This window comes from Panthera leo, chromosome B1 (assembly GCF_018350215.1).
Source record: "Panthera leo isolate Ple1 chromosome B1, P.leo_Ple1_pat1.1, whole genome shotgun sequence".
Classification (NCBI taxonomy): domain Eukaryota; kingdom Metazoa; phylum Chordata; class Mammalia; order Carnivora; family Felidae; genus Panthera; species Panthera leo.
In genome coordinates, this window is record NC_056682.1 from 53,511,447 (window position 1) to 53,655,625 (window position 144,179).

The 144,179-nt window shown below is 36.7% G+C and overlaps 1 protein-coding gene and 1 long non-coding RNA gene across 6 annotated transcripts; one reads left to right on the forward strand and one right to left on the reverse strand.

The window, feature by feature from the left end:
- Positions 1-14,285: 14,285 nt before the first annotated feature.
- ADAM29 (ADAM metallopeptidase domain 29) lies at positions 14,286-96,416 on the reverse strand. 4 transcript variants are annotated; one of them, XM_042935046.1, is made up of 3 exons: positions 96,335-96,416; positions 78,640-78,745; positions 14,286-17,122 (listed from the first exon to the last, which is right to left on the reverse strand). In XM_042935046.1, exon 3 carries the CDS (start codon positions 16,994-16,996, stop codon positions 14,315-14,317), a length of 2,682 nt encoding a protein of 893 aa, XP_042790980.1. In that variant the 5' UTR covers positions 16,997-17,122; positions 78,640-78,745; positions 96,335-96,416; the 3' UTR covers positions 14,286-14,314. The 4 variants fall into 4 exon arrangements, 2 of the variants coding, with proteins under 2 accessions (XP_042790980.1, XP_042790981.1); XR_006201631.1 differs by lacking the exon at positions 14,286-17,122 and adding an exon at positions 35,401-35,584; XR_006201630.1 differs by lacking the exon at positions 14,286-17,122 and adding an exon at positions 76,371-76,455.
- LOC122217693 lies at positions 94,070-108,023 on the forward strand. 2 transcript variants are annotated; one of them, XR_006201632.1, is made up of 3 exons: positions 94,070-94,167; positions 94,939-95,016; positions 107,936-108,023. It is a non-coding gene; the product is annotated as an uncharacterized LOC122217693 (long non-coding RNA). The 2 variants fall into 2 exon arrangements; XR_006201633.1 differs by having other exon boundaries at positions 94,943-95,016.
- The last annotated feature ends 36,156 nt before the right edge of the window (positions 108,024-144,179 follow it).

Consider the following 144,179-nt stretch of genomic DNA (forward strand, 5'->3'; position numbering starts at 1 on the left):
GGCTCGATTTCATAAGCAATATCATTTATCTATAACATTTCTCGAAGGCAACCAAAACAGGAGTTGAGGGCAACCAAGGGTTCCAGGTCCTTCGTCACATAACCACAATAGTAATCATTTTGGACAAAAGGCTAGTCCTTGAAAAAAAGAACCTTGATCTGTGTAAGTGAACACTGGGAGGTGTCTGGACAGCAAAAGTTTCTTGACTTTCAAATGGAGAACATGTCTCTGACCCCCAAAACACAGACTGTAAGAGTGCCAACATGGAGGCTTCATTAAGCCCCTGCCCATTCCCTTTACCCTCAAGGGAATTACCACTTCTGGAGACCATGGTATTGGGAGCACCCAACCAAAGACCACCCAGAAAGGACCAAAAACACCTCCTGCCAGAACGGGAGAATAATCTCACATGCACCAAGGTCCTTATGGAGCAATCATATGGATCTATTGATGAAAACAAAAGAGGACAGGTCAGTAAACATCACTTTTCATCTTCTCCCTCTGAGCTGGCCATATACAGTGCTGATTTTTAAGGGTGTTTCTTTCGAAAGATTGAACTATCAGAGAAGAAACACTATAAAAATTAAAAGAAGTATAGAATGAAGATGGTTATGAGCATACTGGAGTGGAGAAGAAAGAGAAGGATCCAAGATAAAAGTGATTAGCGTTTGGCCCAAGACATCACTCAATGTATTGCCTTGGATATGTTCTTAACATTGGTGAAGCTGAATGATATTGGAAGAGTAGGAGAGAATGGTGATTAACTGGAGATTGATAATTATTAAATCTGAAAAATGAACACATATGGATTATTTTACTGCTCTCTAATACATAAATATCTGTGAACATTTCCACAACTGACATTTAAAGCAAAAAGGCCTTGGGGAAAAGATGAACATAAATCTTAGTTTTCTGGGGATATTTCAATTTACATATGTTGACTTCACATAAATATTAATAGTTTTTCCTTTAAATTTCAAATGATAAATTACTTGGTCACACTACTCAAGGGATGTATATGCAAAAATTAATCATAAATTATATTACAAAATCTTTCATGGTGGTTCACATATACTATATGGCACAATTATGTATTTACTTGTTTTCCCCATGCTCTCTCTTCTAACCCTGTCAAACTGTAATGTGTTAATTGCAAAGAGTCAACTATTAGTATCCATTGTAATGCTTGGTTACTTCAAGTAATAATAAACAATGGTAGAATTTGAATGGGAAATATTTTGAGGTGTTAGATGTGTGTTACCAAACTGTGTTTATGATTAATTTTATTCTTTTTTTTTTTTAAGTTTACTTATTTACTTTGAGAGGGGTGGGGAGGGGCAGAGAGAGTGAGAGAGAGAGAATCCCAAGCAGGCTCTGCACTGTCAGCAGTGAACTCACAAACAGGAGATAATGACCTGAGCTGAAGTCAAGACTCAGACACTCAACCCATTGAGCCACCCAGGCACCCCATATGATTGATTTTATTCTTAAGAAAAATCACATGTTTCATTTTACAATGAATATGTTTTGCTTTTGTAATTAGGAAAAAGTGTTTACTTTTTATTAAAAATAAAACCTATGATTCTCTCCTTCTGCCACAAAAAAAAAAAAAAAAAAAAAAAAAAAAAAAAAAAAAAAGAAAAAAGAACATGTTTCAAATCCTCTGGCCATATGAAATATAAAACAAATTAACTTAGTTAAGAAAAATTGGAGGGGTGCCTGGGTGGGTCAGTCGATAAGCGTCCTAATTCAGCTCAGGTCATGATCTCACAGTTCCTGAGTTCAAGCCCTGAACTAGGCTCTGTGCTGACAGCTTGGAGTATGAAGCCTGCTTTGGATTCTGCCTCCCTCTCTCTGCCCCTCCCCCACTCACGCACTGTCTCTTGCTCTCTCTCAAATATAAATCAACATTAAAAAAATTATAAAAAAAAAGAAAAGTTGGAGATCGAGGGATAGTGTAGACAAAAGGAAGTGTCTTTAAAACTGAAGAGAGGGGCGCCTGGGTAGCTCAGTCGGTTAAGCGTCAGACTTCAGCTCAGGTCACGATCTCCCGGTCCGCGAGTTCGAGCCCGCATCCGGCTCTGGGCTGATGGCTCAGAGCCTGGAGCCTGCTTCCGATTCTGTGTCTCCCTCTCTCTCTGCCCCTCCCCCGTTCATGCTGTGTCTCTCTCTGTCTCAAAAATAAATAAACGTTAAAAAAAAAATTAAAAAAAAAAAAAACTGAAGAGAAAATTAATGAATCCAAAAAGGAGCGAGGGAAAGTTGGGGGAAGGTGTGGTTGTCTTTCTGGGGCAAAATCATTAAACTCTAGCATTTTTCAAATTGCAAGCTAACCTGCTCCAGAGATTGACTTCAAATGCGTTTATCTCATATTTGTGAAAGTGAGAAATCTGGCACTGGCACAACATTAGCTGGAATATTCTCTCATTACATTCTTGCTTTGTGAAAGAATTAATAAAAGCCACAAAGTGGTGCAGACACTGTTACACCCTTGGGAAAAACAAATGAATGATATAGGCCTAGCATACAAATTTGGGCAGAGTAATTGGGATATGAATAGACTTGAAGGGCTTGTAAAATTGTGTTCAATATTTTACCTATAAGGTGCCTGTTTTATTTTTGTGGTGAAAGTTTCCACAGTCTTTATCAGGTTATAATGATATGTGATTATTTAAGGTAATGACTGTAAGAATCTCTAGCCCAGTTAAAAAAAAAAAAAAAAGAAAAGTCTGTTATGAGAGATCTAACACACCACTCAAAAATCACTTCTCATAGAAGGTGATATAAAAATGAAAGATGCCTGATTCAGCACCTACCATCTCCTGAATGCTTTATTCATGTCGGTTTACTTTTTATACCTTGATTCAGTGTGCCTTGACTTCTCTCTCTGAAATCATTTTCCTGTCACTTCCTTTTATGAAAAGCAACAATTGCTTCTTTATTCTTCGTGGAGAATTCCTTATTCCTACTTAATCCTACTAAAACTTATATCTCAACAATCTGAAGCCCTGCAGAGGGAAAGATTCCCATAATCAGAATCCCCATATACCATACAGAGTAGACAGATGGTCATAATTTTCTTTGATTACCAAAGCCACTTGCAAACCACTCAACTTGGTAGCTATCTCATTAAATCACTATTTACTCTTTAAACAACAACAACAACAACAACAACAAACTCTTACAGCTCAAGGAATTTTATCCCTGTTTTATAGATTTCTTCTCCACCATCTTATCCATACTCTGACTATGTTTAGCAAGCAAGTGGACAACGTATATAACATCTAGCTTATTTTACCTTCAAAACGCAATTTCATTGATCCCTAGCCATCAACCCATGGCCATGACCTATATTATATTATCACACTCTCAACTCTCCTGGTTCTTCCATCTTAAATAGCTTACCACGATTTTTACTTTTAATCTAAATTAACTCATCAAATTCATAGAGGACTTAAATAACTGCTCTTTCCATTCTATTGCACTGTTTTCAGGAACACATTATTTCCCCTTCCATTTTCACAGCCTTTTGTGGAGTCCATTAATTCAACCACCATTTTCCCAACTCCTCAACCTAAAATGAACTGATTCCTTCACTACTACAACAAACTGTCATCACTCCTGGGAAAATGTCATGCTATGTTTAGGAAGATGCTTAAAAGAAAGTAATGCAATCAGAATTAGAATGATACCTTGATACCCCAGTCAAAAGGTTGAAATTATGAATATTTATTTCAAAAACTCTTATACATTAATACTTTGTCTTTTGTTGTCCACAAGTTTTTTAACTTCCTGAATTTCTAAATTTCTTCATTAATGCACAGAGTGCTGTGCTGAAACTCTACATTTTTTTTTGTCTTCACAACTTATTACTGTTGGCTTTTGATCATGGTTGTTTAAATGTTTAAACCAAGAATTCCTCATTACCCTTGTTTTAAATACAGGATTCAATATTTGTATTAAACTTTACTATCAGATTGTAGATAGGAAAAAAGGACGTGCTTCAGGTAAACATCATCCTCATCATTAAGGTGACAAAGTACCTGGTTTACCCCAGTACTTTCCAAGTACTAATGGGTAGGCACCATACAAAATGCCAAGAACACATAAAAATAACTCAAGATCATGAGCCAGAATCTTTGTCCTCATTAATTATTGTATTTGATGACTCCAGAAACCAAAGCTTCTGAAGCAGTATAACGTTTGCATTAGTAAGTGTAATAATGACATAGTATAGTGACTTCAAATTACGCTGCTAGATTTTCTATGCATCTTGTATAAATGCTTTTTCCTTCCAACAGTTTCTTCAAATTCATCAATATCTGTATTCTAATTACCACCTCCCTCTTATTCTCATTCATAGCCTAAATCAGTGTTTTCTAAACTAACTCCTCCTAAAACACATTTTTGTCCATCTCAACAAACTAAAATACAACTGAATAAGATACATTAAATGGCATGAATCCTAAACGGGATGTCACCACTTGGCAAGAAAGAATACTGTTGTATGTGTGTATGTGTGCATGTGTTCATATATTCATATATGCACAAATATATTCATGCATGCATATATTCATGCATGACCAAATACTAGATGCTTCTCTCCTTCACAGCTAAACTTCTTACATAACTTAGCAGAAGAAAAATTAGTGAGGTTTTCATGATCCCTTCCAACTATAGTCCTTATACTTAGTTTGTCTCACCAATCTTATGGACAAAGATTTTTATTGGAGACCTCACATGGCAAAGGGAAATATAAATATCTTCCCCTGTGCCTCTCATTTGATTAAGATCAAGATTTAGCTGCTTAGCAACAAGACTTTCTCAGTTTCACACACCATGGCAACTGGCTAAAGTCCCTCCCAATTGTGACTTCACCACCCCCATCCAAGCTTTACTTCTAATTTCTTCTCAATATGAATAAATCCAACTAACTTTCTTACCCTCATCTTATATGCTTATTTAAGCACTTCAGTTTAGTACTTTCACTCATACTGTTCTCCTATTCCCAGATTGTTTCCTTAAGATTAAATCATATCATAAAACACTGGAAGGTCTAGAAAAAAAGTTTGCCCCCACTATTAAGCTTTCTCTAAAGAAAACAGACATCAATAATCTTCTCTACTTTTCTTTTTACTCTCAAACAATATTTCAGAGACATTAGGTATCTGCACACAAATATGCTTCATCTCTAAGGAGAACTGTTGAATTGTCAGCAAGAAAAACCAAAAATAAAATTCAGAAGAGAGGCGAACAAAAAAATAGTGTGGGAATAAATTTAATAGGTAAATGGACTTGCTAGCAGTTAAAAATGCTAATCTGGGAAGTCTACATTTAGCAATTTGGTTGGATAAATCACAGAAACAAGTTTAGCTATGTCTTATCTTTGAGGGTTTAGCTTTGAGACAGAGAGGAGGTTTTCTCTGGTATTCTCTGCCAGTATGATTTGAGAACCTCAGAAATATTCTGGGTTCAGTTCCAAACTGCCACAATAAAGAAAATATCCTTTACCATTCCATCTAAATAAGTATGGACGTATACCTTTTCCATAAGTGGAGTTTCTCATTTTTCCATAGCTTTGGTCACAACCAGTTTGCAAAGGGACAAAATTTGACCAAGAGGGTTTTAATCTTTTCAGCTTAACTAAAGCCTCTATAGGAACATTCAATTTACCTGGATATTAGATGGGTAGGAGGGATACATGTATGGGAATAGCAATATGCATTGTGTGAAAAATTTGGCTTTATCAAATTTTCTATACACTCTAGTCTTAATCAGATAGATAAGATGAAGGGTTAATTTGACTAACTTTAATTGCATGGATTTCTTTTCATAGTTTACTTTTATTTCATCTTGCAAGCCTTTAGCCAGGTATAAAAGATGTATTAGTTGTTTTTTGTTTTGGTGACCAATAAATAGTTGAGAACTATTCATTTGTTTAAGATTATTTTAGCCATTGATGTTATATGTGTCTGTTGAGTCTCTAACGTTTAATTTGTTTCATTTTTGGAGGAGGACAGTTACAGAAATTGTGTATCACATATTTTAATCTAGAAAATTTAGGCCAGAGTAAAACCTTGATATGCAGAGATAAAATCTAGTGTCTTAGATCACTCCTGATAAGTAACTATATTTGGCTTTTAATAAATGTGAGAAACTGAAGGCATTGCATAAGTACTTACAAAGACCACCTGTCCATATACAGAACACATGTTTATATGATAAACACAAGAAGTTCTTTTGATTAGTTAAGGGGTATATTGGAGGAGTTTTACACTGAGGAGACAAAAATGTATGCTTATGCCTACAGTAAGGAACAATTATCTACATTTAATAGATCTGACTCAGAAGGAAAAAATTAATCTTGGGGATGTTGAACAAATCATGCAATGGTTTTGTATGGTTTTATAAAAAAATAGTTGGGCTCTAATTTCTATAATTAGTTTCTTCTCCCTTTATTTTCTGATGTCTTTGGATCTCTTTGTGGATATTGGAAATATTAGTCATCAGATAACTTTAGGGATACACACACACATGTGCACACACACACACACACACACACACACACACCACCTCTCTTTTATCCATCCATCCATTGATGGACACTTAGGTTGCTTACATGTTTAGCTTTTTATAAGTAATGCTGCAATGAACACTGGAATGCAGATACCTCTTTAACATAATGTTTTCCTTTCCTTTGGATAAATACAAGTGTGCCTCAGAAATATTCTGGGTTCAGTTCCAAACTGCCACAATAAAGAAAATATCACAATAGATCAAAAATGAATTTTTTAGTTTCTGGTACATATTATGTTTATACTATCATACACTCTATTTAAAGTATATAGTAGCATCAAGTCTAAACAAACAATGTACATACCTTATTTTAAAAATACTATATTGCTAAAAAACGCTAACCATCATATGAGTTTTCAGTGAGTCATAATCCTTTTATTGGTGGAGGATCTTACCTCAGTGCTCATGGCTGCCGACTGATCAGGGTGGTGGTTGCTGAAGGCTGGGGTGGCTGTGGCAATTTCTTAAAATAAGACAGCAATGAAGTTTTCAACATCAATCGACTCTTCCTTTCACAAACAATTTCTCTATAGAATGCAATGTTGCATGAAAGCATTTTATCCACAAGAGCTTCTTTCAAAATTGTACTCAATCCTTTCAAACTCTGCTACTGCTTCATCAACGATGTTTATGTAATATTCTAAGCCCTTTGTTGTTATTTTAATAATCTTCACACTGTCTTCACCAGAAGTAGGTTCCATCTTAACAAACCACTTTCTTCATTCATCCATAAGAAGCAATTCCTTATCTGTTAATGTTTTATCATGAGATCACAGCAAGTCAAATATTATAATAATGAAAAAGTTTGAAATATTGTGAGAGTTACCAAAAATGTGACACAGAAACATGAAGTGAACATATGCTGTTGGAAAAATGGTGCCAATATTCTTGCTTGACTCAAGGTTGTCACAAACCTTCAATTTGTAAAACATGGAATATATACAAAATGCAATAAAGCAATGTGCAATAAAACAAGACATGCCTGCATCTGAAAGTGAATTGCTAAATGATAGTTCTATTTCAATTTTTTGAAGAACTTTTCTACTGTTTTCCATGGTGCCTACCCTCAATTTATATTCCCACCAATAGTCACATCAAAGTGCTGACCTTGATGAAATAATTTTTGTACCTATTGAGATATAATTTTCTCAGGTACTCTGTTAATATCAATCATAAAGATTTTTTTTTGAGTCAGAAATACTTTAAAAGTTTGATCACAATGATACATTATTGTTTATAAAAACATGTTGAAATTTATTTGCCATAGAAACATTTTAAGAATATTAGATCTACTCTCATAAAATAAATTGCTTTGAAAATTTTGCCCTTGTCAGGTTTGCGAATTAAGATAACCCAAAACTCATAAAAAGAGTTTGAGCCATTCCTTTTTGTCTCCAAAGTTCTTGAAAAATATTTTTTGGAAGATTTCTCTGAAAAAATTATATTTATGGAAGATTTCACTGAAAAGTTATCTGGGACTGGCTGAGTCTTTGAACGCTAATTCAATCTCTTTAGTATTTATTTCTACTGTTGGGCTGGTAATTTAGATTGTTCAATAAACTTGTTTAATTGTCTAAATTGCCAAGTTTATTGGTAAAAAACTTCCTATTTTTTTCATTACACATGCCCTTTGCAATACCCATTTTCATTTCTGCTTATGGTAACCTGTATTTTCTTGCTTTTACTTTTTTCCTCAGTCAAATGAAGGTTTTATAATGTTTTAATTCATTTAATCAAATTTTATCTTTGCTGATTTTCTCCATTGTGCATTTGTTTTAGTTTCATTGACTCTTTCTCCTAGTTTTGTTATGACTTCTAATTGCCATAGATCTAAAGTGTGGTTATTTTCCCAGTTTTTTGACATGGAAAGTTAAATCAATGTATCTTCACTTTTTTGTTGTTGTTGTTGTTGTTAACATAGGTATATGACTACATTTTCCCTAAAAGACTGCTTTAGGTTAAATACTATGTAACTTAATATATTGTAGTTATTTGTATTTCAGTTCAAAATATTTCCTAATTTTTGTTTTGAATCTTCATTGACATATAGATTATCAAAAATATATATAAGGTAGGATATTATATTGTGTTTTATTAATAAGAAAAATGTTTGGTCATCATCCATCCTTTTCGGCAGAGCTCCTAAACCCTTAAATCTCCCAAATTAAGAAAGCAATACAGTTGTCTTTTGTTACATTAATGAGGCTACTTTTGGAAACCACTTAAGGATGGTGGTCGGCTGCCAGTGGAGCCAACAATGTGATTAGAGAGTTAGAACTTCCAGTCTCACCTTGTCCCCCACCATCACGTCTGTAGAGGAGAGAGGATCTGGAGATTGAGTTCAGTTACCAAAATGAATCATGCCTAGGTAATAAAGCCTCCATAAAACTCCAAAAGGACAGGGTTTGGAGAGCTTCTGGATTGGTGAATGAATGGTGAGACCTGGAGAGAGTAACATTCCCGAGAAGAACATTCCTTTTCCCTTCCTACATACCTTGCCCCGGGCATCCCTTCCATCTATCCCTTTCTGGATTATATCCTTTTATAATAAAACCATAAGACAATCAGTAAGAAGTTTCTCTGAGTTCTGTAAGCAACTCTAGCAAATTAATCAAACCCAAGGAGATGGTCATTATAACCTCCAAATTATAGCTGGTCTGTCAGAAGTACAGATGGCAAACGAGGGGACAAGCAGTCTTATTGGCCTGAGCCCTTAACCTGTGTCACCTGGAGCTATCTCTCAGGAGACAGTGTTAGGATTGAGTTAAACTGTAGAATACCCAGATGGTGTAAGAGAATTATTTGATGGTGTGGGGGTACCACGGCTCTACCTTAGAACTGGGTGCAAAATCTTGGTTGGTAACCAGACGTGAGACCAGTGTCACAATCGTCCCAGGTAATTGGAATTTTTCCTGTTATCTTTAATGCGATTGGCTTGTAGATTAAATATATAAGGTTTAGGAAACGACTCTTCTTGATTAAAACCATATGAAATTTGTTGGGACTTTCTGGCCCACCATAAGGTGGCTTTTGGTAATAGTTTATGTGTGGATGAATCCAAGTCAATTTAGCCATTTTGAGTTTAGTATTTCTTTTCTTTATATATATAATAGATCCAGTTTGTTAATTTTATACCGAAGATCTTATTCAGCAGATTTGCTGTTTATCTTTTTTATCACTATTAAGAGAATTGGGTTAAAATTTTCCCTCTTGTTTATTGTGGATTTCTCTACCTCCATATTTCTCCTTATATCTTTGTTTTTTATTTGTCTTTTAAACTTTGAGAGAGAGAGAGAGAGAGAGAGAGAGAGAGAGCGCACCTGTGCAAGTGAGGGAAGGGCTTGGGGGGAGGGAGAGAGAATCTCTCCGCAGCTGGACACGGGGCTTGATCTCATGACTATGAGATCATGCCATAAGCCAAAGCCAAGAGTCAGACACTTAATCAACTGAGCCACCCAGATGTCCCCCCCCCCTTATATATTTGAAGTTATATTAGTGGGTGCTCACATATTAAGGACATCCTATCTCCTAATGATTTGCCTTTTATCATTACAAAATATCCCCCTTTATTTCTAGTAATGCTTTGTTCCCCAGTCTTCATTATCAAATAAGAGAATTAACACTAAATTAATTTGGTTAATCTTGCATAAAAAATTATTTTTCAAGTTTTTACACCCTCTAGGTCTTTATTTTTAAATTGTGTTTTTAGTAAACAGCATACTACTAGGTTTTTTGTTTTTTTTTTTTTAATTTTAACATTTATTTATTTTTGAGACAGAGAGAGACAGAGCGTGAACGGGGGAGGGGCAGAGAGAGAGGGAGACACAGAATCCGAAACAGGCTCCAGGCTCTGAGCCATCATTCCAGAGCCCGACGCGGGGCTCGAACTCACAGACCGGGAGATCGTGACCTGAGCTGAAGTCGGAAGCTTAACCAACTGAGCCACCCAGGCGCCCCACTACTAGGTTTTATAATACTAGATTTTTACACTCTGAAACATGTCAGTCTTTTAATTTCTTAATGTAATTCATTTTACATAGGCCTTATATCTACCATAGGTTTTTTTTTTTTTTTTCTATTTTCACATACCTGCATTATGTTTGTTTCCTTCTTCACTGGCCCATATCTTTAGTAATCAAATACCATTTATTTTGCCTTTTTTTTCTTTTATTTCTTATATTTACATATCTTATCATTTTAATGGTTCCCTTTCGTTCTTGTTTGTTTTTGAGAGTGAGAGACAGAGCGCAAGAAGGGAAGGGGCAGAGAGAGAGGGAGACAAAGAACCCAATCCAGGCTCCAGCCTCTGAGCTGTCAGCACAGATCCTGACAAGGGGCTCAAACCCACAAACCGTGAGATCATGACCTGTGCCTAAGTCTGACGTTTAACCAACTGAGTGACTCAGGCACCCCTTAATGGTTACTTTAAAGATTGCAGCATGTGTTCTCAATGTCATGTACTACTATGCATATCATTAATTTACCTCTTCCCCGTACTGCTAGATGCTTAGACCTGTTAACTATTTGCATACCTCCCAGCTTTTGTGATAAATACGTTTGCGTTTTGTTCTGCACATCTTTATAATCCATAAGATACTATTAGTATTGTTTGGTACATTATTTTTAATTATTATATCCACATATTTAGTGTTTCTTGTGCATTTTATACCCACCTGCACATTCATGCTTCTTTCTGGTATTATGTTTCTACCTACCAAAAAAGAAATTTCAATATTTGAGTGCTAACTGCTGGCAATGATTTGTTTGCCAAAGGAAAGTTTTGTTCTCCTTCATTCTTGAAGGTTGTTTTTACAAAGTAATTCTAATGTGGTAATTATATTTACCAAGCAAATATCTTATTCCGTTATCTTCTACATTCAAACATTTTGTTCAGGTCAGCCATCTATTTTATTGTCAATAAAGTTGACTATTTTATTGACAATAAAATACATAATAGAAATATATATCTGGCTGCTCTTAAGATTTCTCAGTGTCTGGTTTTCAAGTTACTCTTAGGTGTGCGTTTGTGTATTTATACTGCTTAAAATTCATTCAGTTTTTTGAAGTAGTGAGATGGTATGTTTCCATGCTTTTAGGAAATTCTCTGACATATCTTTTTTATTATTTCTATTCAATTATCTTTCTCCTCCTCAACTGGGGCTCTATTTTACTAATTGTAGGTTTATTGATCTGTTTCACATATCACTAATCTGTATCCTAATCTTTAATATTTTTCACTATGTGTGTAACTGATATTTTTCACTGACTGCTCTTCTAGTTAACTAATGCAGTTAATTGAAGAAAGCAGTCTATAATTCAAAATGTTCCCTAATTCCCTGTATTTAGTTACTTTATTTTTTTAGTTCTAGAATATCTTTTTGATAACTTTGAATAGGGTTCTAATTTTCTGGTGAAATTTATCTATCTTCTTTCACATAGTTTATTTTTCTTCTATTTTCTCTAAAATAGTAATCATGGTGGGGTTTTGTTCATTATTATCTTTTCCACTCTCTGAATCATCTTTTAGATGGTTTCTAGCAAATCTTTTACTGTCATTGTTGGTGTTTTCTCTTTACCATTGGCCATAATTTTTCCCTCTTGATATATGTGATAATTGTTTTTTATAGTCTCCTCCATGTTATGTATAAAGAACCCTAGAGGTTCAGGGTAAACTTTGATATTACCTTTGACTTGAGAAGTTTTCATCTGTCTTACATTTGGAAGATAGGCTGACTGATAATTCCAATACAATTAGCAACTGAGTTGGTCAGCAAATAGTGTAGTTTTAGTAAGACACATATATCTTACTGTACTTTCTTTTGAGAGCCCATATGCCTCTATTTTTTCAGCTCTAAAAGCAATTGGTGATTATGTTCTGATATTCAAATCTTCAAAACTCAATTCTCTAACCTATTTCCAACCTCCTTCAAAATCAGGCTAACATTGTAAAGGGAAGGTAGGACATGTCCTAAGGAAATCCTCCTTTTCCACCAAATCTTTGATACTTGAGTACAACAGATTATAGAGATTTCTTCCTTTAAAGGCTTCAACCTGTCTCCCCAGCCTCCCAGAGAGGACCTAAATCCAGCAAATGTGTTATAGAGAAAACTGATTTTTAATTTGATGCTCATTTAGTGTCTCATCTATCAATCTGGTCTCCTGTATACACTAAGAAGCTTCAGGCTTCTCGTTCTCCAACAGAGGCTTTCTAACTGGGATGGCCAAGTTGATCCTCAATTTGTATTCAGAATCATCACATTACAGGGAACAATCACTTTTGTTCCCGGGGAAAAAGTACTGATATTTCTCATTGTTTTCCTTTCCTTGTAGTTTTTAAGTCTTTTAATCTTCATTTCCTTCATAGTTCTCTGATACTTTAAACATATAATTAAAAAATGTGTTTGGTATTGCACAATTATTTTTATTGTTGTTTTCAGTGGGGGGAAAAACTTATCTACCAAGACCTACCTAGAAATGAAAGCATTTTCTTTATCTCATTTTATAACCAAAGAAACACCAAAGGTTGAGAGACAATTCTTATTATCATCCTGTTCTTTCTTTTTTTTGTTTGGAAAATTGAGGTACATCTAAGTAATTTAAAGATGGGAAAGGTCAGTGGTAAAGAAAAGCTCAAACAAACAAAAACTGGCACCTCCTGACTTTCACTTTCCACATTACACAAAGATTAGTACTATAACAGTCAGGATTGAGTCAGAAAAAGTAAAACCACATCAGCAATTTTAGGAGCACCTGGGTGGCTCAGTCAGTTGGGCATCTGACTTTGGCTCAGGTCATGATCTCATGGTCTGTGGGTTTGAGCCCCACATCAGGCTCTGTGCTGACAGCTCAGAGCCTGGAGTCTGGTTTGGATTCTGTCTCTCTCTCTCTCTCTTTCTAATCCTCCCAAGCTCGCACTCTGTCTCTCACACTTTCTCAAAAATAAATTACATTACAAAAAGAAAAAGTAAAAACACATCAGTAATTTTAGAGGGATAGAATTAAGTACAAGAATTGGGTAAATAGATATTGAAGAACAAGAAAAGGGAGTCATGTGCTACTAACTTGTTAGCAGGTATGAAATACTAACTGTTAAAAGGTGATTTCTTTCAAGGAGCTAAGGAGCAAAGGGAAGAGCTTGAGGGTTACTGAAATCTAGAAGACTGTAGGTCTGACTGCGTGGATCTGAGACCCAGAACTCTGACAGTAGGTAGTGCTAAGCTGGTGCAGAAGATTTGGGATACTGGTAGGAAGCTCAACGATCTGCAACTCGGACCTCTCAGGATAACACACTGATGCTGGATGACAGTGAAGTTGGTCTGCAGTGAACTTAAAAAATATACATAAATAAGTAAAGAAATAAGTATTTTCAATAAATATTTTAGTGAAAAAATATGTAAACGAAGTATAACTGACAGTGTAAAACATGTTATTGAAGTGTTATTGACATACAGGAAGCAAACAGATCTCCCAGGTTTCCAAACTCTCACTCATTCCCCTTATTGCAGATCCCTATAGGAAGAGGGCCTGGTACAGCAGAATACGGTCCCTGTGATGAAGTGTACAAAATGGGAAGGGGATTTGAAGCTGTGTAACTTGAAAACTGGTACACAACCCATGTGCCATGCTTTTTCCCAGAAAATATAAAGAAAGAAATTTTAGGCAAAATGGATCTTCTAATTGTTTAAAATAATGAAGAACAAGTAGAAACATTCCAGGAAGAACCTTGTTTAATGCATACTTATTTGGGTACATTTTTTACTAGTGATGGCCTTTGTTTCCCACCTTTACCCTGTTGAAGTGATAGGCTAGCTTGACTCTGAAGTCTTTGTGGTGGTTTTGAGGGTTGAGCTTTTTGTTGTTTTGCAGATTGAGTTGAAACCTTACTCTCTTGTCTTGAAGGAGCCCTACTCTCTTGTCTTAAAGTAGCCTTACTCTCTTGTCTTGAAGGAGCCCTACTCTCTTGTCTTGAAGGGGGCCTACTCTCTTGTCGTGAAGGAGCCCTACTCTCTTGTCTTGAAGGGGGCCTACTCTCTTGTCGTGAAGGAGCCCTACTCTCTTGTCTTGAAGGGGGCCTACTCTCTTGTCTTGAAGGAGCCCTACTCTCTTGTCGTGAAGGAGCCTCACTCTCTTGTCGTGAAGGAGCCTTACTCTCTGGTTTTGGAGGAACATTTTGTTCTGGTTTTGCAGGTTGAGTAGGAACATTTAGCATCTGTTTTGAAGGAACCTTTTGCACTTGTTTTAAAGGAAACTTTTGTGTTTGTTTTGCACTTTCAGCTTCCTTTTCCTTTGATTTTTTCTTCATGCAAAGACAAATAAGACAACATAATAAGAGAAGCAACCAAAGAAGTGAGAATGCTAGCAAGTAACCCCTCTTTATTTTTTCTCTCTTCGGGGGTGGTCCACTATCAACACTACCTCCATTGCCCCGTTTTAGGCAGTTGGGTGGATCCCACAAATAGTTGCAATGGCAGTGATGTTTATTGTTGCAAATTCCCCTCAAGTTACAGAATTTAGGTGAACAACTACTATCCAAGCGAGATATATGGACACACTGCCTGTCAATGCAGAGATGTTCTGGGCCACACTCTGTGCCATCTTTCACTTCACCAATATCAGGTATGGGCATCCCAGAGTGGTAGTCAATACCCCAGCAGACGCCGTCATTGGAGTGAAATTGATGCACAGTATAATGTTCGTGCAGAGTGGGAATTTCTGTCACATTCTTACACTGAACTCTGCCACACAGGCTGTCTGAGATATTACATTTTATATATACACCGTTTTTGAGACCACAGTTACCAAAACGATCACCAAGAGTGTTTATTTTTTTGTAGCAACTCTGACTTGCACTCGTTGCCTCTTGGCCAAAAAGCTGCTTACACTGTTCATTGCGGTCATTACAGTTCTTCTCATAGCAATAGGCACTTTCGTTACAAGGAATTCCATCCTCCACATAGACATCATCTGGGCACATGTAGGATATGCCATCGCACCACTCTGGAAGATCACATTCATTGACCTGCTTTCTACATATTTTTCCTGATGGTAATAACTGGCAGTCCTTGCAACAAAGCCCAAAAGCACACGTGGACCCAAAGCTCAAAGTGCAGTTTGACAGACAGCAGGCATCTTTTGCACAACTCTGTAAAGGTCCACAGTCACACTCCTCTTCATCTTCAACAATACCATTCCCACAACGTGTCTGTGAAAATATGTCCTTTGTGTGTATAGTGTAGAACAAACATTTTACCTGGTGTATAGAATATCTCCAAAAATAAGAATAACTACAATTGCTAAATTTAGTTATTGGTGGGTTTGAAAAATGCATTATGCATTTAGGCACTGCACATGTACAAAAGTCAGTATCGTGAATCATACCCAAATTATGACCAATATGATGAGCCATTGCAATTGCAACAGTGCCCAAGGTTTTTTCTACATTAGTAACAATTGCACAATTAATGTGTGATTGACACAGTCCTTGAACGTAGCCTAAGCCACTCATTCCTCGTACTGTCTTATTTATAAAAAGATGTATAGTATCATGTGGTAGGCGGATATCAAGGTTTTCCTTTTTCCAAAGGCAAAAATATTTCAGAGATCTCCTTATATCATTTACTTCAATGTAGTTTTTTTCAGTCCAGAACTCCAAACCAAACAATAGCAATTTAAGACCCAAGATGTCATAAATGGAATCCACTATATTTACAATAGTATACAGGTCTTCATTAAACTTTGAAACGTTCTTATTTATATGAAGATATAAACTATGGTCCACCACCACTGCTATTTCAATAACAAACATATGGAGCCACCAGCCCATATAAGAACTTTGTTTCTGAGTAGAATTATTAATCTCTTGAGACTCCCATTGGGGTACAATTTTCTCTCGAATAAAGTCAGAGTTCATGATTGGGAATTGGGTCTCCTCACTCTCCATTTTATATACCAGATGTTCAAATTTAGTAGAAAAAGTCATGGGCTCAATTTCATAAGCAATGTCATTTATCTGTAACAATCCTCGAAAACCACCAAAACAGTAACTGAGGGCGACCAGGGATTCTGGGTCTCCCTCCACATAACCATGATAGTAGCAGTCATTCTGAACAAAAGGTTGGTCCTCAAGGAGAGCACCCTGGTCTGTATAGGTGAACACTGGGAGGTGTCTGGACAGCAAATGCTTCTTGACCTTTATATGGACAATGTGTCTCTTGCCCCCAAAATGCAGGCTGTAAGAGAGCCAGCCTGAAGGCTTCATGCCTCTTCCAGTGCCAGGTATCCTCAAAGGAATCACCACTTCTGGAGGACTATTATATTGGGGGTGCTCAGCCTGGGTGTGTCCACAAAAGAACAGACACACCCCAAACCAGTGTAGCAGAAATATGATCCTCATGTATAGCAGACCTTTCATCACAGTCATTATGAAGCCACCATTATGGAAATATTGGTCCAGATGCTCTGGCTTCTTATCCTGAGCTGGTCAATATGAAGGGCTAATCATTTGGGATCTGTGTTCTGGCAGAGTTGAACCATTACAGTATCACCCCTATAAGTAAAACAAAAAGCAACATGTGGATGGAAGTGGTTATGCCTGGTGAAGAAAAAGAAAAAGGCATGCAATAAAAGTAATTAGTGTTTGCTCAAGGAATAACCCAGGAAACTTCCTAGAATTTGCTCTTAAGAATTAATCCAGCAAAAAGGGACTCAGGGTATATAGAAGAATGAAAACTGGCTACATATTTATAGTTATTAAACCTAGATGATGGGAAAATAAGGATTTATTGTACTATTCTATAAATATGCATATGCATGAACATTTCCAAAATTAATAGTTAAAACAGAAGGGTCTTAGGGTTAGGTGACCATATATTGCTGAGATTGTCTCAATTTACACATGTTAAATTGGCATAAATAGTAATACCTCTTTCTGTTTTTCAAACTCAACTGATTAGTTAAGAGACATTTTTTTTTGTAAAAAGCACTTATAATATTTTTTAATATTATGATATTTTAATATTAATTTAATATAAATATAATTTAATATTAATTTTAATATTTTTCATGGTGCTTACCACATACCTCCCTGAAGCAAAAAGGTTTATTTCTTTTTTCTTCCTTAAATTATTCTTACTAGGCTTATCAGACTAGAAATACTCAAGAGCATTATTTGTGCCTTTCACAAATGTTGGTATCTCCTATAATGCCTATCTTAATTCTTTACATAATAAAAAATGCTTGACTTGACTTTTATTGTTCTTTGGAATGTTACTCAATAGTGTTTATACTTTATTACATTTTTAATATAGAACATCATTCAAAAAAATTGGCCAATTTAATTTCTGCAACAAGGTCATATAAACTCAGTTTCTCTGCTTGTTCCCTCTAAATGTAACTAAATACCATGAAAACATTCAATGAGAGGGAGAAGGTGGGCCAACATGGCAGGGAAATAGAGGTATCTGTACTTCCCGCATCTCTCAAACAAAGAAGTACTCAAGCTAAAGGACTTTGAACCCCAGAAGTCTGGGAGGAAAAGAGACTGAGTCTTAAAAGGAGATACCGGGACATCCTTGATGGGATATAGGTGGGTGATTGTGAACTGGAGGAGATAAAACGGGCTGCATAGGCATCAAGGGGAAGGATCCCCTTTTGTGGAAAAACAAAGGGAAGAGAAAGAGTGGCTGGGGAAGCATAGGACTGTATCTGGACAAGAGATAAACCTTGGACTGGGACTGAGAGAGATCCCATAGTTAACTGTGGGGCTTTCTTTGGACTGGGGCCAGCTGCCCCATTGGCGCACCTGGGGAGGGGACCCAGGTTCTGTGGTAGGTCAGGGTGCAGGCTGCAGTAGGAGAAAGTGGTCCCCTCCCTGGAGTGCTGTGGGATAGAACAAAGCCTGCTGTGTCTGCCACCCCCAGGCTTGGCAGCTATGTCAGCGGTGCAGTCCACAGCTGGAAGTGCTCCCTGAAGTGCTGCGGCATAGGAAAAGCCAGCTGGGACCACATCTCAAGCTGCACAGAGAGGCACCTCCCCAGTGCGAGAGTGCACAGAGTGGGACTTTGAATTCTAACAAAGCACAGGGTCAGGGGAGTCAGTGAAGCCAGAAGGACTGCCCCCCTTTGCACCTGCAACACAGTAAGGACAATTTGAACGGAGTCCACCAGGTCATGGAGAATGGACTGGGTATCGCCATTTCCCCCCCTCCACCCCCACCACCACCAAGGCAGGACCTATAGTGGAGGTGGGACCAGCCTACAGCAAAGCACTCCCCTCCATGCTGGGTAACTGTGCATCTGCTGTAGCAGATAGATGCTGTGCAACCAGATGGCTCCATCATCCAGACCAGTGATGCTGCCTAGCCTGGATTAATTCCAGGACAATTTTTGTTATTTAGATGTATTCTCCCTTCTTCTCTCTTCCCTCCTCTAGCTGGTTACACTGGTTGTTGGTTTGTTTAAGCAGACATATTGAATCCATTCTCTTCATACATGTTCTACACCTCCTTCTGTGCTTTCCTTTCTCTCTCTCTGGAATAATCAAGCCGTATAGTTTCTCTGTCTGGGTACGTTTACCTTCGTCCCCGCTCCCTCCTTCTTTATTTTCCTTTCTCTCCTTGGTTTAAGCCATTTAGTCTCTCGGCCTGTCAATGTTTATTTTCTCTTTGTCCCTGCCCCTGTCATTTCTCTCTTTCTATGTGTTCTTCCATCAGCACCGCCTCTACTCTGTTCTTTACTTGTACTTGTTTCTGTTTTTTTGCGTTTGGATTGTTTTTGGTTGTGTGTGTGCTTTGTGTGTGTGTGTGTGTGTGTGTGTGTGTATCTGTTTACTTGTTTGTTTTATTTGTGTGTTTGCGTGTCTTTGTTTCGTGTTCATCTGTTTGTTTTCCTTTCTAGGGTTACTTCAAGGAAAAAAAATCAAAGCACACCTCGTGGTGGGTCCAAAACATCATTACGAGTAAAGAAATAAAATAACCAAAGACACAACAACAGAAAGAAAGTAACACTCTCCAAAAAACCCCTCCTAAAGGGCCAGGCCCTGGATAGTAGATGATCACCCTTTAATACAGCATTGCTCACAGATGCAGAGCACATAACAAGCTTTTAAAACTCATAATGGACAGAAAACCAGCCAAAATTATGAAATGGGAGAATTCCCTCAAAAGAAATTCCAGAAAGAAGTGACAGCTAAAGAAATGATCAAAGCAGATATAAGCAATATAACGGAACAAGAATTTAGAATAATAGTCATAAGATTAATCATTGGATTTGAAAAAGGCATAGAAGACAGCAGAAAATCTATCACTGCAGAGATCAAGGAACTAAAAAACAGTCATGATGAATTAAAAGATGCTATAAATGAAATGCAAAATAAAAGGGAGGCAGCCACAGTGTGGATTGAAGAGGCAGAGGGGCAAATAGGTGAATTAGAAGATAAAGTTATGGAAAAAGAGGAAGCTGAGAAAAAGAGAGATAAAAAAAAAATCCAGGATCCTGAGGGGAGAATTAGAAAACTAAGTGATGCAATCAAATGGAACAATATCCGTATCATAGGAATTCCAGAAGAAGAGAGAGAGAAAGGGGCTGAAGGTGTACTTGAACAAATCATAGCTGAGAACTTCCCTGATCTGGGGAAGGAAAAAGGCATTGATATCCAAGAGGCACAGAGAACTCCCTTCAGATGTAACTTGAATCGATCTTCTGCACGACATATCATAGGGAAACTGCCAAATACAAGGATAAAGAGAAAATTCTGAAAGCAGCTAGGGAGAAACATTCTCTAACATATAAACAGACCAATAAGATTTGTGACCGATCTCTCTACTGAAACTTGGCAGGCCAGAAAGGAATGGCAGGAAATCTTCAATGTGATGAACAGAAAAAAATATGCGCCCAAAATCCTTTATCCAGCAAGTCTGTCATTCAGAACAGAAGGAGAGATAAAGGTCTTCCCAAACAAACAAAAACTGAAGGAATTCGTCACCACTAAACCAGCCCTACAAGAGATCCTAAGGGAGATCCTGTGAGACAAACTACCAGAAACATCGCTACAAGCATGAAACCTACAGACATCACAATGACTCTAAACCCATAACTTCCTATAAATAACACTGAACGTAAATAGACTAAATGCGCCAATCAAAAGACATAGGGTATCAGAATGGATAAAAAACAAGACCAATCTATTTACTGTCTACAAGAGACCCATTTTAGACCTGAGGACACCTTCAGATTGAAAGTGAGGGGATGGAGAACTATTTATCACGCCACTGGAAGTCAAAAGAAAGCTGGTGTAGCCATACTTATATCAGACAAACTAGACTTTAAATTAAGGCTGTAACAAGAGATGAAGAAGGGCATTATATAATCATTACAGGGTCTATCCACGAGGAAGAGCTAACAATTATAAAGGTCTATGTACCGAATATGGGAGCCCCCAAATATATAAAATAATTGCTCACAAACATAAGCATCCTTATTGATCACAATATGGTAATTGCAGGGGACTTTAACACTCCACTTACAGCAATGGATAGATCATCTAGACACACGGTCAAAAAAGAAACAAGGGCCCCGAATGATACATTGGATCAGATGGACTTGACAGATATATTTAGAACTCTGCATCCCAAAGCAACAGAATATACTTTCTTCTCGAGTGCACATGCAACATTCTCCAAGATAGATCACATACTGGGTCACAAAACAGCCCTTCATAAGTATACAAGATTTGAGATCATACCATGCATACTTTCAGACCAGAATTCTATGAAGCTTGAAATCAGCCACAGGAAAAAGTCTGGAAAACCTCCAAAAGCATGGAGGTTAAAGAACACCCTACTAAAGAATGAATGGGTCAACCAGGCAATTAGAGAAGAAATTTAAAAATATACGGAAACAAATGAAAATGAAAATACAACAATCCAAACGCTTTGGGATGCAGCGAAGGCAGTCCTGAGAGGAAAATACATTGCAATCCAGGCCTATCTCAAGAAACGAGAAAAATCCCAAATACAAAATCTAACAGCACACCTGAAGGAAATAGAAGCAGAACAACAAAGACAGCCTAAATCCAGCAGAAGAACAGAAATAATAAAGATCAGAGCAGAAATAAACAATGTACAATCTAAAAAAACTGTAGAGCAGATCAATGAAACCAAGAGTTGGTGTTTTGAAAAAATAAACAAAATTGATAAACCTCTAGCCAGGCTTCTCAAAAAGAAAAGGGAGATGACACAAATAGATAAAATCATGAATGAAAATGGAATTATTACAACCAATCCCTCAGAGATACAAACAATTATCAGGGAATACTATGAAAAACTATATGCCAACAAACTGTACAACCTGGAAGAAATGGACAAATTCCTAAGCACCCACACGCTTCCTAAACTCAATCAGGAGGAAATAGAAAGCTTGAACAGACCCATAACCAGCGAGGAAAATGAATCAGTTATCAAAAATCTCCCAACAAATAAGAGTCCAGGACCAGATGGCTTCCCAGGGGAGTTCTACCAGATGTTTAAAGCAGACATAATACCTATCCTTCTCAAGCTATTCCAAAAAATAGAAAGGGAAGGAAAACTTCCAGACTCCTTCTATGAAGCCAGTATTACTTTGATTCCTAAACCAGACAAAGACCCAGTAAAAAAGAGAACTACAGGCCAATATCCCTGATGAATATTGATGCAAAAATTCTCAATAAGATACTAGCAAATCGAATTCAACAGCATATAAAAAGAATTATTCACCGTGATCAAGTGGGATTCATTCCTGGGCTGCAGGGCTGGTTCAACATTCGCAAATCAATCAACGTGATACATCACATTAATAAAAGAAAAGATAAGAACCATATGATCCTGTCAATCTATGCAGAAAAAGCATTTGACAAAATTCAGCATCCTTTCTTAATAAAAACCCTCAAGAAAGTCAGGATAGAAGGAACATACTTAAACATCATAAAAGCCATTCATGAAAAGCCCACAGCTAACATCATCCTCAATGGGGAAACACTGAGAGCTTTTTCCCTGATATCAGGAACACGACAGGGATGTCCACTGTGACTGCTGTTGTTTAACATAGTGTTGGAAGTTCTAGCATCACCAATCAGACAACAAAAGGAAATCGAAGGCATCAAAATTGGCAAAGATGAAGTCAAGCTTTCATTTTTTGCAGATGACATGATACTATACGTGGAAAATCCGATAGACTCCAACGAAAGTCTGCTGATACATGAATTCAGCAAAGTTGCAGGATACAAAATTAATGTACAGAAATCAGTTTCATTCTTATACACTAACAATGAAGCAACAGAAAGACAAATAAAGAAACTGATCCCATTCACAATTGCGCCAAGAAGCATAAAATACCTAGGAATAAACCTAACCAAAGATGTAAAAGATCTGTATGCTGAAAACTATAGAAAGCTTATGAAGGAAATTGAAGAAGATTTAAAGAAATGGAAAAACATTCCGTGCTCATGGATTGGAAGAAAAAATATTGTTAAAATGTCAATACTACCCAAAGCTATCTACACATTCAATGCAATCCCAATCAAAATTGCACCAGCATTCTTCTCAAAACTAGAACAAGCAATCCTAAAATTTGTATGGAACCACAAAAGGCACTGAATAGCCAAAGTAATTTTGAAGAAGACCAAAGCGGGAGGCATCACAATCCCAGACTTTAGCCTCTACTACAAAGCTGTCATCATCAAGACAGCATGGTATTGGCACAAAAACAGACACATAGACCAATGGAATAGAATAGAAACCCCAGAACTAGACCCACAAACGTATGGCCAACTAATCTTTGACAAAGCAGGAAAGAACATCCAATGAAAAAAGACAGTCTCTTTAACAAATGGAGCTGGGAGAACTGGACAGCAACATGCAGAAGGTTGAAACTAGACCACTTTCTCACACCATTCACAAAAATAAACTCAAAAAGAATAAGGACCTGAATGTGAGACAGGAAACCATCAAAACCCTAGAGGAGAAAGCAGGAAAAGACCTCTCTGACCTCAGCCGTAGCAATCTCTTACTTGACACATCCCCAAAGGCAAGGGAATTAAAAGCAAAAATGAACTACTGGGACCTTCTGAAGATAAAAAGCTTCTGCACAGCAAAGGAAACAATCAACAAAACTGAAAGGCAACCAACGGAATGGGAAAAGATATTTGCACATGACCTATCGGACAAACGGCTAGTATCCAAAATCTATAAAGAGCTCACCAAACTCCACACCCGAAAAACAAATAACCCAGTGAAGAAATGGGCAGAAAACATGAATAGACACTTCTCTAAAGAAGACATCCGGATGGCCAACAGGCACAGGAAAAGATGCTCAACGTCGCTCCTTATCAGGGAAATACAAATCGAAACCACACTCAGATATCACCTCACGCCAATCAGAGTGGCCAAAATGAACAAATCAGAAGACTATAGATGCTGGAGAGGATGTGGAGAAACAGGAACCCTCTTGCACTGTTGGTGTAATGCAAATTGGTGCAGCCACTCTGGAAAACAGTGTGAAGGTTCCTCAAAAAATTAAAAATAGACCTACCCTATGACCCAGCAATAGCACTGCTAGGAATTGACCCAAGGGATACAGGAGTACTGATGCATAGGGGCACTTGTACCCCAATGTTTATAGCAGCACTCTCAACAATAGCCAAATTATGGAAAGAGCCTAAATGTCCATCCACTGATGAATGGATAAAGAAATTGTGGTATATATACACAATGGAGTACTATGTGGCAATGAGAAAGAATGAAATATGGCCCTTTGTAGCAACATGGATGGAACTGGAGAGTGTGATGCTAAGTGAAATAAGCCATACAGAGAAAGACAGATACCATATGTTTTCACTCTTATGTGGATCCTGAGAAACTTAACAGAAAACCATGGGGGAGGGGAAGGGAAAAAAAAAAAAAAAGAGGTTAGAGTGGGAGAGAGCCAAAGCATAAGAGACTGTTCAAAACTGAGAACAAACTGAGGGTTGATGGGGGGTGGGAGGGAGGGTAGGGTGGGTGATGGGTATTGAGGAGGGCACCTTTTGGGATGACCATTGGGTGTTGTATGGAAACCAATTTGGCAATAAATTTCATATATTGAAGAAAAAAAAAAAAGAAAGCAAAGGAGAAGAAGCAACAAAGCAGACAATGGATTAGTAATGAGAGAGTGTGTTTTCATGAAAACCAGGAAAAAAAAGTCTTCCATGTCAGGAAGATGAAGAGTGGACTGCCCCTTTGACATGATGGATTAGAAATTATGCAGTACCTTGATAAGAAGAGTTTTACCTTTTTGATAGGCACCCTAGGGCATGAAAGAAAGAAGAGAGCACAGGTGTAAAGATATCCCTTAGAGCAATTGTACTGTCAAGGTTATGAAAGACTATAGGAAGAGGAGTGTTTGTAGTAAAGGCTGTGATTTTAGATGTTGGAGACACAGCATAGTGTGTACAGAAAAGATTGATCCAGTAGAGAAAGGACAAATTATAATGTTGGACCAGGGAGCCAGTAAAGTGGAGAAGGGGATGAGGGGGTCAGAGTCATATACTCAAAGGAAAAAATCTTCGAAAAAAACTGGAGAGGATATTGGAGAAAACCAAACAGAATGATGTTTTAAAATGAAATATCAAACCAAATGAAATAAAATGTTTTTTGCTAGGGTGAAGAAATCCTCAGACCTTTTATTTATAGATTTATCTGTGGTACTATGAGAGATTTTCTTCTCTGTTGGATATTTCTTAGTAAATTCTGAAGCAAGGTTGTCACCTAACAGAACAATGAAGAGAATGTGGGAAGTTCAAAGAGGCTAAAAACATCATTTAGATACCACATTGGTGACTTATTTATCTCTTTCACCATAGCCTCTCTTGTATAGCAAGGTTTACATAAATCTTATTTAAGCAAATAAGTATAAACTTACTTAGATCTATAACCTTATCTCTCAAACTAATTTATATTACATGAAGTAAAAGATCATGATTTTTATTTCTCCCAGTTAAGGTATCCTTTTCCCAGAACCATTATGCCACACAAAATATCTTACAAATAACGACTGTCTAGAAATACATATGAATGCACTGAGTTGGGCTGAGTCACACCTAACATTTACATGTCTGTTTATTCTGTCAATTACTTAATTAGTTGTTATGAATTAAGAAGCTTGAGTTACTAAGCACAGTCTTATTATACTTGAGTAACTAATTTTATGCTGTGGACAAGAAATGATTGCATCAGAAAGTCTGATAATTGCCTATCTTCCCAGAAAATTATGGTATAAAGCCTAGAGGGTTATCTCAAAGCTAAGTGTAGAGCATGGAGAGGTTGCCTTGACTCTGTGATTCTTTAAGTCTGACCTGCATATCTATATCTATCTATATCTGTATCTATATCTATATCTATATCTATATCTATATCTATATCTCTCTATATATGGAGATATATATAATATACATTATATATAGATGTATAATAATATATAGATGTAATATATAAGAAAACCAATGCAATTACAAAAATTTCTTAGCATTAAAGATATGACAATAGTTTCTACACATCAATTGGAACATCTAGAATTAGAGGAACAGCAGAGAATCCCTTCTCTGACACTTGATGACTTTCAATTAAGGGCTGAAGAACCATCACTGTCCTAGTTATTAAAGAAATTAAAGTGACAAAAATATAATTCTTTTCAGACAGATGTACACTACTCTGCTGGGATTCAAGTATGTGTTAGTCTGCCAGGGCTGCCATATTAAAGTACCACAGACTGGGGGCTAAAACAATGGAAATTTATTTTCTCACAGTTCTGGAGGCTGGAAATCTGAGATCAAGGTATTGGCAGGGTTGATTCTGCTGAGGGGCATGAGGGAAGGTTCTGGATCATTTCTCTCCCAAGCTACCTTTAAGCTCTCTTCTGGCTGAATTTTCACATTACCTTCACTCTGTAAATGTCTGTGTCAAATTTCCCTTTCTTATAAGGATACCAGTCATATTGGATTAGGGCACACCTTAATGGCCCCTTTTCAAGGATCTTTAAGGATCCTTAAAGGATCTCCAAATATAGTCACATTATGACGTACTTGGAGTTTGGACCAACGTATGACTTTTTTAGTGGTGTAATTCATCCTACAATAGTATACTATCATGTTAAGAACAAGAATGTAAATTCTGAAGCAAAAAAGCTAATAAACAGATTGAGTTTATATGCAAATTAGCAAGTTATTTATTACCATTTAGTTATGTGTGTGTGTTTGTTTACACACATGTATAAATATGTTACTTGTACACATATAACATAAATTGATTTATACCATATAAAACACTTTTTTCTTCAGCACGAGTACCATTTTCCTTCCCATATACAACATCTGGAGTAATTTCCATTGAAATAATTGGAAAATAATCAAAAGAATATGGATAAGAGAAAAATAAAATTTTTAAAATTATGATAATTCACTGATTATGCAATGAAAACAGGAAATATAAAGAAAAATGAGAAAACCCAAATTTAGAACTCCTCCCATGTAATTTGCCTGGAAAAAGCATACTTACTATATGGAAATAATTTAGCATAATGCAACAAGCATAGTGCAATTAAGCAAAAAAGGAAATAAAAGGCATTTAGATTGGAAAGAAGAAGTAAAACTTCTTGTGAATGGCATGATCCTGTATACCAAAAGTACTAGGAAACACACTAAAAAGTTAAACTAAGTACAGAAATACCACAGGATACAAGATCAATATAAAAAAGTTAAATACATTTCTATGAGCAATGAACAATCAAAAATTGACATTAAGAACACAATTTGTGTAACAGTAGCATAAAAAAATTTAAGTACTTAGAAACATTTAACAAAGACAGGAAAAAAAAAATCAAGATTTGTACACTAAAAATTACAAATCTTTCCTGAGTGAAGCAAAAGAAGATTTAAATAAAATAGATATTCTATGTTCATTGGCTAGTAGATTCACTACTATTAAGGTGGAAATCATTCTCAATTAATGTATAGAGTCACCTCAATCCCTTTCGAAATTTCATCAGGGATTTTTTTTAGATATTGAGTAATTCTAAAATTTACATGGAAAAACAAAACACCTGAAATAGTCAAAACAATTTGGAGAAAAAACAAGGTTGGAGGATTACCACTTCCTGATTCGAAAATATAAACCTGCAGCTATCAAAAAAGTGCGGTAAAGGTGTGAGGATAGACATGTAGATAAATAAAACAGAATTGAAGATGTAGAGATAAATATTAACCCCTATAATCCTTTTTTAGGGTTTTATTTTTAAGGGTTTATTTACTTTTGAGAAAGGGAGCACAGGAGGGGAGGGGCAGAGAGAGAGGAAGACAGAAGATATGAAGCAGGCTCTACCCTGACAACAGTGAGATCAATGCGGGCTTGTACTCAAGAACCATGAGATCCTGACTTGAGCTGAAGTGGGATGCTCAGCCAACTGAGTCACCCGGGTGCCCCTACCCCTATAGTCATTTAATCTTTGATTGGCAAGTAAAAGTTGCCAAGGCTATATATTCAGAAAATGATATTAGAACAATAGTACACATACAAAAAGGTGAATTTAAACCCTTACTGCACACTATATACAAAAGTTATCTTGAAAATGCATTTTAGGAGTTGATATTATTATTTAGGAGCTGATATTATTAAGTGGAGACATGGGTTGTTTCTGACTTCGGCTCCCCTCACAAGAAAACCAACTAGCAACTATCCAAAGACAAAACACCATTGCAAAAGTTTCAGAACCAAGGGCTGAGGCTGAAGCAACCCCTTAGAACACAGAGACCAAGAGAGACCACATTATAAAACAAAGAGCAGTGGCTACACTCTTACTAAATTACCTTGACCCTTGGCCAGCAATCCTTACCCTGGGCCAGCACATTTTCCAGAGAAGGCCCACTTGGGCCTACATTTTCTCTAGTAGGGATTAAGGAGTCCAAGGTCCACAAGCATTGCAGGGTAATTCCCAGGAAGCCACTTTTGTCTTACCTCATAAGGATCACTGGGGAAATCTGTGGGACTTGGTCACTGAGGATAAGATAGAAATAGAGAAGGGAGCAGGGATTACAGCAACCAGTACTAAGACCTTTGCAAAATACATTCATCTAGGCAACTCCACTTGAGCAGAGATGCCGGTTAGCATCTCATCCCATCTGTAGAGCCAAGCCAGTGACTGTATCTAGCCAGAGAGCTCAGTGTGCAATTTTACCTGGTTTGATTCATCAGATATGCCAGATATGGATCTTGTGCTATGGCCCCACGCAGGCAGTAAAATACATTTCAAGTTCCACCTACTGCTGGAGAGAGCCCCAACTCCACCGACCAAAAAACTTAACCAGAGAATCCAGGCAACTGTGTAGTTCATTCTACAGCTACACTTGTGGCAGCACCCAAAGAGAGAACTCAATCAGTAGTTCTGTTCATCTGTAGGGCCAAGCTGGTAGCCCCATCTAAACAAGGATCTTTGGGCAGTTCCCATTCACATCCCCAGCAAATGAGCTGTAGTGGCCACAGAGCCCATCCTACGGCCTTGCACAGAGAAGCAAATTTGAAGTCTAGCCTGACTGCTTAATATAACTTCCAGTCTCACCTGACCAGAAAGTATGACCAGAAATTCTGGGGTAGCCACAGAGCCAATCCTATAGTCACACTTGGAAAGAGAAACAAACCAGCAGTACCCTGCCTGAAAACAAAACCCAGTTGCCATGCCCATCCAACTATGGAGCCCAGCCAGCAACAGCCCCCCGGGCTCAGAGAATGGGCAATAACCTCACCCAAACGAAAACTACAATAGCCAGCCTTGGCTGCCCAAGGACATGATCTGCTGATGCATATAGAGTCCCAAGCTAAAGTGACTGGTGAAGGATTATCCCTGCCAAAGCAAATCTGTGAAGTCTAGAGGAAGAGATTGCTTACTCAAGTGTGAAGATACAAGTGCAAGGAATTAACTCATGAAGAATCAGATAAACGTGACATCAACAAAGAAAACTAATAAATCTCCAAAAACTGGTCATCTCCTGAAACACAGATCCATGAACTATCTGACAAATGATAAAGGGTGTTCTTCAAGTGGAAATAAAAAGATGTTAATTATTCTTACAAAAATATAGGAATGTGTAAAAGTCACTGGTGATATATATGTAGTCTGAGACATAAACTCTAATATTGTAAAGATGGTACATAAATAACTTACAAATCTATATTTAAAGTTTTTTTTAATATTTTTTCTTTTCCTGCCTTTTATTTATTTATGTAATTTATTTATTTATTTTTTAAAATATAATTTATTGTCAAGTTAGCTAACATAAAATTTATACAGTGTGCTCTTGGCTTTGGGGGTAGATTCCCATGATTCATTACTCATGTACAACACCCAATGCTCATCTGAACAAGTGCCCTCCTCAATGCCCATTACCCATTTTCCCCTCTCCCCCGCAACCCCCACCAACTCTCAGTTTGTTTTCTGTATTTCAGAGTCTTTTATGGTTTGCCTCCCTCTCTGTTTGAAACTATTTTTCCCCTTCTCTTTCCCCATGGTCTTCTGTTAAGTTTCTCAATTTCCACATGTGAGTGAAAGCATATGATATCTGTCTTTCTCCGACTGACTTATTTCACTTAGCATAATATCCTCCAGTTCCATCCACACTGCCGCAAATGGCAAGATTTTATTCTTTCTCATTGCCAAGTAGTATTCCATTGTATATGTAAACCACATCTTCTTTATCCATTCATCATTGATGGACATTTGGGCTCTTTCCATACTTTGGTTATTGTTGAAAGCACTACTATAAACATTGGGATACATGTTTATATGAATTAGCACTCCTGTATACTTTGTATAAATTGCTAGTAGTGATATTTCTGGGTTGTAGGGTAATTATATTGTTAATTTTTTGAGGAAACTCCACCCTGCTTTTTAGAGCAACTGCACCAAATTGTATTCCCACCAACAGTGCAAGAGGGTTCCTGTTTCTCCACATCCTTGCCAACGTCTGTTGCTTCCTGAGTTATTGATTTTAGCAACTCTGACAGGCAAGAGGTGTTATCTCAATGTGGTTTTGATTTGTGTTTCCCTGATGGTGAGCATCTGGATGTCTTCTTTGGAAAAGTGTCTTTTCATGTCTTCTGCCCATTTCTTCACTGGATTATTTGTTTTTCAGGTGTTGAGTTTGGTAAGTTCTTTATAGATTTTGGATATTAACCCTTTATCAGATATGTCATTGCAAATATTTTCTCCCATTCTGTAGGTTGTCTTTTAGTTTTGTTGATTGTTTCCTTGCAGTGGAAGCTTTTTATCTTGATGAGGTCCCAACAGTTCATTTTTGCTTTTATTTCCCTTGCCTTCAGAGACGTGTGGAGTAAGAAATTACTGCGGCTAAGGTCAAAGTGGTTGTTACCTGTTTTCTCCTCTAGGGTTTTGATGGTTTCATGTCTCACATTTAGGTCCTTCATCCATTTTGAGTTTATTTTTGTGTATGGTGTAAGAAAGTGGTCCAGTTTCATTCTTCTGCATGTTGCTGTCCGGTTCTCCTAGCACCATTTGCTAAAGAGACTGTCTTTTCTCCATTGGATACTCTTTCCTGCTTTGTCAAAGATTAGTTGGTCATACATTTGTGGGTCCAATTCTGGGTTCTCTACTCTATTCCATTGGCCTTTGTGTCTGTTTTTGTGCCAATACCATACTATCTTGATGATTACAGCTTTGTAGTAGAGGCTAACATCCAGGATTGTGATGCCTCTTGCTTTGGTTTTCTTTTCCAACACTACTTTGGCTGTTCAGGGTCTTTTGTGGCTCTATACAAATTTTAGGATTGTTTGTTCTAGCTTTGAGAAGAATGCCGGTACAATTTTGATTGGGTTTGCATTGAATGCGTAGATTGCTTTGGGTAGTATTGACATTTTAACAATATTTGTTCTTCCAATCCATGAGCATGGAAGGTTTTTCCATTTATTTGGGTCTTCTTCAATTTCTTTTATAAGTTTTCTATAGTTTTCAGCATATAGATATTTTATATGTTTATATACATTGATTTTGTATCCTGCAGCTTTGCTGAATTCTTGTATCAGTTCTAGCAGCTTTTTGGTGGAGTCTTTCAGGTTTTTCATGTAGAGTATCATATCCTCTGTACAAAGTGGAAGTTTGACTTCTTTGCCAATTTTGATGCCTTTATTTCATTTTGTTTTCTGATTGCTAAGGCTAGGACTTCCAACACTATCTTAAACAACAGTGGTGAGAGTGGACATCCCTGTCATATTCCTGATCTCAGGGGGAAAGCTCTCAGGTTTTCCTCATAGAGGATGATATTAGCTATGGGCTTTTCATACATGGCTTTTGTGGTGTTAAGATATGTTTCTTCTATCCTGACATTCTTGAGGGTTTTTATTAAGAAAAGATGCTATATTTTGTCAAATGCTTTTTCTGCATTTATTGACAGGATTATATGGTTCTTATCCTTTATTTTATTTATGTGATGTATCACACTGGTTGATTTGCAAATATTGAACCCGTCCTACAGCCCAGGAGTGAATTCCACTTGATCATGGCGGATAATTCTTTTTATATGCTGTTCAATTTAATTTGCTGGTATCTTGTTGAGAATTTTTGCATCCATGTTCATCAAGGATATTGGCCTGTGAGTCTCCTTTTATATGGGATCTCTGTCTGGTTTGGGAATCAAGGTAATGCTGGCTTCACAGAGTGAGTCCAGAAGCTTTCCTTCCATTTCTATTTTTTGGAACAGATTGAGAAGGATAGGTATTAACTCTGCTTTAAATATCTGGTAGAATTCCATTGGGAAGCCATCTGGCCCAGGACTCTTATTTGTTGGGAGATTTTTGATAATTGATTCAGTTTATTTACTGGTTATGAGTCTGTTCAAATTTTCTGATTCTTCCCATTTGAGCTTTGGTAGTATGTGCATGTCTAGGAATTTGTCCATTTCTTCCAGGTTGTCCAGTTTGGCATATAATTTTTCATAGTATTCTCTAATAATTGTTTGTATTTCTGTGGTGTTTATTGTGATCTCTCCTCTTTCACTCATGATTTCACCCACTTGGATTCTCTCTCTTTTCATTTTGAGAAGTTTGGCTAAGGGTTTATCCATTTTATTTATTTATTTTTAAACAAATTTTTAGATTCATTGATCTGTTCTACTCTTTTTAAAAAATTATATAATGTTTATTTTTGCTCTAACCTTTATTATCTCTCTTTTTCTCCTGGCTTTGTGGTTTCTTTGCTGTTCTGCTTCTAGTTTCTTTAAGTGTGCTTTTAGATTTAATATTTGGGATTTTTCTTGTTTCATGAGATAGGCCTGGATTTGTTGTGTTTTCATTTTCATTTACTTCCATATATTTTTAAATTTCTTCTTAAATGTCTGGTTGGCCCATTCATTCTTTTAACCTCCACGCATTTGGAGGCTTTCCAAGTTTTTTCTTGTCGTTGATTTCAAGTTTCTGAAACTGTGATCTGAAAGTGTGCATGGTAAGATATCAATTCTGTTATATATATTGAGGGCTGTTTTGTGACCCAGTATGTGATCTATCATGAAAAATGTTCCATGTGTACTCGAGAAGAATGTGTATTCTGCTGCTTTTGGATGAAAAGTTCTGAATGTATCTGTCAAGTCTATCTGGTCCAGTGTATCATTCAAGGTCATGGTTTCTTTATTGATGTTCTACCTAGATATGTCCATTGTTGTAAATGGAGTATTAAAGTCCCCTGCAATTACCGTATTGTTATCAATAGATTGCTTATGTTTGTGATTAATTGATTTACATACTTGGGTGCTCTCAAGTTGGGGGAATAAACATTTACAAATGTTAGATCTTGATGGATAGACCCTGTAATTATGATATAATGCCCTTCTTCATCTCTTGTTACAGCCTTTAGTTTAAAATCTAGTTTGTCTGGTATAAGTATGGCTACTCCAGCTTTATTTTGACTTCCTGTAGCACGATAGATGGCTCTGCCTCCCCTCACTTTCAATCTGAAGGTGTCCTTAGGTCTAAAATGGGTCTCTGGTAGACAGCATATAGATGAATCTTGTTTTTGTTTTTTGTTTTTTTTTTTTGTTTGTTTTGTTTTTTTATCCATTCTGATACTCTATGCCTTTTGATTAGGGCATTTAGTCCATTTACATTTAGAGTTATTACTGAAAGATATGGATTCAGGGTCCTTGTGTTATCTGTAGGTTTCATGCTTGTGGTGATGTCTCTAGTCCTTTGTAGTCTTTGCAGTATTTCACTCACAGAGACCCCTTAGACTCTCTTGCAGGGCTGATTTAGTGGTCATGAACACTTTCAGTTTTTGTTTGTCTGGGGAAGCTTCTATCTCTCCTTCTATTCTGAATGACAGCCTTGCTGGATAAAGGATTCTTGCTGTCTATTTTTCCCATTCAGCATATTGATTATTTCCTGCCACTCCTTTCTGGCCTGACAAGTTTCAGTGGACAGGTCTGCCACTATCCTTATGTATCTAACCTTGTAGGTTAAGACTAATTTTTCCGGGGCGCCTGGGTGGCTCAGTCGGTTGAGCATCCGACTTTGGCTCAGGTCATGATCTCACAGCTTGTGAGTTCGAGCCCCACGTCGGGCTCTGTGCTGACAGCTCAGAGCCTGGAGCCTGCTTCTGCTTCTGTGTCTCCCTCTCTCTCTGCCCCTAACCCACTCACATTCTGTCTCTGTCTCTCTCAAAAATAAATAAACATTAAAAAAATTTTTTTAAATAAATAAATTTAAAAAAAGACTAATTTTTCCCTAGCTGCTTTCAGAATTCTCTTGTTATGTTTGTATTTTGCCAGTTTCACTAAGATATGCCATGGTGAAGACCTATTCTTGTTAAATCTTAAGGGAATTCTCTGTGCCTTCTGAATTTAGATGTCTACTTCCTTTCCCAGATTAGGGAGGTTCTCAGCTATAATTTGTTCAAGTAAACCCTCTTCCCCTTTCTCTCTCTCTCTTCTTCTTCTGGAACTCCTTGATACAGATATTACTATGTCTCACAGAATCACTTGGTTCTCTAATTCTTCCCTCATGGTCTAGTATTTTCTTATCTCTCCTTTTCTTGGCTTCATAATTGTCCATAATCCTATCATCTATTTCACTTATCCTCTGTTCTGTTTCCTCCATCCTTGCTGTCAGTGCAACTAGTTTATTTTCTGCCTCATTTACAGCATTTCTTATTCATGGTGACTATTTCTTAGTTCCTTGATCTCTGCAGCAATAGATTCCCTGCTATCTTCTATGCTTTTTTCAAACCCAGCTATTAATCTTATGACTATTATTCTAAATTCTTGATCAGATATATTGTTCATATCTATTTTGAGCAACTCTCTAGCTGTCATTTCTTCTTTGAACTTCTTTTGAGAAGAATTCTTCTGTTTCATCATTTTTGGCTAGTTTTCTGTCCTGTATGTATTTTATTGTTTTGTTATCAGTCCTGCTCCTGTGAGTACTACTATAGTAAAAAGGGGTAATACTCAGTTTAGGGCCTGGCCCTTCAAAAGGTGTTTTTGGAGTCCATTGAGTGCTCTCTATTGTTGTTGCTTTATCTCCTTACTTATAGTGGTGGTTTGGACCTTCCATCAGGTGTGCTTTGATTTGTTCATCAAAGTAACCCTGGAAAACATTTTTAAAAGGGGTGGTGGTGGAAGAAGTCTTATCTCATACAAAGAGAGAAATGATAGGGGCAAGGGAAAGGAAGAGAAAAAAAAATTTGACCAGGCAGAGAATCAGAGAAACTGTATAGTTTAATCCAGAGAGAAAGAGAGGGGAAAAAAAAGAAGGAGATACAGAAAAGGTGTAAAAAGAATAGATTAAAAATGTCTGTGGCCTGTCAAGTTATTCCTGTGGGTCCCTGGAGATGTTTCTGTTACTCTGTAACCCAGATTCCTGGAATTCTGTCTTCTGGTCTCAGTACTACTGTGTTTGAAGAATGAGGGAACTTCAAGTCCCCCTACTTCTCCACGGTGTTGACTCTTTGATCTAAAAATTGTTAATATTAAAAGTAAACATAACAACAATACTTTGTTGCTCAATCTATAATATAAATAAAATGTAAAATGTAGCATCAATAACCTAACATATGAAGGGGTAGTGCAGACATGAAAGTATAAAGTTTCTGTATGCTATTAAAGTTATTATATGCTTAAAATAGAATGTTATAGTCTACAGCCATACCACCCTGAACATGCCTGATCTGGTCTAAATTAGAATGTTACAAGTATATTTTATGTAAGCCTCATGGTAACCACAAAGGAAACACCTGCAGATACACAAAAAGATTATGATAAAGGAGTAAAATCATACCACTAGAAAATGTTATCAAATCACAAAGGAAGAGAGCAAGAAAGAAGGCAAGAAACAAAGGATCTACAAAACAGAAGACAATAAAATGGCAACAGTAAATCTTTACTTATGAATAATTGCTTTAGTATAAATGGATTAAGTTCCTAATTAAGAAATAGAATAGCTGAAGTTATTTTTAAAAAAAAGATTCAATGGTATGCTGCATACAAAAGACCTTCTTTAGCTTTAAGGACACACATGCACAGAGTGGAGGAATGGAAAAATATATTTCAAGCAATGGTAACCAAAAGAAAGCAGGGATGGTTATGCTTATATCAGAAGAAATGGACCTTAAGTTAAAATTGATAAAAACAGACAAAAAAATTATTATATAATGATAAAGAGGTTTCCATTAAAAAGATAAGGAGAGAAGATTCAAGTAAATAAAATCAGAAATAAAAGAAGAGACAATATCACTGATACCACAGAAATACTAAGGATCTTTAAAAATCACCATGAATAACTCTACACCCACAATTATATAACCTAGAAGAAATAGATATATTTGTAGAAACATACAATCTACCAACACTGAATTATGAAGAAATAGAAAATCTGAGCAGACCATTAAATAAGGATAATACCTAATTACTAAAGCAATAATCAAAAACCTTCCAACCAAATAATATCCCAGGGCCAGATGTTTTCACTGGTGAATTCTAGCAAACATGTGTAGAATTAATACTAATCCTTCTCAAACTATTAGAAAAGTTGAAAACCAGGGAATAGTCCCCAAACTGTTTTACTAGGCCAAACTTGATATCAAGGTCTGGTGGGACACTACAAGAAAAGAAAACTCTAGGCCAATATCCCTGAAGTACATAGTTGCAAAAAGTTTCAAAAAGATACTAGCAAATTGAATTAAACATCACATTGAAAATATACACCATGATCACAGTGTGTTCATCCCTGGGGTGCAAGTATGGTTCAACAAATGCAAATCAATATATGTGTAACATCACATTCATAAAATGAAAGAGAAAAGTGACACAATCCTCTCATGATGCAGAAAAATAATTTAAGAAAATTCAAGAATGATTCGTAATAAAAGCTGTCAATAAACTGGGTGTGAATGAGCATAAATCAACATAATAAAAGCCATAAGGTTTGGGATTTCACCAGTATTAAATCCTTGTGAATCCATAAATCAAAAAATGTGTAGTTGAATTTTAATTAAAGGGACTAACGCTTATGTAGAAACTATATCCTTACAAAATTGTCTCTGCTATTACAAAAGACTCACGATAACCATAGAAACAAGTATTATAAATTATAAATTATAAAGGAATATTTTATGTTTATTATTTTCATTAAGATCAAATTGAACCATTTTATCTTTTTTGCTCTTTTAATAGTAAAACCTGAGAAATAGATTAGTAGGTTAAACCTGAGAAAGCTTTTAATTACATAATTATTGGAAATTTACAAAACCCTTAGAAGTCATATTTAAGAGCTCAAATATCAGTTTTACAGTTCATGAGTTATTGTGATCTAAATGATGCCTAACTGAACTACATTTTAGATTCATTTCTAGATATCAATATAGTTTTTTGCCCAGAGATTTTAGAGTCAAATATATTCTAGATTTCCAATAAGGGATGGGGTAATTATGCAATTTTACATTTACCCTAATTTAAGCTACAGAAGAAAACATTACTGTGACTAATCTGAAAGATTGGAGAAGCCTAAATTAATAAACTAAAATGAAATAAGGGAAAGAGATAAGGAAGTTCAAATGTATGTGAAGAGCAATAATCTAAATCTTAAGGAGAAGTTATGTGTTAAAAATATTCTGGGTACAACTATTGGAGAAAGCAGCTAGGGAACTAATAATTCTTAATGTAGTGGTCAAAAAAATCTTCCTATACCAAATTCTTCATCAGTTCTTCATCAGTTAAGGCTTATAAGTATCATTTTCAAAATAACTCAAACCAACGGACAAAATGTCCCTAGATGCCAAATCTTTTGTATTCCACACACCACAGTAAGTCCTACTGATTGTTAATTGCAATGATAATATGATCTTACCAGATAGTTAATAATTAGAATATTTTCAATAATCAGTTTTTTTTTTTGTTAATATGGTTACATAAAAGGATACAGACTTCCCTTTTTTTTTGAAGTTATACTTTTAATTCATGGATGGGATGTTTTGGGGGGAATATGTAGTTTTCTTTCCAGGGCTAGGAAGATCGTATGTAGAGACAGCATATATATCTAGAATATTCTGAATAATATAGGCTGATAATCCTTTCTTTTCTGATTTTGGTGAAACAATGGTGCTGTACTTTGTAAAATCACATATATATACACTGTCAGATCTAGAAATCATGCTCCCTGATAAGTATACTTAAATTATCATAGATTTCCAGAAGGATAAATACATGAGGACATTTTTGTGATAGGGAAGAGTGGGATTTATATGATGCCAAACATAAGAAGGATGGGATAAGTATAGTGCAATGGAAATATATTATGGAAAGTTTTGTAGCTTTGCAAGATAATCTATTTTGAGATCATTTGATTACCAATTTTGATTGCATATGCAACCTTACTTTTCCTTTCCTAAGTAGATTAGCATATTTTCAGGCTTCAGAGATTAGGACACAAATATTTTGGGAAGGCAATTATTCTACCCACCACACTCTTCTTATTCCATTCATCTTTCTAGGAACTCATTCCATTATCTTATAATCTGTACCTATTCTCTTTCTTGGTGAATTTTTCTTCTTGAAATGTAAAGTTCTTATCATTTTTCTCTTGTACCCATCAAAACATCATACAATAAAAATGATACCACTCAGCTTCCAGGTTATTGGTCAGATGGAGGTGGAAAAGTGGCATGGCCAGAAGGGACATGGAAGCTCCATGCAATTCTCCACATACTTTGCCTTACACAGCTCTTCAATCTGACAATTCCTGAGTTATATCCTTTATAATAAACTCATGACCTAGTAAGTAAAATGTTCTCCTGAGTTCTGTGAGTTTCTTTAGCACATAAATCAAGTACAAGGGGGTGTCCATGGAAATTTCTGATTTATAGTCCATTGGTCCAAAACACACATGATAACCAGAACTTGAGATTGGTGTTGACTATGAGGAGGGTAGGGAGGGGGATGTCTTGTGGAACTGAGCACATAATCTGTGGGATCTGATACTATCTCTGGGTAGACAGCATCAGAGTTAAGTTAAATTGGAGAACACTCAGTTGGCGTTGCAGAGTTGCTTGGTGTGAGAATTAAGCCCACATATTTGGTGATCAGAAGAAGTGAAATAGACTATTCTGTGAATAGAGTATTGATGGTAGGGGAGTGTTTTGTTCTGTTTTGTTTCCTTTACATTTGATATCAGAGAGGTAGTGTTTATTAGCATGGCCCTAGCTAACAGAAATATGAGGTTTGGGAAGAGAAAGATAAAAGGACAAGAAATGAGGAATCTTTAATTCCTGGGTGGCCACGTGGTCCCCCCCTCCCCCCGGGTATACAGCACCAGCTGTGCAGCAATCCATAACGGATTACCATAAAGGTAAAAGTTACTAATCGAACTTAGAGATGGATCAGACTCCTGGGGAGTTGGTTCACCAGATGCCTAAGGAAATGCAAAATAACAAGAAAAAGGAGAAAAATTTAATCCCTTGGTTACTGGTATCCATAATAGCTAAAATGAAATTAAAAGAGAGTGTTGGCTCAAATATGGATGCTAGACCATATTCAGATTTTAATATAAGCTTCAGCCACTAACCTTAAAGCTGGCTTCTGTGGGAAAAAAAATTATTAGGGTCAATGGAATGTATCCGTAAGACCTCTGATTATCAGGAAAATGGTCCACGTCAGGTGGGAGCAAAACCAACTATTAAAATCAGGGATATGGTGTGAAGGAGTTGTTTCATTTTGTGTATTGCAATCAGAACATTTACCAAAATGGATTTTAAGAGTAATTCAGGGGGATTTTCTCCGGTGTTGAATGCGACAGGATGGAAGAGTATGCTTGGGTTGATACAAGATCCACAGCTCATTATGGAACAATCATAGATGACTTTACATGATCTAGGTATAGAGCAGGTTATTCCCAAGGAAACAGCCAGCTTGATAGGCTGGACAAAAGCCACCATAAGGTCTGTTTACCCTTAGAGGGGAAACTGTCTACCCCTATAAATGCCAAGTGGAACACTCCAGATGAAGCAGCTGATATGGTTCATATGTAGCAAGCCAGGTGTACCACGCTCTGTGATAATTGGGATAATCACCCACCAAATATGCCCATTACACAGGCCACGATAAATGCTGTGGTTAAGAGAGACCCCATGAAACTTTACAGCACAACTGAAAGGCAGTTCAGAAACCTTTATGAAAGTTTCTCTCTGAGCTTCTTCTCCTGGATCTTCAGATACCAACAAAATCATTAGGTTGATTAACAGGAGAAAAGAGAAAGGAGAGAAGAAAGTCAAGGGATTATTTTTAACAATGTGGAATAAAACAGCTATTACTAACGAAAGTGAATAAAGCAAATACTGGTAAGAATGTAGCAAAGGGGAAACAGAAAAGGAATAGTCAGGAGTCTTACCCCAGAAGGATGGAAACCTTTAGATAGTTATTAAGAAACGCGATGAGGGGTACCTGGGTGGCTCAGTCCTTAAGCGGCCCACTTCCGCTCAGATCATGATCTCCCAGTTGGTGAGTTCCAGGCCCACATCGGTCTCTGTGCTGACAGCTCAGAGCCTGGAGCCTGCTTCCGATTCTGTGTCTCCTTCTCTCTCTGCCCCTCCCCTGCTCTCTCTCTCTCTCTCTCTCTCTCTCAAAAATAAACATTAGAAAGAGAGAAACGAAGAAAGAGAGAAACGAAGAAAGAAAGAAAGAAAGAAAGAAAGAAAGAAAGAAAGAAAGAAAGAAAGAAAGAAAGAAAGAAAGATGTCATGAGTGGGGTTCCTGGGTGGCTTGGGTGGTGAAGTTCATTTTGGCTCAGGTCATGATCTCAAAGTTCTGCTCCTCCCCAGCTTGCATGCGTATGTGCATGTGCGTGCTCATGCTCTCTCTCCCTCTCTCCAAATAAATATATAAACAAACATTAATTTAAAAACAAAATAATGCAATGAGTAATGCAGACATTGGTGGGGTTAAAGCAAAGGTTTTAATACAGCATTAACAAAGGTTGGACAGGCCCCTAACAGGTTACCTAATATTAAGGGTCCCCAAACAAGTCTGCTATTTTTACCCCAGCTTGGAGAAATTTAAAAAGCCAGAGGCAGAGATTACAATGAGAAACCTGACCAGCACTTGCTTGGGATAGTGGTAGGACAGATTGACCAGATAAAGATTGACAAAAGAGCCAGGGTCTCTTGGCTCCACCCCTAGCTGGGAACCTAAAGCCTTTTTCTGGTGAGAGGATTAAATGGTCAGGGGATGGAGAAGAGAAGTTCCCAGGATTCCTTGATATAGGAGCTCCATGCACTGTGGTACAAAATCCATTGTATGCGCCTTGACTCAGGCTACGATTAGGTTAAAAGAACCAAAAATTATATGGGTTGATAGCATTACAAAAGTGGGAATGTTTAAGTAGGTTTTATGTAAACATGTAGTGTTTCTTTTACCTGAATGTATGGAAATAAGTTCTTATGGGAATGGAATACTATGTCTGGCTGAGGAGCATTTCCCCTATCTCCTACTATAAAATCAAAATCTATTGATGAAGTTCTATTCTATAGTTAGGAATGTAAGGATTGATGGAATTAAGGTAAGGTTTGTAAGATAATTGGCCATGTGAACAGGCTTTATGTGAAGTAATTGTGTCTTTTTTTTTTTTTTTTAACCTAATTGTATTATGGGGATAGACATTGCATGTGACTGCGGAATGATTCCCTTACCTAGTATTATAAAACAGAAGGCATGAATTCTGCCCTTCAAGCAATATTAATTGGACATGCTAAATGGGAACCAGTATAATTGCCTGAGCCCAAACAGAATAAAAGCTGGCATGCTGGTAGGAACAAATTCTCTGTGATAGCCCTTTGTGGAGCTAAGAATGGGGATTACGGCAAAAGCTTGTTAGTGTCTCCCAACAATGATCAATCGCTGGAACTCTGGACTAAAGAATTTCCATTTGATGGACATTTATTACCTTGCTATCAGACATTAATTGAAGATGCCCTTATGACTGAAGTACATAAATGATCTTGAAACCTGAAATACCTATAATGTTTTGGGTGATGTCAGAGAAATGCTCTCATAGGAATGACAATGCCTAGAAGAGGTACAAAATAAAATGGCAATGGTCTATACAGTCTCATGGAAGGTACATACCTGGGAAATGCAAAAAGGAGAAATTCACAAGCAGGGAGACTCTTTTCCCCTAGGACTGACTTTGGAAGAGCACCAGGAGCTATATGACTAGGCAGTTCACGCCAAGTTGGGGAGGACACACGTATTATAACAACTGTTTTTTTTCTTTCTCCCCTACGTCACCTCAACTTTTAAAATTTCCTCCTTCTTGAGGTGGTGCTCACAGGACCAGGGCTGCAACTACAGATGTTGGTGACAGAGATGATTCCTAAGGAAGAAACCCTAACTGTAACTGTTTACTATTTTTAAAACTTCATGTCAGAATTCTAACGGGCCTCATGGAAAGGGTTATGCCTTCACTCCATCTGGCAAAATTAGAATTAACAATGAATGAGAGTCAATTTCAATTTACATGGAAAAAACAGATGAACAGGAAAAATTTTAAATGCACCTGAAAAAATTAACAGCACATGCAGGATGTGAGATATATATATATTTTCTTTCTTTCTTTTCTTTCTTCCCTTCTTCCTTCCTTCCTTCCTTCCTTCCTTCCTTTTTCCTTTCTTTCTTTCTTTCTCTCTTTCTTTCTTTCTTTCTTTCTTTCTTTCTTTCTTTCTCTTTCTTTCTTTTAGAGAAAGACAGAAAGTGAGTGGGGCAGAGGGACAGAGAGAATCCTGAGCAGGCTCCACACTCAGCACAGAGCCCAATGTGGGGCTCTATGCAGGGTTTGATCCCACCACTCTGGCATCATGACCTGAGCTGAAATCAAGAGTCAGATGTTCAACTGAATAACCACTCAGGTGCCCCAGGACATGATATATTCTATAGGACAACTGTGTTGGTTTCTTCAATAAATCAATGGCATTGACAGCAACAACACCAAAAGTAGGGAGGGGAGACAGAATTAAAATACAAGAAACTTAAGGGATACAACCTAATGTAAATATAATATATGGACCACCATGGGTCCTGATGCACATAAACAAATGGTATATTTTTATGACCTCAGAAAAATTTGATTACTGATTCAGTATTAGTTCAAATCAACGAACCACTTGATAATTTTGTTTGAAATAATACTAGTTTTACTGTTGTATACGAATGTACACTTTTTTCAGAGTTCACTTGTAAACTGATGTGTGGAATTTGTTTAAATGCTTTAGAGCAAAGAAAGGTATATGTAAATTACATATAACAGAATCTTGATAATTTAGGTAATAAGGGGGTACATTGTACTTATATCACTGTTTCAAATATACTTTTAAAACTGTATAATAATTTTGTTAAGTATGATGTTTTCAATAGCAGAAACAAAATGAAAAAAATTGTTTAGAGAAAAATAATAAAAATTAAAACATGATTTGGCCTTATTTATTCTTCCCTTTCAACTACTTTTTGTAACTAAATTAGCAGACCATCTGATGGAAGTGGGATGTAATATGTTATTTGTTGATTAAATACTAGTATTGTCCCATATAATATTTTTTCCATAAACTATGTTTTTAAAAATTAAAGGAACTTGTTATAAACTGAAATATGTCTTAAAATTCACATGTTGAAGTCCTAACCCTCAGTACCTTTGAAGGTGATTATATTTAAACATTTGGCTTTTAAAAACTTAATTAAGAGTCTGTATTTTGGTTTGTCCCTTTGTTCATTTGTTTTGCTTCTTAAATTCTGCATATGAGTGAAACCATATGGTTTTTGTCTTTCTCAGACTCCAGAGGGGAGGTGGGTAGGTAGATGGGTGAAATAGAAGGGAATTAAGAGTATACTTATCTTGAGGATCTCTTTTGCATTGTTGGTGAGAATGCAAGCTGGTGCAGCCACTCTGGAAAACAGTATGGAGGTTCCTCAAAACTGAAAATACAACTACCCTATGACCCAGCAATTGCACTACTAGGTATTTATCCAAGGGATACAGATGTGCTGTTTCGAAGGGACACACGCACCCCAATATTTAGAGCCGTACTATCAAGAAGAGCCAAAGTATGGAAGGACCCCAAATGTCCATCGATGGATGAATGGATAAAGAAGATGTGGTATATGTATACAATGTAGTATTACTTGGCAATCAAAAAGAATGAAATCTTGCCATTTGCAACTACGTGGATGGAACTGGAACGTATTAATGCTAAGTGAAATTAGTCAGAGAAAGACAAAAATCATATGACTTCACTCATAAGAGGACTTTAAGAGACAAAACAGATGAACATAAGGGAAGAGAAACAAAAATAATATAAAAACAGGGAAGGGGACAAAACAGAAGAGACTCATAAATATGGAGAGCAAACAGAGGGTTACTGGAGGGGTTTTGGGAGGGGGGATGGGCTAAATGGGTAAGGAGCACTAAGGAATCTACCCCTGAAATCATTGTTGCACTATATGCTAACTAATTTGGATGTAAATTTAAAAAAAAATTAAGTTAAAAAAAAGTACACTTATCTTGATGAGCACCAAGTAATATATGGGAGTGTTAAATTGCTATATTGTACACCTGAAACTAACTTAACACTGTTAACTATACTGCAACTACAATTTTTAAAAAAAAATTTAAGGAGTTAACTAAGTTAAAATGAGGCCCTTAGTGTGAGTGCTAATACCATGTGATTGTATGTATAAAAAGAAAATAAATAAGACATACAGAAAAACCATGAATGTACATGCATAAATAAAATGTCATGTGAGGAACAGCCAGAGGTAGACATCAGCAAGTTGAGAAGAAAGCATATGTTAAAAAATAAATAAAGAAGAAAAAAAAAAAAAAAAGAAAGAAAGAGAGAGGGAGGGAGGAGGAAGGAAGGAAGAAAAAAAGAAAGAAAGAAAGAGCAAGAAAGAAAATGTTCACACCAAATAGTTCCACAGTTTAGTCCTGCAGAATCTAGAAATCTTGCAGACTTCATGCATTTTTTCTCTTAATCACTTCTCGGCATTTTGGCTAAGATCAAGTGCTTTTTTTCTCTTAATCCTGTTCAGTTCAAGTGGCAATGTTACTTCTTATATGACCTCATAATCTCCTTATCAAGTGATATTCCAGCCACATTCCAAGTGTTTCCTGAAAATGCTACCTCATGTTTTTGCAATATGTACAGGCTGAGAATTTTTTAAAATATTTATTTTATTTTTTTTCAAATGTTTATTTATTTTGAGGGGAACAGAGAGAGGGAGAGAGAGAATCCTAAGCAGGCTCCATACTCAGTGCAGAGCCCAACTTGGGGGCTCAATCCCACGACCATGTGATCATGATCTGAGCCAAAATCAAGAGTCAAACATTTAATACACTGAACCACGCAGGTGCCCTGAGAATTTTTGAAACATTTAAATAATGGTTTCTTTTTGCTTAACAATCTCTTCTTCCCTTAATAGTCCCTCTTCTCTTATTTTACTTAAGTAGTCAGGAGAAACCAAGTCACTCCTTCGGTGCTTAGAAATGCTTATAACTCTGTAGGATAAATATCTAATTTCATCACCCAAGTTTTACCTTCCAGTAAACACCAAAATACATACACAATTCCATAGAGATCTTTACCATTTTATAACAAAATTGCCTTTCCAACAGTTTTCAATAACGTTTCCCATTTCCATGTAAGACCTCACCAGAGTGGCTTTTAACATTTACAACTATATTTCTAACCAACATACTATACATTATTATTTATGTATTATTGAGGAAGATGGAAACTTTCTCTTTAATGCTTTTTATTGATTGATAAATGCATGTATGTTGAGTTCTCCTCAGGCTCTCTCTTAATGTCCACACTTCTAGCATGATTCTCAAAATTCTTCCAGATTCTAATCATTTCCTGGTACCAAAGCTGCTTCCACATTTTGAGGTATTTTTTTTTTTTAGCACTCCTACTTCTCAGTACCAAAATCTGTCTTCCCTCAGGTTGTTAGAGCAAAATACCAAAGACTGGGTAACTGAAATAAGAGAAACCAATTGCTGGCAATTCTAGAAACTAGGAAGTCTAGGATCAAGGTGCCAACATGTTCAACATGGTCAGAGCTTTCTTCCTGGCTTGCAGAAGACCACCTTCTCACTGAGTGTTCACAGAGACAGATCAAAAACAGCTCTCTCACATCTCTTCTCTTAAAAGCACTAATCCTATCCTGAGAATCCCACCCTCAAGAACTCATCTAAACCTAATTACCTCCCAAGGGCTTATCTCCAAGTACCATCACATCTGGGATTAGGGTTTCAACATATAAATTGGAACATCAAAATTCAGTACATGTAACAGTTATATGAATGGTTATGATTCAACGTCTTGTGATTTAACCTACTTGTGAGTCTCACTCTGGAGAAAGGGAAATCCCAATGACCTATGATAACATAAGATTGAAAAGTAATTTAAAAATGAGTAAAAGTACATACATATCAGCTATTATCTCAATGACATTGATGTATAATGCAAACATACCCTTTTAAAAATTTGGACTTTGTTGGGATGCCTGGGTGGCTCAGCCGGTTAAGCGTCCAACTCGATTTTAGCTCAGATCATGATCTCACAGTTCATGATCTCGAGCCCCGAGTCAGGCTCTGTGCTGACAGTGCAGAGCCTGCATGGGATGCTTTCTCTCAATCTCTCTCTGCCCTGCCCCTGCATGCACTCTCTTTATCAAAATTAAATGACATTAAAAAAACTTTGGATTTTATTTAAAAGCTTGTAATCTTGTAAGTTTTCCCTTTCAAATCTATTAATCAATGTTATCTATAAATACAAAATATATAAACAATAGATGGATATATAAATAAAACAGAAATAAAAATTATTTTGAAAAATAAAAATAAACCTTAATAAATTACACTTTCATGTTTAAAACATTAAGCTGCCTTTTTTATATAGGAATAATCAATGACTAATCAAAGCATTTAGTTTTTAAAACTTTATAATAGATAAACCTTTTTCTTCAAATTTATATATTTTCTAGTAGATATTGACAAACATGAATTTGAAAGTCCCTGATTAGTAAATTAGAATACATGAGTGAAAGGCATAACAGTTATTACATTTAATAAATAATAAATACTTTTCTATGAAGGTTTTCCCTAAACTACATCAACTATTTTCATTACAAAAGCTCTATTTCATAGACTCTGAAACCAGTATTTCCAGAAATATCTTCTGTTGTCATTTGAAAGCCTATGTTATCAATTAAAAAATAATAATATTATTATTATAACATGTTTCCCCTGTTCCTTTCAAAATTCACCATTTTCCTCCTATAGAGTTTTTTCCTAAAGAATTATATGAATAGTATTAATATTTACATACCACTAGCTGACTAATTATCTAGATTATTAGCCCAAAGAAGATCAGCAAATATATCTTGCTGTAATCAGCCTGATAGCCACAAAATTGTAAAATATCTGACAGAGCCTGATGTTAACTATGCCTAGATTTAAGTAAATTTCCCACAATTTTATTTGATTATTTATGAAGTACTAAAATTGGGCGGGAAAAAACCTTAAGTTTATCTAAATGTTAAGGGTAAGCTCAGAGAGACATTACAGCCGTGCAAACTCTTTATGTAGTCATCAAAATATTACACAAATGCAGTGGAAAAAAATGTAAGCTAGGATGGTGGCAATCTTTCAGAAAAAAACTCATGGTAGCTACAGAGAAAAAAATTGATAGTAAATACACAAAAGAAAATGAGGAAAGAATCTAAACATTACACTAAAACACACACACACACACACACACACACACACACACACACACAAGAAAATGGGCTGGATTCTATAATGAAAAGACAAAGTGGCTGAATGAGTAGAAAACAAGACTCTCAATATGCTGTCTATAAGAAATTCACTTCAAACCTAAAGACACTAGCAAACTCAAAGTGAAAGAATGGAAAAATATATAGTATGCAAACATAAATCAAAAGAAAGCTATAGTCCTAACTCATTTTCACACACTCCCTCCCCATATTTTTAAAGCACTTTTTTTTAATGTTTATTTATTTTTTGAGAGAAAGTGACAGAGCACGAGTGGGGGAGTCATAGAAAGAGAGGAAGATACAGAATCCAAAGGAGGCTCCAGGCTCTGAGCTATCAGCACAGAGCGGGAGGAGGGCTCCAACCCACCAACAGGACATCATGAGACCTGGGCTGAAGTTGGACGTTTAATCGACTGAGCCACCCAGGTGCCCCTAAAACATTTTTTTAAAGGTATATTTATTTAGAGAGAGAAAGAGAGAGCATGAGCAGGGGAGGGGCAGAGAGAGAGGGAGAGAGAGAATCCCAAGTAGGTTCTGAGCTGTCAGCACAGAGCCCCACAGCACTCCCCATTTTTAAAAAACATATATGGATTTGGAGAGATTTATCTATGGGCATTTTTTCTTATTGGGTCTTATATGTCACAGTAAATAAAATCTCTTTTTAGACATTTGAATAAATATTTATGAAAATATTAAACAAAAGCACAAGTAAATATATATTAATGAGATCAAATCGATTCCTGAATGCAATATATACAAATGATGAAGAAGCAACCATTAATATAGCTGCAGAAAACTGGTAAGGGAAAGATGTGTGCTTAAGTTTGAATGATGGAATGACTTTCGAAGAATGAGACATTGAATATCCATTGGGAGAGGTTGAGAGAAGGCATTTGGTTGAGAGGAATGACTTCTAGTACAAAGGGGATGCTGAAGAGAATGTTGAGGTGAGTCTAAAGGTAATTGGCTGTAGAATGTGATACTAGATTATGACATGCCTTAAGAAATGGTCTAAAGCATCAATAGTTAGTCTTGGGCACATTAAGGAAGAAACTACCAGTTCTAAATAGAGAATAGAGAATATCAGAGTCAAGAACATTTCAAGGTGCTCAGTTAGGTAGAGGATCTATTTTCATTTAGGTTCTGAGTTTTGAAAATTGGGGTGGCAGTTACTGTGGTATCTCTCCTGATCAGATGGGGGCCCCCAAATGTGGAGCTACCCAATCAGGTGGGAGCCAGCAATGAGGGCAGTGAAAGAATTCACTGGAAGCAGAACAAAGGAGATAGAGGTTTATTAAATACACCATGTGGGAGAAGGTGGGCAGGATAGCCAGGCTGAGATTGTCTGCTAGGAGGCAGTGGTAAGGGCCACAGTTGTAGGGGGCAGTGAGGGAGTATGGGAAGGTATGGAATTTTCCCTATTTTTGTAACTATGTCTGGTTGTAAGTAGCCCATTGGTTAGTTAGGTTGTATGGCTATTTCCAGGTAGGTCACTTAATCAGCCTATTTGCATTCGGCTTGGTGGTCACTGAGGGACCTTTTGCCTTGATCAAGTTTCCATTGCTCAAGCCTGTTGCCTAAAAGCTGTCTCTACAGTTACACCTTCAGGACCCACTGGGGTGGGAGATTTTTGATGTTTATAACTGCATTATCTACAATAGCCAAATTATGGAAAGAGCCCAAATGTCCATCAACTGAAAAAAGGATAAAGAAGTGGTGTATATATACTCAGCCATCAAAAAGAATGAAATCTCACCATTTGCAATGACACGGATGGAGCTAGAGTGTATTAGGCTAAGTGAAATAAGTTAGTCAGAGAAAGACAAGTATCATATGATTTCACTCATATGTGGAATTTAAGAAAGAAAGCAAATGATCATAGGAGAAAAAGAGAGGCAAACCATAAAACAGACTCTTAAATATAGAGAAAAAAACCTGATGGCTACCAGAGGGAAGGTGGGGGGGTGGTTTAAATAGGTGATGGCCATTAAGGAGGGCACTTGTGATGAGCACCGGGTGTTGTATGTAAGTGTTACATCACTAAATTGTACACCTGAAACTAATACTACCCTGTATGCTAACTAACTAGAATTTAAATGAAAACTTACTTAAAAAAGAAACAAAAACTTATTTTTTTTTTATTTTTTAATATATGAAATTTACTGTCAAATTGGTTTCCATACAACACCCAGTGCTCATCCCAAAAGGTTCCCTCCTCAATACCCATCACCCACCCTGCCCTCCCTCCCACCCCCCATCAACCCTCAGTTTGTTCTCAGTTTTTAACAGTCTCTTATGCTTTGGCTCTCTCCCACTCTAACCTCTTTTTTTTTTTTTTTTTTTTTCCCTTCCCCTCCCCCATGAGTTTCTGTTATGTTTCTCAGGATCCACATAAGAGTGAAACCATATGGTATCTGTCTTTCTCTGTATGGCTTATTTCACTTAGCATCACACTCTCCAGTTCCATCCATGTTGCTACAAAAGGCCATATTTCATTTTTTCTCATTGCCACGTAGTATTCCATTGTGTATATAAACCACACTTTCTTTATCCATTCATCAGTTGATGGACATTTAGGCTCTTTCCATAATTTGGCTATTGTTGAGAGTGCCGCTATAAACATTGGGGTACAGGTGCCCCTATGCATCAGTACTCCTGTATCCCTTGGATACATTCCTAGCAGTGCTATTGCTGGGTCATAGGGTAGGTCTATTTTTTATTTTCTGAGGAACCTCCACACTGCTTTCCAGAGCGGCTGCACCAATTTGCATTCCCACCAATAGTGCAAGAGGGTTCCCGTTTCTCCACATCCTCTCCAGCATCTATAGTCTCCTGATTTCTTCATTTTGGCCACTCTGACTGGCGTGAGGTGGTATCTGAGTGTGGTTTTGATTTGTATTTCCCTGATAAGGAGCGACGTTGAACATCTTTTCATGTGCCTGTTGGCCATCCGGATGTCTTCTTTAGAGAAGTGTCTATTCATGTTTTCTGCCCATTTCTTCACTGGGTTATTTGTTTTTCGGGTGTGGAGTTTGATGAGCTCTTTATAGATTTTGGATACTAGCCCTTTGTCCGATATGTCATTTGCAAATATCTTTTCCCATTCCGTTGGTTGCCTTTTAGTTTTGTTGGTTGTTTCCTTTGCTGTGCAGAAGCTTTTGATCTTCATAAGGTCCCAGTAATTCACTTTTGCTTTTAATTCCCTTGCCTTTGGGGATGTGCCGAGTAAGAGATTGCTACGGCTGAGGTCAGAGAGGTCTTTTCCTGCTTTCTCCTCTAAGGTTTTGATGGTTTCCTGTCTCACATTCAGGTCCTTTATCCATTTTGAGTTTATTTTTGTGAATGGTGTGAGAAAGTGGTCTAGTTTCAACCTTCTGCATGTTGCTGTCCAGTTCTCCCAGCACCATTTGTTAAAGAGACTGTCTTTTTTCCATTGGATGTTCTTTCCTGCTTTGTCAAAGATTAGTTGGCCATACATTTGTGGGTCTAGTTCTGGGGTTTCTATTCTATTCCATTGGTCTATGTGTCTGTTTTTATGCCAATACCATGCTGTCTTGATGATGACAGCTTTGTAGCAGAGGCTAAAGTCTGGGATTGTGATGCCTCCTGCTTTGGTCTTCTTCTTCAAAATTACTTTGGCTATTCGGGGCCTTTTGTGGTTCCATATGAATTTTAGGATTGCTTGTTCTAGTTTTGAGAAGAATGCTGGTGCAATTTTGATTGGGATTGCATTGAATGTGTAGATAGCTTTGGGTAGTATTGACATTTTGACAATATTTATTCTTCCAATCCATGAGCAGGGAATGTCTTTCCATTTCTTTATATCTTCTTCAATTACCTGCATAAGCTTTCTATAGTTTTCAGCATACAGATCTTTTACATCTTTGGTTAGATTTATTCCTAGGTATTTTATGCTTCTTGGTGCAATTGTGAATGGGATCAGTTTCTTCATTTGTCTTTCTGTTGCTTCATTGTTAGTGTATAAGAATGCAACTGATTTCTGCACATTGATTTTGTATCCTGCAACTTTGCTGAATTCATGGATCAGTTCTAGCAGACTTCTGGTGGAGTCTATCGGATTTTCCATGTATAATATCATGTCATCTGCAAAAGGCGAAAGCTTGACTTCATCTTTGCCAATTTTGATGCCTTTGATTTCCTTTTGTTGTCTGATTGCTGATGCTAGAACTTCCAGCACTATATTAAACAACAGCGGTGACAGTGGGCATCCCTGTCGTGTTCCTGATCTCAGGGAAAAAGCTCTCAGTTTTTCCCCGTTGAGGATGATGTTAGCTGTGGGCTTTTCATAAATGGCCTTTATGATCTTTAAGTATGTTCCTTCTATCCCGACTTTCTCAAGGGTTTTTATTAAGAAAGGGTGCTGGATTTTGTCAAAGGCCTTTTCTGCATCGATTGACAGGATCATATGGTTCTTCTCTTTTTTTTTGTTAATGTGATGTATCACGTTGATCGATTTGCGAATGTTGAACCAGCCCTGCATCCCAGGAATGAATCCCACTTGATCATGGTGAATAATTCTTTTTATATGCTGTTGAATTCGATTTGCTAGTATCTTATTAAGAATTTTTGCATCCATATTCATCAGGGATATTGGCCTGTAGTTCTCTTTTTTTACTGGGTCTCTGTCTGGTTTAGGAATCAAAGTAATACTGGCTTCATAGAATGAGTCTGGAAGTTTTCCTTCCCTTTCTATTTCTTGGAATAGCTTGAGAAGGATAGGTATTATCTCTGCTTTAAATGTCTGGTAGAACTCCCCTGGGAAGCCATCTGGTCCTGGACTCTTATTTGTTGGGAGATTTTTGATAACCGATTCAATTTCTTCGCTGGTTATGGGTCTGTTCAAGCTTTCTATTTCCTCCTGATTGAGTTTTGGAAGAGTGTGGGTGTTTAGAAATTTGTCCATTTCTTCCAGGTTGTCCAATTTGCTGGCATATAATTTTTCATAGTATTCCCTGATAATTGTTTGTATCTCTGAGGGATTGGTTGTAATCATTCCATTTTCATTCATGATTTTATCTATTTGGGTCATCTCCCTTTTCTTTTTGAGAAGCCTGGCTAGAGGTTTGTCAATTTTGTTTATTTTTTCAAAACACCAACTCTTGGTTTCATTGATCTGCTCTACAGTTTTTTTAGATTCTATATTGTTTATTTCTGCTCTGATCTTTATTATTTCTCTTCTTCTGCTGGGTTTAGGCTGCCTTTGCTGTTCTGCTTCTATTTCCTTTAGGTGTGCTGTTAGATTTTGTATTTGGGATTTTTCTTGTTTCTTGAGATAGGCCTGGATTGCAATGTATTTTCCTCTCAGGACTGCCTTCGCTGCGTCCCAAAGCGTTTGGATTGTTGTATTTTCATTTTCATTTGTTTCCATATATATTTTAATTTCTTCTCTAATTGCTTGGTTGACCCACTCATTCGTTAGTAGGGTGTTCTTTAACCTCCATGCTTTTGGAGGTTTTCCAGACTTTTTCCTGTGGTTGATTTCAAGCTTCATAGCATTGTGGTCTGAAAGTATGCATGGTATAATTTCAATTCTTGTAAACTTATGAAGGGCTGTTTTGTGACCCAGTATATGATCTATCTTGGAGAATGTTCCATGTGCACTCGAGAAGAAAGTATATTCTGTTGCTTTGGGATGCAGAGTTCTAAATATATCTGTCAAGTCCATCTGATCCAATGTATCATTCAGGGCCCTTGTTTCTTTATTGACTGTGTGTCTAGATGATCTATCCATTTCTGTAAGTGGGGTGTTAAAGTCCCCTGCAATGACCACATTCTTATCAATAAGGTTGCTTATGTTTATGAGTAATTGTTTTATATATCTGGGGGCTCGGGTATTTGGTGCATAGACATTTATAATAGTTAGCTCTTCCTGGTGGATAGACCCTGTGATTATTATATAATGCCCTTCTTCATCTCTTGTTACAGCCTTTAATTTAAAGTCTAGTTTGTCTGATATAAGTATGGCTACTCCAGCTTTCTTTTGGCTTCCAGGAGCATGATAGATAGTTCTCAATCCCCTCACTCTCAATCTAAAGGTGTCCTCAGATCTAAAATGAGTCTCTTGTAGACAGCAAATAGATGGGTCTTGTTTTTTTATCCATTCTGATACCCTATGTCTTTTAGTTGGCGCATTTAATCCATTTACATTCAGTGTTATTATAGAAAGATATGGGTTTAGAGTCATTGTGATGTCTGTATGTTTTATCCTTGTAGTGATGTCTCTGGTACTTTGTCTCACAGGATCCCCCTTAAGATCTCTTGTAGGGCTGGTTTCGTGGTGACAAATTCCTTCAGTTTTTGTTTGTTTGGGAAGACCTTTATCTCTCCTTCTATTCTAAATGACAGACTTGCTGGATAAAGGATTCTCGGCTGCATATTTTTTCTGTTTAGCACACTGTAGATATCGTGCCAAGCCTTTCTGGCCTGCCAAGTTTCAAAGGAGAGATCAGTCACGAGTCTTATAGGTCTCCCTTTATATGTGAGGGCATGTTTATCCCTTGCTGCTTTCAGAATTTTCTCTTTATCCTTGTGTTTTGCCAGTTTCACTATGATATGTCGTGCAGAAGATCGATTCAAGTTACGTCTGAAGGGAGTTCTCTGTGCCTCTTGGATTTCAATGCCTTTTTCCTTCCCCAGTTCAGGGAAGTTCTCAGCTATAATTTGTTCAAGTACCCCTTCAGCACCTTTCCCTCTCTCTTCCTCCTCTGGGATACCAATTATGCGTATATTATTTTTTTTTAGTGTATCACTTAGTTCTCTAATTTTCCCCTCATACTCCTGGATTTTTTTATCTCTCTTTCTTTCAGCTTCCTCTTTCTCCATAACTTTATCTTCTAGTTCACCTATTCTCTCCTCTGCCTCTTCAAGCCGAGCTATCGTGGTTTCCATTTTGTTTTGCATTTCGTTTAAAGCGTTTTTCAGCTCCTCGTGACTGTTCCTTAGTCCCTCGATCTTTGTGGCAAGAGATTCTCTGCTGTCCTGTATACTGTTTTCAAGCCCAGCGATTAATTTTATGACTATTATTCTAAATTCACTTTCTGTTATATTATTTAAATCCTTTTTGATCAGTTCATTAGCTGTTGTTATTTCCTGGAGATTCTTCTGAGGGGAATTCTTCCGTTTGGTCATTTTGGAGAGTCCCTGGCGTGGTGAGGACCTGCAGTGCACTTCCCCTGTGCTGTGGTGTATAACTGGAGTTAGTGGGCGGGGCCGCAGTCCGACCCGATGTCTGCCCCCAGCCCACTGCTGGGGCCACAGTCAGACTGGTGTGTGCCTTCTCTTCCCCTTTCCTAGGGGCGGGATTCACTGTGGGGTGGCGTGTCCCGTCTGGGCTACTTGCACACTGCCAGGCTTGTGTTGCTGGGGATCTGGCGTATTAGCTGGGGTGGGTAGGCAAGGTGCACGGGGGCAGGAGGGGCAGGCTTAGCTCGCTTCTCCTTAGGTGATCCACTTCAGGAGGAGCCCTGTGGCAGCGGGAGGGAGTCAGATCCGCTGCCGGAGGTTTGGCTCCGCAGAAGCACAGAGTTGGGTGTTTGCGCGGAGCGAGCAAGTTCCCTGGCAGAAACTGGTTCCCTTTGGGATTTTGGCTGGGGGATGGGCGGGGGAGATGGCGCTGGCGCCTTTGTTCCCCGCCAAGCTGAGCTCTGCCGTCCGGGGGCTCAGCAGCTCTCCCTCCCTTTGTCCTCCAGCCTTCCCGCTTTCCGAGCAGAGCTGTTAACTTATGACCTCCCAGACGCTAAGTCGCGCTTGCTGTCGGAACACAGTCTGTCCGGCCCCTCCGCTTTTGCCAGCCAGACTCGGGGGCTCTGCTTGGCCGGCGAGCCGCCCCTCCGCCCCGGCTCCCTCCCGCCAGTCCGTGGAGCGCGCACCGCCTCGCCGCCCTTCCTACCCTCTTCCGTGGGCCTCTAGTCTGCGCTTGACTCCGGAGACTCCCTTCTGCTAATCCTCTGGCGGTTTTCTGGGTTCTTTAGGCAGGTGTAGGTGGAATCTAAGTGATCGGCAGGACGCGCTGTGAGCCCCGCGTCCTCCTACGCCGCCATCTTCCCACAAAAACTTATTTTAAAAAAGACCAAAATAATAAATTTTTGAAAAAAAGAATATATACGTAGCCATAGTGTTATAGCCAGAACTCAAAGCAAAGTCAAAGTGGGCAATCAAAACCACACTCTCATTAAAAGTTCCAGAAAGAGGAAGAAAAAAAGTGAAAATTGAGATAGAAATAATAATGATATGTAAACAAATATCTATCTGTATATGTGTTCCCAATAACTACTGGCTCGCTTCAGTGTGAACGGGGGAATATATACCACAGGTTGGAACCAAAGAACTGGTTGAAGACTGACTGACCACATGGTAAGGTCAGGACACCCTAATGTGGATATAATGCCCAGAGTAAGTCTTCCATGATTTAACATGTCAAAGCTTTCCTTTTTATGCCTATTGGTTTTCTACTCACACTAGAGTTATGAGTACATTATTGTTGACATATCAACCATGCAATTGTACAATGAAGAAATTTGATAAGTGTCTACAAAAATAACCCTTTAAAACTATCTGTACTAAACTTATATATCCTGCATTCAAAAGTAAGTACAGATAACTAAAGGTGACCTGAGGTATGAGAAAAACTTACAATACTAAAAAGACCAATGTGGCAACAGTTGATAATACTGAAGGGAATTGAGATAATTCAGTAACAGAAGAAAACTTTTAAAACAATTCTTATTAGTATAGAATTCTATATTAATTCAGAAAAATATTTAGTATTCAGAGATGGATTGCATTCATCAAGTTCAAGTGCTTATCTCAACCAAAAACAACTACAAAAATGCTTACAGCAGCATTATTTAAAATTGCCCCAACTGGAAAAAATTTTTTTTTCTCACTAGTAGAGTGGATGAACTATAATATTTGTGGGGCACCTGGGGGCTCATAAAGCTATTTGCATGTAAACATACACTATTCTTCAAGGCAAGAGAAGGATGCCAAAGGTGATTCAGAGATCATTGTGGCTGTCATTCCCATCAAAGACCTAGAGTACACAGGCCCCAGGTACAGGGCTACATCCATCTTAGTTTCAAAGGATGGGGCCAACATCCAAGGGAGCTATGGGGATCCAGCTCAACTCCCATCCTGACAACAGAAGCATGCAGGGGTGAGGTCACCTCAGAAAACCACTTCATGGGAACGCCATGGTGGCTCAGTCAGTTAGGCATCTGACTTTGGCTCAGGTCATGATCTCCAAATTTCTTGGGTTTGAGTCCTGCTTGGGGCTCTGTGCTGACAGCTCAGAGCCTGGAGCCTGCTTTAGGTTCTGTGTCTCCCTTATTCATGGTCTGTCTCTCTCTCTCTCTCTCTCTCTCTCAAAAATAAATAAACATTAAAAAAAGGTAAAAAAAGAAAAGGAAAGAAAAGAAAAGAAAAGAAAAGAAAAGAAAAGAAAAGAAAAGAAAAGAAAAGAAAAGAAAAAAGAAAACAAGAAAACCACCGCATGAACAGCACCCCACTGGGATGTGGGAGTGACATGCTGTCCAGTGGGTCCAAAAAACAGGTTCTCCACTCCAGTGGGTCCACAATGGGATCTCTGCCCCACTGAGTCTGAAAGGCAGAGCATTTAGCCAAAGAGGATTGTTTTTGAGCCTTAAGTTTTAATGGAAGTTAGTAGAATTTCCTCTATTAGGTTTTATATTTACTTGAGATCCATGATCCCTTTCTTCTTTCTTATTTCATCATTTTGGAATGGGAATGCCATATTTTATGACTGCAGCACACTGTATTTTGGAAGTACATAACTTGTTTGATATCATGCATTCACAGCTGAAGAGAAAATTTGCCTCAGGACAAATCATGCCCTGAGTCTCACGCCATCTAACTTAGATGATATTTAGATGACATTTGGAAATTTAGAGTTAATGCTAAAAAGAGTTAAACCTTTTGGAACTACTAGAATAAAATGAATGTATTTTTCACGTGAGAAAGAATAAATTTGGGGGGGGGGGGGCTATGTATGGAATGTGATGGATTATTTGTTTCCCCAACATGCATATGTTGAAATCATAGCCCCTAATGTGATGGTGTGTAGGAGGTAATTAGGCATTGGAAGTGGAGCCCTCAAGAATGGGATTAGTGCCCTTATAAAAGAAACCCCTGAGAGCTGTTTTTTTCCACCATGTGAGAACATTAAGGGAAGACACCATCTGTGAAACAGAAAGCAGGCTCTCACTAGACACTGAATCTGCTGGCATCCTTATTAAACTTCTCAGCCTCAAGAATTGTGGGAAATAAATATTTGTTGTTTAAACTGGTAATTATGTTCCAGGAGCCCAAATGGACTAAGACAAATCTCTTAAGATAGGTATTTTAGACCATTCATTTTAAACAATGTGTATGAAGGCTTCTTCAGTAATTCACATTTGAGGAAATGTACAAGAGGAGTTATAAGAACAGAGAAGAGAAGACATTGCCAAGCGATATTAAAAATTGATTTAATTTTAACTAGTTGGTAAGCCCAGTAGGGAATTCAGAGACTTAAAGAGTTCCTAGGTGTAGGTTGAGAGACTAGGTTAGTGATTGTGCCACTAACAATACATAGAATGCAAGTCTCTCGTTAGAGAACGTGAGCAGGGAGATGAAGAGTAACTTTGAAATGAGTCCAATGTAGGTTATTGAATTGATTCTCCCAGGCAATCTTAAAAGTTCTATGACTATGCCCATCTTCCAGATGATGAAACTAAGTCTTCACATTACTTCACATAACTATGTGATTCATACAGTCGAAAAACAAACCCAAATATCATGACTCAGAAGTCCATTTTTTTATCAAAGTGCTATACAGCATTTCTAATAATTATTGAATGGATGATGAAGCAAAGTAGTGTATTAGACATTCAAAGAAGGGAGTAATCAACGGGACTGCCACACTTGAACCCATTTAATAAAACCCTCTATATGTATTAGGACAACCAGATTAACCTGCCAAATTTTGTAAATTTTATTTTGTTTCCCAGATACCCTAATCTTCAAGTGTATTGGAAAGTAGCAAACGGGAAAAAAAAAATCTTATTTCTAACTATGCATAAGGTAATAGGCTTATTTTAAGGGAAAACATTTTAATTCAGTAAGAAGTATAAGCAAGCTCCTTAAGAGGTGGGCCTATATCTCATTCATTTCTGATGCTCCCATTTCAAAGGGAACATAGGTATTCAACAAAAATACATCTATGAGTATTGACATGGCTTTTGTCCCAACGTATTTGCATACCTAATATTGAAAAATCAATATGTGCTTCTCTGAAATGGAGAATTGACACTACAAAATGTATTTTTAATCATAACATTAAATCCTGTACTTATTCTGTGCTTGCCCACTAATTAAAATGTAATTTTTATAAAAATATATTTATTGTGAGAGATAAACTCCAATTGTAAGATTTTATTTATAGGGGTTTTTTTTGTTATTTTTTGTTTTTGTTTTTGTTTTGTTTTGTTTTACTATGTAGAGTTTTAGTGATAATGAAGCATGTACTTTAATTCTTTGGAATGCTGCACAAATTCCATGCTATATTACTCAGCCTGCGCTGTTCTCTGGGGTCTGGTTTTTCACAAAAGACGTAACTGTTATCAACGTTAGATTGTATTATATTACATTTGAATAAAGAAATATGACAGAAAGGAAATCCATTTGTAACCTCTTCCAAGAATTGTTCCCTGTGGTTCCAAATCTCAAAGCGCCTTAAAAATGTACTGTGTGTACATGTGCTTATTTTGCTTATTTTTTTCCTTATTTACATATTTTACTCTCACTATGAACTGAATTTCCTATGGGAAGTTACCTTGGCATATAATAGGCATTCAACGCATTTCTTATGATATGTCTTGTACTACATGCAGACACTTCTATTATGTATGTGTTATAAAACTGTTTCAGTCGAGAGGTGACAAAATAGAGACCTTATCCAGGAGATTAACTGGCTTTTCCAGATAAGGACGCCTTGTGGTGTAGCTGAGGTACTTTGGAAACAAAAGAAAAAAAATCCACAGATCCGGCAATTCTTTCTCTTCATGTCTATGAAGCCTATGATATGCAAATATATTTATAAGCTATAGTATGTGTGTATGTATGTATGTGTCCATCTATTTTTCCTTATCTATACATTCAAGTAATTTAATATATAGTAAATAGGTAAATTGAAAGGATTACTTCTACCTAGCAGGTACATCTTTTTAAGGAAATAGGGTATTGTTTATGTCACTTTTAGCCTATCTTTTTGCATCTACTATCAGAAACGTTAGTTGTGGGCCAAGCTGAAGATCTCATTTCCAAAGAATAGACCCACTAGATAAAATGCTGATAAATTGAACTCTAACAATGGCTTCCAATTTTATCTATGCGTCAACATCTCCCGTAGAATACATAAAACCCCAGAACTTCTGAGTCAGAATCTCTGGAGATGAAGCTTAACTAAATTACTTTAAAACATCTCAACAGTGTGCAGCCCACAGTAAAAAAGCAATGGGTTAGAATGAGGCACATTAATCAGACGTTTCAAATGCATCTCTCAGGTGTAAATTTGATCAGACCCAAGTAGATAGTATGATGTGGAAGACAAACTTTATAAAGGGAAATGCTATGTGTGTATAGATTGCTCCTTATAAGGGAGTCCAAAAAGTCTGTATTACAAGTCGAAGAGAATGTTTCTCTTTACAGAAGCCACTTTCAGCACATTTACAAAAATAAGTTGATCAATTACTTTTTTGTAGCCAAAGATTATGAAATGGAATATAAATAGATGAAAAAAGAGATTAACTAAAAAAGAAGAGATGTGTTCATAGGAAACCGAAACGCAATATCTGAATTAAAATTTGCAACAGTTGAAATTACAATTAGAATTATTCTGGAAAAAGCCAAGCAAGTGTTTTAACTATAGTAATGCACATTTTTTTTAAAAGTGGAAATAAAATGCAAAGAAAGAAAATGGGAAATATGGGAGAAATAGAGATAAAACTAAAACTCAAGTAGAAATTTCTAAGAAAGAAAATATCACATCTGAAACTAAGCAACTCTGAAAAAGGTAATTAAAACTCTACTGAACTGACAAAAGACCCATGGTGATTCATAAAAATATGTTTCACTATAAGAAACTATAAGAAACTATAAGAAAATAAGAAAAATTGGTATGGAAAATGTTAAATTGCCAAAGTTAAAATATTCCTTAAAAATCTAGATTTTCAAGATCTCTAAAAAGGACAGAATGTATAAAGAAAAATAAAATAATGCTGACCTTAGTGTTCTCTAGAATTTCAAATTCCCAATTCAATTGAGAATTGTGGGGACTATTACACCGAAAAATGTTGAGAACCAAGAATTTCATTCATTTGTGGACCAAGTTAACAGGAAGATTTCTGAAATATGTAACATTTCAGAAGATACATCATCTTACCTGTTTATTTTAAAATTATTTTTCAAAGATGTGCTCTGATTACTAGAGAGATAATTTATGATTGAGAAAAATATAACAAAAATCATTTGAAAGTCTCTGGGATTATAAATGAGCAAAACTCTCAATCCATGCAAGTAAAAGTCAGGTGAAATCTTCAGATTAGACCATCACAAAGGGTTGCATATGTGGACGTATAAGAATGTAGTGCAGTTTCAATGACTTTCATGGCATTTAGATGCAGCTCCATATAAATAACTCTTGGAATATGGTAGAGGCACAGGATAAGATTATCTCCCCTAACTTCCTTGTAAAAACAGAGCAGCTAGGATAGCAAACTCCAAAAGCCATGATAAATATCTATAAAAAAAAAAACAAAACAAAACTAAGTGACAAAATATCCCATATATATCCCTGTACAACGAGGTAGGAAAATCACCAATGGCTGTTAAGACCTGTGCACTGTTGCCTCACCTCTGTGCAAAAGCAAGCAGAGGGGTGCAAAAGGAGATTCTATGGTCAAGGGAACAGGAGAATCCCAAAATATTCATCAGGTTCTCATTGAATGGTGAAAATAAAAAGTAATAACAGCAAATGCTTGAGAGAATGTGGAGAAGCTGTCTTATATATTGCTAGTGGAAATGGAAAATGGTGCAGCCACTCTGGAAAAAAAAATTGCAGTTTCTTTTGAAACTAAACATACAATTACTATATGACCCAGAAATTTCACTCTTGGGCATTTATCCCAGAGAAATAAAAACATATTAATATAAGCACCTATACAGGAATGTTCATACAAGCTATTTTTTATTAGAGCAAAAAATCAGAAAGGTCCAGATGTCTTTCAAGGATGAATTGTTAAACAAAATGTGATATATAAAACTCCACAATACTATTTGGCAATAAAAGAACAAGACTATCAATTAACAATTCACACAACTTGAAAGTATCTGCAAGGAATTATGCTGAGTGAAAAAAGCCAATACCAGAGGCTTCATGCTGTATGATTCCACATCTTTAGTATTTTTGAAATGACAAAATTCTAGAAATAGAGAGCAGATTTGTGGTTTCCAGTGTTTAGGGACTGGGGTAGGAGGGGAGGGATGGGGCAGTGATGGAGGGAGAGAAAGTCTGGTGTGGTTATAAAAAGGCAACATGAGAAATGAGTACAGGTCATAGAACGATTTTCTGCTTTTTATCTGTATTTTTTAGTACGGTAAACTATACATAACATAATATCATTTTTAGCCATCTGTAAGTACACAATCTGGTGGCATTAATTACTTTCACAATGTTGTATAACCATCACCACTACCTACGTCCAAAATCTTTTCATAATCTCCAACATAGACTCAGTACCCACTAAATAAGTAACTTCCCCTGGGACGCCTGAGTAGTTCAGTTGGTTAAACGTCTGACTTTGGCTTGGGTCATGATCTCGCAGTTCATGAGTTCAAGGCCTGCATGGCGCTCTGTGCTGACAGCTCGGAGTCTGGAGCCTGGAGCCTGCTTCGGATTCTGTGTCTCCCTCTCTCTCTGCCTTTCCCCTGCTTGTGTTCTGTTTCTCTCTCTCAAAAATAAATAGATGTTAAAAAAATAATAATAATAATAGTAACTTCCCTTTTCCCCAGTCCCAACTTACGGTAACAGTCTACTTTGTCTCTATGATTTGGCTATTCTGAGTTCTTCATATAAATGGAATCATAAATATTTGTCCTTTTGTGTCTTAGCTTATTTCACTAAGCAAAAAATGTTGTTATTGTAATTTTTTATTTTTTATTGAACTATAAAATACAGTGTTATAGTACTTTCAGGTATACAACATGATTCACCAATTCTGTACATTACTCAGTGTTGACGTCTAATAAGTGGAGCCACCGACCATTATCATTACAATATTATTGACTGTATTACCTGTGCTGTATTATTCATCTCTGTGATTTACTCTTTTTTTTAACATTTATTTATTTTTGAGAGAGAGAGAGACAGAGCATGAGCAGGGGAGGGGCAGAGAGGGAGGGAGACACAGAATCCGAAGCAGTTTCCATGCTCTGAGGTGTCAACACAGAGCCGGACATGGGGCTCAAACTCACAAATTGCAAGATCATGACCTGAGCCAAAGTCGGATGCCCAGCCGACTGAGCCACCCAGTGGAGTGATTTACTAGGAGTCCCAGTGATTTCCTTTTTTAATAACTGGATGTTTGTATGTCTTCATCTCCTTTATCCATTTTACCTATGCCCCTACTCACCTCCCCTCTGGCCACCACCAGTTTGTTCCCTGCTTTTAAGAGTCTACTTTTTTGTTTGCTTGCTTATTTGCTTCTTTCCTCATTTGTTTTGTTTTTTAGATTACACATATAGATGAAATCATATGGTATTTGTTTTTCTCTGAAATAGTTCATTTAGCATAATACCCCTAGTTCCATCCATGCTGTTGTAAATGTTGTTGCAGATCTCATTCTTTTTTCATGGCTGAGTAATATTCCATTGAATGTATATACCTCACTTATTAGTCTATTAGTTTATTGATGGACTTGGCTTAATTCTATATCTTGGCTCTTGTAAATAATGCTGCAATAAACATAAGGGTGCATGTATCTTTTCAAATTAATGTTTTCATTTTCTTTGGATAAATACTCAGCTGTGGAATTACTGGATTGTATAGTATTCTTTTTTAGAATTTCTGAGGAAACTCCATACTCTTTTCCACAGTGGCTGCACAAGTTTACATTCCCACAAACTGTGCACAAAGTTTCCTTTTTTTCGATAAGCAAAATTTTGTAAAGGTCCACTTATGTTGTAACATATATCAAATACGGAAGTATGATGCTTCTTGCTTTGTTCTTGAGATTTGCTTTTTCTTGCTTTTTCTTGAGATTGCTTTATCTATTTGGGGTCTTTTAGCTTCAAATGAATTTTTGTTTTCTTTCTATTTCTGTAAAAAGTGCCATTGAAATTCTGATAGGAGCTAAGCTGAATCTGTAGATCACTTTGGCTGTTTTGGAATTGAAAAATACTAATTCATTCAAATCATAAACACAGAATATCTTCCCATTTATTTGTGTCTTCTTCATCAATGTGTATAATTGTCAGTGTACACATCTTTCACCCCCTTGGTTAATTTTATTCCTGATAGCTTATTTTGGCAGGTGCTATTATAAGTCAGATTATTTTCTTAATTTCTCTTTCTGATCATTTATAGTAGTGTATAGAAATACAACTGATTTTTTGTATTGATTTTGTATCCTTCAACTAACTTTACTCAACTAGTTTATTAGCTGCAACAGTTTTTGGTGCTGTCTTTATGGTTTTATGTATATAATGTTATGTCATCTGCAAACAGACAATTTTACTTCTTCGTTTCCACTTTGGATGCATTTTGCTTTTTTGTCTTGCCTCATTGCTCTAGCTAGGATTTGTAGTACAATGTCAAATGGAAATGGCAAGGGCGACATTGTTGTTTTCTTCCTGATCTTAGAGGGAAAACTTTTAGCTTTTTATTATTGAGCGTGTTGTGGATTTGGCTTATATGACTTTTATTATGTTGAAGTACATCCCATCCATGTGCAACTTATTGAGAGTTTTGTCATGAAATGGTGTTAAATTCTGTTAAATAATTTTCTACATCTATTGAGATGACTATATGATTCTCATCCTTCGTTTTGTTAATGTAATATATCAGTTTTATTGATTTGTATATGTTGAACCATCCTTGCATCCGCTCTCCCCCCAGGAATAAATTCTGATTGGGTGTATGATCGTTTTAATGTATTGTTCACTTCTATTTGCTAATATTTTGCTGAGAAGTTTTGCATCTATGTTCATCAGGAAAGTTGGCCTATAATCCTCTTTGCTTGCAATGTCCCTTTCTGGCTTTGATATTAGGGTGATGCTGCCCTTGTAAAATGAGTTTGACAGTGTTCCATCCTCTCCAATTTTGGGGAATGATTTGAGAAGGAATGATATTAATTCTTCTTTAAATATTTGGTAAAATTCACCAGGGGAGCAATCTGCTGCTGGGCTTCTCTTTGTTAGGAGGTTTTTGATTACTGATTCAATCTCCCTCCTTGGAATTGGTCTGTTTTGATCTTATACTGCTTCATGATTCTGTGTTGGTAGGTTGTATGTTTCTAAAAATTTACTCATTTCTTCTAGGGTGTCCAAAATGTTGGTGTATAATTGTACATAGTAGGGTATTTTTTTATGATTCTCAGTATTTCTGTTATTTCAGTTGTAATGTCTTCTCTTTTATTTATGATTTTATTTGAGTCTTCTCTTTTTTTCTGTTAGTCTTGCTAAAGGGTCATCAATTTGGTTTATGTTTGAAAAAAAAATAACAGTTCCTCGTTCCGGTAATCTTTTCTATCACCCTCCTACTTCATTTATTTCCACTCTGTTATTTGTTATTTCCTTAGTTCTGCTGACTTTAGACTTAGTTTGTTCTTCTTTCTCTAGTTCCTTGTGGTTTTTTAGATTATTTGAGATTTATTTGAGATTTATTTATTTAATGTATATATTTGATGCTACACACTTCCCTCTTAGAACTCCTTTGTTGCATCCCATTTTAGTATGTTATGTTTCTGTTTTCGTGTCTTAGGATTTTTAAATTTCTCTACTAACTTCATCCTTGACCCATTGTTTATTCAGGAATATGTTGTCTAATCTCCATGTATTTGTAAATTTTTCAATTTTCCTCTTGCCTATTTCTAATTTCATACCGTTGTGGTCAGAAAAGATATTTGGTATGACTTCAATCTTAAATTTGTTAAGCCTTGTGGCCTAACGTACAACCTACCTTGGAGTATGTTTTGTGTCTACTTCAGAAGAATATGTATTCTGCTGCTACTGGATGAAATATTCTGTGTGTCTGTTAGGTTAATCTAGTCTAACACATAGTCAAGTCCACTATTTCCTTGTTGATTCTCTGTCTGAATCATCTATCCATTATCAAAAGTTAAGTATTATAGTCCCCTATTATGTATTGTTGTGTATTTCTCCCTTCAAATCTTTTTTATTTTTTATTTTTTTTTAACGTTTTATTTATTTTTGAGACAGGGAGAGACAGAGCATGAACACGGGAGGGTCAGAGAGAGGGAGACACAGAATCCGAAATAGGCTTCAGTCTCTGAGCTGTCAGCACAGAGCCCGACGCGGGGCTCCAACGCACGGACCGCGAGATCATAACCTGAGCCGAAGTCGGCCGCTTAACCGACTGAGCCACCCAGGTGCCCCACCCTTCAAATCTTTTAATATATCCTTTATTTGTTTAGCTTCTCAGATGTTGGATGTATACATATTTGTAATTGTTAGAATTGACACTTTTATCATTATGTAATAACCTTCTCTGTCTCTTATTACAGTTTGACTTAAATTCTATTTTGTCTGGATAAGTATAGCCACCTCTGCTCTCTTTTTGTTTGCATTTTCATTGAATATTTTTCGCATCTTTTCACTTTAGTCTATGTGTGTCCTTAAAGCTTAAGTGAGTCTCTTGTAGGTAGCTATAATTGGATCTTGCTTTTTATTTTTTTAACCATTCAATCACTCTGTGTATTTTGATTGGGGAATTTAGTCCATTTACTTTTAAAATAATTATTAATAGGTGTGGATTTACTGCTATCATTTTGTTAATTGCTTTCTGGCTGGTTTGTAGTATTATTTTTTCCTTTCTTCCTCTCTTCCTTGATTTCTTTATGATTAGATGATTTTTTTCATGTATGCTTTGATACAGTTCTCTTTATCTTTTGTGTATGTATAGAGCTTTTTATTTTAAAGTATTAGGATGCTTACATAAAACATCTTATAACATCCTATTTTAAGCTGGTAACAACTTAATTGCCTACAAAACTCTACATTTTTATTTTCTTCCTCATTAATGTTTTTGATATCACAATTTATATCTTTTTATATTATGTCTCTATTAACAAATTTTGTAGCTATTGTAATTTCATGCTTTTGTCTTTTAAACTTTTTATAAATTATAAGTGATTTCCACACGTCTATTCCAATGTTAGTGTTTTCTAAATTTAACTATATATTCACCTAATATTCTTAATTAACATCCTTTTAGTTTCAGCTTAAAGAACTCCCTTTACTCCATTTGTTGTAAGGCTGGCATATTGGTGATGAACTCCTTCAGCTTGTTTTGGGGAAAGTATCTAGCTTTCTTTCAATTCTGAAGGACAACTTTGCTGGGTAAAATATTCTTTTGGCATTCCCCACCCCCACCCCCAGCATTTTGAATATAGCATCCCATTGCCTCTCACTTGCTAGGTTTTTGCTGAAAAATCCACTGGTACTCATCTTATGGGGTTCCTTTGTACATAGCAAGCCACTTTTTTTCTTGCTACTTTTAAGATTGTCTTTAACTTTTGACAATTTAATTATAGTCTGTGTTTCTACAAGTCTCTAGATTCTCCTTTTTGATATTGTTTGGTCTTCCTGCATTTGGATGTCTGTACAGTTTGGGGAAGTTTTTAGCCATTATTTCTTTGCATAAGCTTTCTGCACCCTTTCCCTCTCTCTTCTCTTCCTGTTAAACCTGTAAAGCATGTATTATGTCCCATAAGTCCCTTAAGCCGTCATCGCTATTTTTCATTCTTCTTTTCTTTTTGATTTTCTGATTGTATGACTTCTATTCTCTTATCTTTAAATTCACTGGTCTTTTCTTCCATTTGACCTAGTTAGCTGTGGGACACTTCTACTCAATTTTTCACTTCAGTAATTATATTCTTCAACTCTATGATCTCTGGTACTTTTTAATATTCTCTGTCTCTTGGTGAAATTCTCATTTGACTTATATACTGCTCTCCTTATCTCAGTGATCATCGGTATGTTATTTATTATGTTTATATGTATGTTATTTTGAACTCTCTTTTGGGTAAAGCACTCATCTCTGCTTCTTTATGGTCAGTTTCTGAAGATTTATTTTGTTCTTTTGTTTGGAACATGTTTCCCTGATTCTTGATTTTCCTTGACACTCTCTGCATTGGTTTTTACCCGTTACATAAAATAGCCACCTCTCCCAGCCTTGACAGAGTGGCTTCTGTAGGAGATGAACCTCGTCAATCAGCCAGCCTACGCTCTCGGTTGTCTCTCCAACCTTTGTGTTCGTCCAAGATGCTGTGTCTGTTCTTTGCGGCTCTTGGTAGATTAGGGAGTGCTAATACCTGTTACTGTCCCAAAGGTTTGGGAAATATCCACATACCTGTTTGCGTTCCTGTACAGCAACTAATTGCCTGCCTTTAGCTCTCTGATACAAACTAATTGGGATCCTGACCTTTAGTCAGCAGCTGAGAAATTCTTGATGTTAGCTATGCAGCCTAACCCTATCAGGGAGAAATCAAGGGCTGTGTGGCTTTGCTTCCTCATTCTATGCTGAGCCAGAGGCCATAGTTACTGGGAATGCTTGTGCACCCATACAGACTGCCTCTTTAATATGCCAAGTTCCATCAGCTACCAGAGCTAGGGGATTGAGGAACCAGTTTCTTGTTTGACAGCCCCAACATTTGGGGTGCTAGGTGTGTAAAAAGCTTCTGCTAGGGAGCAGCTGGAAACTTGGTTTGGATGCCCACCAGCTCTTTCATGTTCCTAGAAGGATCCCAGTAAGCTCTCACATGTAGGCTTATTGGAAGCCAGAGCTTCAGGCAACAGATGAAAAAGTATGCACCATGTCTCTTCCAGAGAGAAACTGGGAGATGGGTGTTTTTATCTCCCTCCTCTTCTCTGAGCTCAGTGTTTATCTGCAGGGAGTACACATACTCCCATTTAAACACTGCTTCTTTGTTTGCTAGAGTCCCACAGGTACTGAATTCAAGACCTGTCGGTGGTGGGAGCTAGCTGATTTGGGAGCCTGTCCTTTGGATGGCAGCCATTAAAGTTGGGGTGCTGGTTGTGTGGACATCCTTTTGGGGAGAAGCTGGTGACTTTGTTTTATTGTTGGAAGAAGCTGGAGAGAGATTATAGGCGAAGTGCTTATTAGCGTTTTCATGCTCCCAGGAAGATTCCAGTCAGCACCCAAATAGGTAAAGGCTAATTAGAAGGCAGATCCTTAGGCAGAAGCTATGAAAGTAGACAGATTCCTTCCACAGAGAAAGGGGTGATGAGTGGTTTTGCCTGTTCTTTCTACACTAAGAACAGGTTATAGGTGTGAGAATTGTTTGCACACCATTCAAAAACTTCTTCTTTGGATAGTTTGGTCCTATGGGAATTGTGAATGCTGAGCCTTATCACAGCTATCACAGGTAGGTAATGGAGGCCCATCCATTCCTTCAAAGCCTTAGAAATTGGAGTATAAATGTGTGATCCAAACCCTTCACTACAAAGAAAAAAATTGGAAGTTAATATTCCCTTCCAACTGTAAGGCACTGTGCTGGGGTCAGGTTTAGAGTGTATCTCAACCTTTCTTACCCATTTCAATGTGGGTGTTTTCTCAGTTACCCAATATGTTAGAATGATTCCACTAGTTTCCAGATTTCTATCAAACAGAATTGATTCATGTGCGGCTGCATATTTAGCATCAGTCAGGAGGAGGAGGGAAAGTCAGGAACCTCTTATCCATCATCTTGACTCTATTTATTGACTCTGATAATGAATATACAAATCTGCACATATGATAAAATTGATAGAATTAAATACATCTACACACATGAATGAGTACAAATAAAACTGAAGAAATCTGAATAAAATCATGGATTATATCAGCATCAATATTTTGTTTGTGCCATTGTTCTATAGTTTTTGTAAGAAGTTACTGTTTCTGGAAACTAGGTAAAGGGTAAATGTGATCTTTTTGTATTTTTTTAATAATTATATATTTACCTACAATATTTTAATAAATATTGTAGTTAAAAATATATATAATCATATTTTCTTTATCCATTCATCCATGGATGGGCACTTTAAGTTGTTTCCATATATTAACTATTGTAAATAATGCTGCAATGAACATGAAAGTGAATATTTCTTATCAAGATAGTGATTTTGTTTTCTTCAGATAAATACCCAATAGTGGAATTACTGGATCATATTGTCATTCTATTTTTAATTTTTTGAGAAAATTTCATACTGTTTTCCATAGTGGTTGCATCAGTTTACATTCTCACCAACAACATACAAGGGGTCCCTTTTCTCTCCACATCATTGCCAGTGCTTTTTATTTCTCATCTTTTGGATAATAGCCATTCTAACAGGTTATGAGGTAATAATATCTCACTGTTGTTTTTATTTGTATTTCCCTTATGATTACTGATGTTGGACACCTTGTCAAGTACCTGTTAGTTATCTGTATGTGTTCTTTGGAAAGGCATGCATTCAGTTCCTCTACCCATTTTTTAATTGAACTACTTGGATATTTACATATTGAGCTTCGTGAGTTCTTCATATATTTTGCATATTAACCCCTTATCAGATACATGATTTGTAAATATTTTATACCATTCAGTAGGTAATCTTTTCATTTCGTTGGTTTCTTTTGCTGTTTACTGTAATATAGTCCCATTTGTTTATTCTTCTTTTGTTGGTTTTGCTTTTAGTGTCAACCCCCCCCCCACACACACACCCCAAAATCACTGCCAAAACCAATGTGTAAGATCTTACCCTCTATTATTTCTTCTAGGAGTTTTATGGTTTAAGGTCTTAGAGTCAAGTGTTTAATCTTTAAGTCTTTAATCTTTAAGAATTCAGTCCAATTTGAGTTGTTTTAGTGTTTGGTATAAGACAGGATATGGTCCAGTTTCACTCTTTTGCAGCTGCCTGCCCAGTTTCTCCAGCACTGTTTATTAAATAGACTATCCTTTCACCAGTGTATTCTTGGGACCCTTGTCACAAATTAACTTCGCATCTATGCTTGGGCTTATTTCTGGTCTCTCTATTCTGTTCCACTGATTTATGTGTCTGTTTTTATGACAATAGCATAAACTTTTGAATACTAAGGCTTTGTAATACAGTTTGAAATCAGGAACGTAATACCTCCAGCTATGGTTTTTCTTAAGACTGTTTTCACTATTTGGGGTCTTCGTGTTTCTATACAAATTTTAGGATTGTTTTCCATACCTGTAAAAAATGCCATTGGAATTCTGCTTGGGATTGCAGTGAATCTATAGGTTGCTTTGGGTAGTATGGACATTCTGATGATATTAATTCTTCCAATCCATGAGCATGATATCTCTTTTTTTATTTGTGTCCTCTTCAATTTCTTTCATTATTGTGTTCTGGTTTTTAGAGCATAAGTGTCTCACCGTTTTAATTAAATTTATTCCTGGGTATTTTATACTTTGTGATAAAATTACAAATGGGATTGTTAATTTCTTTTTCTGATAGTTCATTGATAGTGTATAGAAATGCAACTGATTTTTATATCTTGACTTTCTATCTTGCAATGTTACTGAATTCATTTATTCTAACAGTTTTTTGATGGAGTCTTTAGGCTTTTCTATATATAAAATCAGGTTATTTGTAAATAGTGACAGTTTTACATCCTCCTCTCTCAGTTGGATTCATTTTATGTCTTTTTTATGCCTAATTGCTTCTAATATTATGTTGAATAAAAGCGGCAAAATGGGCATATCTGTCTTGTTCCTGATTTTAGAGGAAAAGTGTTCAGTTTTTCACCAAGTTTGATGCTCGCTATGGGCTTGTTATATATGGTCTTTATTATGTTGAGGTATTTTTCCTCTATACCCAGTTTGTTGAGTTTTTATAATGAATGAATATTAAACTTTTTCACATTCCTTTTCTTCATCTAAGTTAATTGTATGATTTTTATCCTTCATTTTTTTCAATGTGATGTATAATATTGATTGATTTGTGTGTGTTGAACCATCCTTGCATCATAAGAATTAAGTCCACTTGATCATGGTGTATGATTCTTCCAATGTATTGTTGAATTTAGTTTATTAATATTTTGTTGAAGACTTTTGCATCTATGTTCATCAGGGATTTTGGCCTGTAGTTTTGTTTTGTTTTGTTTTGGTTTCTTGTAGTGTCCTTATCTAGTTTTGGTTTCATGGGATATGTTCCCTTTTGCCCTATTTTTTGGAAGAGTGTGAGAAGGATTGGTATTAACTCTTTAAATGTTTGGCGGAATTCATCAGTGAAATGATCTGTTTCTGCACTGTTGTTGGGAGGTTTTTGATTACTGATTCAATCTCCTTACTACTATTGGTATATGCTGATTTTCTGTTTCTTCATGATTCAGGCTTGGGAGAGTGCATGTTTCTAAGAATTTATCAATTTCTTCTAGGTTGTCCAACTTGTTAGTGCATAATTGTTTAGAGTAGTCCCTTATGATCTTTTGTATTTCTGTGGTATCAGTTGTAACATTTCCTGTTTCATTTCTGACTTTATTTACGTTCTTTTTCTTAGTGAGCCTACTAAAGGCTTCTCGATCTTATCTTTTAATAATTCCAACTCTTATTCTTTGCTGTCTTTTTCAATCTTTAAGTCTGCTATATATGTCTGCTCTATCTTTAGGTCTGTTATCTTTAGGTCGTTTTATATTTTTAGGTGGATGCATAAATATTTACAAATATCATGTCCTCCCGGATTGAGGAAAAGTTTTTCTGTAGGCTAAGTTGTCTTGTTGACTTATGACTAGAGGGCAAAGTAGGCACCAGTCTGAAGCATTATTCCTAAATTCTAATACCAGCACTCATACATACTAGATATGTAGGTAAATGATCATACATTTGGTTTCTTTTTTTGTAAAATAAGAATGAAATAAAATAGTAATGTCTATGCCCTACTAAGGTTTTGATGGTTACATGGGATATCCCAGCTTAAATATTTAGGGCAATGCCTTCCATACCCTATGTATTTAATAAATGATAGTTATTATTATTTTTAAAGACAACAAATGGTTTCTTTAATTTTCAGTTTATTCTTTTTAACAACAAAATATATTTTCTTCTACACCGAACAGGAAACAATTTTCTAAATAAATGGGTTTGGAGGGAAGCTGAGTGTTTAGAGTGTTTGAAACAGTGTTTCTTTGTGTGATCCCATATCTTTAGAAACATGTGTATGGTAACTTTGCTTTCGTTTGTCTCCCAGCAAGCAAGAAAAACAGAAAACACACATCATGAATTTCTAGATTTTTTTCTAAGTCTTTCAAAGTAATTTTTGTCATCAATTTTAATCTAACATTTTATCTTCTGTCTGATTCACTTCTGTTTTTCGGGAACACAAGCTTTTGCATAAGAAACTAGATAACCACTTCCTTTTTCCTTTGAAATGGATACCTTTTCTGGCTTCTTAATTTTGGCATTAGTATAAGAGGTATGAAAACACTTTCAGATTTAATAATGTAAAACAAATTCTGTCAGAGAACATTTGTATTGAATAGTTTAAAAAAGAAAACTGCATAAAGTCACTTCCTTGTAAGGTGTTTTCTTTCTTCCTATCTTTAACAGAAGAGCCATTTCATTAATTCTATATTTAGTAGCATTGGAGGCATAAATATATGAAAGGCACAAGATTGCCATGATATTTTAAGCATTTTTTTAATATCAACTTTTTTTTAGGCAAGGTTTAGATTTACAGAAAAATTGCAAATACGGTGCAGAGAGTTCCCATATACTCCCATGCCCATTTTTTCCCTATAACATCTTGCATTATATGGTATATTTACATGGTTAATGAACCAATAATGACAGGTTATTAAACAAAGTCTATGCTTTTTTCAGACTTTAGCATTTTTATCTAATGTCTATTTTTAGTTCCAAGATTCTATCCAGGATTCCACATTACAATAAACCCCCATGCCTTCTTAGGGTCTTTTGTCTGTGGGACTTTTTTTCTAAGTTTATTTATTTGTTTTGAGAAAGAGAGAGTGGGGGAGGGACAGAGAGAGAGAGGGAGAGAGAAAATCCAAAGCAGGCTCTGCACTGACAGCTCAGAACTGGAACTGACTAACTGTGAGATCATGACCTGAGCTAAAGTCAGACACTTAAGCAATGGAGTCACCCAGGGGCCCCGGTGGGATTGTTTTTGATGACAAAAACTTTTGTGTATTTCTGGTCAGGTGTTTTGTAGAATATCCCTGAATTAAGGCTTATCTGATTCTTTTCATAATTAGACCGAAAGTATGCATTTTTGTGAGGACAGCCACAAAAATAGCATACCATTTCATCATATCATGTAAAGGGTACCTACTATTAACATGACTTATTACAATTGATGTTGACTTTGATCAACTGTCTTGATAGCATTTGTCCAATTTCTTCACTGTAAAGTTACTCCTTCCCCTTTTTTATACTATACTCTTTGGCAGTATGTCCCTTTGCACGGCCCACATCTAAGACATGGGGAACAATGCACTTGCCACAAATTCCTACCACCCACTAGTCTTCTTATTGTCTTTTTCCTGCCTTCTCCAGAATCTCATTTAAACGAAGTCAAATACTATGTAAACTTTTCAGACTGACTTCATTCACTTAGCAGTATGTACTTAAGATTCATCCATGTCTTTTCATTGCTTAATAGTTTTTGCTTGTTTGTTTTAATTACTGAATGATATCCCTTATAGTGATATAACACAGTTTGTTTATTCATTTACATATTGAAGGTCATTTCTAGTTTTTGGTGATTAAGAATAAATCTGTTTGCCACATTCATGTGATGGTAATTATACCGACAAATTTTCAGATTGTTTGCATAAACACTCAGGAGTATGATTGCTGGATTTTATGGCAAAATTATATTTAGCTTTGTAAGAAACTTACAAAATACCTTTCAAAGTGTTTGTGCCATTGTCCTTTACCAGTAATTAATGAGAGTTTCTCTTGCTCTGCATTCTTACCAGCAACTGATAGTGTCAGTTTTTGGATTTTACCTTTGTTTGTTTGTTTGTTTGTTTACTTTTTGAGAGACAGAAAGAGTGAGAGAGTAGGGAGGGACATAGAAACAGGAAGAGAGAGAATCACAAGCAGGATCCATACTGTCAGCACAGAGCCTGATACAAGGCTTGGATTCACAAACCATGAGATCATGACCTAGCTGAAATCAAGAGTCGGATGCTTAACAGACTGAGCCACCCAGGTGCCCCTGGATTTTACCCATTCTCAGATGTATGTAACAGTATTTTTTTTGTTTTCATCTGCAACTTCCTTTTTTTTTTATTTTTTTTATTTTTTTCAATGTTTATTTATTTTTGAGACAATGTGAGAGACAGAGTGCAGAGGGGCAGACAGGGGGAGACACAGAATCTGAAGGGGGCTCCAGGCCCCGAGCTGTCAGCACAGAGCCCGATGTGGGGCTGGAACTCACAAACCCTGAGATCATGACCCAAGCCAAAGTCGGACGCTTAACCGACTGAGCCACTCAGGCACCCCAATCTGCAACTTCCTAATGACAAGAGTTGTTGAGAATATTTTCCTCTGGTTGTTTGCTATTTGTATTTGCTTTGATGAGACTGTTCAAATATTTTTTTTTTTCCCATTGAGGCTTTGACAGTGCAGAGCTTGCTTGAGATTCTCCCTCTTTATCTGCCCCTCCCCTGCTCGCACTTTCTCTGTCTCTCTGAAAATAAGGCCCTAGAATTCATCAAAATTACTCTTAAAATGTTCCTACCAGTTTATGGCTTAAGTAACTTCTGATCCAAGTAAGCAGATCCTAGGTGTGACCCCCTATATTTGCCTGTGGAGTTCAGATGACAATTTGTTCTGTGACTACAACTCTCTGATGGCTCCCAAAAAAGTCACTGATTTCAGTTTGTTTATCTTTTTTTAATCTTTTTTCTTGTTGAAAAATCGTGTGTGACAACTTTTAGGTTCTTAATATGCTAGAAACAAAGCCACAAGTCTGCCATGATATTTTTAGAACTTAAGCTGCTTATGATCTGATCTGTAGGGACATTTCAACTAATTAGCTACCACTGTTAATAGACTTAAATGGAAACATTGTGTTTTATTTACATTGTGTTTATTAATATTCCCTGGTGACAGTTACATTTCAGTTCTTTATTTAAAGTTTATATGTGGTTTGAATTTGTCTTCACATTTTGAAATATTTAAGGTATTTGATACTTACATTCACTTCTACCAAATCAAGGTCCTAAAGGTTAGAAAGAAGAATCATGGGTTAATGTATTAGTTGGACAATTAATAGAGTGATCCCATTTGGGTCTCATATTCAAATTAATTGTTACCATAACTGCTTGAGTCTGGCTATCTAGTGGATTTATTTATTTCTATTTTTATTGTATATTTAGAACTCCATGTGAAAATTAAAATCCTTTTATTGAAACCTTCCTTTGACTCTTGTAGCTTAGAAGCTCTTTTAAAATTTGACCACAGGGGAGCATGCACACAAGCACACACATAGGAATTATTTCCATATATATCCACTATAACAGTTAATAACATGCCTTCAATGTGTGGAACCTTTATTAACAAACCTTTATTAAATGTTCAATACATATAAAATATCCCAAGAAAATATATTAGTATCACATAAGTTATAATATATGATATGGAATACTATTTCTTGCCAAATAACAGAATCATGCTATGTGCATATCCAAATTAGATGTAAATCTAATTTAAAAACTGTATTATATTTGGGGCGCCTGGGTGGCCCAGTCAGTGGGCATCTAATTTCAGCTCAGGTCATGAACTTGGTTTTGTGGTTTCAGGCCCCACATGGGGCTTTGTGCTGACAGCTCAGAGCCTGGAGTCTGCTTCAGATTCTGTGTCTCCTTCTCTCTCTGTCCCTCCCCTGCTCATGCTCTGTCTCTATCTCTCTCAAAAATAAATAAAGATTAAAAAGAAATTTTTTTAATTAAAAAGCACTGTATTGTATTTAAGTATTTGCTTAGTTTATTTCAAAATTATAACTAAGGTTATTTTAGATATCACATATATATGTCTCTAATGATTACACTCATAAAATGAAGCACCAAATACTATGTAAATGTTATTTATACATGTACATTCAAAATCTCATTTTATCTCTGCTATTTGTAAAATTATCTGCAATTTTACATGCACTATGTAGAGAATTTACATTTTCTATTTTAAAATTAAATATAATTAGGAAAAATTAATAAATATCTCATATTATGTCTGGGTACAACTAATAAATTTTACATATTTTTTATGGAAAAAATATCATCCTGGGGCAAGCATTTTAGAGAGAAATATAAGCAATCAACTAATTTTAAAACATATAATTTTATTGTTACAAAAGACATTTTTTTTTACATTTAATGCTTTCATTTTAGCATTTACCAATTCATTTTAGATCATGGATCCTACTTAAATACTATAACAGGGTAACATATTTCTTCAATTATTTTTTCAAAAACATATCCATTTACTATTTATTTGAAAACAACTTTAGACTTCAATATTCTAAAATACTCAAAACATCAGCAGGAAAATACAATACTAAAATTCTCACACTGTTTTCTTTATGGTTTGACTAGAAGTTGCTCCATCAAAAATGAATCACATTGTATATTTTTGGTTCGTAGAAATGACCGATGTACTTTACCATTTTATTTCTTAAAATTATTATTATTATTATTTTTATTTTTATTTAAATACAGAATACTTAAGCACTTTACAATGTGACTAATAAAACCAAAAGAACGATTTCAATTAACTAAGAGTATTATTCTCAAAATATGCAGAAAAGATATTTATTTACCATATTGGATTAAAGATTTATAATAATCTTCCTTTTAACCTGAAGTATATAAATGATTTCATGCTCTAAAACTTACATAGAGAAAATACATTATTGTTAAAAAAATATCTTACATCAAGAAAAGTTTCATAAGAGGGGCACCTGGGTGGCTCAGTCAGTTAAATGTCTGACTTCAGCTCAGGTCATGATCTCACGGTTTGTGAGTTCCAACCCCACGTCAGGCTCTGTGCTGACAGCTTGGAGTCTGGAGCCTTCTTCTGATTTTGTGTCTCCCTTTCTCTCTGCCCCTCCCCCAGTCATGCTCTGTCTCTCTCTCTCAATAATAAATAAACATTTAAAAAAATTTTAAAAAATGTTTTATACGATACAGAAAAAATATATATATTGTTTGCACAAGACTGGGTTAGATTCTACCAAAATTCTACCAGGTTGGAAAATGAAACTGGCTTGACTCCAGATATAAACAATGAATGTAAAACAGAGTACTTTCTAAGTAACTTCTGTGATTTAAATTGATAATTCATTGGAGGACTGGAGGAAAAAAAATTGGGGGAAGAAAAATTTGGAAACTATTTCATAAAATGTTACCTCATGATTATCTTGATAACTTCTTTTCTTGAAAGTGTCTCAAGATAGGATCAAAGAGATATCTTAGGGAAGCGGTGGGAGGAGAGCTGAGGAGGGTTGCACCACTCTATGAGGAATAGATAAGAACATTTGGTATGAAACGAGATATGTATAGTATGTAAACAACACGTTTTAGGGTAAGCATTATGTGATTTTCTCTACAAACCCAGCATATTTGGGAAAAGGGAATAGGAACATATGTTGTGCATAAAGGAAAATATCTACTTCACTGGGCTGGCAGAGGTCCATGAGAAGGTCTTGTGAGAGCTATACTATAAAGGAATTGATTCCTATACAAATGGGTTTTACAAGAAGAGCGTTTAAGAGTGAAAATAATGCCATTATTCTGTGTTTTTGTTCAGAACATTAGCTACCTATACACATATCACAGTGCCATGAGACAAATCATCTTTTGTATATTGTACATCAATATCCTCTGCTTCTATGTTTCAGAAGGTCAGATACAGATGATCAGCTTTCAAAGACTGTTTCCTCTTCTTACTTTATAGAAACTATCTACTATCTTTTACCTTATCTTTTATCTTACTTCCTCAATTAGTACCTAAGATAAAAGATCTTTTATCTTACTTCCTTAATTAGTACCTTTTACCTACTATTTTGTCTCTTCTTTTTTATTGTTTCTTTTCTTATCTAGTTTATTCATTTTTCACTTTAAAAAAAAAAAACAAACAAATTTCCTTGAACTTCCATCCATTTTGGATGACATGTAATCATCATTTTTTTCAGAGCTAAACTGTAAAGTTATTTTCTTGTTTGTTTTGTATGAGTGTTATAGTTTTTATTTTTAAATATGCTACCGTTGCATATATAACAAGGGCTTTTAAATTTCTAAAAATTTTTTAAAACTTTTTTTTAAAGCAAATTATGGAAAATATGACATTACATTCCATATACTTTTATAAGCATCTCTGAAGAAGTATTTTCCTACATAGTCAAAATAACATTAGATGTAACAAAATCAATTATTATTATTTTTAAACCATCTAATATCCAGTGCATATTCAAATTCCCACTTATCCTCAAAATGTTCTTTGTAACAAGCTTGTCGAAACAGAATCTAACAAAAGTACCCTTTGTAGAATGGTTTTAGAACCATACAAAAGTCTTTTTTTTATTACAAATCACTCTTCTAATAGTTTTTGGACTTACTGATAATCCTTTCTAAACCAATAATTTCATTACATCTGGCAAAATGGTAGTTGTTTTTTTTTTTTTTTTTTACTTTGTGTTCTTTCACACAAAAAAAATTAAAAAAAAGAAAAAATAAAAGGAAAGAAAGAAAGAAAGAAAACTTTATGGGATAACAACAAGGCTTATAGAGATGTCAAAAGGAGAAAATAGAGAGAAAGAGACAAAAAAAAAAAAAACAAAAAAAGAAAAAAACAACCTTATCTGAAGAAATAATGATGGAAAAATTCCCTAGCCTGGAGAAGGAAACAGACATCCATCCAGAAAGCCCAGACTATTCTAAATAAGATGAACCTGAGGAGATCCACACCAAGGCACCTTATAATTAAAATGTCAAAAGTTAAAGACAGGGAGAGAATCTTAAACCAGTAAGGGAAAAATAATTTTTTATGAACAAGGGAAAGGTCATAAGGCTAATATCAGATTTTTCAGCAGAAACTTTACAAGCCAAAGGGAGTGGCACAATATATTCAAAATACTGAGGAAAAAAAAAAACAAAAAACAAAAAACTTCCAGCCAAGAATACTCTACCTAGAAAAGTTATCATTCAGAATTGAAAGGAAGATAAAAGAAATTTTCAGACAAGAAAGTTAGAGGAGTTCATCACCATTAATGTTAAAGGAACTTCTTTAAGCTAAAAAAGAAAGGATGTTAACTAGTATCAAGAAAATATATGAAAGTATAAATCTCATTGGTAAAGGTAAATATATAGTAAAGGTAGTAAATTAATTACATATAAAGCTAATATAAAGGTTAAAAGATAAAAGTCGCAAAAATAACTGTAACTACAATAATGAGTTAAGGCATCCACAAGATAAAAAATGCAAAATGTGACATCAAAAACCTAAAGTGTTGGAGAGAGTAAAAATGTAAAGCTTTAGAATTCATTCAAACTTAAATTGTTATCAATTTAAAATGGACTGTAATAAATGTTGTACATAATCCTCATGATGATGACATAAAACCTATAGCAGTCACACAAAGATAAAATGAAAGGAATCTTAGCATACCACTAAAGAAGTCCATAAAACCACAAATGAAGAGAACAAGAAGAAAGAAACAGAGAGAAACTACAATACATTCAGAAAACAATGAACAAAAAGTAAGTGTATACCTATCAATAATTACTTTAAATGTATATGGACTAAATTCTGCAATCAAAAGACATAGTGCAGCTTAGTGGCTGGAAAAAAAAAAAAGACCTGTCTATATCTATATGCTGTCTACAAAAATCTCACATCAGATTTAAGGACACACACAGACTGAAAGTGAAGGTATGGAAAAATATCTTCGATGCAAATGAAAACCAAAAGAATGCTGGGGTAGCTATACTTACATCAGACAAAATAGACTTTGAAACGAAACTGTAATAAGAGACAAAGAAGGATATTATATAATGATAAAGCTGTCAATCCAACAAGACGATATTACATTTGTATACATTTATGCATCCAACACAGAAGCACCTACATACATAAATGTTAACAGGACTAAAAAAAGAAAAAGACAGCAATACAATGGTAGTATGGGACTTTAATACTTCACTTATGTCAATGGAGAGGTAGTCCAGATAGATAATCAATAAGGAAATATCAGCCTCAAATAACATGTTGGACCAGATAGATGTAACAGATATTTACAAAACATTCCATCCCAAAGAACTGAATATACATTCTTCTCAAGTCAGCCTGGAACATTCTCCAGGATATATCACAGGTTAGGCCACAAAGCAAGTCTTAATAAATTTAAGAATCCTGAAATTATATTAAGTATCTTTTCTGACCACAGTGGTATGAAAGTAGAAATCAGTTCCAAAACAAACAAACAAAACTGTAAAATCTAAATATATGTCAAAATCAAGTCAAAAGGTAAATAAAAATACCCTAAGACAAATGAAAATGGAAATGAAACATACCAAAACTTATGGAATGCAGCAAAAGCAATTCTGAGAGTTACATTCATAGCAATAAATGCCTGCCTCAAGAAACTAGAAAAATCACAAACAACTTAACTTTACATCTAATGGAAGTAGGATAAGAACAAGTGAAATTCAAAGTTGGCAGAAGGAAGGGATTAACAAAGATTAGAGCATAAATATACAAAATAGAAACTAAAAAAATTGATTAAACTAAAAGTTGGGTCTTTTTAAATTTTATTTTAAATTCCAGTATAGTTTACAGTGTTATCTTAGTTTCAGGCATACAGTATAGTGATTCAACAATTCCATACAACACCCAGTGTGCACCATGACAAGTGTAGTCCTCAATCCCCATTGCTTATTTCACCCATCCCTTCTTACCAACCTCCCCTCTGGTAGCCGTCAGTTTGTTCTCTATAGCTAAGGGTCCATTTCTTGGTTCTCTCTCTCTTTTTTCCTTTGCTCATTTGTTTGTTTATTCTTAGATTCCACATATGAGTAAAATCATATGGTATTTGTCTTTCTCTGACTGACTGACTTTGCTTAGCATTATACTCTCTAGCTCTATCCATGTTATTGTAAATGGCAAGATTTCATTCTTTTTATGGCTGAATAATATTTCATTATGTGTATATATCACATCTTCTTTATCCATTCATCTATCGATGGAGACTTGGGCGGCTTCCATAATTTTGCTATTATAAATAATGTTGCTATAAACATAAGGGTACATGTATCCTTTTGAATTACTGTTTTTGTATTTTGGGGGTGAATTAGTGCAATTGCTACATCATAGGGAAGTTCTATTTTTAACTTTTTGAGGAACCTCCATACTGTTTTCCAGAGTGACTGCACCAACAGTACAAGAGTTTCTTTTTCTCCACATCCTTGTCAACATGTACTGTTTTGTGTGTGTGTGTGTTTGATTTTATCCATTCTGACAGGTGTGAAGTGATATCTCACTTACATTTCCCTGATGATAAATGATGTTGAGCATCTTTTTATTTGTCTGTTGGCCATCTGGATGTCTTCTTTGGAGAAATGTCTGTTCATTTCTGCTGCCTATTTCTTAAGAAATTGAAGACGACACAAAGAAATGGAAAGATATTCCATACTCATGGATTGAAGGAACAAATATTTTTTTTAAATGTTTATGCTACAAAAGCAATCAGGTTTAATGTAATCCCTATCAAAATACCAACAGCATTTTTCACAATAGAACAAAAAAACACTAAAATTTATATGGAACAACAAAAGACCCCAAATGGCCAAAGTGACTTTGAAGAAGAAAAGCAAAGCTGAAGGTGTCACAATTCCAGACTTCAAGTTATATTACAAAGCTGTAGTAATCAAAACAGTGTGGTACTGGCACAAAAGTAAACATATAGGATCAATGTAACAGGATAGAGAACCAAGACTCTTGGCGAATCTAGCTAGAGCCTTGTCAATATTGTTCATATATATTTAAAAACAGCTTTCAATTGGATTATTCGTTTTTTGAAGCATTAAATTGTATAAGTTCTTTATATATTTTGAATGCTAACTCTTTATCAGATATGTCATTTGCAAATATCTTCTCTCACAAAAGACTCCAAATAGCCAGAGCAATCTTGAAAAAGAACAAAACTAGAGGTATCACATTCCTTGATTTCAAACTATATTTACAAATCCATAGACTCAAAACAGTATGATATTGGCATAAAAATAGGCACATAGATCAATGGAACAGAATAGAGTTCAGAAGCCCATGCATATATGGGTAATTAATTTATGATTAAGGAATTAAGAATATACGCTGAGAAAAGGACAGTTTCTTCAAAAAATGATGTTGGCAAAACTTGGTGGCCACGTGCCAAAGAATGAACCTGGGCCCATATCTTAAGCATACACAAATAATTCATGATGGGTTTAAGACTTGGATGTATATTTTGAAATCATAAAACTCCTAGGGGAAAACATAGGCTGTAAGTTCTTTGATATAGTATCGGCAGTGATTTTTTTGGATCTGACTACAAAAGTAAAGGCAACAAAAGCAGAAAATAACAAGTGGAACCACATCAAACTAAGAAGCTTCTTCACTGGAAAAGAAAACATCGACAAAATGAAAAGGAAAACTGGAATGGGATGAAATATTTTTTTATATATTTGATAAGGAGTTAACATACAAAATATATAAAGAATCCATACAACTCAATAGCAAAAAACAATCACATTTTAAAAAGTGCAGAAGACCTGAGTGAACATTTTTCCAAAGAAGACATACAGATGGCCAATAGGTACATGGAAAAGTGCTCAACATCACTAATTATCAGGGAAATGGAAATCAAAACCAAGAGATATTACCTCTCACCTGTTAGAATGGTTTTATCAAAGTGACAAGAAATAAAAAGCTGTTGGCAAGGATGTGGAGAGAAGGGAACCCTTATGCATTGTGGGTATGAATGTAAACTGGTGCGACCACTATAGAAAAAAATGTGAAGTTTCCTCAAAAAAATTAAAAATAGAATTACCATATGATATAGCAATTCCACTTCTGAACTTTTATCCAAAGAAAACAAAAACACTAACTCAAAAATATTCATGCACCCCTATGTTCATTGTAGTATTAATTATAATAGCCAAGATATGGAAACAGCCTAAGTGTCCATCAATGAATTAATGGGTAAAGAAAATGTGGTCTATACACATACACACACATTGCTATTTTTAACAACACGGATAGACCTTGACAGCTTTATGCTAGGTGAAATAAGTTAGACAAAGAAAGATAAACCATATTATTCTCATTTGTATGTGGAATAATAATAATAATAAACACTAACAATAATAAAAATTTAAAATCTCCCAAAACAAACAAAAAAGCTCATAGATAAAGACAACAGACTGATGGTTTCCAGAGGTATGGGATGGGTGAAATGGATGAAGTGCGTCCAAAGATACAAACTTTCATTTATAAAAGTCATGAGGATGTAATGCACTGCATGGTGGTTATATTTTATAACACTGAACTACACATTTGAAAGTTGCTAAGAAAGTATTTCTTAAAAGTTCTCATCACATACACACACACACACAAACACACACACACTCACACTAGTTTGCTTATGTATGGTGACAGATGGTGACAGATGACAGACTTATTGCAGTGGTTATTTTGCAATATTGAATCATCATATTGTACACATGAAACTAACATAATGTTATATGCCACTATACTTCAATTAAAAAACTGAAGAAATTTTTCCACATTTAAAAACATAAGAATAGCTCATTGGAAATATTTAAGTATGGCAATACAAAATGGGTGTACTAAGCATAAAGAGAGTTGCTACTGGTGTATGAGACAAAAATACATTTAGGGATGGCCCTGGTTGTTCTATGGCCCATGTTAGTTACTAATAAATAATTACCAAAAACACCACAGCTACTCCTGCAGGAAAATATATGTAATTATTATATAAATAGTTGTTTCTGTAACTCTCCTTTTTGATGTCGCTCTGTATATATCTTTTAGTACTCTGTGGAAAAGCATCATTTAACATTTTTATCTTTTGTTATATATTAATATGAAAAAAGAGGTATTATAGTTAAGTGTATAACAATATAACACTACATAAAATGAATTTTAAGGACCATTAATCATTTCTCCTTAAAGTGGCTTCTGGGAGTTAAAAATCCTATGTTTGAAAATGATCTCATATTACCATTCATTTAAACACTTTTTTACTCTTATTTTACCCTTATTCTTCATAATTCCATTTTCAACAGTGTTGTACTTTTAACTTTATAATCATCCCCATTGTGAAAAGATAGGTGTTCTTCCAGAGCAATTCTCATGTATAAATCTTATTTTCATAGGAAATAATTTCTGGATTGTATTCATTTATACCATTGAAAGCTATAAAAATATTAGAGACAAATTTAACTGGTTTTCAAACAAAAGTTTCATAATATAATTAGTTTGTATATGTTTTGAAGATTAAGAAAAAATCATTTTATTTAGTGTGTGTGTGTGTGTGTGTGTGTGTGTGTGTGTGTTCAGAGAGTGTGATAGAGACAGACAGAAAGACAGATATTGCATTGATTTTTATGGTATTTAACAGAGATATCTTGAGAGAACATGAATAGGGGAGAGGGGCAGAAGGAGGGAGAGAGAGAATCCCAAATAGTCTCCACACTGGGCATAGTGCCCCATGAGGGGCTCCATTCCATGACCCTGGCATCGTGACCTGAACCAAAATCAAGATTCAGATGCTTAACCTACTGAGCCACCCAGACACCCCTAACACAGATATCTTTTTAAATTGACTAAATATTTTCTTGGAACATTACCAAGTATCTATGTAAATATATTTGGATATCTAAATCATAATTATATTTTAATTGTCATTAAAATTTTAAAAAGTAACTCAAGGATACATGCTCATTTTTAAACAATTCATATTTCTAAAGAATGAAAACTCTTTTCTTATCCTTAATCTCATACTTCTTCCCAGTAGTGACAATTGTTAACACGATTATGTGTATCTATTCAGTTATTTGTCCCATAGATTATATTTGTATAGTACTTATTTTGTGAGTTTTCATACCTGTCAAAGATTAAATATAGATCCTAAGTTAACATAGATTATACAGGTTGAATATACAACACTCAGACATGAAGTTTGTACTTCACTGATCACATTGGTAGTGACATATATCTTTATTTTATTCTTATCTCCTATGAGTATCATTCATTTTAATGTGACAGTGAATGTTCTCCTTTTACATATCTGTGATGTAAACATAATGCTTAAGTGTCAATGTTTGTTTATGATTGAAGGGAATCCTATATATTAATGTCTATTGATATTTTTGTCTATATGTTTTCTAAGATCAATCTATAGATATGCACTCTATATATACATAATTATTATTCAACCCCTGTTCCACAGCCTGTCATTTCATGGCCCATTGAAATATCTTTACTTAATTAGATAACAATTTTGGATATTCTATTATTGCAGAAGACCATGTCAAGTATATATAATGTATACCCCAAAAATTATTTTCTTGAAAACTAGCAGAGCAGTTTACATTTTTTTTTTAATTTTTTTTTTAATGTTTATTTATTTTTGAGACAGAGAGAGACAGAGCATGAACAGGGGAGGAGCAGAGAGAGAGGGAGACACAGAATCTGAAACAGGCTTCAGGCTCTGAGCTGTCAGCACAGAGCCCGATGCGGGGCTCGAACCCACGGACCGTGAGATCATGACCTGAGCCGAAGTTGGACGCTTAACCGACCGAGCCACCCAGGCGCCCTGCAGTTTACATTTTTTAGAACATTTCTTTGATGTTTTTAAGTTCACTTTTAGATTCTAAAGATATAGACATTGATTACTTAGTTATTTGTAATTGCTTATATTTGATTTATCTAAGTTGACAATATTGATCTATTGTCTTCCTCACTTTTAGCTTAGTACATGAAAAACAATGTACTGTTGTTGATATTGCTAGAGTATAAAAGGGCAATAATTGCCTTCTGTGGGAAAAAAAAAAAAACATTGTTATCTTTTGTATACCAATGATCCTCAAACTTAAGTTTGCCTACTAGTCTCTTATTAAACTTGTTAAAAACACAAAATGATGGGTACTACTACCAGAGATGCTAGTTTTCAACAATAGTTCTTTAAACACTGTTCTCTACTATTATGCTTAAGTTGGGTAGTTACAACAGCACTTTGACAAATATATTCCTGGAGCAGGATCTAAGTTGTTGCTGAATTTCTTGCTTATGAACAAACAAACAATTGTGTCATCATCAATATGCAACTACTCACCTCATTGTTTCCTAATCCAAAGAGTCTGAAGAACCAATATGGGAGTTTTAGCTGAAGTACTCAATTTAATAATTCCTTGTTCCCCAGAACATTCTTAGTAATATTAAAAATGCCAAAGAGGTAGACAAGAGGCCCTTGGAAGAGGGTAGGAAGGGCGGAGAGTCTGTGCGTGCTACATGGACTGGTGGGAGGAAGCCGGGGTGGTGGAGGGGCAGCCCACCAAGCAAGGGAGAGCCCCCGAGTCTGGCTTGCAAAGGCAGCGGGGCCAGATGGAGTGTGTTCTGATAGCCAGCGGGACTTAACATCTGGAATGTTATAGTCAACAGCTCTGCTCTGAGAGAGTGGGGAGGTCGAGAGGACGCCAGGAGGGAGAGTTGTTGAGACACTGAAGACAGAGCTCAGCTCGGCAGGGGAACAAAGGCACTGGCAAGCACCATTTCCCTCTCCCATCCTCCAGCAGAACATACAAAGGAAACCAGTTCCTGTCACCAAACTTGCTTGCACTGCGTGAATGCCCAATGCTGTGCTTCTGTGGGTCAATCCCTCCCACAGGTCTTCCTCCTTCCCAGTGCTGCAGGGCCCCTCCCACAGGGGACCACTGAAGGCAAAAGGGGATAAGCCTGCCCCTCCTGTCCCTGTGCACCTTGTGGGTCCCATTGAAGCAGCACCACAAGCCTGGCAGTGTGCAAGTAGCCCAGACAGGGGCCACACCACTCCACAGTGAGTCCTGCCCCTGGGAGAGGGGAAGACAAGGTACACACCAGTTTGACTGTGGCCCCAGTGTTGGGCTAGGGGAAGACATTGGTCTGACTGTGGCCCCACCCACCAACACAAGTTTCTATGGACAGCACAGGGGAAGGGCCCTGCAGTTTGGAGCCACTGCAGGGACTACCCAATGACAAAACAGAAAAATTCTCCTCAAAAGAAACTCCAGGAAGTAGCGACAGCTAACAAATTGATCAAAAACTATTTAAGCAATATAACGGAACAAAAATTTAGAATATTAGTCATAAAATTAATCTCTGGGCTTGAAAAAAGCATAGAGGACAGCAGAGAATCTATTGCTACACAGATCAAGGGACTAAGAAATAGTCATGAGGAGCTAAAAAAAGCTATAGATGAGGTACAAAATAAAATGGAGGCAGCCATAGCACGGATTGAAGAGGCAGAGGGGAGAATGGGTGAATTAGAAGATAAAATTATGGAAAAAGAGGAAGCTGGGAAAAAGAGAGATAAAAACATCCAGGACCATGAGGGAAGAATTAGAGAACTAAGTGATGCAATCAAATGGAACAATATACATATCCTAGGAATTCCAGAAGAAGAGAGAGAGAGAGAGAGAAAGGGGCTGAAGGTATACTTGAACAAATCATAGCTGAGAACTTCCCTGATCTGGGGAAGGAAAAAGGCATTGAAATCCAAGAGGCACAGAGAACTCCCTTCAGATGTAACTTGAATCGATCTTCTGCATGATATATAGTGAAACTGGCAAAATACAAGGATAAAGAGAAAATTCTGAAAGCAGCTAAGGATAAACACACTCTAACATTTAAAGGGAGACTGATAAGACTAGTGGCAGACCTATCTACTGAAACTTGGCAGGCCAGAAAGGAATGGCAGGAAATCTTCAATGTGATGAACAGAAAAATTATGCAGCCAAGAATCCTTTATCCAGCAAGTCTGTCATTCAGAATAGAAGGAGAGATAAAGGTCTTCCCAAACAAACAAAAACTGAAGGAATTCATGACCACTGAACCAGGCCTACAAGAGATCCTAAGGGGGATTCTGTGAGTGAAATGTTGCAAGGACCACAAAGTACCAGAGACATCACTACAAGCATGAAACCTACAGACATCACAAAGACTCTAAACCCATATCTTTCTATAATAACACTGAATGTAAATGGACTAAATGCTCCAACCAAAAGACATAGGGTATCAGAATGGATAAAATAACAAGACCCATCTATTTGCTGTCTACTAGAGACTCATTTTAGATCTGAGGACACCTTCAGATTGAAAGTGAGGGGATGGAGAGCTAACTATCATGCTACTGGAAGTCAAAAGAAAGCTGGAGTAGCCATAGTTATATAAGACAAACAAGACTTTAAATTAAGGGCTGTAACAAAAGATGAAGAAGGGCATTATATAATAATTACAGCTCTATCCATCAGGAAGAGCTAACAATTATAAAAGTCTATGTGCCAAATATGGGAGCACCCAAATACATAAAACAATCCCAAACATAAGCAACCTTATTGATAAGAATGTGGTAATCGCAGGGAACTTTAATATTCCACTTACAACAATGGACAGATCATCTAGACAAAGGATCAATAAAGAAACAAGGGCCCTGAATGATAACATTAGATCAGATGGACTTGACAGATATATTTAGAACTCTGCATCCCAAAGCAACAGAATATACTTTCTTCTGGAGTGCACATGCAACATTCTCCAAGATAGGTCACATACTGGGTCACAAAACAGCCCTTAATAAGTATAAAGGAGATCATACCATGCACACTTTCAGACCACAATGCTATGAACTTGAAATCAACCACAGAGAAAAGTCTGGAAACCCTCCAAAAGCATGGATGTTAAAGAACACCCTACTAAAGAATGAATGGGTCAACCAGGTAATTAGAGAAGAAATTAAAAAATATATGGAAACAAATGAAAATGAAAATACAACCATCCAAATGCTTTGGGATGCAGTGAAGGCAGACCTGAGAGGAAAATACTTTGCAATCCAGGCCCATCTCAAGAAACAAGAAAAATCCCAAATACAAAATCTAACAGCACACCTAAAGGAACTACAAGGACAACAGCAAAGATACTCCAAACCCAGCGGAAGAAGAGAAATAATAAAGATCCGAGCAGAAATAAACAACATAGAATCTAAAAACACTGTAGAGCAGGTCAATGAAACCAAGAGTTGGTTTTTTGAAAAACGAAATTGATAAACCTCTAGCCAGGCTTCTCAAAAAGAAAAGGGAGATGACCCAAATAGATAAAATCATGAATGAGAATGGAATTATGACAACCAATCCCTCAGAAATACAAGCAATTATCAGGGACTACTATGAGAAGTTATATGCCAACAAACTGGACAACCAGGAAGAAATGGACAAATTCCTAAGCACCCACACTCTTCCAAAACTCAAACAACAAGAAATAGAAAACTTGAACAGACCCATAACCAGCAAAGAAATTGAATCAGTTATCAAAAATCTCCCAACAAATAAGAGTCCAGGACCAGATCACTTCCCAGGGGAACTCTACCAGACATTTATAGCAGAGATAATACCTATATTTCTCAAGCTATCCCAAAAAATAGAAAGGGAAGGACAACTTCCAGACTCGTTATATGAAGTCAGCATTACTTTGATTCCCAAACCAGACAGAGACCCAGCAAAAAAAGAGAACTACAGGTCAATATCCCTGATGAATATGGATGCAAAAATTCTCAATAAGATACTAGCAAATCAAATTCACAGCATACAAAAAGAATTGTTCACCATGATAAAGTGGGATTCATTCCTGGGCTGCAGGGCTGGTTCAACATTAGCAAATCAATCAATGCAATACATCACATTAATAAAAGAACAGAACCATATGATCCTGTCAATCGATGCAGAAAAAGCATTTGACAAAATTCAGCATCCTTTGTTAATAAAACCCCTCAAGAAAGTCGGGATAGAAGGAACATACTTAAACATCATAAAAGCCATTCATGAAAAGCACACAGCTAATATCATTCTCAATGGGGAAAAAGTGAGAGCTTTCCCCCTGAATCAGGAACACAACAGGGATGTCCACTCTCACCGCTGTTGTTTAACATAGTGTTGGAAGTTCTAGCATCAGCAATCAGACAACAAAAGGAAATCAAAGTCATCAAAATTGGCAAATATGAAGTCAAGCTTTCACACTTTACAGATGACATGATATTATACATGGAAAATCCGATAGACTCCACCAAAAGTCTTTTAGAACTGATACATAAATTCAGCAAAGTCGCAGGATACAAAATTAATGTATAGAAATCAGTTGCATTCTTATACACTAATAATGAAGCAACAGAAAGACAAATAAAGAAACTAATCCCATTCACAATTGCACCAAGAACCATAAAATACCTAGGAACAAATCTAACCAAAGATGTAAAAGGTCTGTATGCTGAAAACTATAGAAAGCTTATGAAGGAAATTGAAGAAGATATAAAGAAATGGAAAAACATTCTGTGCTCATGGATTGGAAGAATAAATATTGTCAAAATGTCAATACTACCCAAAGCTATCTACACATTCAATGCAATCCCAATCAAAATTGCACCAGCATTCTTCTCGAACTAGAGCAAGCAATTGTAAAATTTGTATGGAACCACAAAAGACCCCAAATGGCCAAAGTAATATTAAAGAAGAAGACCAAAGCGGGAGGCATCACAATCCCAGACTTTAGCCTCTACTACAAAGCAGTAATCATCAAGACAGCATGGTATTGGCACAAAAACAGACATATAGACCAATGGAATAAAATAGAAACCCCAGAACTGGACCCACAAAAGTATGGCCAACTCATCTTTGACAAAGCAGGAAAGAACATCCAATGGAAAAAAGACAGTCTCTTTAACAAATGGTGCTGGGAGAACTGGACAGCAACATGCAGAAGGTTGAAACTAGACCACTTTCTCACACCATTCACAAAAATAAACTCAAAATGGATAAAGGACCTGAATGTGAGACAGGAAAGCATCAAAACCCTAGAGGAGAAAGCAGGAAAGACCTCTCTGACCTCAGCTACAGCAATTTCTTACTTGACACATCTCCAAAGGCAAGGGAATTAAAAGCAAAAATGAGCTATTGGGACCTCATGAAGATAAAAAGCTTCTGCACAGCAAAGGAAACAACCAACAAAACTAAAAGGCAACTGATGGAATGGGAAAAGATATTTGCAAATGACATATCGGACAAAGGGCTAGTATCCAAAATCTATAAAGAACTCACCAAACTTCACACCTGAAAAACAAATAATCCAGTGAAGAAATGGGCAGAAAACATGAATGGACACTTCTCTAAAGAAGACATCTGGATGGCCAACAGGCACATGAAAAGATGTTCAATGTCACTCTTCATCAGGGAAATACAAATTAAAACCACACTGAGATACCACCTTTCGCCAATCAGAGTGGCTAAAATGAACAAATCAGGAGACTATAGATGCTGGAGAGGATGTGGAGAAATGGGAACCCTCTTGCACTGTTGGTGGGAATGCAAACTGGTGCAGCCACTCTGGAAAACAGTGTGGAGGTTCCTCAAAAAATTAAAAATAGATCTACCCTGTGACCCAGCAATAGCACTGCTAGGAATTTACCCAAGGGTTACAGGAGCGCTGATGCATAGCGGCACTTGTACCCCAATGTTTATAGCAGCACTTTCAACAATAGCCAAACTATGGGAAGAACCTAAATGTCCATCAACTGATGAATGGATAAAGAAATTGTGGTTTATATACACAATGGAATACTACTTTGTAGCAACATGGATGGAACTGGAGTGTTATGCTAAGTGAAATAAGTCATACAGAGAAAGGCAGATACCATACGTTTTCACTCCTATGTGGATCCTGAGAAACTTAACAGAAGACCATGGGGGAGGGGAAGGAAAAAAAACCCAGGGAGGCAGGGAGCCAAATCATAAGAGACTCTTAGAAACTGAGAATAAACTGAGGGTTGATGGAGGTGGGAGGGAGGGGGAAGTGGGTGATGGGCATTGAGGAGGGCACCTGTTGGGATGAGCACTGGGTATTGTATGGAAACCAATTTGACAATAAATTTCATTTAAAAAATAATAAATAAATAAAAATAAATAAATAAAAATAAGTAAAATAAAATAAAGTAAAATAAAATAAAATAAAATGCCAGAGAAACCTCTAGGCCTGCAAGCACTATAGTCTTCTCCTAAAATTACATATATTCACTCTCAAAAGTCAGTATTATATCTAAAATGGGTCTATTCTGAACTACTGCTTCTGTCCAATTAAGTAATAATTTTGGCCAAGAGTTGGTGGCATTGTCTAGCTCTCACTGTCTAGTCTCTGAACCACAGCATGTAGAATCCACCCTATTTCAGGTTCTTTTATTTAAAAATGAAGTGAATAGGCTTCAACAGAAAACAAAAATCCAGAATTTCCTTTAAGTGGTTAGGATTTGCTTCCTAAAATTAAGGTCTAGTTTATCTCATTTATTTTATTTTTTATTTTTTTTGAAAGAGAGAGTGAGAGACAAAGTGCAAGCAGAAGAGGGGCAGAGATGGAGGGAGACGCAGAATCCGAAGCAGGCTCCAGGCTCTGACTGTCAGCACAGAGCCCCACGAGGTGCTCAAACTCACTATGAGATCATGACCTGAACCGAAGTCAGACCCTAAACCAACTGAGGCACCCAGGCACACCTAGTTTATCTCATTCTTGAATTCATTTAACTCTTCTTTTGAGAGTTAAAAGTGATGGGAGAAAATGGATGATGTCCCCAGCTACTAACCTTAAGGTAGATAACCATTTAACAAGGTAACACATACTTGTCTAGCTTTTGGATGATAGCCAGTAAACTTTTGTACTGCCAACTGAATATCAGTTATTGGGGACCACCCAATGATCTGTTTTTGGTTAAAATTTCCTCACAGGTTTGTCAATAGTATCGTACATTTTTGGCATCACTCATCAACAATAGGCAATGAAGTCTGTTTCTTCACTAATGTTGATTGAGTACAGTGAGCAATTTGTCCTAAATGTGTGGGTAGTGACATGTAAAATTTTTTCAAGATTTCATTTGAGGTCACAAGCAGCCATTAATAAATGTCTTTTTGTAACTCTGGAACAAAAGGATGGCAGTGTATAATATTTCATAATATTCTTTTTGAATTTCTCCATAGATGTGTGTGTGTCTGTGTGTGTATGTGTGTGTGTGTGTGTGTGTGAGAGAGAGAGAGAGAGAGAGAGAGAGAGAGAGAGAGAGAGAGAGGGAGGGAGAGAGAGAGAGAAGTGAGATTTTGGTGAAGACAGGCTGTTTGGCATAATGATTAACCAGGGCATTTTCTTTTGCTTTAATATCTTTTTGAAGGGACTTCTATCTTGAAAATAGCCAGTTTATTGAAAACCATTAGAGCTATTAAATGCCTACAATTTGCTGACCATTCTAAATTAGGATCCTTTCTTAGGTGAAGCACTTTTATTTTCTCTAAAGCTTTCTGAAATGATAAACCATCCCAAAAGTTTTTCTACTATTACTGTACATATAAACCCTCTTCTTTTTACCTAGCCAGGAAGCTATTGGGACCACAACAAATTCTGTCACTTGGGCATATTTTTGCCTCTGGGAAGTAGTCATATTCTAGTGGTGAGTTGAGATCTGTTACAATGTATCCTGCCTGATATTTTCTGGTTTTCATCTTAAGATTTAATTAACAAACACGATTAAATCTAGATGTCTAGGGATATTGTAATAAACTTTTTAATGGGTGTTTTAATAAATCTATTAGATACTTAAGAAACAGTGTTTAAGGAGTCATAAGCGTCCCTTCTTCTTTGGAAGAAGAGAAGTAGGATTTAGAGCTGCCAGTGGGTAGCAGCAGCTTTTAAAAGCAGAGGACCTTAATGCGATAACCACAAGGAACTAAATTCTGTCAATAACCTAATGAGCTGGGAGGAGCACCTCAAGCTTCAGAAGAGAACTGTAATGTAGCTAATGTCTTGATTTCAGTTCTCAAAGTCATGAGCAAAGGGCCCATCTAGCCTTGTCTGGACTTCTGACCCATGGGCATTGTGACATATGTGTATGTTGATTTAAGCACCTACATTTGTGCTAATTCGTTGTGCAGCAATAGGAAATGAACACCCTTGGAACACATTGCCTTCCAGTGAGACTTAGGAATCATCTGTGTGATCTCTTAGTTACAAACCTAGGAAATTTCTGACGTGTTACAATTTTTCAAGAGTGAGAAATACCTCTCTTTGGGATACATTATGTTCCAAAGAATAAACTTTAACAAAATACTAACTTCTCTTCAGAAAGTGTATAGCCTACTAGAGATAAAACAATAAATAGATAGATAGAATTGGTTCCAGAGCTCAACTGAATTTTAGAGTATAACAAAAGATAATTGATACATGAGATAAAAAATAAAATATTGAAAATACTCTTGAAATCCTCGTCGAGGACTTTGGCTTTCCCAGGAGGAAGGAAAGAAATGACTCTTTGAATAAAAAAAAGATGCTAAAAGAACAGAAAACAGACTTAAAGCTATGAAATATGCAGCCTTATGGTAAACTAAAGATAAGAGAATATTTGGATTTGGTACTATAGGTAAGTAGGAAATGATTATTACATTTATACTGCTGAGATTCTGAATAAATATGTATCTCTGACCTTTGGATTTTTTTTACCCCAGACAATACAAGCATTATAAGGAAAAATACAAGGTATCCAATGACTAATCTCTCTATTAGATTTTCATTGCATTGATTTTGGTGCTTTTTTGTTTCTGGTTTTAGAGGGAAGGATGTAAGTAGATGTTAGCAGGGTTCGGTCTGAATATTTGGTTCAGTCCAAATATGTTGGAAAACCAGCATAATTTATGCCCAGAGATATGATTACTCCTTAGACTTTCAACTTCCATTAAGAATACAAGTAAATCAATGTTTAAATTATCTATGACCTGATTATGAGAGTCCTCAGGAAGGTTCAGGAGTAGGCCATCAGGAGAGTATCTGTTTTACAGTAAATCCCCTACACCACCCTATTTAGTTAGTGGATGTGATGTCACAAAGGAGGGAAGAATGTTTCTCAGTTAAAGGTCTGATGGTAACAGTTGGGCTGGGACATACAAAATGTTTGATGGTTATTACAGGTACCCAGCGTATGATAGTTGCTGGCTCCCAGGGAGAAGTTGAGTAAGTGTTAGGATAGATGCCAGGTGTCATAGGGCATATCAATCAAAAACTTTCAAGATTTCCTTAACTATTTAGAGAAATTGGACCCTATGAGGTAAAAGAAAACTGGTCACTTGATTTCCCCTTGGAGAAACTTCATTAATTCCCGCCCCCCCCCCTTTATTTTTGCCCCTGTTATTTCTGAGCTAACAGAGTACAGTTATTTATCTAATACTCTTTCTGTTCAAAGTACATATAATTGATGAATTAAAAAAGAGTCTGCAAGAAAGATTTTTAAGGACAGCCTTCTGCCTTTGCTAAGTAGGATTTAATAGTTTCACTGTCAATTCTAGCTTTACTCTTTTCCTACATGAAATTTCACATTTATTCTCCACTCTGTGCTGCTCAGCCGAACAGATCTCTCACATCTTTCCTAAATATATTCCACTTTTATTTTTACTCAAATCTTGTTAGTGTGGTGGTCAGGAGCTAGAGAGGTGGGGGTCATTCTCGAAAGTTCTGGTTAAGCTGCAATTCTAGTTAGGTACTATATAAACACAAGTCCCAGATGTGAGGCCTTCACAAAGGTCCATGCCCCTCCTCCAGAGCTAATGTTGGGCTGAGTATGTGTTTTGCCCTTGGGTAAGGGCCTTATTCTCTCACAACTGCATTGGGTTCCCACCTGTACCCTCAGGCAACAGGTTTTGCATATTAAGGCTTTGCTTCCAGAAGGAAACAGAGAAGATGAGACTAGGTGACCATTAGTCAGTGCATGCTTTTTCACTCCCCAGACAGCACCATCAGGGAAGCTTTCTTAAGAAAAAAGAAAAATATGTATATCTCATCTCCAATCATCTCTGTATGTATCTGTTGGGGTGTGTGGAGGAAAAGCTTATAAAGGCGTGTGAACATATTTGTCCCATGTGGCTTACAGCTTTCATGCTCACCCGCACCCGGATGTTAGCAGTTAAAATCTTCTAGCTGATCCTTTTTACCAGCTTACGCTCCGTTCAATATTTTATGTCTCAAGTAAGCAAATTCCTGGATCTTGTTTCTCCCTGAGAGTGCTTCCAACATTCCTGATTTTATTTTAATTTTTTTTCCCTTTGCAGCTTTCATTATCTGATGGGAACATTGTGAACTTGCAGTTTTTCAAGGTGTTTTTCTTATTGTAAAGTAAGAGGGAACACTATCCAATTCTCCACATTTCTGATATGACATCAGAACCCAGGAGCTGTTTTTGTATGCAGTTTTCCTACCATTTTGGTTGAAGTAAATCTAAAGTGTTTTTCAATACTGTGTCTTTTTTTTAAGTTTACTTATTTATTTTGAGAGAGAGAGGGAAGGAGAGAGAGCATGAGTAATGGCAAAGGGGCAGACAGAGAATCCCAAGTAGGCTCCATGAGCCTGATGCAAGGCTCCATCACACGAACCATGAGATCATGACCTGAGCAGAAAACAAGAGCCAAAGGCTTAACAGACTGAGCCATCCAGGCACCCCTCCAACCCTGTGTCTTAAACAAAGCCATTTTCTCTGGAAATTCCTTGACCACCAGCTGTGTAAGAGAGTTGGGTGATGTAATAAATCATAGAGTTAATTAGAAAATAAAGCTAAATGCTAAGCTCCTATTTCCATTTTTGCATAATTATTGTAATCAGTTTTTATGAACAAAATGCTTATAAGTCAAAACAATAACTCGTGTGTCTTTTATTATATGACTCACAACACTAATTTCAAAAGCAATTGCTTTGTTTAGATGGAACTAGCAATAATAATTTTATGCTTTAATTCTGTGGTTCATGTTTGGTTGTGGATAATTTGTCAACAGTGGTCCTATTATGAGAATATCTGGCCATATAATAAATCAACTTTTAAAATTAATAGCACTATAAAACTAAGAGTTTGACTAAGATCCTAACCTCAATAATATATATTCATATCAGAAAGGAAAATGCCATTCCAGGTTAAAAATCATAGGCAAGGCACTGAAAGCTCTTCCCACTGATCCTACCAGTGAATTTATATACATCTGTATCCATATATAAATATCTACAAACCTGTAAGTCAATCTCTGGTTTATTTGGTGGTGTTGGGTGGGGAGGTTATTCTCAGGTTAAACACATAGTAATCCAAATAGGTTTATATTTCCTTTTTCTTAAATAATTCAAAGTCTAAGAAGTAGTCCTCAAAGGAACTAAATTCTGCCATTTTACTTCTCAAACTTGACCAGCCCACAATTTATATAAAAAGTCAAAGGGAAACATAAATGTGTGTGTGTGTGGGTGTGTGTGAGGGAGATCATCTATCTCAAATTATCAAATCTTGTCCAATGTTGGTTTGTGAAGCTAAGGGATATTTATGAGGCCAAATATCATTTTAGTTAATACTGTTATGATATTAAATGATATGGTTTATACAAAGTTCCTTCTTTGTTATAATATACAGCCCAGAATAACACTGAGTATAGTGAGAAGTATAGTTTATTTAAAATGTGTATCTTGGGGCACCTGGGTGGCTCAGTCAGTTAAACGTCTGACTTCAGCTCAGGTCATGATCTCACAGTTTGTGGGTTCGAGCCCTGCGTCAGGCTCTGTGCTGACAGCTCAGAGCCTGGAGCCTGCTTCGGATTCTGTGTCTCCCTCTCTCTCTGCCCCTCCCCCGCTCATGCTCTGTCTCTCTCTGCCTCAGAAATAAACATTAAAAAAAAATTTTAACGTGCATCTTGTGTTACCAACTTAGTTGAAACAAATCCTCACTTATTTAAAAAAAATTATTTTTAACGTTTATTTTTGAGACAGGGAGAGACAGAGCATGAACAGGGGAGGGTCAGAGAGAGGGAGACACAGAATCTGAAACAGGCTCCAGGCTCTGAGCTGTCAGCACAGAGCCCGATGCGGGGCTCGAACTCACGGACTGCGAGATCATGACCTGAGCCAAAGTCGGCCGCTTAACTGACTGAGCCACCCAGGCACCCCTACAAATCCTCATTTAAATTCTAGATAAAATGTGCTTGTGTTAAATTATTTTTGCGTTAAAAATTCACAGTGTGTATCCTACAGGAAGACGAAACTTCAGAGGAATACAGTTTTTTTTTGTCACAATTCAATTAATGCATCAGTGCTCAGTTATCATTATCCTAATAAATAAAAACACACACACACAAAAAAACAAAAGACAATTGTCTTCCTGTAACTGGAAGTCATCCTCAGTATTGAAAATATTCAAATCCTTCAAAAAATAAAAGCATAAATGTCCAGAATGGTCACAAGCAGAATGACGAGGCCTACAATGAGCGGTGCATCTCTTATTCAGTAGCAACTCCAACAATTCACTTCCATGACCCAATTTTACATTCTATCTATTTCCATCTCTTCCTCCCAATTGATTTGCACCTGCTAACTCTTAAGTTTATTATTTAGCAGGGTCATTTCTCACAGATCAACTCAGATTTCACTTTATGGAGAAATAAGATTGTACAGCAACAATTAATATTCAGAATTTTTTTTTTTTTTTTACTTTCAAACCATATTTGAGCATTAGAGAGCCTCTCAACTGGGGAAGGAAAGAGATGGAGTTAAACTGAGAAGAGGTGTTGCACATAGCAGTAATAAAAGGATCTGGCCTGGCCTAAATCTCCCTGGCAGGAGAAATGCTTGGTTACTAACAGGGAACTGTAAAGTCCCGAGTACATTCATTGCTGAGGATCAATCAAAATACTGAGGCCAAGACACTGCTCTTATAGACTCTAATTGGCCAAAGATCATCCTGTTTTGTTTGTTGGGGCAGCCATATATGAATTCTTCTTCTGTTTTATCTTAAAGTGTAGGTTTTCTAAGAACAACATTTTTGCGTATTGACCATGGATCATTTAAAGTAATAACTTTCACTTCCTTCCTATATTGACAGCTCCACATGGACAGCTGAAATAATAAAGCTCACAGCTCCTAGGTAACAGAGAACAGGGCCTTCACCCTGTACATAAGTATGAAAAAGCATAAGCTCCAACATGACTTGATGGCACTAACCTGACTCAGTATCTTGGCAATTATTTTACACACATATTTACATGTGCACATATGTACATATGTGATCATGTATTTTGAAATAGCAAAAATATTTTGGTCCCTGTAATAGAAGGTCTCAGCAGATATTTCGTGAGCATAAGTAATTAACCAAAATTTTGCTACCATGAAAACTGTAGTAGTCATCACAGGGAATAGTTTTTCATCTGCAGTGATAAGAGACAAATTTGTAAAAGTTAAAGATTTTTATAATGAAGTTGAATAATTATAAATGTAAATGTGAAAGAGTAGCATTTATTGAAAGTTTATAATCTATTTTTTACTTTCCTTACCTTTAATTTACTTATTGCAGTAGTTCAATAGTTTGCAAAGTATTGCAGAGTAATAACATCATCTAGAATGATTTTAATGTGTGAGCAAAGATAAAGAAACTTTTGAGTTATATAATGAGCTTACAAAATATGGAGAGAAATGTAAAACATTTAAGCTTTATTATTTTATGTCTGTCACCATTAGTGTTTATTTACAAAGTCTAATTCAAATGAGTTCTATGTCACAGGTATGCTTTCTAATCTATAGGTCTTTTCAATGAAGAATCATTTCTTAAATACATTTGAATAAACTGAATTTTATCATATGTCAAGAAAATACAGCCTTATTATTAACCTAAAACATTTATTTTAAATTAAGTTTTAGAAAGTCTTCTATAGTTTCTCTAAATGAGCATCCTATTATTTCAATTACTTATTGAAATAATACTTTTTATTTCAATATTTGCTTATTAATATTGTGATAACATATCATCATATAAATATACACTATTCTCTAAAAAAAATGCCTCTCAACCAGAAATAGCTGTTAGTTCAGGAATGGTATGATTTCCTAAATAACACCATTTATTTTTTTGAAGAACATATTCACAATATTTACTAGGTAAATACTAAAAGAGCCCAAATGGTTGTAGTTATGTGGGGCAGGACAGTGAATGAGAAAAATAAGTTACTTACAGAGAGAACAAACTTGTAGAAAATAAATGAATAAAAAGATAATTTAAGTGGAAATAAATGCTATAAAAAATAATACCCTTAATTAAATATTTGATATAACATGTCCCAGAACTGAGTATTTGTACTAGTTAAAATTGAGTGCCCAGTAAAGCCCACTATTACATTTGAGCCATTACCTGAATGCAATACTGTAATGCTGTAATGCAAAGATCTTCATGAAGAACTTTTGGGACAAGAGGAAAAACATGTAATATGACACTGTGTTGGAAATAACATATTCTGAAAACAGAAAAAAAGGTGATTTGACTAGAGTATAGTGAACAGGAGGACAGATACAAAGTAAGCCTCGAAATAAGCAGAAGCCAGATTTGGTAGGAACTGGTAGGCCATGGTAAAAGGAATTACTTTGATTGTAAGTAACATTGGAGGTTTTATCCTGTTTCTTTTAGGAAGGAGTGTGAAATTACTTCATTTATATTTTTAGAAGCTCTATCATTTTTATGATATATTTTCCCCTCACTCTGTCATTATTCATTATTCTGGAAAGACTAGATAACACTGTTGTTACATGAGAGTGGATAGACCAGTTAAAAAGCTATTATAATGTTCTAGGTGATAATGTTACACTACATACTATTTGTAACGATAGTGAGAAGCAATGGAATTTAGAGTCTACTGAAAGTAAAATTAACTGAATTTGCTGATGGGTCTTATGTTGGGGTCGAGAGAAAGAGAACCAGAAATATCTTTTAAGTTTGGGATATTAGACGGTGCCATTGTCTGAAAAGTGATCAAGAGAAGAAACAATTGGCAGGGATGGGGAAGGTAGTTAACAGTTGTGTTTCTGGACTTGTTAGCTTTTTTTTTTTTTTTTTTTTTTTTTTTTTTTTAAGACCAACCTATATCTAAGAGGATATGTCAAGGAGCCTGACAAAATATGATTCCAGATCTCAGTTGGGAGATCAGGCCCAAAATCATAAATTTGAAAGTCTTGGTCTTGAGGACTAGATGACATCGCACAAAGACTACGTGGTTAGCCGAGAAGGTGTCTCATTAGGAATCTTGGGGAATTCCAATATGAAGAAATCAAATAATAGAAGAGGGAAATACAGCAAGAGATGGAGAAGAAGGGAAATCAGCTAAGTCTTGTGTCACTAGAATTAAAGATGTTTCAACCACAGGAATCTACCCCCAAAACCAAGAGCACACTTTACATGCTGTATGTTAGCCAATTTGACAATAAATTATATTAAAAAAAAAAAAAAAAAAAGATGCTTCAAGAGGAGATCTGGGGACTATATCAAATTTTTCTGAGAAAGTGAGTAATATCAAGATAAGGCGGCATCCACTCTATTAGAATGACAGGAATTTAAGCCAATTACAAAGGGTTGTGAGCAGACTAGAAGTGAAAGAGGTAAAAAGGAAAAGCATTTTACTCTACATCTTTGATGAGTTTATCAATTTTCATTATACCCATTTTCAGACTTTTTTTTTTTATTAAACCAGAAATAAATAACAAATGTTGGTCTATTCTTACATTAATATACTCCACAACTCCATTTCTCTATCCTTTTAATTTTTTTCAATATCAGTATATGTACTTTTGATTAACTATCAGAGTTCCACATACAATGCCAGATTGGGGTTTGGTGTTTTGTACCACATGTGATTGAATTTTTTTGATGCAGAAGCAATTGTCATGCCGTTTTTGGTTGAATGGCTCACTCTGGCCAGAATCTCTTGGATGTGATCTACAGTCACACGTCTTCTGTTGGGTCACATTGTATTGCTCAGCTCCTTCGATCAATATGGAGCATTTTAAAAATTATTTTTACCAAAATGCAGTGTTTTGCAGTTATTCAAACTCATCTGCCACTTTGTTGCCCACTCATACTCTTTTTCTATGATCTTTCCCATTGAATTGACATTTTGCTGCAGAAGAAGCCTGAACACTCAGTGAAAACTTTTAGACAGCACTGTGTACTACCAATAAACACTTTGGAGACACTGGAGTCTCTTCTTTTGTCACTGTGTAGCAAGGAAGTAGTTGTCCTCGTAGCTAACCAGCAAAGTTCTGTTAAATCCTAAATTCCTTGACAAAGTTAAAGATACAGGAGAAAGAGTTATGGAAGTACTTTGAACATAAAAACCGTGTGATTTGTTCCAGTTTACACGGTAAAAAAAAGTGAACTTATGGTTTGCACTATAATGTGTTTTTTTAAACATCAATTATGACTTTATTTTATAATTCCCAAGGAACAATTTTTAACAATTCTCTTTTATCTCTAGGTGCTCTCTTTTGCTGCTGCCTGTTGGCTTTTTTTTTTTTTTATTGGTCCCTTTACTGAGGGGTCCTCCTTTTCCTTCATTTTTTTTTTTTTCTTTTAGAGAGAGAGCATGCAAGGAGCAGGGTACAGGGGCAGACGGAGAGAGAGAGAGCATATCTTGAGCTCTTACGCAAACTCCATGCTCAGTGGTGAGCCCAACACCGGGCTCGATCCCACGATCCTGATCCTTGATTTTAAGCCAACATCAAGAGTCAGATACTCAACTGAATGAGCCACCAAGGCACCCCTTCATTTCTTTATTACCTCTTGGTTACTTAGAGCCAAGGCCTAGCATGATACTCTTAATATGGTTGTGTGACATTTTTAGTTGCCTCTTAATTTTCCTAAAAAAAAGTCCCAAACATTTTATGACTTAAACAAATTACAAAATTAGATTAGTAAATAAAAAGCCATTTGTTTCCCCCAAAAGATAGTTACTCATCCACTGAATGGAAGCTAATCCATGTCTGATACACATTGAATTCATTCAGTGTTTATTGACCATGTACTATGTATCACGAATTCTGTCACGTGGTAGAGACATAATGGTAAGGACAAACTCTCACTGACCTAACAGCTAGCTCTAACTAGGCTAAAGGAAGCAGACTTTAATCAAAACATCACAATGTTTTTATTGGTTAATGCCAATTTTGTGTGTTACAAAATGCTGTGTTAATCCCTGTTGATTCTATTCAGCGCTGATATAAGCTTGCCATTTACAACAGTTTTATTAATTAACATCTTTACTAAGAGCAGTTAGATGGGCCTTGAGGTTGTTCATAATTTCAGCACACTATTAAGGAAAGGTTTTTTTTTTTTTTCTAATTTTTTAGATATCTCAACACATTTAAAAGTAAATATTTACTTCTGGTATATAAAGTAATATCCAAAGAAACTCAATTATTTAGTTTAAAGACTATATTCAGAACAATGTCCTAGCTGACTATTAAAATCAACAGCCCTCATGGGGCGCCTGGGTGGCTCAGTCGGTTAAGCGGCCGATTTCCGCTCAGGTCAGAATCTCGCAGTCCGTGAGTTCAAGCCCTGCCTCGGGCTCTGTGCTGACAGCTCAGAGCCTGGAGCCTGTTTCAGATTCTGTGTCTCCCTCTCTCTCTGACCCTCCCCCGTTCATGCTCTGTCTCTCTCTGTCTCAAAAATAAATAAACATTAAAAATTTTTTTTAAATAAAATAAAATGAAATCAACAGCCCTCAGTAGTTATGATATACTTGATATATAAAGGAAGTTGCTTGCTCTGAATTCTGTTTGAAAAGGATTTATTGAAAACAGCAAACTCTCCTCAAAAGCTAAAACATACTAGCTATCTCAAACTGTCTCATGATGATGTTTGATGCTGCCCAATAACCTTCTGTAATATTTACAGAATATTGCAGAGAATAACGAAAGTTCTAACATTACTTGGTTCGAACATGACAAATACTTTGTGACAAAATTTTACCAAAAAAGCCTGGGGCATCTGGTGGCTCAGTAAATTGAGTGTCCTACTCTTGATTTCAACCCTCTTAGATAAATTTTTTAAAAAGAAAAAAAGTGTGGTTACCTAATCCAGTTTTAGCTCTAATTTTTATAATTCAGATGAAACCCAGTAAGATAAGGCTCTAAACTTTTAACTGTATCTAATTTAAGATAGAATCTGAAGACTGCTTTAGATTGTCTTCCTCTCTCTCTGTCTTTCCTCTGCTCACATTCTGTCTCTCTCTCTTTCAAAAATAAACATTAAAAAAATTAAAAAATAAAAATAATTTCCCAAATCTTTTTGGTAATCTGAAAACTTAAAGTTATAGTAAATTAAGTTAAATGATGAACAAAACTTTTGAATTCAAGTTTATCTAGTTTTGGTGTCTTATTACAAAGAAAATAAAGATATTTCATTTATCAGTAAGCATGTCTTGTGCCACATGGATACATTTACCATGAGAAAAAATATACTTCTAGAAATTATGAAATGCATTCATAAACCTGCAAATCCATAGAATTCTAGTGTAACAGCAGTCCAAATTGCTTACTTCTTATTTTTCAATAGAAATTAAAGTTTCTAAGCATTAAGAATTCTAATCAATCCATGTAATTAAAATTACTAGGAATAGCAAGGCTAAAAGAAAGCTGTATATGAAAGTAGGTAAGGAAATTAAATTGTGTTTTTTGGATAAAGAAAAGTATTAAGGACATATTTTTGTTAAGGGAAAAAGACTAATTTGGCCTAATGAAGGATAACTATTTTGCTTTTTGTTTTTCTGCAGAGTGAGAAAGAGGAAAAATACAGGAAAAACCTGAATGATTATTTTAAGAAGTTGTAGATTTGTGGGAAAGGAATCTTGGAAAAGGAATTTCATGTATGGTCAAGCTGACTAGGATTGAAATGGGTTTATTTGAGTGTTTAAATAATGAGTCAATATTGAAAGTACACTTATGTGAAATTAGAATTTGTTTTCTCTCTGTTAAAAGGACAATGTTTTCTTGGACTATCTTGATGTGATTGTTGTAAGAGGTATAAAAAGTTGTTCTTTACTTTTTGGGTAATCTGCCTGGAAAGCAAAGATTTTAGGTTTTAGCAAAATAATTTCCTATGCTTCCTGTTGTCTTTATCAGGTCTTTGATTACTCGGGAAAACTGAGTTTTCTCAGTATTAAAAGAACTAAGTTTTGTTCACACTCATGTAACTTTCCATTTGCCTTTAAAATCTTCTATTGTCACTTTGGTTACATAGATAAGTATTATTTCATAATGATCTGTGATTCAATTTAGTCAAATGTTCAAACCTTTTGATGTTTTGACAACTACCCAAAATCAATTTCTAAATGGGGTCTTTTTGACCTCAAACTAACTTTGAGATTTCCCAAATGATCCCTGGAAAATTACAAAGAATTTGTCTCTCCACCTTGTAAAAGAGAAGTGTTAAAATTAATTAGGTTTATTTAATATATTTAATTACATGGGAAACATTGTCAATAAGAAGTAGTCTTAAACCTCAAGTTATATGTATATGCAAATACATTACTAATGTAGGTATCGCAGAAATTGTTTGAAGTTCATAGAGATTTATCAATACTTGTATGGTCCAATTGTTATAAATATGCTACAGAAATAATGGCATTTCCTTACCAAATAAACTATCATCAGATCTTTAATCATGGCCATTTGTCATTTGTAGATAGTTATTGTTTTTATTGTTTTTGCAAAAGTGCTTCATATTTAGAGAGATTTATGAGAAGGATTCTGACAAGTACTCTAGAATATAGATTTCTGATAACTGTAAGATCATGCCACTGAAATGGGCGAGAATCTCGAGAACAAATGGAAAACCAGAATTCAGGTGGAATAAGAATTAATAACATGGGACTTAATAAACTGGTAAGCATGATTATAGATTTTCTTACAACTTTTTCCTTGAGGGGCACTTGGATGGCTCAGTTGGTTAAGCATCTGACTCTTGATTTTGGCTCAGGTTATGATCTCACAGTCATTGAGATCAAGCCCTGTGTTGAGACCGTGCTAAGTGTGGAGCCTGTTTAGGATTCCCTCTCTCCTTCTCTCTCTGCCCTTCTCCTGCTCTCTCTCTCTCTCTCACTCTCTCTCATAATAAGTAAATAAATGTTAAACAAAACAAAACAAAACAAAAAAACATAAAGGCTAACTTACCAAATTGCTGCAAGTCATAGTCGGCTTAAGAGAAAAAGGTTTCCTTAAATTTGGAAAAAACAATACATTAAGGAACGAGCAATGTTTCAAGGAAAAAGTTGTGTTTTTTAAATTTTTTTTAATTTTTATTTATTTTTGAGACAGACAGACAGCATAAGTGGGGGAGGGTCAGAGAGCAAGGGAGACACAGAATCAGAAGCAGGCTCCAGGCTCTGAGGTATCCAAAGTATACTTTGGAAATAGAATTGAAACATTTACTTTTTCTCCCTATCTGATCCCTCCAGAATTTAGAAACTTATTGATTTGTCTTATTTTCATGACAATATTATTATTTGCATAAGTTCAACAAGAATTTTCTCTACTTATAACAGGACACAATTGGAAACCAAGGCTTTAACTGGAATGTCATATTTGGGGATGTGCAAAAAATGAGATATAACCATACAGTTTTAAAAAGATACAGATGACTTTATGGAGTTAATAAAACCTCTTGGAAAAAAACAGACTGGTACCTTGTTTATAGGGTTCCTGGCAGCCTCATCAGGTGAGTTACTTCTTGGTAGGCCCAGGAACCTCAGGGCATCTTGAGGACCTCAAGATGAAAGGAATTAACCCCAAATTGTAGACATTACAGGTGAAGTCTGATAGCAAGTCTTTGGCTTGGCTTCTTAGTCTGGAGAGGCTTTAAAAGTCCAATCTAAAATTCCTTATGAGAAGCTCCAGCAAAGCAGATTTAAAAAGAACCTATATGGTCAATAAGTATTCTTGCTGCATTTATATAAATTATCAGACCAAGTTTAATGAGACTAGACTTTTTTTTTGTAAAATTAGGGTTTTTTTTTTTGTTGTTGTTGTTTTGTAATTATATTTGCTAGAAATGAGGTCTGGATGCTGAATTCTTTCAGTTACCTCAAATATCTGGCTATGAGTCTCTAAACCACACTTTTGATTTTCTCCCAGCTTTCTGATTTGGGATCTTTACTTACAAAGACTGTCTTGAACCTTCTTAGAAGGGGCCATCCCAGGCCCTTCACACTATCCAGATAGCAGCCAAATTACAGGGACTGGAACCTTGGATTCACATCTCCCGATTAACAAGGGTCCTCCAGAGTCCTGGAACTTCACACCAGCTAGAGACCAAAAATTAAAATTGACCCTAGGTTCTTTCCCAGAAGCAGATGGCATCTTGAGGTGAATGACTCTCCAAAGATCATGGATCAAGATCTTCATCTCCAATATTAAATCTTTACTCCTTTTGTCTTTTTACTACGTGTTTTTTCTCTCTGTTAATGCACAGGAAGACAATGCTCCTTAACTCTGGTAACTATCGTTGAATCTACTTTAAAGGCTCTGGCTGCACAACAAAAGTCCTAGCTTTTCTTGCTAAGGTAGCTTTAGATAACAGAATTGCCTTAGATTACTTACTGGCTGAAGGAGGAATCTGTGTTATAACAAATACCTCCTGTGGTGCCTGGAACAACACCTCCAGTAGTCTAACAAATGAAAGAAATTAACAAAGTCAGTTGGCCAAAACAGGTTGGTACTCCTTCCGGTATATTCTTTGATTTATTTGATATCCGCCGGTTTAGTTCATGGGAGCTCTGACTAGGAGTATCCTAAAGTTTCCTAGTGTTATCCTCCTAATAGTCATTATTGTAGTCATTCTGGTGTGCTAAGACTCAAGGATCTTTTTTAAATTTTTTTTTTTTCCCAACGTTTTTTATTTATTTTTGGGACAGAGAGAGACAGAGCATGAACGGGGGAGGGGCAGAGAGAGAGGGAGACACAGAATCGGAAACAGGCTCCAGGCTCCGAGCCATCAGCCCAGAGCCTGACGCGGGCCTCGAACTCACAGACCGGGAGATCGTGACCTGGCTGAAGTCGGACGCTTAACCGACTGCGCCACCCAGGCGCCCCAAGACTCAAGGATCTTAAATGCATGTTTACAGACATCAGCAGTACCACAGATGGTCTCGTTGTGCTTGGGAGAAACAGAAAAAAAGATAAAGAGCAAGATGGACAGCAAGACCGTTTTCTCCCATGATGAAACAAGAATAACTCAAACCTGATGGTGACCAAGCGTAGTGCTTATACCACTATGAATTTAATTATTAAATTAATTGAACAAGAAGACCATTAGACTGAGGTATCTCAAATACTATGGTGGTCAGTATAGACAAACTGACATCTAAGACTGTAAATATCTCAAGGTTAAAAAATCAAAACCTAAGGACAACCAATCACAAACAGCTAACTGGTCTTTGAGCTATAGCCAATCAGATAATTCTTTGCATTTGCCCCTTCTCCCCATAGAGGTCATCCCCCTTGCTCTTCTTGGTGGAGCACTCCTAACCACTCCTGGTTTCATGCTCCCCAACTAGAATTTATTTGCACTCAAGTTCTTAAAAACAAACAAACAAACAAAAAAACTCTTCAAATTTTTAATATGCCCCAGTTTATCTTTTAATGCAGCTTTATATATAATAGCCATAAACTGGAATCAACCCAGATGTCCTTCTTCAGCAAAATGGTTAAAAAAAAGCTCTGGTCCATACGTTTCAGAGAAGCCCATTCAGCAATAAAAAGTGTAAATACAATCACTTGAATGACTCTTCAGGGAATTATGCTGAGTGAAAAAAAGCCAATCTACAAAATATACATACTGTATGACACCATTTAAATAACATTTTTGAAATACTCGGGGAACAGTGGGATAGGGTGGAAGAGAAGTGGGTGTGCTTATAAAAGGGCAACATGAAAGACTTTGTGAGGCTGGAGCTGTTAAGTGTCTTAACATGAGCCTACACACGTGATAAAATTGTAGTAAACTAAATCCCCCCCCCCCCCCCCACACACACGTACACACACATGCACACACACAGATGGGTACAAGCAAAACTGGAGAAAATTGAAAAAAATGGGTGGTTGTATCAGTGTTAATATCCTGGTTGTGCGATAATACTGCAGTTCAGCAAACTGTTACCATGGGAGGGGACAGTAAGAAAGATTAAAAAATAATAAAGAAATATTTGTTATTCAAAGTTTACAAAAGGGGTGCCTGTATGGTTCAGTCAGTTAAGTGACCCACTGACTCTTGATTTTGGCTCAGGTCATGATCTCATGATTTATGATTTTGAACACTGCTTCAAGCCTGCGTGGGATTCTCTTCTCCGTCTCTCTATGCCCCTCCCCACTCTCTTTCAAAATAAACAAATAAATATTTAAAAAATAACATTTACAAAGCTAATTATTTGTTAATAAAATATAATCTCCATAATTTTTTTTTGTAAATTATAGGATTCACATTTACTTTAAAAATTTTTTTAATGTTTATTTCTTTTTGAGAGAGAGAGAGGGAGAGAGACAGAGCACGAGCAGGGAAGGGGCAGAGAGAGAGGGAGACACAGAATCCAAAGCAGGCTCCAGGCTCTGAGCTGTCAGCACAGAGCCCAATGCGGGGCTCAAACCCACCAATTGTGAGATCATGCCCTGAGCCAAAGTTGGACGCTTAACTGACTACAACACCCAGATGCCCTAGCATTCACATTTCTGAAGCTTATTAGAATTTAAATGAATATTTATTAATGTGTAAAGTTACCCTAAGGCTTTTAGCAAACATTGTTTCACTCTCAGCAAATTTTCTGCAAATGGACTTCCATGTGAATTTATATAGGAAATCACTCAAATATCAGAGGGCAAAATAGCTAGTAATAGAAAATTTTAATGCCCTTTACCTGTACTTTTATATTACCTATTTTTATTCACATATATTGTGAGAAATGTACCTTATGCAGTGATAAATAATTTTTGGTTACAAGATGACCAATAATGTTAACACAATTCAATGTCTTATTGAACTACTTACTATCTGTTAAATTTGTGGGTTTTATAGCCTAACATCTCATACCACAAAATATTTTATTCATAAGCCATGTGATCACTGTTTCACCAAGATTATTTAAAATAGAGTATTTATAAATATTTCTTTATTTTTAAACAAAAACTTTTGAAAGATAATAATTCCAATCAAATGATTTGACGTTAGCAAATTTCCTCACTTTGAAGAAATGTCCAAGGTAACATACTTCCAACTACAATATTTAATATTGAACAGTGTTGGTGTTCAATGACATTAATTCTGTGATGACTTTTTGTTTATTTCTCAATTTGTTTTTTTATAGACTTTCACAGGAACAAGGGAAGTGGTTGAATGTGGTTGTTTCAACTCTTCAATGAGGTTTTGTCTCAATAAATGCATTGATATCAAAGCCATGCAACTGAAGGAAAGCACTGAAAGATTACCAAGCAAAATATTTGATAATCTAACCAAAATAAAGAGCAATTTTGGATAGAAAAAATAATGTTTCAATTATGATATTCAATATTGCTTTGTAGAGTTATGTTATGTAATAATAGCAACTGCAGTGTTTTTAGTAAGAATGTGCTTGAATTAAAATTATAGAATATAAACAATATATCAGATAAAAACAGGAAATTGCATTTTATAAAAAGAACACTAATAACTGGATAAAATATAAAAAATATTAAAAATGTTTTGTTTTTTGAAAACGACATAATTTCAGAATAAGACCCACAAAATTCACACACGCAAATAGCAAACCAACCAATGAATGAGTTATAATTTTAAAAAGTAATTTCTCTTGAGTTCTTGAATTCTAAAGAATAGATGAAACTGTTAAGAAACAAAAATTAAAAACCCATCAGATTCCTTTAGCCTTTCATCACTATGTGTTAGGCTTGAAGTGAGATGTATATTCTGTGTTCTAATAGGAAAAAAAAGTCATCAGAAATCCACAGAATAAAACACACTATATTTAGCAAGCTTCCAAATACACAGTGAGTGTTCATTAAATGCTACATAATAATTACCACGACAATGATCATGCTATTGAATAATAACTCTGCCTGATACAAGCTTATAGGATACATTTAAATGCTAATTTAAAAGCATTTAAATTTGAAAGTAGAAACTTCCTGTTTTGGAATGAAATATTGCCTTAGCAGTTGCTCATTAGTGGAAATTTAATGAAGAGAATAGTCTTAGGCTATGATTAAATCTTTGTTTTGTACTAAGCAGAGTTTACTGTTACTACCAAAACACTGTTACATAATAGAAACACTTTTTAGAAATTATCTTAACTTCCAAATGCCTGTAAACTTGCAAAGCTCTCAGTGTTTGTCTTTATGGTTTATCAAGAATGTGAGATAACTTTCAAATATAGACATACATAAAGATATTAACAACATTTGTATTCTTGGTTTAAAGATTAAGCAACTATGTACGCATCCTCATTTTTTGGATTTGTTTTTCCCTGCTATTTTATACCACTTAGATCTAGTGACTATAAATTGTTCTGCTAATGTGACTGAGGTCGCTGTCTCTATCCATGTGTATATGAGGCACTTATGAGAAAGGGTAAAATAATGGTAAACCTGAGTAGCACCATGAGGTTTGATAAATTTTTTTCCTTTCTTTATAGCATCTTGATGAAAATTTACTATTGTTATATAATAATTATGACAGTTCACAAATTTATTTGGCTAATTTCATGCTGAGTTATTTCAAATTCTATGACCTTTCCCAAAATGTCATATCATCCCCTTTCTGGGAAGTTGATGTGGTGACTGTGCAGTATACTAAATGTAAAAGGAGCACATTTATTTATTTTCATTTAATACATCCTTGTATGTGTAAAATAGCAACAATTCAACTGAGTAAATTTGAAGATCAAGTTGGCTTTATTGAATGATTAATGACTCAGGCAGCATTCCATCCAAGATGTAGAAATGAGGTCCAAAGAGCTACAGAAAAGGAAAAGTTTAAAGTCTGGAAAAGGAAATCATAAATGCAAAAGAGAAAAAAAAAAATTCAGGTTTAGGCAACCTACCTAGGGGGACAGAAGGAGACTAGGTGGCAGATTACCTCATTAGTGCTAACCAGAAAATTCCAGACTGACCAGTTAAGACTACTTCCTGGAGAAGATTGTAACTGTGATTAGGTTAGGTATTAGGTCATCATGGGCTTAGCATAGGTGACTCCATTTGGGGCATGTTATTTCTGTTTTTAAAATTTCCCCCTTTTGATCAAACTCACAGCTTAATTGAAAGATGTAATCAAAATTCGAGGCATTAACACCACTCTCAGTTACCATCTTGCAGTTCTCATAGTTCTGTTGTTCCTTTATGTGGTATCTATAGGTTATGCTGTTTTTACTTAACCCCCGTGATATTCACAGGTCATGGCTTCAAGTTCACAATCTTTAAGTTGGTCATTCTCTTTGCTTTTCTAATGTTGTAGTCCTAAGGAAATAATTTACTTGGTGGTTAGGGGCTGCAAACATGAATTCAAAGCTTTTGAGAGAATACAATGCCCCAGGGCATTATTATGATTATAATAAGCAGGATAATTCCCAGTGTTTAGTGGACACTTTGGAGCCATGGTCTCCAAAACCCAAACCAACCAAAATCAAATAAGTCAAAGAAAGACCCCTGTTGAAGGAATAGCATTAAATATATATAATTTAAATATATATATTATAAATATTTATATATTTATAATATATATATTTAAGAGAGAGAGAGCACAAGCATGGGCAAGGGCCAAAGAGAAGGGGGGCAGGCTGGGGGGGGGGGGGGGCGCGGGGAGAGAGAATCCCAAGCAGGTTCTGCACTGACTGAAATCAAGAGTCAGATGCTTAACCAACTGAAGGAATCAACTTCTTAAGCCAAATGGCATGCTTAGTGATGTTTTGTAATTGAGTTTGACATTCCCTATGTTAATCCAGGGGCAGCAGGTGGTGTTGACCACAGCACAGATTCCTCCTTACTCGGCTAAAAGATAATCAAGAGTAACTTTGGCCAGAGTCTAAGGATCTTTGTTGGGCAGCTATCGTCTTAGCAATATAATCTGTAATCTCTTCAAGTATTAAGGAGAAGTTTCTGAACATATTCTCATTTACATTTACTTGTAAGGAGGAAGTATGACTCTGCCAAAGGAAACAAATCTTGAGTCGTCCCCCGTGGTAGGTCCTTTCTAACTCAATAACGTAAATCCAGGGGAGTTTGACCAATGGCATGTCTTAGTTCACTTGTGAAAAATTAGGGGCACAGTTAGATAACCTAAGAGCCACGGTCTGGGTGTGCACCAGCTATTCAAGCACTCATAGGTCCAAGGAAAAGGATAACCACCAAAAACAAAGACAAACCCTGCTGGGACATGAGCCATTCCTGTTAAGGAGGTACTGTTAATAGATCCATTCACAAGGATTGCTGAATTTACTCATTCTAGCCAGAGGTCAGTCAGGTTTTTAGCACATAAGGGAAGAAAATCTCTAGCCTGAAAGAAAGAGTCATTCCAAATACCTTGTGAAGATGGGTGTTGCTGGTGAGATATCTTAGTGAATAGGGGCAGATCTGATCTAAATAATCATGGGAACATGGGGGTGCAAATGTACTAAGATTTACATAAGTAATTGTGTCTAACTTAGGATGTACAGTTATAATCAGAGAAAGTAAAAACAGGGTACTGGATATTCTGGTTGTATAAGTTAAACTCAGTAAGAAACTTCTCAGAGGGGTCAATTGTAGTTTGCAGTGAGATTGGAAATAGAAGAAATATTGATCACAGGGAGGACCAGAGGATCTCTTGAATCATGGATAGATCAGAATTTTCTATGACAAATCCAGCTACTGGAAGGTAGTCCACTTGAGCAATTGCCTGGGAAATAAGGATGAGGGCATTATCTTCCCAGACCAACGCTAAAGGGAAGAAGAGAAGAAAGAGTTTCACATTTAGTTAAAATATGAATCCGATGTCTTGGGTGGAAGCAGTGTACCTTGATGTCAGCTACTTCTCTTTTTCATCAGTTTGGTTCCAAGGTCTCTAGCTTTTGTAGACAGCTGGATGTCAGATGAAGACTCTTTAGCTGTAAGATGTGTGCCCAAGATTCAATGCCATCTAGTTTTACAGCAGTGTCACTTGTCAGGAGCACTTGGCAAGGTTCCTTCTACAGGGGCTCAAGGACTGTTTCCAGAATACCCAATTACTAGGCTCCATCTGTGACCAACAAGAGTCTTTGAATTGGGATCCAGGAAACCTTTTAAAAATAAATGTTTTTTCATGTTTATTTATTTTTGAGAGAGAGAGAGAGAAAGTGGGGGAGAAACAGAGAGAGAGGGAGACACAGAATCTGAAGCATTCTCCAGGCTCTGAGTTGCCAACACAGCCCAACGTGGGCTCGAACTCACAGACTGCAAGATCATGACCTGAGATGAAGTCAGGCACTTAACCAACTGAGCCACCCAGACGTCCCCAGGAAGCTCCTTTAAACTGTTAATGATAGGCTTTAGCAGAGGATGTTAAAGACTCACAGTAGCTAGTCATACAAGCATGAGACACCAAAGATAAGCAGAAAATTGTATACCAATAAACATTGTTCTACCAGTGACTATCTCATGTGGAAGGAGTTTATGTTTTCCAAAGGGGACACCGAAAATAGTCATAAAAACCAGAGGCAGTACCTTAGGCCAAAGGAGTCTAGTAATTCCAGCAAGTTTAGAGATTTTTTTAAGTTTATTTATTTATTTTGAGAGAGAGTGAGAAAGAGAGAGACAGACAGAAAGAGAATCCCAAGTGGGGTCTGTGCTGTCAGCAAGGAGCCCTACACAGGGCTTGAACTCATGAACTGTGAGATCATGATCTGAGCTGAAACCAAGAGTCAGATGCTTAAACTACTGAGCCACCCAGCTGCCCCAGCAAGTTTACAAACTTTAAGTTTGAGGATCCCATTAGTTCTTCTGACCTTGCCTGATGATTGAGGGTGATAGGGACAATGTTAATTCCAAGAAGTTTCTAAAGCTTTTGCTAAGGCTCATATGATTTTCCCAGTGAAGTGCATACCTTAATCGTTGGAGATTATGAAAGGTATACCTCAAGTGAGACACACATTTTCTAACAGTTTCTTTGCCACTGTGAGGGCATCAGCCTTATGGCAAAGGAAAACATGCACAGTAAGAATATATTATAACCTATCCTAAGTGGCAGTTAAATTAAGTCTAACTGCAAGTGCTCAACCACCCTTGAGGGAGGTCTGAGGTCTCCACGGACAAAAATAGATTTTTTAGGATTGTGGACCTGACTGGTAAGGTTGATAGTAGACTGTCTTAGCAATTTTATAGAAATGTCCCCACCATCGTCTGTTCATAATTTGAGTCATCTTGAATGCACCATAGTGTGTAGAAGAATGCGAAAACCAAAAGATAGGTTTTGCCAGAGAGCTAGGAAGAACAAAGTGGCCATCTTGGATTCTCCATAACCCCAACTGTTTATCTAATTTACAATCATTCTTTGTCCATCTTAATTTATCTAATTCAAGAGCAGACTGTCACCATGTTGCAAGGATGTCAGGATGGCAGAAGTCTGACAGTAAGAAGTCATTTTTTGCAGAAGAAGAGAGGACTTTATCCACATGTGCCACAACCTTTATGGATTCTATTGTTGCTGCCTTTGAATAAAAGTCAGCTAGGGCATTCCCCTGATACTCAGATTTAGTCCTTTTAGTGTGAACCCCAGTTTTGATGACAGCAACTTCAGAAGGTAAGACATTGGCAGTAAGAATATCATTTACTTGTCCATTTTTACTGGGGTCCCAGAGGACATAATAAAACCCCTCTGTTTCCATAAAATCCCCAAATCATGGATGACCCCAAAGGCATACCAGGTATCAATATAGATAGTAACAGTTTACCCTTTTGATTACTGGTGTGCTCTGGTAAGGGCCTGAAGCTCTGCTTGCTAGGCTGACTTAGCTTGTGGAAAGTTTCTTTTTTCAAGTAGTTCATATTGGGTAGTAATAGCATAACTAGCTTACAAATTTTCTTTCCCATGTCTCAGTATGACTTACCAAAAATCAGGATCAAATTCAGGTAAATTAAAGGAGTGCCTTGTAAATCAAGACATGGAATCACAAAATTGGATGTTAGCACCTCACAATTATTGGGCCTGCTTATGTCAGGTAGAGGTAGTAACATAGCAGAATTAAGAATTTTGTAATATTGAAAGGCAGATTAGGTGGTAAAAGGATCTCATAGGAGGTTAGTCAGCTTGCAGAGAAATGTTGAGTCAATTCAGAGTTATGAGTTTGAACAGTTTGTGGTTTCTAAATGCCATTTCCTAAGATTAAATCTGCTGAGGCTTCTACTAACTTTGTGGCTACGGCCTTAAGACAACTGGGATAGGCAGGAGAAACTGAATCAAGTTATATGCTGTTATAGACAGCAAGCCTGTATTTATTACCATGTTCTCATGTGAGTCTTCCAAGGGCTTGGTTATCTCTCTCACACATAAATAAGGTGAAAGGTTTTGAATAGTAAGGTAGCCCTTGAGCCAGCAGTTCTTACAAAGACTGAAGGCATGTTCATGTTCCCAAGGAAAGAGTTCAGGGACTGAAATTTTAGTAAGTTCATAGAGTGGAGAAGCCAATGAACAAAAAGATAGGAACCCATGCTCTGCAAAAACTAGCCAAGAATAGAAGAGCTGTCACTTAGTTGTGGGTCTAGGAAAACTTTAGATTAGTTTAATCCTTTTTGGATAGCTGGATTCACTCAGTGCTTAGATCATGACCTAAGTAATGAACAGTATCTGGAGATAATTATAATTTTTCCTTAAAGATCTTATGTCCCTCTTCACCTAACTATTGCAGCAAATGATTGCAATCTTTTATGAATGTCTCTTTGGTAACAGCACAGCAAGAGGTTGTCTACATATTGCAGAAGGGTCTATTTCCCAGGGAATTGGAGGGTGCTTAAATCTAGGTGGAGTACTTGGAAGAAATAGAGTCCTCTGTGAACCCTTGAGGTTTGACTATCCAGGTATATCATTAATTGTTCCGGGTAAAAACAGATATTGCCTGTGGAGGCCTAAGTGATGCTAAAAAGGCTGAACAAAGAACCACAACAATTGAGCATTGTGAGTCCAGTGGAATTTGAGACAAAGGGGTGTTTAGGTTTGGAACAATTGGGAAATGGAGAATAACTATGTTGTTAGTAACTCTCAAGTCCTGGAGAAGTTACTTTCCCTTCACTTTAGGTTTCTCAACTGGCAAGATGGGTCTATTACAGGAGCTGGTACAGGGAATGATTAGCCCCTAGGCAATTAGATCTTGTGTTATTAGAGTGAGACCTTGTGTAGACTCAGGCTTTAATGGATATTGAGGCAATTTAGAAAGAGGTTTAATCATATTTATCTAAAACTTTATGGACTCTGCAGTTTTTATTCTCCCAATGTCAGTATTAGAAGCAGCCCACAGATTTTGGCCCTAACAATGACTCTAAATTCTTCACCTCCAATAATTCTAAATGTGGAAGATGGGACTGGGGAACAGATTGAACCATCAGACCTAAACAAATGAGGATTGCAGACTGATTCTAAACAAATGGAGAACTGCAGAAAGCAGTTTGCAATGTGGAATCTGGGGACAGAACCAAGGGCTGGGCTATTAGATCAAATGGGGAATTGTGGTCCAAACTACCAGAAGTTCCCGATGTGGAGCCAGTGATTCCAAACAAATGGAGAACTGATTAGAAAGCCAAATGGATAAGGAGCTCGATGCAAATAGAGCAGAGCTCAGAACTAAGAAGAACTTAGTTACAGTCCTCAGAAATGGTGAGAGAGACAGGACTGAAAAGGGAGTTTGTGTGGGTACCATGCTTGTGTTTCTCATTGCCCCTTAATGTTGCCAGATGTTCACTTCACATCCCAACGCTGCCACCAAATCCATTAAATAACAAAAATTCAGCCAAGTAAATTTGAAAATCTGATTGGTTTGAGTGAATGATTCACAAATTGGTTAGGATTCCATCTAGCAAATAGAAAAGATCTCCAAAGAGCTACAAAAAGGGAAAGGTTTTTAAAACCTGAAGAAGGAAGTCATGAACAAACAAAAGGATTATTTCAGACTTAGGTAACCCACTTACGGCAGACAGAAGGGGGCTAGTGGCAGATTACCTCATTGGTGCTGACTAGAAGAGTCCACACCAACCAGTGAAGATTACATTCCTGAGGGTAATGTAACTACATTTAGGTAGGGTAGTAAGCCTCATTGGGCTTAGCACAAGTGATTGAATTTAGGGTCTGTTTCTTTTCTTTTTTTCTTTTCCTTTCCTTTTTTTTAATATGGATGTTATTATGCACCCAGCACTATTTTACATGCATTGAAAGTGTTATCTCATTTGCCGTATAATAACCTTATGACGTAGATGCTACAATCTATATTTTATAGATGAGCAATCAGAGGTTAATTAACTTTCCAAGATCAGACACTAACCGGAGCTTAAACTAGAATTAGAAACCAGAGAGATTGGCTCTAGAGACCATGCTCTCAGTTTGCTGAGCTGCCTCTTAGAGCATAATGTGGAAGCCACACATAGCCTGCAAACCCCACTCCCACCATTCATGTCATGTTTACCTTATGTACGTTTAAGTCATCTCCAAAAATAATAATAATAATAATAATAATAAAACTAAACAAAACAAAACAAAAAATGAACTGAGACAGAGACAGGAATAATCATGAGGATTACTTTAAATTGCCTAATTATTCAAACTCATTATCAAACACGTGTTCCAGTATATACTATTAATTAAACAATTTCATCTCTTGTTAGTCTCCAAATTTTCCTTGTTTCTCACAGATGTTAACAAAGGCATTTATTTTCTTTGAGCTTTATAAACCTATCTATGCCTTCATAAAATATGTGTTTTCTACTGTGAATGTCTTCTCCTTCAATCACTTCCAGTTCAATTCTGCACTGGCTGTCATGGCATATATAAAATCTCATAGGAATTTTTTTACCGATACAAAGCAAAACCAATTTTTATATTGTAAACATTCTTGCTGATATCTGTATTTCTGTCTAGTTGTACTTTGGAGAAGAAAAAGCACCGATGCATTCTATCATTCTCAATAAAGTGAAAAAAATCAGCATAGAGCAAATGTGTAAGATAATGAATTAGAAGTTATAAGGGATACTCCAGGGCACCAGCGTGGCTCAGTTGGTTAAGTATTAAACTCTTGATTTCAGCTCAGGTCAAGACCTAATGGTTCGTAAAATCAAGACCCAAATCAGGCTCTGAATTGACAGCATGGAGCCTGCTTGAGATTCTTTCTCTCTCTCTCTCTCTCTCTCTCTCTCTTTCTGTGTCTGGTTCTCCTTCACTTGTGCTCACTCAAAATAAATAAGTCAATTTAAAAAAAAAAGATTATTTTAGAAGCTATAAGGGATATTCCATATAATTAATATTTAATACTTCTGAGTTTCTAGGACACCTCAGGTATTTTACATGATTTCTGATTGATTGACCTTACCTGGAAACTCAAAATCCTTGTTTTATTTTGTTTTATTTTGCTATGTTTTGCATCAGCATTGCAATTTCCAAAGGTCATTTTATTTTATATAGCATACTGACTGACTTTCATGGACAGATAAGTGAAGTTTTCTGTCATTTGATTTATTCCTATAAATATATGTAAAAAATAGCCACTGATATGGTCTAAAAGTAATGGATTATGTTTAAGGCCATCTGGTTCTCCCACTGACTAGTTGTGTTACCTTGGTAAGTCACTCTAAACAGTTATTATTCCTATAATCACCAGACAGGAGATGTAGGGGGTAAAGTCAATGAACAAAGTGTATGCATTAAATGTTCCTTTCAGACTAGTTATTGGCCATAGAATTTTTAAAGATAAAAGATAATCTAAAAGTAAAGGTTTATGGAAAAGCAAACAAAATAAAACAAAAAAGATATATAAGTAGACTGTAGGATTGAAAATTATATATATAAATTGATATAAGTAGAATATTGTATACCTACTTATAAAATTAGAACAAATAAAATAATACCAAGTTTTCTTTTTGTTTAAAACATTTTTATTATTTATTTTTGAGAAAGAGAGAGTGAGAGATATAAAATGCGAGCAGGGGAGGGGCAGACAGAGAAAGAGACACAGAATCTGAAACAGGATCCAGGCTCTGAGCTGTCAGCACAGATCCCAGCACCGGGCTCGAACTCATAAACCGTGAGATCATGACCTGATTTGAAGTCCGACGCTTAACTGACTGAGCCACCCAGGCAGCCCCCAAGTTTTCCTTAAACTATGTCTATAACAAATGAAAAAGCAAAATATTTTTCTTGAAACAAGTAGGCAATTTTATCTGACTCATAGCTGGATATAGCAGAAACACACATACACACACACTCAATTGCACTCATTATGCAGGAAAATGTTGGTAATTAAAATATAAAATAGATCTTTAAACATTACTTCTGACATATATGAATAAAATAAAGTATATGAAAATAGAAATCAAGTATTTCATATGCTCATAAAGACCACTAAGAAATGTCACAATCATGTTGATTATGATCATTATATCAAGTTGTTATAACAAAATACCTTAGATTGGGTAGTTCATAAACAGAAATGTATTTCTCACAGTTGGAGGCTAGAAGTCCAGGATTAAGGAGCCAACATATTCACATTCTGGTGAGGACCTTCTTGGTTCATAGTCAACACCTTCTCACTGCGTCATCACATGGAGTGGTCTAGGAATCCCGCTGGAGCCGTTTTAATAAGGCACTAGTTCCCTTCATGAGTGTTCTATCCTCATGACTTAAGCACCTCCCAAAGACCTTCCCTGTTAATTATCTTTGGGGTTAGGATTTGAAAAAATGAATTTGAGAAGGGGATACAAACATTTAGACTATAGCAATTGTATGAATTAAAAAGATTAATAAAAAAGTAATTAAAATCACACACACACACACACACACACACACACACACACATTCTTAATAACTTACAGAGTGCCAGACTAATTTTGTTTAATTTTAGTGGAAACTTTTTATAACACTTTTCTTAGTTCATTAGCAGGAAAATTAACACTGGCTAAATGTGTAAAATGTGCATTAGTTTGCTAATTCTGCATAACAGAGTATGACAAACTTCATTTCTTAACACAATTTTATGTTTTCCCAATGTTTGTGTGTTACACAGATTATCTGAGTCCTCTGTTCAGGGTTTCATCAGACTGAAGTCAAGGTGTTTGTCAGGAATCAGTTCTCGTCCAGATTTAGGGGTCTTTGTCCAATGTAATCCAGGTGTTGCAGAATTTAGTTCCCTTTGGTTGTAGGACTGAGATTCCTTTTCCTTGCTTGCTGTAGGCCAGGCATTGCTCTTAATTCACAGAGATTGTCATGAACCTTCCAATACTTTCAGTCTCTTTGGAAGAGTCTCAGTCCCTTCTTAAGTGTTCCCTGAATATATCACACCCACCCAGATAATCTCCCTTTTGATTAATTCAAAGTCAACCAATAAGATTCCCTACCCAAGGGAAGAGAATGATGCAAAGATGCATACACCAAAGGACAGAAATCTTGAGGCCCAATTTGGATTCTTCCCTACTACAATGTATATTGTTAATAATACGTTCTATATCACTAATGTCTGCATAGAAAAATATCTCTCTTGACAAAGCAGATATACCTCCTTTTCGGAAACTTCATTAATGGAGGTTGAAAGAAATCAGAAATGCCATTGAATTTCCAGTCAAATGGTAGAAGTTTTTACCAAACTTAAAGACTTAAAAAAATATAAGTTTTGCTATCCTCCTTTATATCCTTATTGAATTCACTAACAGTAACCTGCAAGAAAATTCAGATAGCTCATGGCAGATGACACCGAAATTGCACATAGTTAAGTGACAGACCCATTCTCATAGCTGCTGTGCCAGATTTGGCATATCTTCTAGAATAGAACCACATAGATTCTGCACTTGGTATGTAGATGTGGTATGCATAGTGAAGTCCCCACAAAGATGTATGCCCTGAACCCCAGAACTTGGGAATATGCAAGGTTTCAAGCAAAGGAGAATTAAGGTTGCAGATCGAATTAAGGTTGCTAAACAGCAGATCTTAAAATGGGGAGATTATCCTGGATTATTCAAGTGGGCCCAAAGAGTCCTTAAAACTAGAAGAGTAAAGGAGCACCTGGGTGGCTCAGTCAGTTGCGCATCTGACTTTGGGTCAGGTCATGATCTCATGGTTTGTGGGTTCGAGCCCCACATCAGGTTCTGTGCTGATAACTCAGAGCCTGGATTCTGCTTCGGATTCTGTGTCTCCCCCTCTCTCTCTGCCCCTCCCTCATTTGCACTCTGTGTCTCTCTCTCTCTCAAAAATGAATAAATGTCAAAAAAAAAAAAAGTAGAAGAGTAAAGAGGAAGAGAAGCAGAGAGATGGTAGTGTGAGAAGACTTAGTTTAACATTACTGGCTCTAAAAATAGAGGGAGGAGGCCATGTGCCCCCACAAAGTGGGCAGAATCTAGAGACTGGAAAAGGCAAACAAAGTAAAGGAAACTTCTCAAGGGCCTCCAGAAAGGAATGCCTTCACCTGCCATTAATCTTAAGCCCAGTGAGATCTGTGTTGGACTGATCATCTACAGAAAGGTGAGATGATAAATTTGGGTTATCTTAAGCCACTAAATTTATGGTCATTAGTTATAGCAGCAACAGAAAATTAATACAATAACTGTTAATTTAGTAAACACATTTCATTCCCAGTCCAGAGAGAAAATCAAAAGCATTCACTGAAATGAAGAGTAAATAGTACATGACCTTGCCCAAGAACTGTCTTCACTCTGCTCTACTGTGTCAATTTATAGTCTGAAGGGGTCTTGATTGTCTGGGCATTCTACAGAACATCTGTCTGATTCTTTGTTGAGGACTTAGTAAGCAGAAGTATCAAGTACTCCACATGCCTTGTTAAGTTAAGGCCTTGCTAAAACAAAGGGCCTGCCACATTCATGAAATTTTAAAGGTCCAATGACCTGTATGTGTCAGGGTATTGGAACTTTCTACCACTAAGAAAGAGTCACAGTACTTTTCTGATTCATTTATCAGGTGACTTACAAGGCTGCCAGTTTCAAGTGGGGCCCAGAGCAGAAAAAGGCTCAGCAGCAGGTGTAGGCTGCAGTACAAACAGCTCTACCACTTGGGTCATATAATCTAGCAGATCCAATAATGTTGTAGAGCAGGAGTCAGCAAACTGTTTCTGAAAGTGGCCAGAGGGTAAATATTTTAGGCTTTGAGAGCCATAGCGTCTCTTTTGCAAGTACTAAACTCTGCTGATGTAGTGCAACTGTTCACCCCTGCTATTATAGTATAACCATTCAGCTGCATATTTGTAGTGCAAATGTAGCCATAGATGATACATAAGCATATGAGTATGGCTGTGTTCCAATAAAACTTTAATTACAAAAACAGGCCCTGACTCAGATTTGGCCCACATGCTATAATATTCTGAACCTCGTTACAGGAAAACACACACACACACACACACACACACACACACACACACACACACGCATTGTTTAGAGTCCTTGGAATGCTCCAATAATAGAGTCACAGCACAGAGCACTGTGAGGCCTTCTCATCTTCAGTAGGGAACTGTATACTACTTTCAGTACAACTTCTGGATTTGGGGCCATAATAGATAGAGACTGAGTACCTGATTGTGAAGCATCAAATGGCCATGTGATTAAAAGCATCCAGCATGCATTCATTATTGTTAGATCTATTAAGTCATAAGTTCATGCCACATAGCAACAAACTACCATAAGTTGTGAAAGGTAGCATGATATGCCACCCCAAATATGTCTTTTTGGCACAAGGATTATTTTTAAGGAAACACAGAGACAGGAGAAACTCTGAAAAGAAGAGTAGGAGTTGTCCTTTTATAAGGGAAAATTACATTTATAAAAGAAATCTCTATGTTTAAAAATGTCTCCCTTTCTGTACCAGAAAGAGAAGGATGAGTGCAAATCACCTAAAACTCTATCCATGGAGAAAGCACTGACCTAACTGCTAACAAACCTTCCTCTTGTTTATTGTGCTTTTCCCAATAACTTCCCATAACTGTTCCAAAACACACACACTTTTGTTTCTTTTGTTTAGTTGAAAATGGTATTTAAGGTGGTGGCTTGGGCCATCTCAGAGAGTTACTCAGTTTCCCTGGGTATCTCTTATGTATACATGAGGTATGCAGGTTAATAAACTTCTGTGGGTTTTTTTTTTCCCTCTTGTTAACTAATCTTTTATTACAAGAGGTCTCAGCCATGAACTCAGCAGGGTGGAAGGAAAATTATTTTTCTTCCCCATACTAGATATGAACTTTGAACTCTAGAGGACAAAAGAGGAAGTACAGGGGAAAAGAAGGTTAAAAAAAGAAGAATGGAATTGATTACTGTTGACTCCTCCCTTCCTTCCTTCCTTCTTTCCTTCCTTCCTTCCTTCCTTTCCTCCTTGTTTCACTTATACTTTTTTATACCCACTCTTCAGTATTTATTGGCTAATGTCAAATGACAAAAATAAGGCAATTGTGTGATGAATTTGGTGTCTCTTATTCAAGAAAAAACAATCCATGGATTGGGGGAATACTGATCTTTCAAAGCAGGGGAGCACTCTTCCCAAAAATGTTTGGGCAAGAGTGAGTTTTGTAGTGTTGGAAGCAGCAATGCAGAAAAAGCATGATTGTGTAGGAGGTTGGGGATTTCCTTATAAGGCCAGCAGGTCAATCAGGGAATAAGGAAAGAGTATTTGGCTTAAATTGTTTGTCTGAGCTTGCATATCTGACCTTATTTAGAACAAGGAAATCATTACAGGTGTTTGGAAGTTGGGGATTGGCTGGCTGTATATACTGCATATCTGGTCAAGTGGAGCATTCACAAGGGGATAAAACTTACCAAGGCTTCAATCTGAAGATATGGTATACTGGACAGGAGTGGCTCCACCTTGAGCATAGACATTTTATTTCAACACTAGGTTCTGAGAATATATGGAATGTCGTATTGATGTAGGCTGGCTGGGTCCAAGGACCCAGAGGGGGTCCTGCAGGACCAGTCTAAAGGGTTCTCAGCTCTGTGCAGGGTAGAATTCAATTGCAAAACAAGAGAAAGTGAGAACAGAATTTATAGAGTAGTGTAAGTGATAGAGTATAAAAGCTGGAGTGTCTGGGGGACTCAGAAAGGAAATGAGAGAGAAGGGTATCTTTGCTTGAGGTCTAGGGTTTTTATTGAGGATTGTACAGTGTACATGTCTTCTCAGGCATCCAGAAACTGGTCAAAATTAGGGCAAGGGCTCAGGTGTCCTCCATAAGTCATTTATGTCCTGGAGCCATGGAGCTTGGCATCAAGGGTCTGGAGTCGATGGTCTTGGAAAGCATACATGATGACCTCATCCAGTCACTCTTTAGATTGTGGTGGAAGACTCCAAAGGAATCACTAACTCCTTGACCTTTTATAAGGAGAACATACATTATCAGTACTATAAGGGGTGTGTAAGGCAGGGGTGTAGGTCCTAACAAGAATAGAAGCACGAAGAAGGGCAAAAGAGCAGTTCTTCATAGGGTCTCTTCAGTTTCCATATCTCACTGTAGTGAGTGAGACAAACATTAAGTGACAAAACAGTCAAATATATTATTATAAATCGTCAAAAGTGCTGTGAAAGAAAATAAGAGTACAGAATTACAATGGTAGAACCACTTTATAATCAGGTTTCTCTGTGGAAGTATATTTAAGGAAATGTTAGGAAATGTTTTGAAAAATTAGAGGAAATCAGCAATGGAAAGATTGAAATGAAGTGTGCTCACAGAAAAAAAAAAGTAAGCAAAAGAGTTCTTAAAGTTCAGAAGAGTTTGGTATGTTCAAGGAATTGAAGCAAGGCTGAAATGATTAGTATGAGGGGATAGGTGAGGAATTTGAGTAAGAGAGGTGCATTCTCAACTGGGGCAATAGCACCCCCAAGGGGACAAAAATTGGTTCTTGGTGGGTAGAGGGTGGGTGAATCCTACTCTTTATGTATAAAGCACAGATATACGTATAGTACACAAGCAGATACAGAGTATATCTAAGATGTCAAAATTTAACAGGAGGAGTGATTAGGAAAAAAGAATATCTAAAAAGGCCTTCTAGGAGCTGTAAATGAACACAAATTTGAGAATCACCAATTTAGGGTAACACTGTAAGAAATCTTCAGTTTTGGTGGCTTAACACCATAGAACTCTATTTCTCACCTATGTAGACATGTGGACCTTGTTTTCCTCCACTCAGACTGCTTCTAAATATTGGCTCAGACAGTCCCCAAGGTCTCAGAGACCTGTCCTCAAAATCCAGGATCTTGCTGTCAGATACACTGTTGTGGTCTTATGTCCTATAAACTAGAAGATGATAATATATGCCTGACCATTTTACAGTTAAAGACAGGAACAAGACATTCATATTAAAAACACCTAAAGATTCAGAGAAGAGAAGAATGGTAAAAACACACCAAAGATATAATCCTGTGAAGGAGCGTCATCAAATCCTGCTCTGGCCGTGGTAGAAGTTACTTGATTAGACCCTGATTCTGGTCCCTGAAACTAACAACTCAGAACATTATTCTTTATAAACCTGGGCTGCAGTCTGCATAGTTTTTCCTACTTCGTTCCTGCCTAGACATAGGTAAGGGGGTATTAGTGTTATACCCTCCATGACAGCTGTAGAGTTTTGGCAATCTGCTTTCTGCTTAGGCAAGTTTAAGGAATGACATTTTTACAAATGTCAAAAGTTTTTTATGCCAGGGATTTGGTTTCTTTGGCAATAAAATTATCTACAACCTGGGTAGGTTTTCCTTCTAGCCAGTTGTAGGTACCAGGAACCATACCAAAGTCTTGTCTTAGAAATACTATTCAAATTTGTCTTAAGTCTTGATGTTTCTCCCCCACACCTTTTACTATCACTTAATTGTGGCTATTTTGAGGCAATCTAAAATAATAGAATTAAAAGGGAAAGTAAAACCTTTGCTTCAGGTTTGAGTCACTTGTATTAACAGAAAAATCTTACTATGCCTTTCTTGCCTTAAATCTCTTTTTAGTCCTTTATCTTACTATAAAGGAATAACAATAATAATAATAATAATGCCGACTATACTAATGCTTTTAATTTTTGGAGTCAATTTTCCCAAGAGCTACAGGTCTAGTGATACCTTGGTCCAGTTTCTATATTATGGCAAGCAGTGATTTTACTAAGTATTTGTCACAATATAACAGTTATCCAACAATTCTATCCTGAAATATTGTTTTTTAGTCTGTTGCTCAACCATTGATAAATTGCCACATATGTCTATGATTAATTGCAATAGCACCCCTCATCTAGTACTATTTCTATGCTAAATTGAGTAATCATAAATATGTGTGAAATAATAAATCAACAAAGATGAGGGGCGCCTGGGTGTCTCAGTCCATTAAGCATCCAACTTCAGCTCAGGTCATGATCTCACAGTTTGTGATTTCGAGCCCCATGTCAGGATGTATGCAGCCTGGAGCCTGCTTCAGATTCTGTGTCTCCTTCTCTGCCCTTGGCTTGCTCACACTCTGTCTTTTTCTCTGTCTCCCAAAAATAAATAAACATTAAAAACAAGCAAACAAGCAAAAAACAAAACAAAACAAAACAAAACAAAAACCAAGATGAATTCCTAGACAATACATAAACTAGACCTGTGGGAACAGCATTTTCTAGGGGAAACTCAATGATACCCAGGCAAGTCCTTCATTGCTCATCAGAGTTTAGAATAATGCTCAGGGATCTAGCAGGTACAAGATACCAAACTTGAAGAGAAATTTGGGGGCTATGGGATTTTTAGGCCTTGCAATTACAGGCGTAGAACTTGGCAGATGAGTCAACAGAATCCCCCCCACCCCCCATCCCTACCTTCTGCTGCCTAAGGCGCTCATCTATAGCTGGTTTTACCAAACATTTTCAGAAGTCCTCATGTGTATGTTGTCTGGCCACTCACATTTGTTGATCTGTCATTCTTGATCAAATTAATGCACACTTCCCATCACTATAACAAATAAACCCCAACATTTCAGTGAGTTAGCATATTAAAAAATATATTTCTCTCTTATCTAACAGAACAACCAATTTTTCCTATTATGCAGAGGGCTGTCTTCCATGAAGTAATTCAGAGAAATAGTTCCTTTCGGTGTATGGTTCTGGTCGATAGAGGTAAAAAAAAGGAAGGGGCACAGAGCATGCATATAATTTTCTCCTTTGTGTTGGCCCCAAAGTGACACATATCACTTTGTCAAGAACTGTGAAAGGTCATAATTTACCTTACTTGGAAGCTGACAAGTTTCACTGCCTCAAAATCATGCAGAAGACATGAGACTCCTCACTCAGAAACAAAGGACAGTTTATTACTTACCCCAACAGCAGTAGCCAGAGTATCAACATATATTCTGTCCTCATTTCCATATGGTGACACCAAGAGGGCCAGATGTTACCTGCACACATAGTGGGTTATATTCCATAGGAGAGGAACCCTAAGTTTAGGGAATGTGAATCTTTATTAATGGGTAAGAAGCATGCTTGTTGTTTGCTCTGAGGGAGACATTATTCTTATTATACTAAGCAGTAAGTATACATAGGTCTGCCCCAGAGGGAGATATTATCTCTATGAACACATTCCTGAAGATAGTTAGGACAACATTCAGTGACTCTGCTTGTAAGACATGGAGACATAAGAGATCCATAGACAATTTTCTCCCCAAACTATCCATCCATCCTTTTGATACCATTTTGGTTTTTGATAGAGTTCCCTATTAGATTATGCTACTCCATTAGTTACTCTGAAAAATATGACAAAAGTCCTTCACTTTTCTTGTATGGCATTTAATTAAGGTTATTATCAATAGGACTCCAAGAAGCCAGATGTGGTCTACCTACAATATTAATCTCAAACATGCCCCTCGATGTCCTAACAGAACAAGTCTTATAAACCAATAAGGTCTAACCTTACAAACCACATGGCTTTTTCAAGTCTCTTCATTAAAATTGCCCATGGCATTAATCCAGCAGGTTATGTTACCATACAGACTACTCTTGCTCTTAAGGATAAAATCTAAGGCAATCCTAGCCTATGGGTTGATGCTGACTTGAAAGCTTCCAAGGCCCAGATGACACTGTTGTAGGATTTTTTACCTCAATATCTGGGGGTTGTTGCTGGAAGCCGAGCTATCCCAGCCTGAGTGGCAAAGCCCGGGCTGTGGACGGATTGGTGACTGCAAGGTGGACCACCAACAGTGAAGTTTCTTGTCCTCCCGCTTTTAGGTAATTTGGCCTTCAAACTACCTGGGGTATTGTCTGTTGGGGAATTGCCCTTGACAGGCCCTCTGGGAAAAGAACCATTAGGTTCTTGTGCGGCCTTACGTTTAGCCCTTGCCATTCCCCATGGAGACTCCTCTACTTGCAAAAGGATAGCCTCGTGCAGTTGCCAGCAAAGGAGGCCAAAGAAGGAGAGACATATGGATCTGAAAGCCCCACTCCGGTAACTAAGGAGTGTATCTATGGACACTGGTCACTCTGACCCCTAGGTCCACTTGGCCCCCCGGAGGCATTCCAGATGATGATTGAACCTAGCCAGTTAAAGTACAGAATGGTTCATTGGTTCCTAGGTGCATTGTCTGTCTGAGAATGTATAAGGCGTGGGTTTCTTCTGAGAATGTATAAGGCCTCTTGGCCCCCTTCTTGGCACCTCAGACCCAGGAGAACACTTTTGTTCTTCAAAACCACGAATGGTTCAAGGAAGCAACTAAGAGGTCATGTCCCTGTAACTGTCCCACTTGAGGTGTTGAAAGATAAATGACCTTTCGTGAAAACAGCAAAGCAAATACTTTATAAATTATAGATAAACATAGATACATAATAAAAACAATAAAAGAAATTAATCAATAAGGAAAAGGCAGGAGGGAACGTTATGAGAAAACAATCATGTTATTCCTTATTGGGTGATTATACAAAGGAACAATTTTAGAATTGGGTAATGTTAGAAAAACATAGATGACGTATGTTACAAGGAAATCACTAGCATAAATAATGCCACGTTTACTGCAATAAATTGGCCAGTTCAACACACTGCTGTTGTCTGTGTCCATTTTTATTTTAGTTTTAGTTTTTTATTTTAGTTTTTTATTTTGTAGTTTTTTATTTTAGTTTTTTTTATTTTAGCTTTTTATTTTAGTTTTTTATTTTTGTTTTAGTTTTGTTTTATTTTCACTTTTTCGCCAACGCCGTTCATCCTTCGGGAACCCCTGGACCTGCTGGAGCTGGACTCTGGCAGGTTGTTTTCTCACCACTTTGAAAAAATGAAGAGGTGGACACAAAATGAGCAGCAGGCAAAAGTTTATTGGAGTATAAGATTAGAAAGTAAGAATTGTAGGAAAGCTCTCTTTACAGAGGGGACATTCGAAAGGAATGCCCACTGACAGTAGACAAGAGTCCTTGTTTCATAAGATTCTGGTTGCCCCCTTGTTCTTCCCCCTTGTTCCTTCTCAGGTTCTACCCTTATTGGCTGGATAACTCTAGGTGCTGGATTGTCCATTCCTGATTGGCTCATTTCCATTGTATGAAGGGTAGTCTATGGCCATGTGTTCCTTGTGGGTTATAGGTTTTATGGTTTAGCTAGGTATTTTGATTGTCAAATTCCTGAGAGGAACCTGAGGGGAATAGGTGGTGTCTGTTACATTCTTAAGAGGGACTTTATGCCTGAGGGGGTTTGCTGTAGTCAGACATTCCCAACATTGTTCCAAAATATGTGTCTTTCCCCACCCAGGGACCTCAGGTCCTAATCTTTCCTTCTGCCATTTTATCCTATCTTTTCCTATTATAGCACCATGCCAGAGAAGTAGGCACATATTTTGTATTACCTTTTCTAAATGGATGATTCCCTTTGTGGGAAATTGACCTAATTCATGAGGCAGTTACACTTCCAGGAAGTTCCCCCAAGTAAACAAGGTTAGCTACATTTGAGACAAATCTCAGTAGTTATTTTACAACTACCTGATCTAATGGCAATGTTCCCCAAAACACTTTGAATTTTTCTAATAATTACCATGAAAGTATAAGTAAACATATATCTGGGTTAAAGGCACATTAATAACTAATTTTCATACAAGATGTATAGTCATAGGACATAAATTATAGCCCTAGAATGAGAGAGTTGTTCGCAACTGTTGGGACCCATCTCCCAGATGTGTCTACATCTTTCTGGGGGCCTGACTTGCAGGCCTTTCAACATGGCTTCCTAGCTTGCTAGTAAGCCTTAGGGTTTACTATTCATCTTGAATAATTTAGTCTAGTCATTGATTTTGGAAGGACTACCTGAGAACAATCAGTCAAACCTGTCCATGTCAATAGCCATATGCAGCCATCTATCTTATGGAATGAGTGAATTATAGATGTGGCAATGGGGGTTGAAAAAACATTTGCAGGTGATCACAGTTGCTTTTCATGGAAGATAGAGGAGTTAGAGCCATGCTCTGATGTTCCAGTAGAGTTATCAATGAGATTGATGATCAAATTGTGTTTGAGCCATTTAGTGATAAGTTGTACACCCAACAATCAATAAAATTAAAGTTGCTGGAAACTGTCTCTGAGAGAATATATTAGTTGGAGTTCTCCAAAGAGACAGACCCAAAACAGAAATGGGTATATAAGAAGAAATTTATTATGAGAAATTGACTTCTGTGATTATGGAGGCTGAGCTGTCCCTTGATGTGCCAAATGCAAGCAGGGAAGACAAGGAAACCTGGGATGTAGCTCCAGCCCAAGCCCAAACGCCTAAGAACCAGGGAAAGCAATGGTGTAAGTTCCAGTCCTATATGGTGCTGATGAGAATCAAGAGCACTGATGTCTAAAGGCAGGAGACAGTAGATGTTTCAGTTCAAGCAGAGTGAGTAAACTTGCCCTTTATCTACCTTTTGTTCTCCTGGCCCTCAGTGGATTGGATGATGCACACTTCCAGTGGTGAGGGCAATCTTCTTTACTCAGTCTACTGATTCAAATGATAATCTCTTCCCGAGACACCCTGACAGACACACCCAAAAGAATGTTTTACCAACTATCTGAGCATCCTTTTCCCAGTCAGGTTGACACATAAAATTAACCAGCACAAAGCATATAATGGATCTTTTTTTCTTCCTTCCCATAAGGAGGACTCCTTGGATAGTCAGAAAGACAAAAATATATACATATTGTCCTTCTGCTCCCTACATCTGGGGATCTAAGGTGTTTCTTCCCAAAGTACGGAGGCTTTTCTCTCTCCATCATCCCTGTATTATGTGTCTATTCTGTGTATCAAATTATTACACACTTAGCAGCTTAAAACGACTATCATTTATTATTTCACAATTTCTGTAGGTCATGAGTCTGGTCATGGCTTAATATGAGTTACTGAAATCCTCAAGTCATTGGCAGAATTTATTTATTTAGGCTGCCGTACTAAACTTTAGTTTCTTACTGGAGACTACCTCAGCAACTAGAGGCCATCCCCAGTTCTTGAAACCAATGTTCCTTGACACACGGTAGCTTGCTTCCTCAGGTCCAGTAGTACACAAATATCATAATGTACTCACAGCAGTGGTATACTGTTACCTTGGGCATATAAGGCTGTAAAGTAATCATGGGAGTAACATCACCTTCGCTGTCATAGGTCATGCCCATAATCAGTGGAAACAGATTACACAAGGGAATGTACACATGGAGGAAAGAATTACAGAGAGCCACCCTATGGTCTGTACCCGATAGTCTGTACTCTCGTCTTCCAGTAATTCATGTCCCTACTACATACAATATATATTCATTGCCTCCCAAGGTTCTCAAGGGTGTCATTCATTCATCAAGCCCAACATCCAAAATCTCATCATCTAAATAAGGTTCTGATGCAGATGGGGTTCCTGGTTGTAATGTGTTAAATGGAGTTCTAGGGTACATTTCTTCTTCATGTGTGCACCTGCAAAACTAAAGACAAGCCATCAACACCTAGAACACCAATAGAAAATAGTGAGACTAACATAAGAACTATTGATAACTATAAACTAAAATAATTTTTCTTCTTCCCATCTTAGTCCTTTGCTGAGACCCCATGTAATAGATTAACAAGAAGGGGGGGAAAAGTTTTATTATATGTATACCTCATGCATACATGAGAGGTACCCAGGAAAACTGACTAACTCCCTGAAATGTCCAACCAACCACCTTGAATATGATCTTCAGCTAAAGACAAAAAGAAAAATGTTGAGGGAAGGGGAGGCAATTCAAGGGAAAGTGATTAGAGAAAATGTTTGGTAAATAAAAGCTGCTGAGAGTTATTATCTGGGTTCAGGTTCCCTTTTTTAAATGTAAATTTCCCACGTAAATATAGCTACTCTTTATAAAAGGGTAACTTCTCCTCTGCTTTCAGAGTTTCTCCTGTGTCTGCAGTTTATCAAAATAATCAACTCAAACTAAAGCATATGTCAAAGAGCATTATTTGGGGGGTGGAATACACTTCAGCAGTCTTAGGCAGAAAGGAGGGCTAGTGGGGGGGTGCAAAGGGGTCACTGGTACAGCGGATCTGAAATGCAGGTGGACAAATGTTTGGCATTTCTTGATTAGTTTTCAGGATGTGAGCATAACAATCCATGTCATTCAGCTCCACTCTCTGGATTCCTCCTTTTTTATGGAAGGTAGCACACTTCTGAAGCTGAATAATTTTATCAGTCTGCTTCCTGCCAGTAGAATTTTGGAGATCTGACAACTGTCTTTTATTTTATACTTTCAGTTCAATGAGGAGTTTTTTTGTTTTTTGTTTTTTGTTTTTTGTTTTGTTTTGTTTTGTTGTTGTTGTTGTTGTTGTTTTTAGAAATAAACTTCTCAAAAACTTTGTAGGTCTCCCTTTGATTTCAATGCAGGTTAACTCCATTTGACAAAATTCACCTCTACAGATTTTTCCAAGTTAATCCTGTATCTGTCTTGGCTTCCTGCTGTGATAGATAAGGGTCAATGCCCTTAAGCCTCCTGGAGGCCCTGTGGTTTGATTAAGATGATCAATGAGGCACACCCTTAATCTCTTCAAAAGGCCCTTTGTGTGAACCAGTGCTCTAACTTTGTGGGTTTTTTTTTTTTTTTTTTTTTTTTTTTTTTTTTTTCCCTGAAGCTTTAGCAAAAGTTTATACAGCCTGCATCCTTGGCTTTTCTCCCTAAGCCAAGACTTCAGAAGTGATGTCTGAACTTTTGCATCTTTTGCCCTCTTAATATGGTGAGAATTTTCAAATTCATCAAGTTCTGATTCCTTTTTGTTTAACAATTTTATCCTCAATTTCTCTCTCTCTCCTGCATAAGCGGAGATGTCACTTTCATTACTTTGCTTGGAAATCTGTTTAGCTAAACAAGTTCTTCACTTACAGTTCTGCTTTCTTCTGATATCAGAACACAGTTCTGCTAAGCTTTCTGCCACCATATACATCAAGAGGTGGGAATCCTGGAAAGCCACCCTACATCTGCTACAACCCCCAAGCTCTTTCCAGTTAGCTATAACCACATTTTATTTTCTCTCAATAATATCCTACTACACACAACACTTTTGTCTAGAAAATTCATATTTAAGAAGTACAAGGAAATTTTTATAAAACTTAGTGAAACCCATTACATCACCAAAAAGGTCACACATGGGTCATTGTAGAGGAACTCAGCAAACAGTAGACAGCTACTAAAAGAGTACACCAATCAGGCCAGACCTGAGTTATTGATAGGGGAAAGAGAGAAGTATCATACCTAGAAATGGTCAAGGCATATTCCTAAACTTTCAAAATAAGTCTACCAACCTCCATCATTTTCATCCTGATCATTGCCCAAGAAACACCCGAGAGGACATAATGCCTTTCTGGAGATAGCTGCATTCATTGAGAAATTTGCCTTTCTAAGGTATGTGGATGAGGAAAAGGTACAGGATGTTGAGTTAGAAAATATTTTGAGTCACTTTTTGAAAAGGTTATTCCAGTGTTCAGTAACACCAGATTCTTTGGATAGAAGTTCACTAAAAACCTTATCTATGAGCCCATTGTTGATTCTAGTTGGTATTATCAGAAAACAGGCCCTTATCATGAATATTTATATGGGTGAACAAAGGAGTTTGAACAGCAACTACAGTTTGTTTCTATAGTTCACAATCCCAAAGAAGGATGTCTTTAATCTGTCAGTTTGCAATGTTTAAAATGTTATACCAAATAGTGAGACTATTTGCAACAGTTTAAGATTTAGAAAAAAATATGTTGTAAAAATTTACTAAAAAATGTATTGGCCAGAGATGTGAGAAGAGCCTTTATTTCTACCTACTGAGTGGAATGACCACCAGTGTTTTTGTTTCTGCATAGTTAGGGCTGAGGTTGAATAGTCTAGTAACCCAGCGGATACCATTAGTGATCCAGGATTAGGCATTTAGGGAAATCTCTGCGAATTGTGGGTCCCATTGAGCTAGCAATTTCCTTTAGGCTGCAGAATGGGATATTATGTTTTCCCCAAAGGAACAGCTGCCACTTTTTAAATGTAAAACAGATTCCAATGAAAAAAGACTGGCTGTATTGTAGAACATGCCATTTCTATTTAACAAGTAAGGCTTGTTAGGTCCTTCCTACCTTTTTGATCAAGTTGTAGTTGAACCACCCTAAAATGAAAATATCAGATGGGAGATTCACAATGACTCCATAAATCAGGTATGTAGTTGAACATTTGCAAGTGGGGGAGGGACAGAGAGGGAGAAAGAATCCTAAGCAGGCTCTACACAGCACAGAGAACCAGAGTCCAATGCAGGGCTTGATCCCATGACTGTGAGATCATGACCTGAGCTGAAATCAAGAGCTGGACACTTAACCAACTGAGCCACTCACATGCCCCGGTATTCAATTTTGATAAAAGGCCAGTAGCAAACTAATAGCTGCTTGTCAAAGGGTCTGTGCCTGATAGTCATGTCAGGGATGTGATGAATCCAAAACCACATGTAGGAATTCTAGGACTGTCATAACAAAGTACCACAAACTAGGTGGCTTAGAACAACAGAAACTTATTGCCTCACAGCTCTAGAGGCTAGAAGTCTGAAGTCAAGATGTAGGCAGCGCTCTAGTACCCCTGAAGTCTCTCAAGAAAGTTCCTTCCATGCCTCTCCCTTCCTTCTGGTGGTTGTCAGGAGGACTTGGCATTCCTTGGTTTTCTGCTAGGTCTCTCCAGTCTCAGCCTCCACCATTACAGGGCCTTCTTCCCTGTGTGTCTTGGGTCTTCATGTGGTCTCCTCTCTATGCATTTGTGGCCAAATGTACTTCTTCGAAGGACACCAGCCATTGGACTAAGACCACCTTAATTCTCTATGATCTCTTCTTAACTTGATTATACCTATGAAGACCCTATTTCCAAACAAGGTAACATTCACAAGTACTGGTAGTTAGAACTTCAACATATCTTTCGGGAGGATATGATTCAATCCACAACAAGTTCAAATTATCAAAATTGTTAGATACTAAAATTCAAAAACTTTGGTTGGATTGCTGCTGGAAGCCGAGCTATCCCAGCCTAAGTGGCAGGGCCTGGGCTGTGGACGGATTGGTGACTGCAAGGCGGCCCACCGACAGTGAAGCTTCTTGTACTCCTGCTTTTAGGTAATTTGGCCTTAAAACTACCTGGGGTATTGTCTGTTGGGGAATTGCCCTCGGCAGGCCCCCTGGGGAAAGAACCATTAGGAAGAAAATAAGGTTCCGCAAGAAATTGTGCGGCCTTACGTTTGGAGACTCCTCTACTTGCAGGAAGGATAGCCTCATGCGTTTGCCAACAAAGGCGGCCAACGAAGGAGAGACATAAGGATCCGAAAGCCCCACTCAGGTAACTAAGGAGTGTATCTATGGACACAGGTCACTCTGACCCCTAGGCCCACTTGGCCCCCGGAGACATTCCAGATGATGATTGAACCTAGTCGGTTAAAGTACAGAATGGTTCATTGGTTCCTAGGTGCATTGTCTGTCCGAGAATGTATAAGGCCTCTTGGCCCCCTTCCTGGCACCTCGGACCCAGGCGAACACTTTTGTTCTTCAAAACCACGAATGGTTCAAGGAAGCAACTAAGAGGTCATGTCCCTGTAACTGTTCCACTTGAGGTGTTGAGAGATAAATGACCTTTCATGAAAACAGCAAAGCAAATACTTTATAGATTATAGATAAACATACATAATAAAAACAATAAAAGAAATTAATCAATAAGCAAAGGGCAGGAGGGAACGTTATGAGAAAACAATCATGTTATTCCTTATTGGGTGATTATACAAAGGAACAATTTTAGAATTGGGTAATGTTAGAGAAACATAGATGACGTATGTTACAAGGAAATCACTAGCATATATAATGCCACGTTTACTTCAATAAATCGGCCAGTTCAACACACTGCTGTTGTCTGTGCCCATTTTTATTTTAGTTTTAGTTTTTTATTGTAGTTTTTTATTTTGTAGTTTTTTGGTTTTGTTTTGTTTTATCTTCACCGACGCCATTGTTCCTTCAGGAACCCCTGGTTGCTGGAGGTGGTCTCCGGCAGATTGCAGTACCCCAAAAGTAGAAGCCTGACTCCTGTATCCTGACTCCTGGGAGCAGCCTGCTGCCACTACTGGGATGAGAAGTGAAGCATATAATATATCACTTCCTGCTATATGTTAGATGTAGGAGCAACCAAACTAGTACATTGAATTGGTCCAAAGGGCCTACCTACAAGGTCACATTAGCATCTCTCACCTACTATAAACCTTAGCCAAACTGCACTAGCTGTATTTGGGCACCTCTCTCACCATGGAAGTGAGTAGGTTATCTCTTTGGGTGCCTGATCCAATACAGTGATAAAGTTTTGAAACCCTCCCTATTCCAAAGCTCAAAGTGTATGTGGCCTTTGGTCCTTCTTGGGATCAGAAAGATCTTGGCTTTACCACTAGTCATCTTTATCCTTAAAGCAGATGAAACTGGAATAGAAAAGAAGTCCTATGAGTGAAGAGGGAAAGAGTGGCTCCTCATTAGTGACCAAGGCACATTTGTTGTCAATTTCTGTTGTCAGTCACTCATGGCTCAACCAAATAAATTTTAATGGCTTTCAGTACACGTAAAGCTCCAAATTGTAGAGCAAGGTAGTCATTGCCAACATTATTTCAGCTTAGAAACTCTTTGGCTCAGTAGCCACAATTACATTCCCTATCAGATGCGGCTGTGGAGATGTCCACTCCATCTTCCTGATAATATGTCTTCCTCTGCTTGCCCAGATAAGATTGAGAATGATCAAGGCACCATTTATACAGGCTGTTTCAAACATATTTCTCACTCCCCAGGCTCTAAACTTTCATTAACAAGCCGGGCAACTGCTACCATTATTCCCGCCAGCCTCCACCCCCGGCCCTCCCCTTCAACACTTGGGTGACAACACTCACTAGGTAGTCTTCTCATATCACTGATATTAGAACGCAGGGCCTTTGCCCTCCCTCTTCCAAAAATGCATGTCTCTGTCAGCATCCCATCTTCATAGCCAAAACCATCAAGAACTGTGAAGAGTTTGAGATTTTACCCTAGCTTGCCAGCTAACCTGTGAAGGGGACCAGAATATGCAACCCTAAAATATGCCACTTTCACATAAGGCTTATTTTGAGCTGAAGGCAATTGAAGAACAGACACAGGAAAAGCTCTAAAAACAGAGCATATTTTTTTTGTAAAGGAAATTTACATTTATAAAGTAAATTTAAATTTGTAAATGAGTCTTCTCCTGTACCAGAAAGAGGAGAACAAGTCTTATCACGGGGACACTTAATTATCTGAGATGACTAGATTCCTATTAGCCCAGACTCTGCACAACAAACCTTACTGAACAACCCTTGTTTACCATATGTTCCTAGTCACCTTTCATAATTTACTCCCTTCCCAAGAGACTTCAACCCTCTTTTCCTTTTTCCTAGCTTCTTCCCCACACTTTGTCACCCTTTGGGATAGTGTATAAGTCACCAAATCAGGCTGCCTCCTTGAGTTATATTTCTTTGTGAACTCTGGAGTGCACATAAATTATTAAATCTCTTTTTTTCTCTTATTAATCTGTCTTTTATCATTTTGATCCAAGAGCCCCAGCCATTGAACATAGGCGGGTAGCTAAAGAGGTAAGTGTTTTGTTTTGCTTTGCTTTCATTTTCTTTTCTTTTCTTTTTTCTTTTCTTTTCTTTTCTTTTCTTTTCTTTTCTTTTCTTTTCCCTCTGCTACACCTACTTACCACAACTTCATGAATGCTTTCAGGAAACACAAGACTCTGAAGTCAGAGACAAAAGACAATTTATTAGTTACACCAATAGGAGCAGCCAGAGTATCAGTGTGTTTATTTTTGCCAGTTCCCAAGCCTCAGACCCTAAAAGGCAATATAAATAAAACCAGACACCTGAACACACAGTAGGTTACTTTACATTAGAGAATCTCTGAGCTTATGGAACTAGAATTTTTGGTAATATGCAGTAATTATACCTATCTTCTGCTTCAGAGAAAATATTTTTTTTATTTACATTTTTTTAATGTATATTTTTGAGAGAGAGAGAGAAAGAGAGAGCACGAGCAGGGGAGGGGCAGAGAGAGAGGGAGACATAGAATCCAAAGCAGGCTCCAGGCTCTGAGCTGTCAGCACAGAACCTACACAGGGCTCAAACTCACTAACCGTGAGATCATGACCTGAGCCGAAGTCAGATGCTTAACCAACTGAGCCACCCAGGCGCCCCTATTATTATTTCAGTACTAAAGAGTAAGTATGTGGAACCTATGGCTCTATGCTCCACAGGTGGACATAGGCTGTAAGCCTATGTGAGCTTCCAAGGCTGTAAGCAAGCCTGCCATTTTCTCCAGAAGGGGAAACTATTTCTATTGTTCAGGGTTGTTTACTGTGCAACCATCCTTGAAAATATAGCCCTAAACAAAATGTAGTCAATGCCTCTACCCACAAGACTCACAGATATGCAAGAGAAACATGAGTAACTGTCTCTTAGTACATTTTTACTCACATTTTATTGACAAGAACTGGTTCCCAGGCCTCATGGTTGAGAGTAGACCTGGGAATAATAGTGTCTGGCTGAATAGTTTCCTCCTAGTTGTAACCTATGGATTAAAACCATGAATTCTCTTTAACAGGTAGACTTTACTCCTTAAATCTCATAGTTAAATTATGGATTGTAAAATTTTATATAAAAGAAAATAAAAATCAATAAAATACAGTAAGCAGATTTGGGCTTTTAAGTCATTTTTCCAATGTGAAGAGATTTTCTCAAGGAACTTGGCAGGTGAAATGGTACATTCAACTCCTAACCAATTAGCTTTCAGATTTTAAGTTTGAAAACTTGTTTGCAAAATCATGACAATCAATATTCCTACCTTTATATTCCCATTTTATTATTAATATTTCATGATGTCATGTCATATATAGATAATATTGAGATACTATTATTTATCTTAAAACCATATGATGATAAACATAAATAACTTACTACATATTATTGCAATTCCAGTGTTTATTATTTAAAATAAATTAAAATTGATACATGAAGTCATGTGAACTACCAATCATACTCTAGAACATTAGCTTTTGCTATTTTTTTTCTATTTTTGGTGATGGACTCAAATTAATCCTGAGAGCCCCTTAAAACCAACTAAGTATGTCTGAATGGTTAGCAGAGCTAGCAAAACACCTACCTGAAATTAAAACTCATTAGCACCAGTTACAGACTGACCAATAAGCTATAGGCTGTCATCAACATTGAATATAATTGTAAAACAAAAAGGAAAATTAAACCTTATATGACCCTAAAATACACTCAGAGGTAAGGGAATATACCATGTCCAAAGCAACAAGAAATGAGGCCATCTTTCTCACCCCACCATTCAGAGGTGGGTAAGATTTAATTAACATTCCATACACAGAAGTCAGTGTGACGTAGGTAAGAATATTGCCTTTGGAGTCAGATAGGCATGGGGCTGAGTCAGATCTGCTCTCTACTGTCTGACCATAAACAAGTTACATAGCCTCTCTCTTAAAAAAAGCAAAATTTAACTGAGTAAATTTCAAAGATCTTATTTACTTTATTCAATGATACACGAATCATGCAGCATGCAGTCTAGCTGAGAAAGAAGCTCCAAGGATCTGTACAAAATGAAAACCTTTTATAGGCAGAAGGGAGCAGGAGCAAGGAAGTTAGACTAGGCAAAAAAAGTGGGCTGCTTATTGCAAGGTTACTTTTCCTTGGAGGATGGCAGGTGTCTACCAGGCAGATTATCTAACTAGCGCTGATCAGGCAACTCTTGATTGACTGATTTAAGATTCCATTACAACCAAAACTGCAATTAAGTAGCAGTTTGTGATGTGGAACAGAAACTAAGCAACTCCATTTTGGGATCTGTTGTCTTGCTTTTAACTTCTCTAAGTTGCAGTTGCCTCTTCTATATTATGGAAATAATATAGGTGACTCCCTTGTGGGTTCTTAACAGAATTACATACAGTATGTGAAATTTTAACTCAGTGCCTGGAACATAGTACACACATAGTTAATGACTGCCCTTATTTTTATAGCTTATCCAGTATATGTTAAGATTATGATGCTTCCCACCATGATGTAAATGTCCTAATTTTATAATAGCTAATTTTATACGTTAGACATATTTCATATGTATTTGAAATAAGCCTTAAAAAGTATAGATTTCTTAGTTTTTAAAAACATCTTGGAGAAAAAATTTAGTCAGTCATACAGGGCAGTGTGGATTAGACTCCCGGAATTCAAAGACAACTCTAATCTAGGCATCCCACATGAAGATTCATGCAAACAAACAAACAAAAAACACTGGGAGAACATGAGAACATACTATTCATACTATGTAAGTTAGCTTAGACTGCTGTAACAAAATACCATAGACTAGGTAACCTAAATAACAGACACTTATTTCTCACAATTCTAAAGGCTGGGAGGTCCAAGATCAAGGTTCTGGCATATTCAGTTCCTGTTGAGTGCCCTTTTCCTGGCTTGTAAGATGGCCACCTTCTTGCCGTATCTTTACCTGTCTGAAACAGAGCTCTGGTCCCTCTCTTCTTATAAGGGCACTAATCCTGCATGGGAGCCCATACTCTTGTCTTCATCTAAACCTAATTGCCTCCTAAAAACCCCACCTCCAAAACCACCACACTGTGGGTTAGGACTTCAGCATATGAACTTTGGTTGAGGCATAGGGGATATAAACATCCAGTCCAAACATACACTCTTGTAACTTATGGTATCTATTTTACTAATTGTCATGGATATTTTTTCTTGTTGATAAATGTTCTCTGAAAACATGAAAAAAAAATTCTGGAAAAAAGACTTGGTCAGGGAGTAGGGTAAATATCTGGAAGTATATAGTCAAGTTTGTTGTAGAGGGAGGCATGGGTTGGAGCTCCATTTTAAGTGGTTTGAGGCAATTTAAATGATTTGAAGTTTATGATCAAGTTGCTTTCACAAGAAACAGCACTGGGAGCTAAGATCAAGGGGTTCAGGTAAAAAGTTTACCAAATAGGCAGAAAACCTACTGAGTAGCTTAGGGACAGCACATTTTTAGGCCAAATTTATCTCAAACACAGGTTATGGGAAGGGTAGACTTTTACCAGCAATGGTCCATTAAGGGATAAGAG

Bases quoted from the DNA above. Each gene is read 5' to 3' on its own strand.
- ADAM29 (XM_042935046.1), bottom strand. From the start codon at position 16,996: ATGACTGTGATGAAAGGTCTGCTATACATGAGGATCATATTTCTGCTA.